The sequence below is a fragment of the Argopecten irradians genome, chromosome 14 (genome assembly GCF_041381155.1).
Source record: "Argopecten irradians isolate NY chromosome 14, Ai_NY, whole genome shotgun sequence".
NCBI classification, from domain to species: Eukaryota; Metazoa; Mollusca; class Bivalvia; order Pectinida; family Pectinidae; genus Argopecten; species Argopecten irradians.
This window is the reverse complement of record NC_091147.1, coordinates 8,361,862-8,486,794: the sequence shown is the minus strand read 5'-3', so window position 1 is coordinate 8,486,794 and position 124,933 is coordinate 8,361,862. Positions and strand designations below refer to the sequence as shown.

Genomic DNA, 124,933 nt, shown 5'->3' with positions numbered 1-124,933 from the left:
CTTCCCTATCCTACCTCCCACTCTGTTTTCCTTCCCCCTCCTACCTCCCATCTGTCCTTCCCTCTCCTACCTCCCATCTGTCCTTCCCCCTCCTACCTTCTATCTGTTTTCTTTCCCTTTCCTACCTCTCATCTGTTTTCCTTCCCCCTCTTACCCCCTATCTGATTTCCTTCTCCCTCCTACCTCTCATCTGATTTCCTTCCCCATCCTACCTCCTATCTGTTTTCCTTCCCCCTCCTACCTCCCATCTGTTTTCTTTCCCTATCCTACCTCCTATCTGTTTTTCTTCCCCCTCCTACCTCCTATCTGTTTTCTTTCCCTCTCCTACCTCCTATTTGATTTCCTTCCCTATCCTACCTCCCATCTGTTTTCCTTCCCTATTCTACCTCCTATCTGTTTTCCTTCCCCCTCCCACCCCCTATCTGATTTCCTTCCCCTCCTACCTCCCATCTGATTTTCTTCCCCCTCCTACCTCCCATCTGTTTTCCTTCCCCCTCCTACCTCCCATCTGTTTTCCTTCCCCCTCCTACCTCCCATCTGATTTCCTTCCCCCTCCTACCTCCCATCTGTTTTCCTTCCCCCTCCTACCTCCCATCTGTTTTCCTTCCCCCTCCTACCTCCTATCTGTACAACACTGTAGTCTCCGACGAAGTGATGTTCAGAACAGATTGGTAATTCTGTCTTTGTTTACGAAAAAATCATCAAACTTTTATTCATTCAAAGTATTGGACACAAATTTTTGGACAATTGAAAATGTAAAAAAGTGTTTGTACCGGTATGTTGTTGGAACTTTACCTCTTGGATATTCTGTTATTATATATTGATCAATATGTATTTCTCGCAGGTGGTGTGATATATATTTAACAATGAAAATGTGAAAATTAAGGTGTATATTGATATTTTTTTTCCACATTTACATAATTTCTTCATTTTGAGTATTTGTAGATGTGAGACAGTGCTGTATAGACAATGGTTTTTATATGTAATTATTGTCATTCTTTGTCAGGAATTTGTTTTACTGACAGCAAGTCTCGGCGATAAATGATGATACAATGTAAAAAACTGTAAAGCCATATTTAGAATAAGGTTAACGTTTCTCTTATTCTACATTTGTATTTTAAGGTCACCCGAGCGATAAGGTCACCTGAGACGAAGTCACAAGTGACCTATTCTAATCGCCTGGCGGACCTCTAAAATCTTCTGAATTCACAGATTTGATGGAACCAAATACTCTTCATAGATTAAAAAGTCAAAATTATAAAATCACTGGCTAACTTCAAGGGCCTGATGAGCCAATGTATAGTGTTTATATGTCTTTGTTTCATTCTATATCCAAACTCGAGTGACCATTAAGGCCCTTGTTTCACCGAAAGTTCAAAGATAACATTTAGTACAACCCATAATATAAAAATATCTCAATAACAGCGAGAATTGAAGTTATTCCCTTTCAGGAAAATGTTTCTCTTTCAGTCATATCTCTTTGAAAGAAATATAATATAAAAAGATTATGTTGTAACGATCAGATAAGAGGATTTTGTTTTTTAATGTATGAAGGTAATAGGATAGGATCAGCCACATTGCATCAGCAATACCTTACATTAGTCACATCATAGGTCACAAAACATACAGACTTCAGTTGTGATTCTAGTCCACTAATAGTTAGCTCCCCTTAGATAGATTATCTCCCTTTGAAGTACAATTTATCCCTATTTAGTTATCGTCATAAGTGTGCAATTAAAATACCCCAAGTCGTACCTGGAACGACGAAATGTTCTGTCAAACAGGTATGTCAAACCCTTAGAATTAAATACCCACCCAACCCTACCCCATATTGTATTGGCTATCCCTGTATAGTATAAATTAGCCCTGTAGTACTACGCTCTCAATCTTTATACACTTTCTTTGATAACGATGTTATTGATGTTAGATATAGGGCAGGTCTGTTTAATGTTATAAATGATAATAGCTTTATTTTCTATCGTGAAAGCTTTGATATGTCATTATTATCTGTAATATATGAAAATTTGTTTATGAGTCTTTCCAAGTCATTGATTTAATTAATGTTATATTTGTAAATAGAAGTTCTTTGACTATGATCATTTTTCATGCTACAGAATCATATTGATGCTAATGTTACAAACTTAGTTCTATTTTTGGTACTTTGTTCTCATGTTTCTCAACTACTGCATGTTATTGTAATATTCATAGATATTGTGTAAGCAGTACACTGTACTGTATATAACTAGTACTAATTTATAATTACCGGGGTATTATTTTTAATGATTAAGACAATCTTATCTTCCTTTTCTTGAAAGTGATATTCATATGTTTATGATTATCTGAGCAAATTGATAAACGTGTTTGAAGATATAGACAATCTTACCTTAAACCTCTTGTTCCTAAAGACTTTCAGACAGGCTGTCATTCAACATTTAATTTCTAATCTTGGTAGTTGATACAAATCAACAAAAAATTTAAAAGGTCCTTGAATTGAACGATTAAGTAGAGCTATAAAATTGTAAAAAAAATTACAACTAATGATCAAACATTGAACTGGTTTATGTAGTGTTGGGAGTAAGATTTATCCGATATGAGGTGATTCGTTATTTAACTATTATGTACAGAACATGTCATACATTACTATGGTCCGAAATTTGTCTGTTTTGTACATAATTAGAACCTATTTGTTTTGTACTGTTGTTCATTACTCCACTCATTACTGACAATAGCATTTCTCGCTACACCTGAACAGGTATTCTTCATGTGGTTTATTGGAGTTATTTCCCTTGGTTAAACCCTCTCGTAATGTAAAATATGAAACCGATTTGATTTATTATTTTATCGGAATATATATACTAGATCTGGGGGTCAGTCAATGAATCACTGATGTTAATCGATTTGGCAAATCTTCATTCATGGTTCACACTGAAGTTTAAATGTCATCAGTATAAACTTTTGTGTTGAAATGATGGTTATCAAACAGATTTAGCTGAATACCTCAGTAGCAATCATGAATATGTAAGTTTTTATACCAGGCACTTTTCTAGCTGCATTATACATCTCCACTAGAGAATACATCACCTCTAGAGATATCTTTTCTTTATATCAATCTGTTATCTGAATCAGAAGTCCTGGATTTGAACCCCTAGCAGTGGTGGTGATTAAATCATTGAATTATGTCAATATTAAACTTGGAACTGTTATTAATTAATTCTTGTAGATGAAGAAATGATGATTCAGAACTGTTATTAATTAATTCTTGTAGACGAAGTGATGATTCAGGTTGTAAAAACCAAATTTTTTTAAAAGATTTATCCAAAGGAATTTTTATCTTTTCATTATGGTCATTGCAGATTCAATGTTCATGTTAAATTTTAAAGCAAGAGATATTTGTTCTTGAAAAAAAAATATTGTCTTAAAGGAATACTTTGTCAGTTATAAGGGGATTTCAATGATTTGGGTGTAACCTCGTAAGCAATTTTTGTGATGTGATTTATCTCTGTGTCCTTTCATGAGATGTGCTACTTGTGTAATCAATAAGCTATGTGATTCTTATAGTTTTACCAAAGTAATTTGTTTGATCATGTTTTCTCTTTTTGTCAAAATTTCAGTTACGGTGTGTAATTATCTAAAAAGAAACCAATTTTTTTTTTTGGTGCCAAAACTTCTGTTATCACCTTAAATGAAGCCAGAGATGTCAAGTCCTGTGAATGTTGAAAACAAATACAGTACTATACTACATAAGATAAATTGCCAAAGTAAACAAAGTAAAATGATAACCAAAGGTTTTTAATAGACAGTGTTTGATCTTTTCAATTTTTTTTAGAAAACTTATGTTATTTACCTGGTAATTGTTTGTTTGAGTATACACTATTATGTTATTTACCTGGTAATTGTTTGTTTGAGTATACACTATTATGTTATTTACCTGGTAATTGTTTGATTGAGTATACACTAGGCCTAAGAATCTAGCTTACTATAGATATCAAAACCTAAACTTGGCATGTAATACCACAGTAACAAGAATCCTTGATATTCCAGGGGTTACTATCACTGTCATCATATCCACTCTTGGACTGGTATAGCAATTATGTAGGCCCAGTATGTAATAAGTTGATAACAGATGGGACGAGTAGTGTTAGGTGCAAGTTGGGCATCTCTCTGTAAACCTTCAAAGAAAGTCTCTGTAGGCCGGTGATTGGTCAGGGTTTTATTTTCTCCATACATACATGCCTTCAGATTTGCTACAACATTAGTCCTGGGATGGTTATAACGTCGGTGATAGTAATCCCTGGAGTATCAGGAATGCTTAACAACCAAAGATCCTTTATTAGCCATTACCAATTGAAACAAAGGAAAAGTAAATTACAGTGATGTATATTTTCAGGTCATGATAATGCTAGGAAATGTCCATTGTTATGCATTCTTAAGAGCTGAGTAAATTTATTTTGTTCATCTATGAAGGGAGATAACTCCTGAATTTTTTTTCTATATAAGTTAGATAGAATTTTGTGCGATGTATGATGTAGTTGAGCCATTCTTGCTATATATATGTTTGTGAGCCTCTCTACAGACCATTCCTGTATTGTAATTTAACCCAGGCCTCTTTCATTATTAAAACTTGTGTCAATATTTATTGAGATATTTTCATGAGCCCATCGATTTATTATTATTACATTTTATTATTGAAGATGTTTCTATTTATTTACTCGCTAATCTGATTATGAATTGTGAAGTTCATATTGTGACATTTTGATATGTTGTGACAAATAAATTGAAAGCTAACTTAATTTCCTTTGTTTTATAATACACAGGGACCTAGCACCAAATTTTTTAACTAGCAGTATATATATGTTACAGTACAGCCTGTGTCACTCAGCTGACGGAGCATGCTTCTTTGGCTCAGTCGGTAGAGCCGTAGATTTCCACGCTGGAGACCCGGGTTCGATTCCTGGTCGGGGCACTCGACAGGAATATGTATTTTCCCTGTTCTTCTACATTGGCGCCCAACCAATGGCAGGTGGTTATAGAGTCTTGGGTTGAGATTTAAGAAATCTCAAGAAAAACAGGGGGAGTAGTGTAAAATAGCGTTAAATACGGTCTCTGTCACTCAGCTGACGGAGCATGCTTCTTTGGCTCAGTCGGTAGAGCCGTATATATCCATGCCAGAGACCCGGGTTGGATTCCTGGTTGGGGCACTCAACAGGAATGAGTATTTTCCCTGTTTTACATATATATATATGTATAGTGCTGGTTGAAAAATTTTGTGCCATGTCCCTGTGTGAGAGGAGGGCATAACATCTGGTCACCAACACATTGAGGTTAAGATGACTATGACAACACCTAATAAGTAGATCTGCTTTAATCGAGTTGTTGCTGGTTTGGATTTCCCACAAGATAAAGCTTTTGATTTATTTTTTTCTGGAATGAACTACACATAACTTGTCAAAATCTGTCCTTGTCTAATCGGGATCTCTATGTACTCCAGCTTAATCATATGACACTTCTTTATTAATTGATACTAATTAAAACCTGTATACATGTAAACCAAAAACCTGGCTATACCGACCAAATATGCTGGTCCATGTAACATCCAATTTAGACAAGTTCCACTGTCGATCTTTATGATGCTCCACCGCCGACAGAGCATAAATAGTACCTATCATTTGAACAATAATTGTGTTTAATTGTGGATATATATATGTCTAATTTACTCAAAAAATAATATATAATAATTGATTTTGCTTTCGGTGCATGCACAATCAGAACTGCTTTCCATATAGGACATAGTGCCACAGAATTTTTTCGGGATGCAATTAATTATTCTTAATATTTTTTATCTTTAAGTAAAAAAAGAAGCTCAGACTTTTCAGTGGAGGTAATGGTGTAAAGTAAGTAACTTTTGTAACTGAATAAAAAAAATTAATTGTCTGGTCTTGTTTTAGATAGAGAAAAATTATCATTTGTCAGCGGTGGAGCATCTTTAATATGACTAAATAGGTAAAACGTGGTAGACTATTATCATTCCAAGGGATTTGTTAAATTGTAAACAGCACTAACCAGTCTTACTGATGGTTATCGTCTCCTGTTCCAGCTGTCAGTGATAATTTAAGTCTTGATGTAATATATACACCTAGATATTGGTTCCCTAGAGGTATAGGTGAGGCCAAACCTGGCCTTGGGTTACCTGTCTATATCGCATGTCAAAGGATTGTAAACTAGCCCAGGGCCTATACTACACCAAAATGACAAGGCTGCGACCACTCGTGAATGGAAATAGGGTTTGCCTTAGGATGTCACGACCCTTAACCTGACCACACGACACATATGTGATTAATTAATTGAAAAAAAGCAATGTTACCCAATATTATACTAATCCTACATACAGAAGGATATAATGGGTACAGACTTTTCATCCTGTTTGACACCAAACTCTGTGGACTCTTAAGGTGCCATTAAAATAGCAATATTTCCCAAAACATAGGGATGATTTTCGAAATCAAGGGGTCAATGGCCAAAGGGACCTCTCAAAAATGATCCATTTCAGTGCTGTATATATAAACTTTTATTGTCCCTATAGTTTATTTGTATGTTCTATATGTTTTCATTGTTTATGTTTTTGAGAACATCTGTGACTGTCCTTACATGTAATATGTAATTGTATTTGTTCTTGTGTTTTGACAAGTGGGCAGATCGCCTCGAAAATTTGACTATCTTTTGTCCAAATTGTTAGAATTTGCCCTTTCTAAACTGGAAATGTTCTCCAGCTATTAGACACAAAACTTTGTATTATACAAAGCAGCCTCACACTATAATTAAATTCAATTGTCCAACAAAATTTATTTTGTTGTTTTAGCAGGAACTGGGTATCCGTGTCTGTGATTAAGATTGCTTTTGTATCCTTTATTACTGTACGACAGCAAGGCAAGAGTTGGCTATAAACAGTCATGTAGCTATAGGCAGTTAACCATCCTCGATATTCCAGGGGTTCCGATCACTTACGATCTCTACACCCCTGGACTATCTCATAGTAAAACTGGAGGCAACAGAATAGAACAGGCAATTTAGTCATTTGATGTACATCAAAAGAGCCATATAACGGTACACTGTGGTTGACTGTGGGCTTTGATGTTAGGCGTCGCTCTCTTTGTAGTCTTCAAAGGAAATCTCTGCTAGCCTGTGATTGGTCAAATGTTTTCCGCTGAGCTGCCTTCAATTTCACTATGAGATAGTCCAGGGGTGTAGAGATCGTAAGTTATCGGAACCCCTGGAGTATCGAGGATGGGGGTGTAGAGATCGTAAGTTATCGGAACCCCAGGAGTATCGAGGATGGGGGTGTAGAGATCGTAAGTTATCGGAACCCCTGGAGTATCGAGGATGGGGGTGTAGAGATCGTAAGTTATCGGAACCCCAGGAGTATCGATGATGGGGGTGTAGAGATTGTAAGTTATCGGAACCCCTGGAGTATCGAGGATGAGGGTGTAGAGATCGTAAGTTATCGGAACCCCTGGAGTATCGAGGATGGGGGTGTAGAGATCGTAAGTTATCGGAACCCCTAGAGTATCGAGGATGGCAGTAAACAAGTAAATTAATTATTAAGATGTCAAGAAACCATCTGATCTGTACTGAATGTAAATTCATTGAACTTTAGTCTCCATGCAGTCATTGTCATAGCAAAGATGGCAAACTCAGGTCAAAGACAAGACACTGCTCTTAACCTGGACAGGGCCTAGTTTCAACAACATTCCTCCACTTTACATATTTCCTTCAACTTAAAAATCTCCATTGGAAAGCATTTTAAAAGAATTTAGAAAAAAAATCTTACGGGGGCCTACCTTAAGATTCTCTAATGCTTTCCTATGGAGTTCAGCAATGTTTAAAATATTACAATTTTCATGTATGAAGAATTGATTTTCAATTACTGTATGTTAATGCTTTTTGTTTCAAAATAGCAGGATATCATATATAATGTAAAATAAACGTTGAGGTATGAGAGAAAAATAGTCTTTTATAGAATGATATTTCTACCCTGGGGATCTTAAGGAGTTTTACATTTTGCGACCTGTGGGTAGGATATTATCTCTGATGTCCTTCACATCCACATATGAAAGAGTAATCTTACACAGAACAAAACAGCCTGTTCACACAGAAATGTGATGACTCACAATAATACCACAACATCATGACGACAATAGCAACGACAACCTGCATTTATTATATGTATCAGGGGTACCTATGGTAATTGTTCTGACTGAATGGAATCATCCTCGATACTCCAGGGGTTCCAATCACTTACGATCTCTACACCCGTCGACTATCTCATAGTAAATTTGGAGGCAGCTCAGTGGAAAATATCTGAACCAATCACAGGCCTGCAAAGATTTCCTTTGAAGACTACAGAGAGAGTGATGCCCAACTTCAAAGCCACACAGCCAACCACAATGTACCGCTATACAGTTCTTTTGCTGTACATCAAATGACTAAATTAATACCTGTGCTGTTCTGTTGCCTTCAATTTTACTATGAGAGTCCAGGGGTGTAGAGATCATAAGTGATCGGAACCCCTGGAGTATCGAGGATGGAATGGTATAGAATTGTGTGGTGCAAAAAAGACAAGTCTGAAGAATGAAATGTAGTTTGTACAACAATTTTTAATACATCTATGACTTGAATCTTTTTCACATGTCACATAACTTACGGGTTGGCAGGTGTTGTAAGCCCAGAACACAGTTCTTTTCCAGCTTGGGTTTGACCAGCACATGTCGTGTTACTTACTAGCACGCGGTACAAAGTTCTTGTTGGTAAAAATTAGGAAAAAGATTCAAAACAGATTGATCAGTATTTCACAGTATGCAGTTATAGCACAAAAAAGCATGAATTGGATGTGTTAGCAGAGTCGGAAATTGTTTTCTGATGTTGTGCTGCAGCCCGGTGCCAACAAGTTCACTGTTGAGAGAGTATAAATAGAACACTGAACAGTCGTTGACTACTTGACTACACCCACTATTTGCACCTGTCAAGTTTCAATAAATTTACACAAGTTATCACGGAAACAAAACGTGAATATATATAATAAAAAAAAACTTTCTGTCCAGGCACCAACCAGTCCTAGCACTGATAAAATAATTTAATAATGTCCCATGAAATAACACTACGGATAGTGTTAAATGCCTATAAAAATGTGTACTCCCGTGGTAATATTATTCAATAACCACAAATGGTTGCTATCAGTCCACAGTGAATCTGATACCAGATATCTCTGATAAAAGGTTCGCACTAGTTATATTTAATATACAATGACAGATTTCCTCAAGGAACACCCAAAATCTTCATATTCCGGGCACAAAAATATTTGCAGTATATAGTGTCCAATTGACAATGATAATAATCCACTTTGTGTGCACGCCTCAAAAGCGATAACACTTTGATAAGATGCTTCAATCGACCTCAATATCTAGATCAAATCTGCTACATTCATTGGCATTTCCTCAATTTCTGTATTGTAAAATTGTTCAATGTCCTTCATTGGACGTTTATCCTCAGTTGTGATGAAGTTGATAGCTACACCTTTACGTCCGAACCGTCCTCCACGACCAATTCTGAAATCACAAAATTGGGAATGTGAACAACAAACGAAATTGAAAAAGAGGCCAATTGTTTTTAGTTCTGACTACTTATAATTGACCTTTTGAATATCAAAAAGATAATGAAGCTTTTCACTCGTTACAATTCACTTGCATTTTGCAGTGTACAAGTTGATAATGGACTACCGCTTTTTTATTACTTTTCAAAATGATAAATCTTTTTTTTTAATCATAACAATGACTTACTATCATTTCTGACACAAAACAAATACCTATGGCTCCATAGTCCATATACACAACACAAACCAGAGTTTTTCATGTGTATAGAAACTTTGATGGGATTTTCAATCTTTAGATGGTGTTGATTTACCTGTGGATGTAGTTTTCCCTGTTAGCGGGGAGATCATAGTTGATGACGAGAGACACCTGCTGAACGTCAATACCTCGAGCCAACAGATCTGTAGTGATGAGAACTCGGCTAGAACCAGTACGGAATTCCCTCATAATAACGTCACGCTCCTTTTGATCCATCTCTCCGTGCTGAAATCAAACAATTCAGAATGTTAAAAATGTTTCTACCTATCCTGGTTTGCCAGAGCATTGCTTTAATCTTGGTATTAAACATTTCTTAAACTCAACTAATGAACCACCACATTTACTTTGTAAAGTAAACCAAATATTACTATCTTTATCATCAGAATGACAATTAGTCTTCAAACATTATTACAGAACTTATATACAAGAACAATGGTAAAATATATGAACAGTTTGATTCAGTAATTTTTCACGATGGAAAAGTACGCAAGACTATTTGAATGACTAGGAAATACTAGCTATTTTCTAATTTATGTAAGAGAATCAAATCTCTATTCTTAGATATCCAAAACAGTTATTTGAATGTCTAATACATACTTATTATTTTTGATTTCTGTTTCATGCCCCTTTAATTGTAAGATGTAGGAGACAATCAAATGTCTATTCCTAGATTTCCTAAACAGTTATTTGAATGTCTAATACATACTTATTATTTTTGATTTCTGTTTCATGCCCCTTTAATTGTAAGATGTAGGAGACAATCAAATGTCTATTCCTAGATTTCCTAAACAGTTATTTGAATGTCTAATACATACTTATTATTTCTTATTTCTGTTTGATGCCCCTTTAATTGTAAGATGTAAGAGAGATTCCTAGATATCCTGACACCAGTACATACCATAGAGGAGACGGTGAAGTCCCTTCCCAACATTTTCTCGGTGAGCCAGTCCACCTTCCTCCTGGTATTACAGAAGATGACAGCTTGTGTGATTGTCAATGTCTCGTATAAGTCACAGAGGGTGTCCAGCTTCCACTCCTGTCATTGTTAAAATCAAATTGTTTAAAGCAAAGGTAAAATCCTTCATACTTTGTGTGTAAAGGGATCCAATTTTGATGTATAAGCAGGGGTTTTATTATCAGGTGGTACCCGGTACTTTTTGCCGGTTGAACCAGGCTGTGGTACCACCTGATTTGGGCTAAACTACATTAGATAGCATACAGATAGTATAGAAAAGTATCCCCTGAAATTGCAATTGTACCGCCTGTTCTGAAAGATAATGAAACCCCTGTGATATGTATAGACAGACTTTAGCAGACTGTTATCTCATGTTCTGTGCCAATTCAATAACTAGTGACTAGTCTAAATGCCAACAAGTCTTGCCATATAGCACACATTAATTTCCTTCCACTGGAAGACCAGATACTGACATATATAACAGCCTGGTGCGCCTATTGGAAGTTTAGGCAAACATTTAAATGATTGAATTTGGGTAAAACTTTAAATTTAACACCTAAAATGACCAAGAATTTATACAGCAAATAAAATGAATATTATATAGTAATCACAGCCCTTCAGGACCTTAAATCGTGATGAAAGTTACTTTTTATTTGGAATCATGGTTTCTGACCACTGTTCAGGTCAAACGGAAAAGGCGTTAGCCAAGAACAAAAGACATCCCTCCCAAATAATTCCTTTAATGGATACTTTTGAAATCTGTAAATCTGTAGATCTATAGCCTCGATTACTTTTTTTTGGGATAAAATGTTTGATAGTTGCAAAGCTCCGAAAACTCAAAATTAAGATTTTCAATATACCTTCACACATTAAATGAAACAAATCATTTTTTCATGTAAAAAGAAAGTCTTGTTATATTTGTTTTGTACCAATTTGAGATTTGCGACACTCGATGCCAACACGCCTCACCCAAATAGTACAAAGTTTAGTCTCCTTCCGCTTGACGGCCAGATCCCACACACAACATTAAGGTCTGGTGCTTTTGGGAAGGTATATCATTTAATTACAGCAAGCGTAACACTAATTTAGATGAACAATGTGAACTTTTCTCAAGCTTACCTCTTTTTCCACATTGACATAAAACTGTTTGATACCCTCAAGGGTCAGTTCATCTTTCTTGACCAAGATGCGAACGGGATCTCGCATGAACTTGGTGGTAACTTCCAAAACCTCAAGGGGCATGGTAGCAGACAACAGGATAACCTGAAAGATAAGATCGGATAAATGATTGATTAACTAGAGGGATGATCACTTTCAGATTCTATTTCAAAGCAATAGTATTCAATATTGCATAATATTAATAAACAATTCAGAAGTTGGTTAAGATACTATATTGGACAATTTGGCATATGAAAAGTTGTCCTGAATTGGCTAAATAAATAAAATATTATCAAAACTAGTGGTAATGAATCTTTCCCAATTTAACAAATTTCTGTTTTCCCAAAAATTATGTCAGAAATATTTCAAAAATATATGGTCATATTGCAGTTATTTATTGCACAAGTTTGAAAAGGTCATCAAAAAAATATTTAGATGAAGCCTTGACAGAAGATGTTGAAACAAGTCTTAATCATCTTGTTTTGACTGACAATCTTAGATGTGATCTTCTTTACTGTAATTCACAATACTAAAGTCTGATATATCAACTTTTAGGAATTTGTGCTCGTACAGAAACCACAACTGTATGAATTATATTTACTATTTTTATTAAAGCTATATCAACAATATTGTCAGGCACCATTTTGAGAATTGTGACACTCGATGTCAACACGCCTCACCCAATTGGCACAAATTTTAATCTCCTTCCACTTGACGGCCAGATCCCACACACAATATTAAGGTCTGGTGCTTTTGGGAAGGTAAGTCAAGTAAAATGTATCATTTTTTTTAAATCCTTACTTGATTACCTGTATAGATTCAACATAATTACCTGTATAGATTCTTTCAAGTATCTGAAAATGTCGTAGATTTGATCCTTGAAACCTCTGGACAACATTTCGTCAGCTTCGTCCAGGATAAAAAGGTCAATGGTAGAAGGATCTGTAATGAATTTCAGAAGGAACTGAATCATATATTCAGCAGTCTGTGACGTTAATTTTATTCGCTGCTAGTCATTTGGACTAGTAAACCCAAATATTTTACTAGTCCGACTACTTAATCACTAGTCCAAATTGAATATACCGCCATTTTGCTTCATCACTTCCGTTATGATCAATTTATGATTTTTGACCCAAATTAATGTCTGGATGTGTTCGTAAATGACCTTAGTTGTTGATGGGCCGGACTCAAAAAGGTCTTGAAAAATGCAATTGACCACTGCTCTTGTATGGTATTCACCAATTATAATCAGGTGAGGAGCGAATAGTCCAATTGGACTAGTTCATTACAATTGGCATAAGTCCGGTTGTAAAATTACTAGTCATGGGCATTGGACTAGTGCTTAAAGTCGCAGACTGTATTCAATGTCCAAAAATTTGTATTTTGTCAGTCAAATAATAGCATCAATACATATGATTTCCACATGAAGTAACTAAATGTAACAAAGATGCAATCATGTAGGATAACAACTTTATCTTTCTGTATTTCCAATTGTCTACATGAATTTTTCACTGAATTTGGTTAAGAATTTTTTCTAATTCTGTTGATTGAAACTAGGGCTGGGTATTGGAAGGTCTAAAACGATATGTATTGACAATACACTGAAACAATACACGATACATATTGACGATACAGTGGACCTCTTTTTCAAATTCAGCTGACCATTGTTCTGAATATTATGACAATAACAGACAATTTTGATAAAACATTCCATAACTTCTAAAATCTACCCAATATTTTATTCGAGTTATTATCTGTGTTACTTAGTAATTAATTTCTGGCCATTCGTATTCTTAGTTATGAAAAGACATTTCTAATCCATCTTGGTGACATGAATGCTTTTAACACTTCCTTTCGATTGAAATGATCTTACTTGAATGTTTTAGAATAAATTTTGTTTGGAATTTCCTATTTCTATAACAGAAACAGTAGGTTGAGTTGTTAAAACGATACAGCGATATACAGCATGTTTGCTTATAAATAAACGATAAGCTGCTGAAAACCGATACATATCAGTATATCGATATATTGTTCCAGCCCTAATCGAAACATTGCTATTCATAACCCCACCCACTTCCAGTCCAAAAACAAAGTCCCTTATAAACTATACTAGAACTAATATGACTAATAAATACTATATGGTATTGAGCTGATCACTGGCTTGCCTTACCTAGTGCCTTACGCTGGATCATGTCGTAGACACGACCTGGTGTACCTACAATCACTTGTACACCAGCCTTCAGTTTGGCTACATCAGCCTGTACATTGGTTCCACCGATACAGGCATGACACTGGGCACTCATGTAGTCACCAAGGGCAACAACCACCTTCTGGATCTAAACACACAAATATTAAATATAGAGAATCAACAATTTGGACACATTTGTTGAAAGCTATTGCATGGTTTTAAGTTGCTTGCTAGAATTATAGATTTTACTTCCTTTTCAACACAAATTAGAATCAATTCAATTCTTACATATTTTTTTAAAGGATAGAACTTTTTTACTTCCAATTTACATCAGAAATGCAAATAAATTTCAAGCTAGAAGATTAATAACATCTTGTCCATTATGGCAAATTATTTTGGTAAAAGTTCCCTGCTTTATAAGGCAACAATTGCAAGACAAAACACACAAATCAGCAGCTTTTTAATTTTTAAAACAAGCCTTAAAACTGTACTTTTTTAAATTGTCTAGTTGATAAAACTGTTCAAATGGAAATTGCTTATATGTAATTAAGACTGTTTTAATGAAATATTTTGAGAGGAAGATTTGACAGAGTAACATTTTCTTGAAGTCTATTGTCCTAAAGCAAAATGCTCCAAGTTTTAATTGGCTGTACCTGCTGTGCCAACTCTCTGGTTGGAGCCAGGACAAGAGCCTGGCAGTTTTTGTTGTTTACATCGAGTTTCTGAAGGATTGCTACAGAAAATGTAGCAGTTTTTCCTGTACCAGACTGAGCCTGGGCAATCACATCAACTCCTGAAAAATAAAACATAAGTCTAACTTCAGATTAATGTTCTTTTGGACTAACTGGAAGAGATGTGAGTAACAACATGCCTGGAATATTGGATTTCAAAGCACAATATATTATTGGGTTTTTCTTTTCTAGGTGTACCAGTGTTCTGATTTTTAATTTTTTTTTACAGGTCTATTCATCTTCCATAATTTGTGAGAGTTTCAGAGTGAAAGATACAATGTATAGCGGAGTATGCAAAGCTGCTACTTCTAGTTTCACTACGGAAAAGACTTCTATGTATGTTTAATCCATTTATTCCAAATTTTTACCTTGAAGACACACAAGTTTTTGCAGGAGAGGAGAAAATGTATTAACCAGTCTGGTCCGAACCTGAGGCACTCACCAAACGTTTAACAGATTACTTGGGTCAATGATGATCAACCCAGTCCAACCCCACTACAGTATATTTGTAAATAATCTAACAATATTTCCCATAGATTAAAAGTCTAGATACCCAAACTAACACATTTCATCATTTTTTCCATATTGTATAAAACTTACCATCAATACAGGGTTTGATGGCTCTCTGCTGAATAGCGGAAGGCTTTTCAAAACCATAGGCGTAAATTCCTCTGAGCAAGGGTTCATTTAAGTTCATATCATCAAACGTTTCGATAACATCCACCACATAGTTTGTGTTCTCTGATTGCTGAAACACCAAGTCAGAAATCATGAAACAACTATAGACATATGAAAAATATTTTTCAATACCATCAATGTCTGACCAAAGAGGATTATCAAAACATATTTTCTTAAAAATAAGCCAATTAGTTTACTCATTTGTGATTGATCAATTTCAAATACAGTGTAATTAATGTGTATAAACCAGATGTCACTGGTACCACTATTTTTGGCCAGTATAATCAGGCTTCAGGATTATACAGATAGAGTACATAGGAATCTGAATTACACAAGAGCCGATTTATACTGTAATATTGAAATATGCTGCTTTTACAAGGAAAATATATATATTCATGTCAAATGCCCTTAATCAATTTTACTTTTGACACCAATAAAATACTGAAAATATTTTGTAGTTTACCTGGACGATAGGCTGTTGTCCATCATCCTGATAACGTTCTTCAGTCTCTTTTTGAGACCTAATTTGAAAAGAAACGAAAATTAAATAGTTTTTAATGACCATGTAAATCATTCAACTAGATTTATCTAGTTCAATTAGAATTCAGGCAACGAAGAGGTAACAGCAATGTAAAAACAGTCTCAACAACCAGATGTTTCATAGTTTATTAGATTACACACCATCTTGAAAGCTGTGGAACCATTTTCTTTTTGCAAATTACAACTTCCATTAGAGCAATCAACCCCCCTCCCCCCCTTTTCCGTTGGAAGTAAAAACATTTTTTTTTAAATTGGTCAATGATGGTTCTCCCCGATCAATTCTCAGATTATTAACCTTAAACTAAAGAGTGTTATAGCTAATTTTGTTATTCTACAAAAAAGACCACAAACGTTTTGAAGTTTAAACAAAATCTAAAATGAAGCTCATTTAAAATGGCGATCTTTCATTCTTCCGCCACGTGAGTTGTATATTCTGTGGTATGGTAAAATTTAACGGTAGATAAAATCGAGGAATTTGCATTATGTGGATGATGATTAATGGCAATAGACATACAAAGAAATTACATTCGTAATAGCATAATACTCCATTGACGACAGCAAGGAATCTGGCATACCAAGAAATGTCAAAAACTACATTGCGAAATTTAGTGATCGCGAACATGGCAGCAAAATATCTGAAGAAATAAACAACATTTCAAGGAAATATACACTTGGTACTCATGAATTACATAGATATCACTATGATAACACCGATCGGACACAATTTTTTCATTAGATCTAGCATATTTATGATATTTTGATCGTAACCATATGGGTCACACGTGCTGATCGGCGGCCATGACACCGGCTGATGAATCAACGTTGGAAAATACCAATTTTGAACTATTTCTATCGTATTTATCTTTACATTGTATACATATTTAAGAAATTATATAATTGATTTATCCATACAGTGAATGATATCGTATTTTTAACAAGAACTGGCGACAAATTCTCTCACCTATTACCATCCGCAGAGTTATATGACATGTTCTCGCTGAAGTACCGCGAAGAAAGGAAAGAACCGTCTACCTCACCGTGGGTTGGCGGAAGAACATCCAATTATTAATTTGGGGTAAAATATATGATTGAAACAGTCCAACCGGTAGATACGTTGTTTGCAATAACAATTAATAATAGATAATCGCGTCTGTTTAACGATTATGCCGTTTTAAAACCGATTTTTAGTGCACTATATCATTTCTCCTCGGCGCATGAATACATCACGGATATTAGGGTTGGCCATTTTCGTCTAACACGTGACGTCAGAAAAGTGGGCGGGGATATTTATGAAGTATTGGATATTTTGCGTATTACGTTCAATATATTGAATATTAAATTTGTATTGAAATTAGATTGGTTCCTAATTTGATCATTTCATCTTAATTACAATATATATTTCAAATAGTATCTAAAATTATAATGTTTTGTACATTTAATTGTATGAAAAAATAACTTTTATAGGCTTAACACAGTTGTGTACAGTAAGGTTAATTAATAATCTATAAATATAATTGATTAACTCACATTTCCTTTTTATTAAGGACGTTTGGGTGTTCGTCTGCCCAACACGACCCTTCAGAGGTAGAAAAGACCTCCGATTGAGAGCCACGAGACTGCCCATTGCTGTCTCCCCGGTTTCTATCATCCCGGAATTCAGGAGAAGGGTTCCGAAACTTTTTGTTTCGTCGTATTCCAGATGGCGGGCTACGCTGCCCCTCCCCACGAAATCCGTAACCTTTCCCCTGGTCCCGAAGAGATTGGGAGGCTTCTTTTCTCACTTCAACTTTTGAAAGGCTCATTAGACTTTCAGTAAACTGCTAAAATTATGTGTTTTTGTAGGTTTGTTCGTTTAGAATGAGGGTTGCGTGCTTTTCCAAAGCTTATATACCGGGTTGCGGGTTCAACTCGAGATATTTCGAAATACCTGATTTAGCCTTGGGACTTTCATCGGTTTAATGCAGATTTCCATATACCTGATAAATTATAAAGGTATGTATAAAATACTGTAGTAAGTATCTCTGGCCAAGTTATTTCGAAATACTGATATCTATTACGTATAGGATATAAATAAAACTTAGTAAGTATTTTAACATATCATTCAAGTTTGACATGGAAGTCCTTGGACTACATTTCTAAAAATATCATAAAAAGTATGTACTGTAGCCATAGTCCACTCAAACTGTTAAGATAAAATATTAGACCCTTTTTTATAGTTTAACGGATTAATATCTATTACAACATCCGGGATGTAAAACATCAAAAAAGTGAAAATTGGATTGTCATAATTTTATTGTCTGATCTGATTAATACTAATTCAACATGTACTCGATTCGTAATATATGGATAGAATTCGGTTTTCAGTCGTTCAAAAAGCAGCAAAGGTACACTTAACACAAATAAAGGATTTTAAATGAGGTTTTAATTGCGTAGGCCCTATACAAATACACATGAAGACTAATAAGTGATGCGTGTTTCACACAGAAAGAATTAGCAAAACTATTGAAAAATCTGAATTGTACATTATCTAAAGGCACATCATTAATTCTTCTAATTGATATGCCACTCGTTTATGTGTCTAGTAAAGTATTATAACTTTGATTTTGGTTTTAATACGTGGTTTTGTTTACTATTCGCTATCACATGTAAAATATCTTCAGACTTGGCCCTATATGTTAATGTTTTCTCCGTATAAACCATGTATTAATTATATATAACCACATCAACATGCACTTTAGCTGTTTGATATTGGCTATACCACGATTTCCCCTTATTATACTCCGTGGTAAATAACGAAAGTTACCTCGTGGAGGTTAATATTCCTCAAACTTGATATTACAACTGGATGTACATAGCTGCATTTCTCATGGTTATGTGCAGGGTCATCGATCTTGTATTTTTATATCAAATTTTGTTGTTGATAATTATACAACCCATATCCGACAAAAAACATTCAGGACAATTGATCAGTCAGTTGACATGGTCAGGTGATTTAATATATATATATATATCTTACAGGTACGTGGTACATACCGATCAGGAAGAACAAAAATATTGACATCGAGCAACACTCTGTTATTATCTAATTCTACGAGGTCGGTATAACATCCTATTAACCTCACAAATCTTTAAACTTTTAATTAATTTTAGAGATTAATTATAGCGATATCACCCACTACCGCATTTGCAGACTAAAAAAAAACAACAATCTGACAGCGTCTGAGAATCTGACAAAAACATTAATGGCTGAGGGCATGTGGTTACATGTAGAGACATTTGAACCACTCGACCATCGCGCCATTGATGCTGATGATAAAATCATGAAACATCATAATATTATTCTAGAAGATACGTATGTCGAACAGTACACTACCCTGACTAAGCGTTCCAATAGCTTTCTAGGTCGAGTGAGTGTTGTAACGTGATAATTTAGTTTTTCGCTTAGCTTGGGAAATTGAAGTTTCTTTATTGAAGTTGCACAGACATTGCCACGTCACTCACATCCAGTGTGCACTTTCTCGATAACGTGTCTAATAGACTCGCGGAGGATTAAGTACAAAGCAAGTAAGAAAGTATAAATAACAACATTATTATTTAATGATAGACATGTATGTGCATCGCTTCATTTTATCTCCATGATCATTGCAATCAAAACACTAACTAGTCATAAAGTTCTCAATGGATTTCAGTCAAATTTGGTCAGAAACATCCTTGGAGAAGGAGGGCAGATTTTTATGAATGACGACGACCATACCTTTCCTATGGGGACGGAGGGCGGTGGTCTACCAATCAATCATGAGTGGAAATAAAGAAATTAGGAATACTTAGCTATAAGTCGATCATAAAGTGATCAATGGATCTTACCCAGATTTAGTCTAAAACATCCTTGGGGAAGAAGTACATTTTTTGTAATTAGTGAATCAAATGCTCACAAACTAAATATATAACCAAATTATCGATTTCGGGATACTTCCTCCTCCTTCTCTTCCGGTACTCTTTCAGCATATCCCTCCAGATATTCTTTAAACATACCCCTACGTTCCCTTTGAGGCTTTGAGCCCATCAAACCAGATACCCTTGGACCATATACCCTCCCCGGTACCTTTTGAACATATCCCCCCCCCCTGCACGCTTTGAGCATACCAAAATACACTTGGACCATATCCCCTTCCCTGGTACCTTTTGTACATATCCCCTATTCCGGCACGCTTTGAGCATACCAGAATACTATTGGAGCACATATCCCCTCCTCCGGCACGCTTCGAGCATACCAAAATACCCTTGGACCATATCGGGGTCTCCCTCTTTCTGATGAACCGTAAAGTTAAAGGAAATAAAAGAATTGAATTGAAGATGGAAACATACCTACATACTTAACAAGTAAAATGTGAAATCATATTGTAGACCCCGGTACCTTTTTAAGTTTTGAACGTATCCCCTCCTCCGGTGCGTTTTGAGCATACCAAAATACCCTTGGACCATATCCCCTCCCCCGGTATCTTTTGAACATATCCCCTCCCTCTGTACCTTTTGAGCATAGTCCCTCCTCCGGCACGTTTTGAGCATACCCCTCTCGGTTCGCTTTTTGTGTTTTAGTGTCAGCAAACAAACAAATGAGAATTGATTAATTAGCCTCGATGATATATCAATCTAATTAAAATGAGACAGGGGCGTAGGAAGCGGGGGGCAGGGGGGAAACTTTATTGAAATATGAAAAAAGTATATAAAGTATATATGGTTGTGTGTTGAATTAATCTCCTCCTGTAGGTGCGGCGGGGGGGGGGGGGGGGGGGGGGGGGTTTTACAAAATATTGAGGACCTTTGCCCCCCCCCATTACGTTTCATCTTCCTACGCCACTGTGAGATCTTCTTAGACTGCCCGCTCGTAGACATATATACCGACTATCAGGGATCTGTTGGCACATTTAAACTAGTCTGCTAAACCTGCCTATATTATTTGGCTTTTTCTTATTTTGAAAAAAAAAAAAACAATTTTAATCGGGAACGATCGAACCATTATTCATTGAGTGAGACGGGGCGATTTCGCAATAACTAGAATAGAATATAACTGGGAAAATTCTATAAATAGGCCTTACTTTTTTATTTCAAAATGGCGAGCACATATATATCATTGCTACCAAAATTGTGAACGTCCGTACTCACTTAGAAAGGGACAAAATATATTATAAGAGAGACTTATGGAAAGGAAAGGTAGTCAGCTAAACCTGCCACCTGCCTATGTGATTTCTCTTTTATATATATTAGACAAAAACGATAATAAAATAGGCAAGTTTAACGGACTAAAGAAAAGGATGAAAATCGTTATATACAATAAAAAATGGGGGAGAAGATATGATAACAAATTTTCAAACCTGAACATCCTCCCTCTAATGGGATATTGGGTAAATTGATTTTAATGAGAAGATTCATGCCATTTCTTCTTGGACGAAAATTCACAAGCGGTTATTTTCGTCTTTTCGCAACGAAACTTTCGTGTTTTAGAGGGAAAAGACGAAAATTTTAGATTTGTTAACTTTCGTGTTTTCGGGGCGAAAATACGAATATTAAGGTTTGTTTATTTTCGTCTTTTGGGGCGAAAATACGAAAGGACGAAAAGACGAAATGGCACAAATCAAGCCACCGTAGTTTTATCCCCTCAGAGTATCAATAGAAATGAATTCATGGTATCCTAACTTTGACTTGGGGTTTACGATAATCTGAATAAAGTAAGGTAAATGTCAACGTTATTCTAGCAAATCATACGTTTTATCTAAAAATAGTCACCCATGTTGTAGGATAATATTTTATTATCTACACTTACCAAACTGGCACACACAATAGCAAGGTGCCAAATCGGGCAGCTACGTATACATGTTGGTTAGAAAAATGCTGTTTAGATCCGAAGAATTAGGAATGAAAAGATTGAAACATGTCCGCATTCTGGTCTTCTATTTCTCTGATCTATAATGGTGATAACAAATGTCTCGCAAGCCAAAGTTAGAAATAATCTATTGTCTGTTGGCCATTAAAATTTAGCTTAGTTCTTAGTTTTAAAGTGAACAGTCGGGCAAGGATGGCTAAAGTCGGTAAAAACGGTGTGAATGTATCCAGTATAATTTCTTATGAAATGGAAAAATAAAATCTCTCGTCAAAATCTGTCTGCGTACGAAGAAATTAATTTAAAGTATGGGAATTCTAAAACGTCCTCCCGGCTCACTATATGTCCGTGGTTACATTTCAACACAGCCTCGCTTTCAATGCTTTCAAATTTTCTTTACTTTAATGGTTAGAACTGGGAAACTAAGCAGAACTTGACCGTCGTATTAATATGTGAGAACTTTTGGACGGCCAATGAACGTATTTAGACTGGTTTTCTTTGCCCGACTATTCACTTTAAAGTCAAAGCTTCTATGAAGTCTTGGATCTGATGTCTTTACTTATAAACTTGTAAACTATAACTACACACGATAAAAAAGAATGTATTTTTTTTTAATTTGAAGAAACATAAATATGTATATATATCTTTAGCAAAATGGGTACTCAGTAAAATTCACGCACGTATTCAACGTGGGTATTATATATTCGCTAGGTTACATTGGCAACACGAAAAACAGATCAATTACACTCCTTAGTCACTATGTCGGTATCGCTTAAAGGCCCACTACGTTTCCGGAGCAAAATTTAAAGGTTTCTGAAAATCATAGATAACATAAGAAAATATATATCGATGGCCTAAGAGGAGGTTAGAACATGAAGCTTATGCAAGATATCCTGCGTAATATATGATAACAGTTGGGTTTCACTTCACTGTTTTGCCTTCTGGGGCAGTGATAATCAACTATCGCGCGGCATTTAGGACGACGGCGGGAAACATAAGACGACCCGCGTTATGAAAATTAACATTTAATTTATTTTAATAGAATTGTTCAGAAGGTTATGATAAGTGTAGCATTACCGGTAAGTTGATAACTTTTGCGACGCTACAAAATTATCGATCTCGTTTTACATTTCCATTTTAAAAATTAAAAGCCGTTTCGGAAAGGTAGTGGGCCTTTAAAGGACCGTTTTCTTGTAGCTGCTGTAGCATTGCATGGATTATCTCCCTTTGAGTAAACAGAGGGAAAATTACAACGGTTATCTCCCTTCCATCGTTGTGTAAGGGACAGTTGGATTAAAAAAGATAATGTCTATAAACTACGGTGGCTGATTTATGCCATTTCGTCTTTTCGTCTTTTCGCCCCGAAAAGACGAAAATTAGATATCTTAACTCTCGTCTTTTCGGGACATTCTCGTCTTTTCGGGACGAAAAGACGACATTAACAAATTTAAATTTCGTCATTTAGCGGCGAAAAGACGAAAAGTCAAACACGAAAAGACGAAAGTGAAGCACGCTAATTAGCGCCTTTAATTTTCGTCTTTTCGCCTTCTAAAATCTCGTCTTTTCGTCTTTTCGCCACGAAAAGACGAAAATTAACAAACCTTAACTTTCGTCTTTTCGCCCCGAAAGCACGAAAATTAACAAACCTTAATTTTCGTATTTTCGTCTTTTCGCCCCGAAAAGACGAAAATTAACAAACCTTAATTTTCGTCTTTTCGTCTTTTCGCCTTTTCGCTCCGAAAAATTACAAATTACAGATATACTTTGTCATCTTTCATATACGACGGAGATTATAATGTAATTTCTAATGTACAATTATGATGAAGACCATGTCATGTATGTAGTCAAAATGTCTTTTCAAATAATATACAGTACATTATACCTACTGATTGACTGTTATAATTAACTGTATTTGAGCAATTTCTTGGTTCAAGTCCTTCCTTTAAACTCAAAGTCTTCACGAGTTGTCTTTCATAAAAATATTTTGTTAACAAGTTGATCCGTGGTTCAAACGCTTTCAAATATTACCCGCCGACAACTTTTTTTTCAAGTTGTGTAGGGGAGGCAACTCCTGTAAGTACTATGTTTAGCATCTTAAGTTCATTATGTCCTAACATATACACGGCAATGTTTTGATAAGCGTAATTGCTAAATAGGGCGATTAGAACACAAAAATAAGATATTAATGAATTTTAGAAAATGTATCAATCACGCTAAAAGATTTGCGGAATGATGAATCTGTTAGTGGCGCGTGGGCATATGCCACGTGTGAGAAATCTACGTAACTGCTGTAAACATACATGTTGACTTATGTTTTAAAACTTCTAATCTTAGTTATTGATGAAGATACTTGTAATACTATCAATTTAATAAATCGATTGTTATCATAAACTACTTTGATGCTTCCATATTGAACAATTAAGTCAATATTAAGATAAAAAGATTTCAAAATGACTTCCACACGACGACCGGACCGGAAGACGAAAAGACGAAAATTAAGGTTTGTTAATTTTCGTCTTTTCGGGGCGTAAAGACGAAAAGACGAAATTTAAGGTTTGTTAATTTTCGTCTTTTCGGGGCGAAAAGACGAGAATTTTGAAGACGAAAAGACGAGAATTAAAGTCGCTAATTAGCGTGTATCACTTTCGTCTTTTCGTGTTTGAGTTTTCGTCTTTTTGCCACGAAAAGATGAAATTTAAATTTGTTAAATTTCGTCTTTTCGGGGCGAAAAGATGAAAAGACGAAATTGTAAGTTTTTTAATTCTCGTCTTTTCAGGGCGAAAAGACGAAATGGCACGAATCAGCCACGTAATAAACATTTGTAGATCCAGTTAAAAAGTATATGCATTGAAGACTTTTGGTTTGTTGTAGCGTATTTATTATCCCAATCCAGAACTCATTGAACTCTGTACAATGTTTCTTAGTTTTTGTTTAGTCTTTCGGTCCCTTTTATTTTCGTTAATAACCGGAATTGATTAATTAATGTGTGGTCAGTTTAACAAATCACAAACAGTCACCGATTCTCAACACGAGATCCGAGAAAAGCGCCCACCAAAAATGACCTATGTCTGACAATGGAAAGATGGATCCAAACTTCTACTAACAAAATCCAAGATGTCTGCCTATCGGCCATCTTGTTGACCAATTGGTCCAAAAAATTGCACGAGTAGGGCCCTAGGGCAATCTACATATATGAAACTTCAGACAGATCCCTTCAGTAATTTCTTAAATATAGTGGTAACAAGAATGTTAATTGACAATGGACGAAAGGCGATCAGTAATAAATATTTACATTTTCACTGCAGTCCCACTATGTAACCTTACCAAACGCAGTTGGCAGTCATATAGACATAAACTTCCAGCGCTAATTATGACGTCATTATCATTGTGATGTCACAGTTGTCGTGCCAGCGATCACGGAAGGCGGCTGTTCTAATGGTTATTCCATCCATGACGATAACGAATGATTATTTAACAATTAAAGGATTGTTAGATTGCATTTATTGGAGATATAAATGCAATCTGGGTGGCAGATAAATAGAATAGTGCCCGTTAGGGACAATTCCTTGGGATTTCATCATAAAATTGTAACCAAATGTAAATGTAAGCATTGAACGTCTTTCAGTTGGCATTCATAGCGTGCTTCATGGAATTTGCCTCTGTTCAGTTTGCATTCATATTGGCTATGAACTGAAAGACTTTCAATGCTTAAATGTACTACGTGGAGAGACTTCTGATGGGCAACGTAGCAAGAGGTTTAATACAGTTGTGATTAACATCTTTGATTGTTGGGTATGATATCCTCAGCATCAAGTGCTCTATTTCAGTCATGCATCACTGATTCAAGCTACCTCAGTTTTCAGGGTCAAGATATATAATAAAGCAAATAAACTTTCATGTACCAAATTTTATTTCTATGAACTTCTTCAGTGCTACATCTTGAATAAAAGTAGAAATGCCAGCCATTCAACAGGGTTGAAAACTGGAGTGTGATTAGGGAAACAATACTACAAGTTCTATTATAAAAGGTTTTCACCATTGTGCTTTTTTCATAACATCCAGTTTCCAATAGCTGTTTCAGAATCCTTTTTTAATTTCATTAATAATACTGAATATTGATATTAGAAAGGTTATTTTTCTGTTAATTTATTAATTACAATATTGACTTTTTCCACAACCATCTTAAATATCTACCAGAACTTGAGATTTTCAGAGTATTCGTTTATATAACAAATTTAGTGATGTAATAATGATAAATGATATGTATAAACAATGGAAATATGGTTTGGTGTAAGAGACGGCAGTCAAAAATGTTTCCACTGGCGGTTCACTTCTACCTAAATCTGGAGGTTCCCATCGATCTACAACTTGTAACGACCCAAACAGTGAGAAACATTTTTATCAACTGGAAGCAATACAGAACAGATTCACCATCACATCAGGCCGCCAGAGGTAAATTGTTAAATTTACATTCAAACACAGAGTTCAACATCATCATCCATGAAAGAACTAGCATTCAACACAATAGGAGGTGACAAAAGTTGGTGTTTTGGTTCCAGTTTTACCCGCTTACATCCGTGCAGTATTGCTATTATGTATCATAATAATTATGCTGAATTTACAATAAAGCATTTGGTACAAGTAGAACAGTAAAGATAAGTTCTGTGAGTAACCTAAGTTCTAATATTAATGCATTCACATACGTCATGCATTCACATATTTACAAAAAAATGTCACCTTTGAATTATTATGTTTAAAAACATCTGATTTCCACCACTCATCATGATAACTTGTCTGCATCACAATCATGCTTGTATCACTATATATACGCGAAGCTGCACAGATATCTACAGGCCTACAAGATTTTCGTTATTTTCGTAGGTATTACAAATAGAATGGTCATTTTAAGATGGCACTTATCTCTCAAGAAATGACAAATGAACATCACATATCGAGTTAAAAAAAACCTTCAAGTAAGTTTCAAAATAAAAACTTGCGTCTATTTGGTTCCAAAGCAAACAAAGGTGGCCTTTGAAACTCAACAACTTCGGAACAGGGTAATAGCTTTAATGTGTTTAGGTAAAAACATCTTGTTAATAAAATTTCATGTACACTACACACAAAGCAACAATACATTTTTGTCTATAACAACAATATTTTAAGATTTAAAAACGTCTTTTCATCCTATACAAAAACATCTGGACACTTCATTTTCACAAATGGCAACATCAACATGACTACACTAGTTTTGTACAATAATCTGGATAGATATAATTGTTTAAAAAAAATCATTGTTTTAAAAGGAATGTACAAAACAAAACACAGTGACTTCCCACTTGAAATTGCATAAGTGATTTTTGTAACAAAACAGTGTCTTTGAACGAAAAATCTGCTTAAACGGAGGAGTCAATTTTGAGCTTTAATTTGTGATAGATCTTGTATATATGACAATGAATTCCCCCCTATTTAACATTTAAGCATTATGTAATAACACATATTGCACCATTCATTCCATCCCGATGAAATGACAATCTTCCGAAGTCACCCCTGAGTATTACTCAATGACTGGACAAATGGTTGTTTTTTTTGTATATTTTTTCCTTGTTGTTAGCTTGAACATCAGTCACGAATAAATCAACGCTCTTCTTTTCTTATTCTTTAAAAAAAAATACTGCTAAAAACAACTACATATGAAATGCTTGACACAAAAAATGAGGAAAAGTATGGTTAACTAATAGAAAATCTTTGGAAAGCTTAGAAATGAATGAACATATGCTTTACAAACAAAAAAGTGAGAGAAAAAAAATAAATCAAATGCATCTTCAAACCATTCCACTCAAATTTGCAAGAAAAGGCTAACCAAACTTCAGATCTCACTTCTACAGACTGCTATAAAATATCAGGCACCTGATTACTTGGACTTCAAATGCCTTTGTAGAGAAAAAACTATTGGAATTCACAAATTCCTTGGGCAAGAGTAGACCCAAATTACACAAATATTATCTAGTACGAGTTCAATTCTATTTTGTGGATATCATCCATTACTTTTATGGATTTTTGATGAAATTTCTTCCAAAGTATATTTGATTTAAGTAAGACAATGCAGATTTGCTGTCAAAAATTTATCCCTAATTTTTTTTGTCTACCTCATGCCCCCCCAACAAACAAAAAATTTCATAAAGGAACTAAATATAAATGCAAGGTTAATCAACTAGCAGCTCAAAATGGACACTGCCGGCGTGTTCTAGGCGGTCATACTGTATGTTGGCAGCATACGCTCTGCATTCGACCATGATGAGAACTCCAGGTGTTGGTCTCTCGAACCTGACGAAGACGAGAGGGGACCTGTATCCCTGCTGGTTACGGAATGGGAAGTACTTGTAGTGGAATCCACCTGATGGGTAATAGGTGATGGGGCCAATATTGTCCTGGTCAGACGGGTTCTGCACACACAAAGTAAATACATTATTACAAATTAATTAAAAAAAAAAATACATTAGATTATTATACATATTCTATGGTATCTTATTATCATCAATGATATTGTATTACCATCAAAACATATTTATGGAACAGAAAGATCAAAATCTCATTTAATGTTTAAGTTAATGATTTTACATCAATATTGTGTGGCAATTTTTTTTCATAACCTTATGCATAGTACTCACTAAGGCCAAACAAAATTAATTCTTAGTTTCTCAGGCCCCACCGCATCGACATTTACCCCCCGCACCAACGGTTTTTATGCGCCATAACTTAAAAATTAAAATTGAGACCGCCGCATCGAACGCACCCCAAATTTCCATTCGAACTCGCCCGAAATTTCCACCTCCCCGAAATTTCCATTCGAACTCGCCCGAAATTTCCATTCGAAACGCACCCGGAAATTGGCTCCAATTTTAGTATGCACCTTTCATTTCCGGTAAAAAATGGCTGCCGATGTCAGCTCAGCATTTGCCAAAACGGAATGTTTCCTCCCAGGATTATGTATTTTCAACTGGTTTTCTTTGGATATAGTGACGATTGAGATATTTACAAGCTGTTCTTCAGAAAAAATAAAATGTTATCTGCCGCATTTGTTTTCAGAGAAATAGAAAATAAAAAATATTCCCTCCTAATCCTGAATTCCTTTTATGATACATTAATACTGTATTTTAACCAGGGTCGCTTGATCGAACCAAATTTGGACTAGGTTTTCTTAAAATTAAACAATTGCACTAAGGGCTGTTCCAGCAAAACATATATGGCACCCAGGGAAGGCACTTTAAAAAATAGTATGTGCCATGGTGGGTTCAAAATAAAATCCCTTCTGTGCCAGGGTGGCATTCCAATAAAATTACTTCTGAGGGTGGGTCTATCTGAAGCACTTTTTGAAATAAAATGCAAAAATTGTGTTTTATAATGTTGCTCTCAGTCATTCTGACTACAAAAATAACTGTTGAGAAAAATGTTTATTTCTGACAATATTTAATGTGTTGTTCATCTTCAATAAAAAACAATTATTTTATTTTCTAAGTGTTTTGATACAATAATGACAGAATATTTATCTAAAACATATTGTATTCATGCAAACTTGACAATGATACAGAGAAACAATGGATTATTTTTGGCAAAATAACAGATCTTTATTTAAATTCACTGGTATTAAGTTGAGGAAAAAGTGACAGTTCACAAGCTGAAGTGTGAATGTCCAGATGACTATTCTAGCAGTGCGTTTGAGAAATACTTTGGTATCTTTAGTAACTAGATTTTCCACTGGTTCTACGAGGAGTATACCTTATACAAATTTAGTAATAGATGCAGCACATCCAACAATTGCACAATATACAGTGCCATTTTGACTTTAGTGATACTAGAAATCAAAGTACGTAAATCCAAAAAGATGTCGGAGCAAAATAAAAAATTAAATGGCTTCTATGCCATGGTCTTGTTAACAAAAAAATAGATATGTGGGGGGTCAACAAAATTGAAAATCACTTCTATCGGTGGGTCTCCCAATTTCAAAGTGCCTTCCCCCCCTACCATATATGTTTTGCTGGAACAGCCCCAAGTAAAACCCTGAATCAATTGTTGCTCTGTATTTAATTCGAGTAAGAGAAATTTAGGCCTCAAAAAATGGGGAGGGGTGCTTATAGGGATGAAAGCTAATATTGGGTTAAATATGATATATTCTAAATGTTGTTGTATACTTAAATAATATGCTTGGATGAAGGATGAAATTTTAATTCTGAACTTTTAAGACAGATTATGGACACAGGACTACTATTATAAACTTCAAAATTTTTTTTTTTGCAGGTAACTTACCTCTCCTGTGCACTTGACAGTGACATAGTAGTTCTGGTACATGTCATTGATCTCAGCTGGGACACTAGTATTAGTATACATCTGGGGCATCCAATCAAAGATCTGAAAGAGGTGTCAGCTAATAAGCACCAGTCTAATCAACATTATTTAATCAAGACTGCAAAAGTGGCATATAACATATCAAAAACTTTCAAATGTCTTGAAAACTTGTTCTCTATTTAGATATTTGTCATTATACAGCTCTTACATGCAATGTAACAATTGTCAGTTGTGAGTTGTCACATCATATCTGTCAGAGTGTGCAATGTTAATTAAATTCATAACAATTCATACTACCCCAACAAGCAGATATCTTTCTATATATGCAATGTAAAAATCATCAAACTTTCCTCAATTAAATAAGTTCATAAAAAAGAAGTGTTTATTTTAAAAGTATGAGAATACACTGTATTCTTAGAATTGGGACTTGTTGAAACCCAATAGATACATCGATCCTATATGGAATCCAAATGTAATTGTTCCACAACAGTATCCATCAGTTATTGACTGAGAACTTAATGAACAAGAGCTGTTGGAGAACAGCAAAGCTCGCCTATTCAGAAGAAGTTGATGTTCAAGTATTTACTATTTAAAAATATCAAGCAGTGCCCTCAGCCAAAAAACCCCTAAAGGGCCCCAAATTGGTTGTATTATCACGTTCAGCATCCATACACATTAGGAAAATAAAATCATAAACATTTATGATGACTTAAGCTTAAAAAATTGACGAAACAGAAACTTGCTCAAAAACTTTAACGTGAAATGGGACACCAACGCCGACGCGGACGCCGGGGTGACAACATTAGCTCCCCCTATTCTTCGAATAGGCGAGCTAAAAAGATGTTTCATGGGGTAGATACTTATAAGAACACATTGTTACTATTCAATGTTATATTGACACCTACCCTGTTCAGTTTAACAAGAATGCACGGAAGACCATCATCAAAGCCGAAGGCCTGCTGTTTTACACAGTCAGCTCCAAGGTTCTGGGTGAGATCAAATCGGCAAGCTTTATCCCATTCTGACTCAGGACGACGACCATTGATGGCATCGCAATCCACAATGACTCCTGTATCGGTCACCTGGTTCTCGTTTTCATAATCTGAAAGGACGGACAAATTTTTGTCTATATATGTGTTACATTCCATTGCATTGCGCTTATTTATATTTTTACACAAAGAAATCATAAATTAGAGTTTTCAATATCTGAACTAAATTTTGAGTGCTAAAATAAGTATGTTTATAATAACTCCGTCAGATGAGCAGGAGCATTCCTCATTTTTTTAAAGACACTAATAGTGATATAAAAGACCATGACATATATTTTAATTGTTTACCAGCACTACATCTGGAAGTGTTAGTCTTTTTTCCAGTTTAGTCAGTACTTACAAGAAAGGTAGGCTTCCATGTGGTCAGTGTATGGACTGTAAGAGGTGGGGTCTCCCTTCACAAATCGCACAAGTGTCGTCTGTACATCGGGGATTGGACGGAATCCCATACCTGGAATATATAGACAAAATTGATAGGTGGGAATTTTTATGATTTCATACATAGAATCCAGGTTTATAAGTTGTCTACTTCACTTTAAGGCGTATTGATTTTGCTAGATCGGGATTTCTATTTATCAATGATCAATCGATGGAATGATCATAAAATGCTAAATTATACTTGATTCAATGACTACAAGTGTATAGGTTTACCTGGATTCTGTCTCAGCAAGCTATCAGGACCAGCGAGTTTGGGGAAGTTCCAGTCCAGGGTCTGATAGAACACAGCAATCAAGGCAGCGAAGAATCCGGACAGACATGCATAGTAGATGACGTAGAAAATGAAAATGTGGGCTGTAAATAAAGAAAGAGGATTGGTCAGAGAAACATCTTCATTTTATATAAACAACAAAAATACTTTATTTTCCCTATTATTTCCTATATTTGAGATCAGTTTCAGATGGGTTTTTTTTTTCTGAAACAGACTATAGTCATCTTGCTTTTAGTTTCATACTTTTCTGAATTTTACTAAAACCAACTTATAGTTTTGAAGTCAAGTAAGTATTGAAATTACATAATTATGAAGAAATGTATGCACCAGAAGTATTTAACATTATTTAAATGTGTCTGTTTCACAGAATTTTGGAAATTCATGCTAGTCTGTTTGTTTACCATGCGTACACAAAATGGTGGACAGTGCTTTTGATATCTTCCTTTGTTTTGTGGTATATCGGGAAAAAAAACGACAATAGCAGTGATAAATCTATGTGCGCATCCCGAGTCCTGCACTCACAGAATTTTAAAAGGACCCATGAAATTTCTGGGAATGGGTATCTATAACACTTCGGGACCCATTGTTTTCACAAAAAACATTGAAAAGGACCCACGAAAAATAATCGTAGATTGAACACTGCAATAGTACACAATGAAATGCTTAGTAATGATATTGATAACATTCTTGTCATAGATATACAGTAAGTATTCATAAAACCTGTATAGACATCGCCAGTTAGTCTTTATCCACACATGTATGTGGGACATTCAAGTGACAAATGTGTACAGTTGTTTTGAACATGGCTGTAAACACTTGGCACAGTTGTCCTGAGTTCATTTCTCAGTGAGTTGTCCTGAGTTGTCCAATGCAAACAAATTTAGGGCTTATACAAGATGATCAGATATCTGTTGAGCATCTGACTAATATGAAACAATTTTCTCAGTATTTTATTAACATCTGCAGACTTATCGTCACAAACTGGCCCAAAAATTGTATGAAATTAGTAGATTTTTTCCCCAGCAAAAAACGTAGGGGCACCCTTATTACAGGAGTCGCTCTAAGTAGGGAAAGTACGGTAATTGATATATTGCATGACTGCAAATATCAGTAATATTACAAATTTTGTTTTCATTAGAAATGTAAAAAAAAAAAACTGACAGCGTGATGAAAATAAAATATTTCATTTTCATTATATATATATATATTATTGTCTATTTCTATAAGAGGATTCTTGTTAGAAATCAATATCCATTTTGGCAGTCAACAATCTTGAACTGAAAGTTACAAATTAAACAATGCTAGCATCAGCTGACAATTTTCGAACTTGTATGTTATTAAATTTCATAACCGAGACATTGGAATTATTTTCTACTGTATAACATATCTAACACTAAACATACAATTTTGTGACTTTTTGTCCAATTTCAATTTATAAATTGGCATGAACTATATAACAAAAAAACAAAACTATTTATTAGTTCCAACAGTGGTATGGTAAAGCAGAACACAGAAAGAATAGGGATATTAGGGCTCATGAAGTATTGTTGGGAAAATGTCCCCTTTACACCCAACCCATTATGTATAGTGAGTTGTAAATAAGAACTAAGGACAACAATGAATAATGTATGTATAACAGTTATACAGCAGTCACTGTTTACAGTGCAGGTCTGACTTAGCTGACAGACAACAATGGTCACACAGCCCCAGGGGATGTAGAGTAACAATACTGACAACACAGACGATTACACAACCTTACAAAATCATCCAAATCTCCACAAAAGGGACTAGGACTTGGCTGACATTTATCACAGTAATTGCCAGGCTTTAGCACTGCTTGAGGTTTCCAGTGGCCTCATTGACTTGTCATAATTCAATTCATCATGTTAAGTGACCAATTTTGTGGTGCATGCAAATACACATACAGGCAATTACTAAATGATAAATTATCATGATACTAATATAATATTATTGGATATATATTTATGTTTTAATCTTTTTATTAATCGTCAATTAATTTGGTTTTAAGATCAATTATAACTTTTAACAAATTACTTTGATGTACTTTTTTTGTAAAAAAAAACAAAAACAAAAAAACGTAAAACAATTTATCTCATAGCCTTATTTCGCAATAACATTTGAACATGTATATATCTTTAGAATGTTTAGTTCTCGATAAATCTGAAAGACTCATCTTAAATGTGCTTAAATTATCTGAAATGTGTTAAACATCAAAATACAAATTCAAAACCAATGTTTTATTTAAATGCCCTTCAACACACGTATAGATATTATTCTTAATTAACATCAGCCACACCACGTGTAGTGCATTATTAGCTTCATATAAAACAATGAGATCTTATCCTTTCAAGGTGACTCTTAGTCTATAAATATTCAAGTGTCAAGTGGACTGCCGCACAATCGCACTTGTGTACATCCATGACATTGTTATATGGCGGACAGGTAAGTTTGATATGTACCTTGCCGGAGGCCACAAGTCACCTAGCAAGTGCTTCCAATGACGCCATCAATGTAAGGTATAAAATAAATAAATTGTACAGAAATGATTCCAAAGTTAAATAAATAAAAAGAAAGACTGTAAAATGTCGCATAAAATGCTTCAGGTATATCGAAATAATTGATTTATTGTAGTATCTACATAAATACGTATCAAGTGACGCTAAGTTAAATTCACCCTTGGGAACCCCGCCCGGCGCATGGATAGGACGAACTTGCAGAGGTCATCCACTGACAAATCTAAAATGAACGCTTAATATTGGGAAAGAAACAATTTTCGACAGGCAAATTTTAATTTTAGTATCTTGTTCAACCATACATACATATGATATAATGATTTATAGAATAAATATATTAAAACACGAAAATAATTCTTCTATTGCAAAATCAACACATGCAAATCCGAAGCCATCAGTTTATAACGAAATGCATTGCCAATTTCCCTAGAACTTACCCCAACTTTTGCCTGTTCTTCCAAGAACTGTGCCTTCATCACTGTTGTACATAAACGTGCCAAAATCTCTAAATTTCTGTCCAACTGTATTGCTCTGGGGGCCGACAGAAGCCGCTGTTACACCTGTACTTGCTGAAGACGCCATCTTGGTCGGAGAGAAGCGATAAATTGCCCGGATGTCGTCATCACTCGACCTTTTTGATACTTGATCACGTGACAACCATGACGTAGTGCTACGCTTGAGTTATGTTTCGCAACTAAGGCAGTATCTCTCTGCGTACGTAATTGTACAGTGATTTTTACACACATGCTATTTCGAAATGTGAATTACACAATTTACGCAAAATTTTAATGATCATGTGTAACAGCAAGCGTAACAAAGCAGCGTTGCCCTAATAAACAATCACCAACATTGATCAGTCAATAGGCTAGCTAACGTTATATGCCTAGATATATCTGCTATCTAGCTGCAATATTGTAGCTAAAAAAAGACTTTTAGACGGATAATGGTGTCGTCTTTAGAGCTACAATTGATGCCTTTATTACTGCTAATGGAGCAAACCATTATTTTTGGTCTGTATGGATTTTATCTTACTTGTTTATACCACTTACCTACTAGGCAATAAAACTGAACCGTGTGAAATACCAAATTCACAGCAAGACATTTTTTTTTTTCACATATAAGTATGACGGTCTTTTCGAAGGAAAATTATACGGCAAGTCTACAAATTATGAATTCGGTGTCTTATCAGTGGTATAGTAGATATCAGAGATATAGATAATTAAAATCTCTGTAGATCGTTATGGTTCTTTTGGACAAAATAGTATATAAATGCATTTATACGCTTAAAATAATTGCACCACATGGAAACCTACAGCAAAGTATAGAAAATTGTGTCCGAGTGATTTTCTTAGGCAGTGCTCCACTACGACATATATAGGGAACATTTCGTACCCGCCCGAAAGGTATAGTAGGCCGGGTACGTATGTATTCGTTCGTTCTATCTGCTATCATATTAGATTTATAAGACTGTTTAAGACTGATAAAAGGAAAAATCCAATCATAGGGCCCACCAGTTCAACAACCACCTTTTTAAGCTCACTTTTGACAACTGAATTAATTTACACGTGAAACATTGAGAAAATAGATAGGCCTAGATATATACAAGGATTTATAAGTCATATACGTCCTTGATATATAGTACCAGTAGAGAGAAAAAACAGTAAAATTACCTGAGTCAACAAACGCTAATATATATATATATATAGCATACGAAAACATCATTTATCATAGTAGAATCTATGGGGTGTTTTTTTTCAGTTTGAAATTGAATTGATTTATTGATTAAAGCGTTAAATGTAATCACAGTTTTGAGAATATAGAAAGATGATCAAAATAGGGCCGGTCCACCATCTGTTAAGGCACAATATAATGTTTCAAGACAAAGCATGAACAAGAATTCAACCATCTCAAATTTGGGTTTAAACCAGTATTGTATTTCTTATGGTTCAAATTCCATAAGTTAAGGTAGTAACAAATACTTGCAATCAAAGTTATTATAGAAGCATGTATGAGGTTGGGAAAAAAACTAATGCGTGTCCAAGAACCTATTGTTAATTTCCTTTCGCTGTTTAAATGTCTGAGTAAACAAGAAATGCATAAGTCAGACTTATGCAGAGTTACTTCCCTTCGTTTCACTCCGTCAGTCCGTCACGAAACAAAGTTGATTAAAAAAAGGGGAAATTACTGTGATCGATCAGAATGCCAACGGTTATTTAACATCTCGAAATGAAATAGATTTTTAGTAGTATCTATTAAATGGCACATTATACTTAACCCTAAAACAAACCAATGATAAGTAGATTTTTTAAGAAGAGAGGGAAAAATTAAATATATATAATAAGTTTATGTTTCTGGATTATAATACAAGGACGCTTTCTTACTATATGATAATTATTTTATTCAATAAGAACACACTTTAACATGCATATACAGATTATTAATGCTATGATAAGATAATAATCCTGCAGCTCTAAGATAAGGTCCGACGTTTTTGCATGAAGCCTGCCGTACAAATCTAGTTTTTGGCCGTATAATATTCGGAAAACCAAAAAGAAACAAAGTCTAACATATAAGCAGAGTTCACGACAATGAAAAGACAAAATAATGAAACTTTTAATAAAGAAATAATTTCCGAGATAGGATATAAAACTGTCCCATGTTTTGTTTGGATTGATAGGTACTACCTGTGACGGCTGATTGCGGTCCTCTTGCGCTGACCCGCTGTCCGACAATGCGTATTTGATCATCCAATCAAGATCATTATTCAACTTATATCTTGCCTTTTTTGGATTATCTATAGATTAAGATGACGTCCAGAAACGTGTCATCTGCAAACAGATTAACGTTTGAATTAGCAAAACGGTATCATTAATATAAACCACGAAGAAAAAGTATAAGGCCGAATATTGACCCTTGTGGAACACATACATTGATATTTTTTTCAAGTTTGAAAGCAACTAGGCCTACTATAGTTTCATATGACTGAACATGAATTCAGAATGTGTCATATCATGAAAGCCGTTCGGCCCACTCATAAAACAATATGTTAACTTATCTCTATTACGCTACAGTGTCTCGTTTTGATTATCTGTTATCCTATGACAAATCTGTACTAAATGGATAAATAAAAATGCCATAATAGCATTTGATAATAGTGGCATCATAGACATGCAGTATATTAATGAAATATGTCAAGGAAACGAACTATTTTGAGACATACAATGCATATTTGGTTTCTAAATGCGTTCTCACGAATTAAACATAGAGCTCTAAAGATATGTATATATGTTTCTGACTTTGGCCTACATTGCATATATAAATTTAAAGGCCCGTTACCTTTCCGGAGCAAAATATAAAGGTTTCTTAAAAAAACATTAATAACATCAGAAAATGCATACCGATGACCTTAAATAAGGTTACGACACCAAACGTATGCAAGATTTCCTGCGTAAATGTATGAAAACAGTGGAGAGTCAATTCGCTGTTTTGCCGTCTGGCGCAGTGATAGTCAACTACCGCGCGGTATTTAGGACGAAGGCGGGAAACATAATACGACCCGCGTTATGAAAATAAACATTTTATTTATTTTAATCAAATCGTTCAGAAGGTGATGATGAATTTAGTATTAACGGTATTAACGGTAAGTTAATAATTCTTAAGACTCTACAAAATTATCGATCTTGTTTTACATTCCCATTTTAAAGGCCCACTACCTTTCCGAAACGGTTTTTGATTTTTAAAATGGGAATGTAAAACGAAATTAATAATTTTGTAGAGTTGCAAAAGTTATCAACTTAACGTTAATACTACACTTATTATCGCCTCCTAAACAATTTAATTAAAATAAATGAAATGTTAATTTTCATAACGCGGGTCGTATTATGTTTCCCCCGTCATCCTAAATACCGCGCGGTAGTTGACTATCACTGCGACAGACGGTAAAACAGCGAAATGACTCTCCATTGTTATCATATATTACGCAGGAAATCTTGCATATGTTTGGTGTTGTAACCTCATCTTAGGCCATCGGTATATATTTTCTGAGGTTATTAATGTTTTTAAGAAATCTATATATTTTGCTCCGGAAAGGTAGTGGGCCTTTAAAAATTAAAAGCCGTTTCGGAAAGGTAGTGGGCCTTTGATAATAATAATAATAAAACAAATAGATATAGCTAACCCTGCAAGGATTTATTATTTCCTGTATGGCAATCATGTTGATATGTAAAACATGTCAATGTGTTCACAAGTTCCATATTCATGCAAAAAAATTGAGATCTCTCTCTCTTCTCATTTTTTTTTAGACTTTTAAAGTAACGTTGAAGAAAATTATAGCTGCTAAGATCCCATGTACACGTATTATTTTCAGATAACACGTTCCCTATGATAGCTCCTAGCAATGACGTAGAAAAAATATATGACACCATGAAGTAAAGGATCTTTCTGCGTAACGTTTCACACTGCCGTTTTTTTTACTAGCGTGATACCTAGAACAGCGTTCGTCAACTTCCGTGTTTTCCCGGAAGAGGTCACATGAACAGACGCCATTTTCAGTCGGACTGATTGTCAAATGAGTCCATCCATTGCAATATTCTAGTGTATTTTTATATTACGACATCGATGTAGTAGTACGTGAAGGTATGTATTTTATCGGGATGATTTTCAGAGGAATTTAAATGTCACTGTCGACCATGTTCTGTCAGCCAAATCATTGAAAACAGAGCTGAACGAATGTTTTTGTTTCCGTCAAATCTGTTTGTTTACGTTTTATAGACAATCAAACTCCAGCGGGTTTCCACGCCTAGCTTGATCGCTAATGTTCACTTCTCATCTTACAAATACATTGTGTTCATATTATGTACGGGAGAGGCTGATTTGAACGCAATATGAAGTCAACAAATTTAATTATGAAATACAAAAAGGTCATGGGTCTTCATGATGATGTTTCACATGAAACTTTCAGGGCAGGATATAAATTATATAACAGCAAACCCGTGCTTCTTCATGGGTATCATATAACGAATTCGTTAAAAAGTTACAATTCAATAACATGTGCATCGGATAAGCCATAGAATCAATACCAACTATAAATCGGCATCACCCATTTGTGGTATGTTAATTTGTCATGAATTTGTATAATCTGAGTCTGGTGTAGAGGACTTACTTACACAAGTCCAGAAATGACCTTATCTTATTCTAAACTTAACAAATAGGAGAGCTTTTCTGCTGTAAATAATGTACTTGAGATTTAATCCATCCTCTAATTCCCACCACTGACTTTACTTTCACTGGGACAAACTATAGCTACAACATTATGAACATAGTACCATAAGAAAGGTTATGAGTGCTGAGTTGACTCTTATCTGAGTGCATCACAGTTTTTATATACTCTGGCACATGCTCACAACAACTTAAAACCCTTTGAGCAAATTACAGGTAATTTTAAAGATGAAAACTTTGTGTCGAATGCTGACTCAGACTGGGAGATGCAGGTTTATTTTGTAGTTAATCAACTGCATGATAAAGGTATTGCCAGTCTCACAGATGATGGTAGTCTGTTCCAGCAAGTATGTTGGTTCTTGGGGTAGGGTGTGATGGTGGTCGCTGGTATCTATCTAATCTCTATGTCCTTTGATTATGGAAGCATACCAGTGATGTCACTAGAGCTCAGTGAGATTATGTCTTATTCTGTAGAACATTGATGTAATGAAACCAGCATCAGTGTTCTACAGATCAGCAGTGCTGTGACAAAGGGTTTTACTTGATGACATGTTTTTTCAGAGATATTATTATGGTACCGATCTGATGGTTGATGTATTGTCTTGTCACAAATCTAACAGATCAGCATTATTGAACAGATCTAGATATTTTGTCTGCCTGATCAGCTGGTTCTGCTCTATAGCTACACAGTGAAACCTGCCTTAGCAAAAACCTCTGTATAAAGACCACCTCTATATAAAGACTACCTCTGTATAAAGACCACCTGTCTTAAAAGGCCACTTTTCTAGGGTCCCAAATGCATGACCAATTTCAACACAAATTGACCTGTGTGTAAAGATCACTTCTCTATATACTATATAGAGACCACTTTTTTGTCCCTTGACTGGTCTTTATAGACAGGTTTGACATAAAAATTATTGTGCTCGTATATTAAGTTGTGGAGGCATCATGGCCTATAGTCAGGTGTCAGAAATTTGACTGTAGATATACATCTATGTACATTCTTTTTAGCCCACCATTTGATGATGGTGAGTTATTCAAGTCACTCCGTTTGTTAACAAATCTTGTTAGGGCCATTTCTCAGAAAGTACTGAAGGGATCTGTCTCAAATTGCATGTGCAGGTTCCCAGAGGGTCCTAGTTGTACATGTTGCATTTTCGCACTGATCGATGAACAAGATGGCAGACAGGTAGCCATCTTGGATTTTGGTAATTGTTTGTTACTGCTATATATCTCAGAAAGTACTGAAAGGGTCTTCCTCAAATTTCATATGTAGTATGTAGTTATAGTTTGAAAAGCAGAGAAAATATCCCTATTTCCATAGTCAGACAAAGGTCATTCTTTGGTGCCCACCAAGATCCCTCTGGGATCTCTTGTTTACAAATCCCAAAGTTTTAATGGACTTTAAATTTCCTTTACGATGATAATGTGTTTGTTCTGCTTCAGTCTGTAATGTACATTTGTACCTTGGTACTTTGTACTTTCAGCCACTACTAATGTATGCCCGTATAGAGCTGGTACTACTGAATTTGTACAATCTGGTCGGTCATTGCATGATAAATGATTAGGTACAACCAATTACCTTGGACTAAAGACATGACATCAGCATTGGAAGTGGTACCACACTCAGATGTATTGTTTCCTCTTTGTTGCGAAATCCATGATCCAGCACCAAATATTACTCTCTCTGATTCTCTCTAATACAGCATGTCACTTCCTTGGTTTCTGAATTATCAAAAGCACTTTAAAGAGTAACCAATATCTAGTTCACATTTCAGTCGACACCTGATCATGCCGGTTGAAAATGATAAGTACCAGGATACATTTTGATTCGTTCAGTCCAGAATTACCATGGCAGTGCATGTCAAATTGGTATGACTGAGTGATTTTGTAAAAAATTGGTATGATTGACTGATTTTATAAAAAATTTCACACTTTAGCGGACATTCTTTACTTCTAAATCGATGTGATAAAATTACAATATGGTCTATTAATATGACAATGTTTAACAAGATTTTGATGTTTTGTTACAGGCATGTCTCCCTTGACTGAGATTCCCAGTCAGAAAAGGCCAAAATGGCTTCATATCTTCGCTGTGTTTAACCTTCTGTCTTTCAATGTGTTTTCTGTCAGTGGAAATGTTAAAGTGGTAAGTATATATATTATCTAGCCCGTTCAGCCATGTCATATGACCATGACACAAATATTGTAAGACGTGTGTAATAAAACTATTGTGATCATGATGTCACAGGTAAAATATAGTGATGTCAATTCAAAATATGACGTCGTGTGACATGATTGACACGGTAGACACTAATATCAAATCCTATTCCTAGTCTGATTTTGCCACTCTTCTATAGAAACGAAATTGAATTGAAAGTTTTGTCTACACTTTTATCAATAGCTTTATCATAAATATAATCTTGTAATGGTGATTACATTATACAAAATTTTTTAAACTTGTTCAATAATTTGATATGTCACTTGTCTGAAGGCTTTGTTGTGGCATAATAAATTATTGAACTTGTTCAATAAATTTCATATATAGCCACTTATGTAGGATCCTCTAGTGGTGGGAAATGGATAGAATTTCATTATCGATTAATCGGGATAATCGGATGGCCTCTTCCGATCGATCATCGATTATAATCGGATTTGTTTGATCTAATTATAAATGTACAACATATTAAAGTTTCTTAAAGCAATGAATCTTCAATTCCAAACACTAGTTTCAACGAAAACAAATTTCAACAACGTGTAACAGTAAGTCCTGACGCACGGACGATTTGACATCAACTTACCTTTATTCGCATATGATTTAAGACACACACGGCACACTGCTAATTTCATATCCAAATTCTCCTTATTTGGAGGGCCATCTTTCATTTTTTTAAACCCGAAATATCGCCACACTCGTGAGGAGCTGGCTCCTGGGTGATTATACAGTTCGTCGTCCATTTTGTGTACAGCATCTGGGTCACTTGTATGCTTTACAAGTATGCATGTAAGTTCAAGCGTTTACGCAGTTCTATTAACTAAAAACTAAAAACAATGTCCGGTGTTGATTCCGGAATACAGCGTAAATTTCACTAATCTATTTAGTTTTTTTGTAATCGATTGTCGCTTAAATTTGCTTCAATCGATCAATTATCGATTATAATCGATAATCGGCCCAACACTAAGATCCTCTCTATATAAGAACTATTGAAATTATTTATGTCAAGGTATAAAGCATGGAAATGTTTGTTGGAGATCTATACTGGTGAAGAAGCACTTCCCTGATGACATGTTTCATCTATACAGAAAATTTCAAATCTTGTTTTGGTGATAACAAGAATTAAAACGTGGCTGCCTAAACGGAGGCTTAATGCTTTTTCCGCGGGAGACAAGGGGCACTGGAATGTATTGAATAATTTCTTATATTAGAATTTGATATTACCAAAGAAGCCAACACCTTACCTGGTCACATTATATTGTCATAATAAACCAGTTGTTCCACTCTCATTAGACCTATATATTACCCTTTGATTTACAAAAAGTATGGGTTGTAGAGGCTGTGGTGGCTGAGTGGTTCAGATGTTCCAATATATTGCCACAAGCCCTCCACATGACCTCTGGGTTGTGAGTATGAATTCCATGTTGAGCAGTTGCCAGATAAGGAATACAGAATGAGATTGGTGGATTTTCTCAGGGTACTCCAGCTTTTCTCCACCACCTTTCATGTCCTTAAACAACCCTAAAAAGATTGATGTAGACACCAGACAACTATAACACAAAATTATACCACCTCAGACAACAAACAACATTCCAAAAAAAAACATTGACTGGGACTTTTTAAGGCTATAACAGTGAGGAGTGCTAAAGTCTATATAGGTATATGTAATCTTAAAGAAAACCTTTTCAAGGTAAACCTTCGTCATGGAGCAAAGAGATTTGCTTCCGGTAATAATAGTATATATGTAGTATACACATAATGTACATAATGTACCATAAGATGGTAGATGTATTAACATATTGTAATTGTCACAAAAGTTTATATTATGCATGCATGCTGATGATTATGTTAATGAGTGAAAGTGTGTGAGTTTACCTGTCACCTTGAAGGTGTAATACTTTGTACCAGATTCTTGTTATAAGATTTCTGTACTTGTCCTTCAGGTAGGATGTAATTAAGAACGCACCTGATATCATCATAGCACAATTTATTCAAATTTGTAATGATCTAAATACATCTTTATTTGGCATAGATTTGCAGAAAACTGTGAATTTCCTTCAAACTCTGTTTTTGTTGGAGTTTTAGCATTTATCAATGATTGCAAGGTACTAATACATATACAATTAAGCATGTTATCAATCGACTGACAGCTGGCAACATGTATGTAAAGGAGACATGGGTAGTTTGGTGGTCATCATCCCAACCTAAACTAGTGTGTGTGTTACAAAAATGTCTGATTTCTTCCTTCAGGAAAGTAATAGACTGATGTCACATGGGTTAAAGTCATCAGAACACAAGAGGTGGGGGCAGTAATACTGCTGTGATGGATCTCCAGGTCATATGAGTTCATTTTGATGTACACCCTATCACATGGAGTTAAATGTCTGTCATTTAGTCATAGCATTAGTTATACATATTGTATATTCTGATTTGATTAAACTCCAAGTATTAGTGTTATAGTCTATTGGGATGTTTCTAGATGTATGCAGCTATGAAATATTTTGCTCATATTGAAACATTAAAAGATCAGAAACAATGGGTTGGGATAAGAACAGTCAGTAAGATATTGAAAACTATACATTTGTATTGTCCCAAAAATAACTACAGTCAAACCTCGATGTATCGAAGTTCAAGGGACCGTCAGAAAAACTTCGAAACATCGAGACTTCGAATTATTCATGGTTGAAATTAGACCGATGGTTAATATTACGGAATGTGGTAGCCTAGTTGTGTACATGTTGTCTCCGTTTCGTAAACTTTAAAATCACTGTATTTACCACAAACAAAACAAAATAAAAACGAAGTATGCAATTTAATCACACGTATTGCTATCGTTAGCAATACAATTATAAACAAGACTTACGTGTACTAGGCCTAACCCATGTACATGTGCAGGTTTGTTGACTAGTTAAGCGATGGTTAATATTACGGAATGATTATAAAAACGAAAACACATTGTAAAAACAAAACTAAAAAGGGGGAACCGAAAGCACTACAACACCTACAAAATACTTTGATTTAGAATGATCGATTTGCTCCAGTATGTATGCCAAAGTTTTGCAATGTAAAAGTTTTGAGGATGAGTTACTAATAATGTGGCTCGCTATTTACCGTTCCGTAAATTCTACAAACCGCTACCAACAACGAACATAAAAAACATGACTAACTGTATCTTTGCCGTACTAATGATTTGATAATGCAGCTTGTAAAAACAAAGCACCAGTTATCGGCCTGATCAGTGATATTAATTATCTCGTTGTCACGAGACAGGTGTGACAGCATGCCGCGGGGTATCGGCGAACACCTGACCTGTACAGGTAAACTTTTATTCGAATCATCGAGTGTCAGTTACCTATGATTCTATAGCAAATGGTCCATGAAAAAAGTTCGATACATCGAGAAGTTCGATTCACAAAACCTCGATTCATACATGGGTTAGTTAGTAATGTTATATAGTGAAGAAATTCGGGACAAGACAAAAAGTTGGATACAGCGAGAAATTTGATTCATTGAAGTTCGAATCATCGAGGTTTGACTGTATGTAACACAGTTATATATCTTGAAAACACATTTTGAACTTCTTCTCAAGTTCTACCAGTGCGATTTGTCTGAAACTTGCATGAAATGATCCTGACATGGTCCCTACACTTGCATGAAATGATCCTGACATGGTCCCGACAAAGTGTACTTATTTTTCGGGTCGATCCAAAATCCAAGATGGCCGCCACAGCCGCCATCTTGAAAACACATTTTGAACTTCTTCTCAAGTTGCACCGGTGCAATTTGGCTGAGACTTGCATGAAATGATCCTGACATGGTCCCAACAAAGTGTTGTTATTTTTCAGGTCGATCTGAAATCCAAGATGGCCGCCACAGCCGCCATCTTGAAAACACATTTTGAACTTCTTCTCAAGTTCTACCAGTGCAATTTGGCTAAAACTTGCATGAAATGATCCTGACATGGTCCCGACAAAGTGTTGTTATTTTTCTAGTCGATCCGAAATCCAAGACGGCTGCCACAGCCACCATCTTGAAAACACATTTTGAACTTCTTCTCAAGTTCTACCAGTGCGATTTGGCTGAAACTTGCATGAAATAATCCAGACATGGTCCCGACAAAGTGTTCTTATTTTTCGGGTCGATCCGATATCCAAGATGGCCGCCACCGCTGCCATCTTGAAAACACATTTTGAACTTCTTCTCAAGTTCTACCTGTGCGATTTGGCTGAAACTTGCATGAAAGGAGCCTGACATGGGCCCAACGAAGTGTTGTTACATCTCTGGTTGATCCCCAATCGAAGATGGCAACCATGACACTATATCTAAATAATTTCCTATATGATTATTGCCAAGGGCCTCATGATGACCGTTAAGGCCCATGGGCCTCTTGTTTTTGAACTTGTTAAATTCCATCAAAATATACCAGGTAAGCATTAATTGTGTTAAAAAATAAATAAATACCAATATGGTCTGAAGAATTGTAATTGTCTATTCCAATATTGTCATTTAAGCCTTAACATAATATATAATCTCAGCAGTACTAGTGATGATACAGTTCTTAGAACGGGATGTAAACTTTAAAAAAAAGTAATGATGCATGCAATAATAAGACAATCTCAGTAGGAGGGGTAAGGTGTCAATAAACACAATATGTTCTGGGGAGACTGAGATTCATGTACTATCTGTTGATATCAATCAATCTAATCAAGGTTTCTTTTGGTGATTTTTTTCTCAGAATCAAGGAAATGAGACTATCTTATTTTACCTGGATAGAATGGCGACCTTTGGTCCGGAGCTGACAGAAACAGGCCTCACGGTAAGTCTATAATCAACTATTTCACAGTAACCTAGATTCTGATAATTATATGCGCTGGACATGTTGGTTAGCATGTTATAAAAGTGCACTAGGAACAATAGACTGCTTTTGTAGTCGTGAATTATATCTCTTTGTCATGTACATGAATCATTATTGAAAAGCAAATGATCGAATGCAAATTTTCAGAAGTGAAAAAGCAAAGATTTTATAATGATAATGAAGCCCATTTATTATTTATTTCCATTAACCTTCAGAGAAAACCGTGTTATACCTATGTTTTATTGATGTCAGTGTGAGCTACAGAACAAATCTAATTTTGTATTTGACAAGTTTATATAAACAGTGATACATGTTTATAACAAATATTTAACTATTTATGAAGGACTCTGATCGTTTCCAGCATTGAAATATGCCAGGTATATGTACATTGAATGTAGTAAATACATTCATTGATGTGGGAGTTTTGTAACTGCTCCAAGAATGATATCTCTTAATGTGGTTGTTCTAAACAGAAATTGAATTTTTATGCATACCGGTACATGTATATATAAACGTGGTTTGTAAGGCATGAATAATTAGATGTAATATATTAACTATTCATTCAATTTTATTTTGTATAAATTATCCTTGATGTATAATTTATCAAATGACTGTACCACTGTTATATAGAAGTTTTACTCGGAACTTTTGTATATAAATTGTCTTTCACTGATAGTTCTTTATAATAGGGGGGGGGGGGGGGGAGGGGGGGAGGGGGGGCCCAATAGGGGAAATAGAGGTAAATCCTATAAATCGCTACTTATCCTTGTGTTCTGCATTGATTGAAACCAAATTTGGCCAAAAACATCATTGGGGGAGGGAAACAGAGTTTGTATAAAGTTTGGTTCTGTTCCCCTGGGGGCAAGAGGCCTAGGGGTGGGGCCCGATAGGGGAAATAGCTTTAATTTATTTAAATCGCTTCTAGTTATAGAGTTCTGCATGGAATGTAACTAAATCCTTTGGCCGGAAACATCCTTGGGAGAAGGGGAACAGAATTTGTATAAATTTTGGCTTTTACCCCCTGGGGCAGAAAGAGTTGGGCCTATTAGGGGATTTAGAGGTAAAATTCAAATTCCTGCAGAAAAGAAACAATGAACCTGTATTCAGAACATTACTTGTCATTACAAACCAGATGAGTGATACAGGTCCTCTGGGCCTCTTGTTAATGCAATATACTGAAGTTGTAATGACATAGCATTAAGTCTTATATAAACCTTGTTTTAATTCAGCATATTTCAAATTTATGATTTATATTTGAAAAGGTACCAGAAAAAGAAATAACTCCCTTTTGAATTTATGCTTAAGTTAAATCTAGAAATCTATACAATCAACTGTGTTTTAGTTTGTTAAGCATGCATTTGCAGCATGTGGTACTCGTGTATACATATACATTTCAGCATCCTAATAAATAACTTATCAAATTCCATCTTTATGTATTTTGAACCGGCCCAGTCGAATTTAGCAGACTGCAGTGTGATATAAAGAGTAGTGTTGAACTTTAGTGACCTCCAACAATGCACTGCATAAATTAAATGAATGTCAACAAAATGGTGGGTTAAAAACGTGGGTGAAGTGAACACAAACTAATTTCGATAGAAAACAGATTATGTCAAGAGTCAGTAACGTGCGCGATTGGAAAAGTAGGTAAATATAAATGGATGGCTGCAATGCAAGAGACGGAAGCAACTTCCCACTTTATACTTGCGTGATGTACATATGTGCAATTAAGTCAAGAACCTCCCCTTCAAATGAAAACTTATCATTCAAGTACGCTAAATACAAATTGTTTTATTAGGAATACTAACAACTATGGCTTCTACTTCATATATCAACAATCCTAAATTAGAAAATCATCTTAAAAATGTGAAAAACTAATATTCCTTGTCGTGTCAGCAAGTTTGTTGTTCATTATAACCTTGCTTTGACCAGCTTTCGTTTTGTGTTCCAAAAATAGAATATGACGATCTATTTTTATCATTTTTAGGGTAGGTTTCCCCACATTTTCCTGTCGTTTTAGATAACCTATCATTGTAATAAAATATTCAATAAACATCTGAAAACCATATCTAAGCATACAGAACAACTTATTTTAGGTTCATGTCCCTTTAAACAAATCAAGCCACTGGGTCAGGGGTGTGTCATATCATTAAAAAGTAATTACATTGGCCATGGTTAGTAATTTGTTCTTTTGTTGAGATCTTTGTGAAATCTTCAGGTATTTGAAAACGTTTTAAAGTCTGTACTTTTGTGAAAATATGATTTGAAATTGAAATTAAAAACACAAATGAAGTACAGAACGATGAAGGTCTAAATAAATCAGAGCTTGAACTTCTTATTTTGTTACTAGTTATTTTGTGGGTAAGGATATGGCAGATGAAGAAATGGCTATTTTAGGGGATAGAACAGTTATATAGGAAGGGACAGAAGTATTTATGTACATGTGACAGTGTAGGGCCTGAGGCTATGACATCACAACGTGTAACAGACTCCAATAGACACCAGGTTATCCTGTTCATCAACAGACCTGCAGTATTCTGGTGCATTTTACACCTATAATGTTGTGCACAGACCCTGATACCAGTGCATGTGTATCAGACCCTCCATACACTCTACAATTGGATGAGATAATTAATACCATTTGTGTCAGCTGTCAAAAATCTGACGTATATTTGCGGTTTGGAACATGTATATATTACGTTAGAACTGACTGAATGAGACATCCTAGCGAGCTTTTCTGTGAATGTCTAGAAGGATCTAAATCCATTAAAAAGATGAAATTAAGGTAGTTTAGCAGATATATGAATAGAATTTACACAGATGTTATGTTAAACTTTTCAATGCTTGTTTCTCACATACACAGAAAGACATTTCCAGATAGTGTATGACATTAGGCCTACTAGCTTCTCACATGCACAGAAAGACATTTTCTGTATAGCGTATGAAGGGCTTCTTGCTTCCATATAGTTAGTGAGTACCAGTAAGCTACATACTATTAGTGGGAACCTTTCTCTGTGTGATAGATACACATCGTAACTTTACTTACATTAGTGTTGCAAACTGTTTAGATTGTATATAATAGATGCTAATTGTATGATACACATTACCCTATAAATGTTCACAATATCCATTATTATACTTATGTAGTGGAACCCAGTTTAATTGAAGGCCTTTGGAAATATAAGGGAAATCTTAATTATATATCCCAATTCTAATGTTACAGAGAAAAAAGGCAATGATATGTGAATGAGGATTATGATTGATCTAATATTGAGCACTATTTCAATATATCGAATTTCTTACTAAGTGGATTTCAATATATATACAAATTGTATAATGATTGATGATATACCATAAGACTGCTGTGACCTTTTTGTGAAATTCAAGGGTGAGAGATTGGGGTAGAGGTGAAGGGGGTCTGAGAGGGAAGACATTTAGATCTTAGACATTTACAATATTAGAAAAATTTAATTATAACTTCATTTGTATTTTCTATTGGTCCATATATATAATGAATGGCTAGATTATATTAATGACTTTTTCATATGAAGAATACAGATGTTCCTCCAGAAGGGTCACTGAAATTAGGTAATTCCACAGGATTACATTCTGGTCTGGCATTGCCATGCAGTATCTAAATATTTACTTAGACTAATCTTCTGGGCTATATCACTGACATGTTATTGCATCTATCGTGGTTTCAAGAAAGCACTCGAGTCTCAAGAAAATAAAATTTGTTTTATCAAACTTTGACCTAACAATTTAAATTTTAGTACAAAAAGACTTACTATGATTATGTATCAACATGACATACAGTATAGCCCCTTAAACTTGCTTTTCTTGAATACCCCCCCCCCTCTCCTTCCCCCATATTTTAAAAAGATTACACATAGCCCCTACAACAGTTCCCCTATATGTTTCATGTAACAAACCCCTGGATAGCTTGAACCACTATTCGTTGGTTACCCGATTTTTCTCAAACAGAAATATATCCCATTTCTTCCAGGTGCAATTTTGAAGTTCAAATGTCATTGATATGCATGGTTTATAAAAATTTGATATTCTAGTTTTTCATTGGCTGACCAACCTCAGATGAATTGAATACACTGTAAATATCGAGGTTCCCCAACAAGTGACTGTTGTTTATCATGTATATCAAATTTGAGTTATTTAATTTTCAAATTTAGAAAAGATACAAGCTTTAGCGAGTGTCTTTTGAAAATTTGAAAATTAACTAACGAGAGTTTAGATGAACACGATAAACAACAGTCATGCGTTGGGGAACTAATTTATCTTTAACATTATATTTATACCATGATGACCATTATCCTCGTCTTCATTCTGGGAAACTTACCACCATACAATATGTAGTGATATCTTTCCGCCATAAAATATAGCGCCTTAACAGAGAGCCAATATTCTATTGTTCAATACTTTGAATAAGCAATTACCTTTCATACAGTAAAGACAATGTTATTTAAAAGAAAATGTGCTAAGTAGCCCGAAGTTGAGAGCCAATCGGAATAAACAGATCTTGGAATTGACCAATTAGAGGCACTGGAGTGTGTAAACATAATGTTATGGAATTTATCACATGGGTTTTCCATTGTGAAACATGCATAGTTATGGGGTAAGTATTTTTCCCATGGGAGTTATTTATGGGATAAGTATTTTTCCCATGGGAGCTTGAAACAAGCTTTAAGTAGCCCCAGATATTCAGTTATGTTAACAGACTATATATATATAATTATTTTTCAGGGGAACTTGATACGAGTAGCCCCGGACAATAAGTCCTCATGTACTGACTATAGACCCGGCATTCCGGATAATGACACCTCAAGAAACTGGATTGCTCTTATACTGAGGAATGGATGTAAATTTGATGATATGGTAGGTTCAACTTAAGATGAGCCCTGAGGTGAAAATGAGATCCTGGTTGATCTAATATAAACTTTATTTTTTTTTCATTCATTATAAGCCATACAATACAAAAACAATCAAATAGATATAACATGAAATGGATTCAGAAACAAGTGTTTTACACTTATATTAATCCGTCTCCATCATCCTTGTTGATCTGCTAATGGTCAGTAATCAAAATCTCCTCCCATGTTTCCCTTCATAAAAACCTTTTGGAGAATTTTCCTAGAATACTTGGATGTAAAAAAAATTATAAAGCCTTTAGGAAACTCAAAGAGATTACAGTGCTTAAAATGTTTTTGTCTTTTGACGTTTTTAATGGACCAGTTAATTTGTCAACCTTCGACAACTGCATAATAGTAACAAGGTATTGTAGAGCTGCCTCTCTTATACCAACTCTTGAATATTGATGTTTTGAGAACTGCTGGGAATTACTTGCAATTTGAAGTAACATGAACTTCTTTGTTTACACGGCTGAGTCATGAGAATACAAACCAATTTTAAAAAAATATTGAGATTTTATGTAACCACAGATGATGATTGCTGCTAAAATTAGGACATGTTTTAATGTTGATATTGACAGGTGCTAAATGAAATAGGGTTTGCTATGTCGATATCTGCTGGTGCAAAATGAATTAGTGGTTTGCTATTTTGATATTTACAGGTGCTAAATGCTCAGAATCTAGGTTACCAAGGAGTGATCATACAGAATCATTTCAAAGATGACAGTCTGGTGGCTATGGGAGGAGACTCACGTAAGTGAAATATTCAAGGTTTCCTCACTTTAAATTCTAGAGTAGCAGTATTGGACTGGGTGGATCATCAGTGACCAGGTATCTCAATCAGTAAAACATTTGATTGGAGTCTTGAGGTGTTCAGTCAGAGATCAATTCTCTGGCCACTACATTCTCTCATCTCCTATTATAATAAAGTGGAATTTGTCTGAACCGTATGTCATAGAAACCAACGTATTTGGCCGGAATAGAGAGGTGTTTGAGACAATTATTTATCTATTTTGGCCTGGTTAAGACGGCACTATTGCAAATAGTAGCCATGTGTGTAGCCAATCAGAATCCAGTATTCTGTCACATGATGTACTAATCTAGAATAGACTGGGATCCAAATTAGAATAGGACCAGTTTTGTCGAGTTATACTGTACTATACATTCATTTTGGAATTCCCACATTTAAATTTGCTCATTCCCCCCCCCCCCCCCCTTCCTCACTAATTGACTATAGATCCTATCAATTAATAAGTATTCCATTGTCTGTCCCTACCCATTTAACTTACAGAAAATTGACCTGATTTGTTTGCTGTTTGTTACAGATATGTCTGAGGTGAACATCCCCTCGGTGTTCGTAGGCTGGACCAGTGGCTTTGAGATTGGCCGTAAATACTGCTATGGGTGCTCATTTCTTAAGTAAGTCTTACTGCTTGGTTAAGTTTCAAGTGATCAGGTGGTGCAGGTTAAATGTTTTGAATTCTTATGAAAGCTCATTATGAAATCATATGAAGAATATCTGGCTAAATTTGAAATATATAAGAATATTATAAAGCTACTATTTTTTGTTTGTGATGAGATATTGTGAAATTTATTATTGCCAAATCATTCAAATGCAGGGAGAGTATAGGTAAATCATGATGTGAAATCACTGTGAAGAATTGGTTAAGTATAAAATGTGAAAGTAAATCGGCAGTAATATGTTTCTGATTTTCTGACCTTCGTTTGCAATGTTCCCATTCGTTCTTTAAAATTGAACAAATTAAACAGTTTCTTGGGTGTTGTTTATAAACCATTCATATTGTCATGATAATGGGTTTTTTTAAGCCAGATCTTTTTCTTACTGTTGTAAATATCTGTGGTAATGGTTTTGATTGCTTGAATTTGTCATTTCACTGACTTTTTTAAAACCAAGATAATTTTAAAATTTAATTCTGAAAGTTTTATCTGATTGTTTAACAGTTACACTATAACCATCAACAACAACACACCACAAGACTTCAAGTCCTACATCTTGTGGCCATTTGCTATCGTCGTGGGGACCTGCTTCATCCTCATGTTGTCATTCATGGTAAGTTGTTCTATCATACTTCACAGGGTTATCCTTCAGCTACTAGATAAGTCTTTCTCCCATACTCCACAGGGTTATCCTTCGGCTACTACAGTAAAGATAAGTCTTTCTCCCAAACTCCACAGGGATATCCCGTGGTTGCTAAGGAAAAGATAACTATCTTACCAAGCGGGGTGTAAGACAGCTCACATGCGCTAGACAATAATGTGACGTCATTAATACATGTGGCGTAGATGTGGCGTAGCTGCGTCGTGCATTGTCGATGACGTCATCAATTTGGCGCGTACCGGCTTTCCTGTGATAATGGCATGATGAAAACTCTGGAAAGCAACGGAAATTTCAGATTTTCCCTATTAAGTGTGGGAGAAAAAGAATCAAACATGGATCTGTCAAGTGGACAGGGATATCTCAACCCTCATGATAGATTTTGACCGTCAACCCTCGACAAACACCAAGTTGACAGCCAAAATTTTCACTCGGGGTGAAATATCCTCGTCCACTTGACAGACCCATGTAAGATTCTATTATTCTTTTACAGCGGTAGGGAAAAGACAGCTCACATACATTAGACAATGAGATGACATCTTTAATACATCTGACAACTATTTTTGATGACAACATTGATTTGAATGCATTGTTATGTCCATGTGATGGTGGTGTATGGAAATGTTTCTAACAATAGAGTGTTCAATTATTGTTCAAACATTGGCCTGCCAGGTGGACATGGATACCTCAATTGTTGTGATTTTTGGCTGTCACCACTGGACAAGCGTCATGATGACTAGTAGCTGAAATCTTACACTGGGGGTGCAATGAGATATCCCTGTTCACTTGACAGACCCATGGTAGATTCTATTAATAGCATACTACATCCATAACATTCCTTGTTTAGCTTTAAACAATTGAATTGGAAATGATATTGGTTGATATTTGTGTCTTTTGTAACCATTCAAATTCAAAGACAAGTTTATTCTTGGAGGGATAGATTTTAATTCATGCAACCATGGTAACTACTAGCCTTACAATACACCTATCAGCTAGAGAGATCTATGGATCAAACATGGGTTCACACATATTGCATGGAAATTTTGTGAAGACATGATGGTTTTTATGTAAAAACATTATTGTTTAATAAGTTTTGTGATTTAACTTCTGAAAACAACAATGATTAGACTAGGTATCAACGTTGACAAGGTTATCGGGTTACATGTACATTTTGTACTCAAATAACCATGGCTGCTTTAAAGAGCTACTTTACTACCTACAGGAAATATGTCACTGTATACTGACAGGAGATTTCTTTATTTTCAGATATTTAAATGGTGTAGAGACATCAGCAAAAGGAAGAAGTCCAGGCTTTCAACAAAGGTGCTGAAGAAAATACCAACTAAGAAGTTCAAGAAGGGTATGATTCTTTGTTTGTGATATTCTGTAGGGACATTGACATATCATGTATAATGGATTTCATATAACTGGTTTACATCTGTTTCTGCTGTCATAAATGTCATAAGACATTTGTAATAATAACATTTAGTCACAGCAAAGTTATGTGGTCAACATGTATATAAATCTTACTCCCTTCGCTTTGATAAGAAATATATTGAACCTTTAAAAGGTCATTCAATTTGTGTGATAAAATCAGTGAATACATCACTACTGGTGTAAGATATAAAGATGTTTTACAGGGGATGACTATGATGTTTGTGCCATTTGTCTGGATGACTATGAGGAGGGCGACAAACTTAGGATACTGCCCTGTTCACATGGTGAGTTATAAAATATTTTAAAGTTAAATCTTCTTCATTTTGTAATTAACCAGTACACGTTTTTGGGCTTTCAAATCGTCCTTTGTTCATGTTCTATCTGTCCTTCCATCATTAAACAATACTTGTTACCATTATTTCTAAAAAAAAGTACAAAAGGGATCTTCTCAAATTTCATTTGTAGGTTCCTCTAGGACCCTAGTTGTGCATATTGCATTTTGGGACTTATCAGTCAACAAGATGGCCATTAGGCAGCCATATTGGATTTTGTTAGTTGAAGTTTGTTACCGCAATTTTTCGAAAAGTACTGAGGCATTCTGTCTTAAATTTTATAGGTAGGTTTCCCTTGCATCATAGTTGTGCATATATCATTTTGAGATCAGTCTGATAACAACATGGCCAACGGGCAGCCATCTTGGATTCTGATATTTAAAGTTTGTTACCACAATTTCTCAGAAAGTACAGAAGGGATCTGTCTCAAATTTTAGATGTTGGTTTCCCTTAGTTTCAAGGGGTGCAAAATGGAACTTTGGAACACTCAAAATGATGACTGACAGATTTAAGAATCTTGGATTTTGCTATTTCCCAGAAAGGGATCTCTGAAATTTCAAATAGATGTAGGTTCTTCTTTATCACTATAGATTGTCAATTACATTTTGTAAATGAGAAGGAAACAACTCACAACATGACTGATCAGCAGCCATCTTCGCTTTGGTTCTAATGATCAGCAGCCATCTTTGCTTTGGTTCTAATGATCAGCAGCCATCTTCCCTTTGGTTCTAAATTTCTACATACCGTTATCCATTATGGAACAAATGCAAAGCAAACATGGCAGACAGTTGCCATATTAATTTTGACAATTGAACAGTGTTTCTGTGAAAAAAAACGTAATGTTAGGTTTCACTGGTGCAAAATGTTTCGAAGGAGGACAGAAAAGTAGAGAAAAGGTTCTATTTTCCATTGTCTCACATAGATAATTCTGTGATACAGATCTTGACGATCCCTCTGGGATCCCTTTGTTTGCGATTGATGATATATGTGGCTCCATTCCAGCTTACCATTGTGTCTGCATTGATCCATGGCTGACAAAGAACAAGAAGACGTGTCCAGTGTGTAAGAGGAAGGTCATCCCTGGCAGCAACCCGGACTCCGACTCCGACTCGGACGAGGATAACGGGAACCAGGCCACATCGGAGAGAGCACCACTCCTCGGAAACAACAATAACACCAGACCAGCTAGACGGTCTACATTTGATAATTCTGGTAAGCTTTTTATGGTCAGCTAGACAGTTTACATTTGATAATTCTGGTAAGCTTTTTATGGTCAGCTAGACAGTTTACATTTGATAATTCTGGTAAGCTTTCTTAATGCTACACATGACAAGCTAGACAGTCTACATTTGATAATTCTGGTAAGCTTTCTTAATGCTACACATGACAAGCTAGACAGTCTACATTTGATAATTCTGCTAGACAGTCTACATTTGATAATTCTGGTAAACTTTTTATGGTCAGCTAGACAGTTTACATTTGATAATTCTGGTAAGCTTTTTATGGTCAGCTAGACAGTTTACATTTGATAATTCTGGTAAGCTTTTTATGGTCAGCTAGACAGTTTACATTTGATAATTCTGGTAAGCTTTTTATGGTCAGCTAGACAGTTTACATTTGATAATTCTGGTAAGCTTTTTATGGTCAGCTAGACAGTTTACATTTGATAATTCTGGTAAGCTTTCTTAATGCTACACATGACTAGCTAGACAGCCTACATTTGATAATTCTGGTAAGCTTTTTATGGTCAGCTAGACAGTTTACATTTGATAATTCTGGTAAGCTTTTTATGGTCAGCTAGACAGTTTACATTTGATAATTCTGGTAAGCTTTTTATGGTCAGCTAGACAGTTTACATTTGATAATTCTGGTAAGCTTTTTATGGTCAGCTAGACAGCCTACATTTGATAATTCTGGTAAGCTTTTTATGGTCAGCTAGACAGTTTACATTTGATAATTCTGGTAAGCTTTTTATGGTCAGCTAGACAGTTTACATTTGATAATTCTGGTAAGCTTTTTATGGTCAGCTAGACAGCCTACATTTGATAATTCTGGTAAGCTTTTTATGGTCAGCTAGACAGTTTACATTTGATAATTCTGGTAAGCTTTTTATGGTCAGCTAGACAGTTTACATTTGATAATTCTGGTAAGCTTTTTATGGTCAGCTAGATGGTTTACATTTGATAATTCTGGTAAGCTTTTTATGGTCAGCTAGACAGTTTACATTTGATAATTCTGGTAAGCTTTTTATGGTCAGCTAGACAGTTTACATTTGATAATTCTGGTAAGCTTTTTATGGTCAGCTAGACAGTTTACATTTGATAATTCTGGTAAGCTTTCCGAACGTTACACTTGACTAGTTAAAATTAGACAGTTTACATTTGATAATTCTGGTAAGCTTTTTATGGTCAGCTAGATGGTTTACATTTGATAATTCTGGTAAGCTTTTATGGTCAGCTAGATGGTTTACATTTGATAATTCTGGTTAACTTTTTATGGTCAGGTAGACAGTTTACATTTGATAATTCTGGTAAACTTTTTATGGTCAGCTAGACAGTTTACATTTGATAATTCTGGTTAACTTTTTATGGTCAGCTAGACAGTTTACATTTGATAATTCTGGTTAACTTTTTATGGTCAGCTAGACAGTTTACATTTGATAATTCTGGTAAGCTTTTTATGGTCAGCTAGACAGTTTACATTTGATAATTCTGGTAAGCTTTTTATGGTCAGCTAGACAGTTTACATTTGATAATTCTGGTAAGCTTTTTATGGTCAGCTAGACAGTTTACATTTGATAATTCTGGTAAGCGGTTTATGGTCAGCTAGACAGTTCACATTTGATAATTCTGGTAAGCTTTTTATGGTCAGCTAGACAGTTTACATTTGATAATTCTGGTAAGCGGTTTATGGTAATGTTGATTCTGGTACACACAAGATTACCTACTATGTAAAACAGTAGCCAATAACTTTAAAATCATTAAAAGACTCCATTCAGAACTACAATATGTTTTCATTATATATGTTTCCTTGGTGAAGATTTTTGACTGAAGTTTTGTGGTATTGACAGGATTACCAGAGACGATGCGGCCGCTGGCGAGGAACGTGAATGAAATAAATCCTGAATCTAGTGATACTGATTCCGACTCAGACGATGACGATATTCCTCGACCCATCGTTCACTCACAGGAAAATGTTGTCAACAGAGCTGTGGTAAATCGTGGCTACTTCAAGTCAAGTGATGAGGAAGAGGAGGACAGTGACGATGATACTCAGGGACAAAATGGAGAGACAGATGAAAATAGACAAGAAGTGATAGCTAATGTGTCAATAGTAAATGTAGACCAAACGTCAGAACCAAGGACTGTAAATCATGTGGTGTGAATGTCTTTCTTTGTGATTCAGGTTGTTTCTGGATTTAGTTATTCTGAGGACAAATGTATTTGCTATCCTCAAGACTATATGGCTGTGAATAGAACTCTAGAGTCGTAACATTCGTTTCATTGTCGTGATTCTGTGTTTGCATATTACAGATTTATCTGCCCTTTTGGATAGATATTGATTGTGATATCATGTGTTTGCAAGCGTAACATCTTAGTTTTCAGAGAAAACAACGTGAATTATGCTCACAAAATAATGACATCACAATACCTACCCACAAGGGAGCTAGCTATGTAATATGCAAAGATTGAATAACTACTTCTTATAACTGATTCTTGTCACAATGAAATTTAGGACCACAATAAAAGCAAAGCAATATAGAGGCTATTCAGGAATGGAACATAAGCCTGATCATCACCGGGGGAGGGGGTGTAAAGGGAGATAACCTTAGACATTAACAGTTTATAAGTGACTCCAATGTATTAATTGTATGGCTCCAATTTCATGTGATGTATTTCGAAGTGTAAATAGTCATCAGACCCTCTGGATTTGCAAAAAATTTTTGATGGATATACAAGATACTCATATTCATGATAACTTGTTTAAAATGTAAGAGTGTGAGGGGAACGTTTTGTATCTTGGCAAGAAATTCCAGGATCAGATCATTGGTAAAGTCAAAACTGAAGGTCAAGGTCGTTTGAGGAAAAAGATAGAAAAAATACGCATTTCATTAATACAGATTTGCAAATATTTCATTGTACATGACATTTCCATTGTCATATCTTCAAGGTCCCACAATTTTATAGTGCTTAGGAGAGTTAATTGTACACTGTATAATTACATTTATTTTATCAAAAAATGCATCATGAGTTATCATGCACAGTTTTCAAAAAGGCACTGGTTATATATGGAGACTTTTTATTGTGTTTTGTTCAATGCTGTGTATTGTGAGACAACAGCTAAATCATGCAGATGTTAATTTCCTTCCAAGCCATAAAGATCATCATTTGTTTGTAAAAATATTTTACCTGGTATGTAATTTCATTGTCTTTCTAGAGAGAAAGAGGAGAATTTCTAGTCTAAAATATGGAGATGATGTTTGATATTTTACATGTGGTTTTGATTTTGAAATATAAATAAAACAGGGGGAAAAAATAGTTGATTGAGTGTATATAAATTGATCTGAGACTATACTTTTATCATCCAGTTAAAATTGTTGTGTGATGGGATATTTCAGATTAATATTGAATGGGATATTTCAGATTAATATTGAATGGGATATTTCAAGTTAATATTGAATGGGATATTTCAAGTTAATATTGAATGGGATACATGTATTTCAGATTAATATTGAATGGGATATTTCAGATTAATATTGAATGGGATATTTCAAGTTAATATTGAATGGGATACATGTATTTCAGATTAATATTGAATGGGATATTTCAGATTAATATTGAATGGGATATTGCAGGTTAATATTGAATGGGATATTTCAGGTTAATATTGAATGATATATTTCAGATTAATATTGAATGGGATATTTCAGGTTAATATTGAATGATATATTTCAGATTAATATTGAATGGGATATTGCAGGTTTATATTGCATGGAATATTTCAGGTTAATATTGAATTGAATGGGATATTTCATATTAATATTGAATGAGATATTTCAGGTTAATATTGAATGGAATATTTCAGGTAAATATTGAATGAGATATTTCAGGTTAATATTGAATGGGATATTTCAGATTAATATTGAATGGATATATCAGATTAATATTGAATGAAATATTTTCGATATTTTTTTCCCTTCCACGGTCCTAATCTAGATTAGTGGAAATCCTATTTAAGTTGGATGACAGATAGAAATTCCTGGTGATTGACTCTATGTACATACCATATACGCGCGAGATACATGTGTATTATATATATATATAATGTAATGTTAATTTAAACATGACATATAGTGCTTTATTTAATTGGTTCCATTTTACATCACAATTACAATGTATATGGATTTATGGATGAATTTCCCCCATTGTTTTTTTTCCTATTGAATGTGTATTTCTTGGGTTTTTTCCCACTGTTGTCAAGCATTTAATAAGGAAGACGGACCATCCGATAAAAGTTATTTCAAAATACCTACTGTGTCAAATATAGATAAGTCAGGCCAAATGTACTTTTTGTTAGCTAGTAACTCTTTTCCTCAGTTTTAGAGCACGTAGATATTGCCTGGTGAATTTGTTGATATTTTTGTTCCACTTTCAGTGATTGAATGGAAGCCAAGTTCCTATTACACTTTCCTTGTAGGTTAAAAGAATTATTGAATGGCATTTACGAGAAAATAAATGCATTGTTTATCTAGAGATAATTAATGTATTGTTTTAGAGGATTTGTTACAGACTGGGATATTTATATCAAGTATTAACTGATTTAGGATTAGGATAGTAAATGTTGTGGATATTATGTGCAATGATTGTCAGAGTTCCTTTCAAGACTTATTTTTGTGAAAATGAACAAAGAAAAAAAAACCAGTAGTTGAAATATTGATTAAGTAACCCGTTAATTTAAAGATGCTCCACCCCCGACAGAGCATAAACGATACTCACCAATTTAATAATAATTGGTGTTTCATCTTGTGCATATACATTGACACAAAAAACAATATGTATAAGATAATTTATTTTGCTTTTGATGCAAGTGCAATCAGTACTTCATTCCACATAGGACATGGTGCAACTGAATTTTTTCGGGATGCAATGAATTATTTTCAATATGTTTATATTGAAGTAAAATGAGAAGCTCAAACTTTGTGGTAATGGTGTAAAGTAAGTAAATTTTGTAACTGAAGAAAAATACTAATTCGTCTGCTCCTATTTTTGATAGAGAAAGTTATCATTCGTCAGGGGTGGAGTATATTTAACTTTACAGTTTCTATTGTAATATTTAGATGTATTACGTATACACAAAGAATGATTTACCATCAAACTGTAATTCATGTTATTTTCATGTCAATTCGTCATTAGAGTGGATCACAGATTTCAATACCTCAAATATTCATTCCAACATCTATCTTCAAATTGAAATGATCACAATCAATAGAAAGACGATTTTGGGATTAAGTGATTTGATGATTGTGACATAATGTTGTCCATTGTTTTTATTCTACTTAGCATATGTTACAAGCTGAGATATTTTACACATTTTTTCATCTAAATTTGAAACAAATAAATTTTATATACTCATGTTTGCCTTTGTTTCATTTTTAGCCCACCATCAACAGATGGTAGGTTATTCAAATTGCCTTTCGTCCATGGTCAGTCCATCCTTCCGTCTGTTACAATCCTAGATCTTTCATTTCTCACGAACTACTCAAGGGATTTTTCTCAAATTTCATATGTAGGTTCCTCTAGGGAACTTTTGGGAACGATCGATCAACAAGATGGCCGACTTCTGTTGTCAGACATAAATCATTCTTGGTGGGCGCCAAGATCCCTCTGGTGTCTGATGACGAGGATTACCACTAGGTATCGTACTATGGCTTTATTGGCTACACTAGGTCTCCTCAGTTATAATTATTTATTAATGCTTAATAAATGACTTAATTTGGTCTCCCTAATATTCTCAACATTTTACGAGCACATGACGCTTATTGGGTTGAATATGGTGTGAATATTAAGGATCTTTGTAATGTTGATACCCCAACAATCGGAGCCCTCTTGTTCAAGTTGATACTGTAGTTTACTTTATAACTCCAGTAAGTAAATGTCTGGGGAGTCCTGCTTGACAACCACGGAGGTCCACATTTTGGATTGTTAATTTACAATACATGTACAACTAATGACAGTTTACTTCAGTAGTACTAATCGATACAATATAAAATGATAAAAGACAAAAGACATTTGTATAAAGTATATTTGTATTTGACAGACATATTAATAACATCCTAAGATCGACGGATCAGTTCAGGTTTCCAGTTAACCCATGTATCACGATAAAAATGTTGAGGAACCTGTTGACCAAATATAATGAATTCTCCATAACACAACATAGTACATACATGCACTTCTTCTCCACTATAACAACATGAGTGTGGTAATGAGAGCTTGTTAAAACCATGTATGTCAACAATGACCATCAATTACAGACGATCAGAATGCCATCAACATGATGGAGTGTTATCTATTCTAGGATGTCCAGGATGTGTGACTAAGTGCTACTGTGAATCTTATACACGGTGTGTTATGGTCTTTTATTAATGCTGTAGCTGCCTTATGTATCTACGTTTTGTAACTAATGTTTATTTTTTTTCATTCACTCTCTCTTGCCCTTTGACCTTACTCATCACTTCACATTCATGTAACATGATTCACACTCGTACAAGGGTTCTCTGCATCAAGTTCCACTGCCTGTTTACATATCTTAACTTGTGATTTGTGAATGGTGTCTAATTGTAGAAAAAAAACTGTTTGGAACTTTTCTATTTGGACATTTACAAGTAGTACTTGGTATTTTTACATGTAAATCAAATCTACATTAATTTAAAGTTATGCAAGTCTGCCACCAAAAAATCGTTTTAAGTATACCCTAGCGATGTCCGGCTAGAGAACCCAGTCATATATTCTTCCACATGTCATGGCTCTGATAAATACACATCTTTCATTCTCAATAGTGATTGACCTGGGCAACACATTCAAAAGTACATTGTTACAAAATCTAATCATATAGTGTATTTCCAACAAACTGCTGAAACACTAATTAACAAAAATTATATTTGTTTCATAATGACAATTTATAACTTCAAACATAAAAGAAAAAAAGTTTTTCAGTTTTAAGCATTGCTGCAATATAAATAATTCAGAAAGTTGTAAGTAACACCAATTTCAAGCAAATATACACACGATTAAAAAGCATTTTGGAAATATAATTTTGTTGTTTCTCCTAATTTTCCCTATTTTCTGGTTTCACATAATTTGAATAATCTGTGCCATGTTCATTTTAGAGGCAACACTACATATACTAACTAATTCTTATTGACCAATTTTACTAGTCAATTTTACATAAAAACACTCACAAAATCAACAAAAACAAAATAAGAGAAAACCCAACAAAATAGAAAGTTGTAATCTAGTTAAATACAGCACTTTTCGTTTGAAAAATATATGATCTTCATGTACAGTTTTCTAGTTCGTATATCACTATGACATCTTTTGTAGATCTTGCTGACCAGAAGTCTGGTCTCTTGGTATTTTAGTTGGTTCAGCAAATAAGTTCTTATTAAATGCTTTCGAGTATACATATTGACACCTCATACAATTTCTGCTTTTGTCATTAGCAAAATGTTATAACAATGATATTGATGCTAAATTTGACTTGAAGACTGGTCTACATGACTAAACTGTGATATTCACATGCCCATTGTGCAGGAAGGCTGTGTTATACCAGTCAGAGAGGGCCTTTAGCTGCAGTATATACAGTATACTGGCTCTTTCAAGACCTTTTCAAAATTATTACCATTATATTCAGTGTCCCTGAAAACCTCCGCATACCAATTTTTACTGAGATCAAGATATCAATGTTTTTTTAATTTTTTTTTTATTTTGAGGTCACTGCAGCCATCCTACTGCCTCTTCAAATCTATAACCATGATATTTGGTGTCCCAGAAAATCCCTGTATACAAATTTTGAAATAGGACCAATTTTAAAATATTTACCCGCTACTCCTTTAATGACCAAGGAGGGCCATTGGCTTTTGAGGAAACTTGCAGAAACCAATTTTGGACAGACAGACAGGCACAGAGATTACCAAAGAGCCCTAATAACAATGTTCTTCAAAACTATAATCAGTTGGGTTTTACGTGTACTTTCTATCAATGTTAAATGTTTTACTTATTTCAAGTGTATATAAATGTGTTCGTTGTTAAAGAAGCTTTACTGTCCCTGATTAAATTTAACTTCAAATCAAATCAATCAAAAGCTGAAAACATTTTCTTTTGATTCCAATCCTACCTTAAGTGCTATTACCAAAACTTCTAGACTTTATTGTCAATTCTATTCAGTTACATTACTTATCTATAGTCAGACAACAAAGACTTCAAATAGACATATTAAATTAGCTAGAGTTTTTGAGGAAATCAAACCAAGATAATACTAAAAACAAAAACAAAAATCAAAGACAATAATACTTCACAGCTTTCATTTTGTCAGAGATAAAATTTTGAACTTTTGAATTAATATCCAAACTTTGAGGATGTATAAAAATACTCTTATTAAATAATCGCAACAAAAAATGGCTGGAGCTACCAATTGATCTTACTGTAAAAAGAAAAGAAATAGAACTTTATATCAGACTTTCATAAAAAGAATTTTCATGGTATTCCTTTGAGTCAAAACAGGAGCTGTTTAGCCTAATACAGCTGTTCACTAATAAAACAATTGTAGTTAATTGATAATAGAATGTATTCTATTCAGATCAGTCACATAAAAGTGTTTTTGGAGAAAGGGACTAAACCTTTTTCTTTTTAAAAATGATTTTTCACAATGACCAAAAAGACAATTCACATATAAAGAATAGTAGAACAATATTCTTCAATAAGGAAAATACACTCTCAACGAGAAATGAATTAGTTGAAAGAGACAAGGAAATGTAGGGAGAAGTATCTTTGGACAGTGTTAAAGATTGACGAAATCAACAAGATGTCAGCATCAATGCTGTCAAAAGTTACATCAACCAAGTTTAGATTCTACACGATGATAAAATAGCCAATCATTCCAGAGCGTATTCCACTGTACAATAGTGTCCTCTTTGGTATCAAGGAATACACCTTAGCTCCTTCTCTCTTGACCTGCACATCAAGGCCTTTACTTGACAAGTAAAATATTTCCTGTTCAAGATCATTCTTGATGGCACATGATTCACCAATCCTTTCTCTCAATCCAATTAACCACTATATAACCCAATCAGATGTCCGTGTTGACTGATCAACGCTAGACAGACTGCGTATGGGCTTGCAGTCTCCATCTGCCTGGACAGGCAACTTCCATTCCATTTACTGCCGTTCACTCCTGGGACTGGTCAGCACTACCTGGCCGGCGGGATGTGGCCACATTTTAAATAGTTGCCAACTACGGCCTTAACTGCGCCTCATGCCAATGAAGATCGTTTCAGATAGTTTTTCTGTATCCAGAGATCTACCAAGCTCTTTCTTGTTTCATTCCTTTGAGACTACGAGGTAGCAGCTAGCAATGTTCTCCTTTTTATAGTTATTTGTTTTCACTTCCGCAAATCCAAGACAAACACCTACAAAACAGACAATTACATACTTAATGTAATTTTCTATTACATCAAAATTTCTGTTAACAATGTTGGTGTGAATTATCTTACCCTTAAAATCATTTAAATCCTGAGAACTTTAATCAGGATCAAAATAAACTGATCAAATTTATTGTTGTGAATAAATAACAACAAAACCAAATGCTCTGTTTCTTAAACAGATTAGAGTTAAAACGAATTTAGAATGAAATACCATTGTAATGGTAGGAATTCCCATAATATTTTCACCCCTAATCTTGTTATTGTTACAGACTACATATGTTCAGACTAAAACCATACTACAGACTGAGGTTTGTTATTGTTACAGACTACATATGTTCAGACTAAAACCATACTACAGACTGAGGTTTGTTATTGTTACAGACTACATATGTTCAGACTAAAACCATACTACAGACTGAGGTTTGTTATTGTTACATACTACAGACTGAGGTTTATCATAAACATACTACAGACTGAGGTTTTATCATACTTACATACTACAGACTGAGGGTTTATCATACTTACATACTACAGACTGAGGTTTATCATACTTACATACTACAGACTGAGGTTTATCATACTTACATACTACAGACTGAGGTTTATCATACTTACATACTACAGACTGAGGTTTATCATACTTACATACTACAGACTGAGGTTTATCATACTTACATACTACAGACTGAGGTTTATCATACTTACATACTACAGACTGAGGTTTATCATACTTACATACTACAGACTGAGGTTTATCATACTTACATACTACAGACTGAGGTTTATCATACTTACATACTACAGACTGAGGTTTATCATACTTACATACTACAGACTGAGGTTTATCATACTTACATACTACAGACTGAGGTTTATCATACTTACATACTACAGACTGAGGTTTATCATACTTACATACTACAGACTGAGGTTTATCATACTTACATACTACAGACTGAGGTTTATCATACTTACATACTACAGACTGGAGGTTTATCATACTTACATACTACAGACTGAGGTTTATCATACTTACATACTACAGACTGAGGTTTATCATACTTACATACTACAGACTGAGGTTTATCATACTTACATACTACAGACTGAGGTTTATCATACTTACATACTACAGACTGAGGTTTATCATACTTACATACTACAGACTGAGGTTTATCATACTTACATACTACAGACTGAGGTTTATCATACTTACATACATACAGACTGAGGTTTATCATACATATACAGACTGAGGTTTATCATACTTACACTACAGACTGAGGTTTATCATACTTACATACTACAGACTGAGGTTTATCATACTTACAGACTGAGGTTTATCATACTTACATACTACAGACTGAGGTTTATCATACTTACATACTACAGACTGAGGTTTATCATACTTACATACTACAGACTGAGGTTTATCATACTTACATACTACAGACTGAGGTTTATCATACTTACATACTACAGACTGAGGTTTATCATACTTACATACTACAGACTGAGGTTTATCATACTTACATACTACAGACTGAGGTTTATCATACTTACATACTACAGACTGAGGTTTATCATACTTACATACTACAGACTGAGGTTTATCATACTTACATACTACAGACTGAGGTTTATCATACTTACATACTACAGACTGAGGTTTATCATACTTACATACTACAGACTGAGGTTTATCATACTACAGACTGAGGTTTATCATACTTACATACTACAGACTGAGGTTTATCATACTTACATACTACAGACTGAGGTTTATCATACTTACATACTACAGACTGAGGTTTATCATACTTACATACTACAGACTGAGGTTTATCATACTTACATACTACAGACTGAGGTTTATCATACTTACATACTACAGACTGAGGTTTATCATACTTACATACTACAGACTGAGGTTTATCATACTTACATACTACAGACTGAGGTTTATCATACTTACATACTACAGACTGAGGTTTATCATACTTACATACTACAGACTGAGGTTTATCATACTTACATACTACAGACTGAGGTTTATCATACTTACATACTACAGACTGAGGTTTATCATACTTACATACTACAGACTGAGGTTTATCATACTACAGACTGAGGTTTATCATACTACAGACTGAGGTTTATCATACTTACATACTACAGACTGAGGTTTATCATACTACAGACTGAGGTTTATCATACTTACATACTACAGACTGAGGTTTATCATACTTACATACTACAGACTGAGGTTTATCATACTTACATACTACAGACTGAGGTTTATCATACTTACATACTACAGACTGAGGTTTATCATACTTACATACTACAGACTGAGGTTTATCATACTACAGACTGAGGTTTATCATACTTACATACTACAGACTGAGGTTTATCATACTTACATACTACAGACTGAGGTTTATCATACTTACATACTACAGACTGAGGTTTATCATACTTACATACTACAGACTGAGGTTTATCATACTTACATACTACAGACTGAGGTTTATCATACTTACAACTACAGATAGTACTTACATACTACAGACTGAGGTTTATCTACTACTTACATACTACAGACTGAGGTTTATCATACTTACATACTACAGACTGAGGTTTATCATACTTACATACTACAGACTGAGGTTTATCATACTTACATACTACAGACTGAGGTTTATCATACTTACATACTACAGACTGAGGTTTATCATACTTACACTACTACAGACTGAGGTTTATCATACTTACAACTACAGACTGAGGTTTATCATACTTACATACTACAGACTGAGGTTTATCATACTTACATACTACAGACTGAGGTTTATCATACTTACATACTACAGACTGAGGTTTATCATACTTACATACTACAGACTGAGGTTTATCATACTTACATACTACAGACTGAGGTTTATCATACTTACATACTACAGACTGAGGTTTATCATACATGAGGTTACATACTACAGACTGAGGTTTATCATACTTACATACTACAGACTGAGGTTTATCATACTTACATACTACAGACTGAGGTTTATCATACTTACATACTACAGACTGAGGTTTATCATACTTACATACTACAGACTGAGGTTTATCATACTTACATACTACAGACTGAGGTTTTATCATACTTACATACTACAGACTGAGGTTTATCATACTTACATACTACAGACTGAGGTTTATCATACTTACATACTACAGACTGAGGTTTATCATACTTACATACTACAGACTGAGGTTTATCATACTTACATACTACAGACTGAGGTTTATCATACTTACATACTACAGACTGAGGTTTATCATACTTACATACTACAGACTGAGGTTTATCATACTTACATACTACAGACTGAGGTTTATCATACTTACATACTACAGACTGAGGTTTATCATACTTACATACTACAGACTGAGGTTTATCATACTTACAGACTGAGGTTTATCATACAGACTGAGGTTTATCATACTTACATACTACAGACTGAGGTTTATCATACTTACATACTACAGACTGAGGTTTATCATACTTACATACTACAGACTGAGGTTTATCATACTTACATACTACAGACTGAGGTTTATCATACTTACATACTACAGACTGAGGTTTATCATACTTACATACTACAGACTGAGGTTTATCATACTTACATACTACAGACTGAGGTTTATCATACTTACATACTACAGACTGAGGTTTATCATACTTACATACTACAGACTGAGGTTTATCATACTTACATACTACAGACTGAGGTTTATCATACTTACATACTACAGACTGAGGTTTATCATACTTACATACTACAGACTGAGGTTTATCATACTTACATACTACAGACTGAGGTTTATCATACTTACACACTACAGACTGAGGTTTATCATACTTACATACTACAGACTGAGGTTTATCATACTTACATACTACAGACTGAGGTTTATCATACTTACATACTACAGACTGAGGTTTATCATACTTACATACTACAGACTGAGGTTTATCATACTTACATACTACAGACTGTGGTTTATCATACTTACATACTACAGACTGAGGTTTATCATACTTACATACTACAGACTGAGGTTTATCATACTTACATACTACAGACTGAGGTTTATCATACTTACATACTACAGACTGAGGTTTATCATACTTACATACTACAGACTGAGGTTTATCATACTTACATACTACAGACTGAGGTTTATCATACTTACATACTACAGACTGAGGTTTATCATACTTACATACTACAGACTGAGGTTTATCATACTTACATACTACAGACTGAGGTTTATCATACTTACATACTACAGACTGAGGTTTATCATACTTACATACTACAGACTGAGGTTTATCATAACTTACATACTACAGACTGAGGTTTATCATACTTACATACTAACAGACTGAGGTTTATCATACTTACATACTACAGACTGAGGTTTATCATACTTACATACTACAGACTGAGGTTTATCATACTTACATAACTACAGACTGAGGTTTATCATACTTACATACTACAGACTGAGGTTTATCATACTTACATACTACAGACTGAGGTTTATCATACTTACAGACTACAGACTGAGGTTTATCATACTTACATACTACAGACTGAGGTTTATCATACTTACATACTACAGACTGAGGTTTATCATACTACATACTACAGACTGAGGTTTATCATACTTACATACTACAGACTGAGGTTTATCATACTTACATACTACAGACTGAGGTTTATCATCACTACTACAATGAGTTACACTTACATACTACAGACTGAGGTTTATCTGACTTACACATACTACAGAGTGTTTATCATACTACATACTACAGACTGAGGTTTATCATCATACAGACTACATACTACAGACTGAGGTTTTATCATACTTACATACTACAGACTGAGGTTTATCATACTTACATACTACAGACTGAGGTTTATCATACTTACATACTACAGACATACTTACACATACTACAGACTGGTTTATCATACTTACATACTACAGACTGAGGTTTATCATACTTACATACTACAGACTGAGGTTTATCATACTTACATACTACAGACTGAGGTTTATCCATACTTACATACTACAGACTGAGGTTTATACATCATACTTACATACTACAGACTGAGGTTTATCATACTTACATACTACAGACTGAGGGTTTATCATACTTACATACTACCAGGCACTGAGGTTTCTATCATACTTACAGTAATACAGACTGAGGATTATCAATACTTCCATACTACACAGACTGAGGTTTAGCATCATACTTACAAATACAGACTGAGGTTTACACCTACTACACGAGACCTGGCGTTTATCAAGCATAACATACAAGGCGACATACTATCTAGAGAACGAGGATTTATCATACTGTACATACTCAACAACAGAACTGAGGTTTATATCATACTTACACTACTACAGACTGACTACTTACATAACTCACTGACTTGAGGTTTATCATACATACATACTACCAGACTGAGGTTTATCATACTTAACATACTACAGACTGAGGTTTATCATACGTACATACTACAGACTTGAGGTTTTATCATACTTACGAGACACCACAGACTGAGGTTTATCATATCTTTCTACAACACTAACAGACTGACGGTTTATCATACTTACATACACAGACTGCGTGGTTTATCATACTACATACTAACAGACTGTGGTTTATCATACTTTTACATACTACAGACTGCCGGTTTATCATACTCTACATACTACAGACTGATAAGGTGTTATCATTACTTACATACTACAGACTGACGGATTATCAACTACTTACATGCTACAGACTGAAGGTTTACACCGAGTCTCTTACACACACTCATAGCAGACAGAAGTATTGATCCATACTAACTATACTACAGACTGGAGGTTTAAGCCATACACTTTCCAAACTACAGACTGAGGTTTATCATAACTTACAGACTACAGTCCTGATGGTTTATCATACTTACATACTTACAGACCCGAGATTTTAATCATACATACATGCTACATACTGAGGTTTATTAATACTTACAACACTACGAGACTTGAGGTTTATCCATACTACAGACTGAGGTTTATCATACTACATACTACAGACTGAGGTTTAATCATACTTCACATACTACTACAGACTGAGCGAGGTTTATCCATTTCTCTTACATACAAACACGACACTGCAGGGCTTATCATACCTTACAATACTACCAGACTGAGGGTTTATCATACTTAACATACTACATACTAAGGTTTATCCATACTGACATCAACTCAGAACTGAGTCTTTTTATCATACTATCTACATACTACAGACCTGCAGGTTTATCATTACTTACATACTACAGACTGAGGCGTTTACACATCATACTTACAATACTAACAGACTGAGGGGATTATATCATACTTACATAACAACAGACTGAGGTTTATTCATACGTACATAACTGCAGACTGAGGTATTATCATAACTTACCATACTACAGAGCGAGGTGCGAGGTTATACTCCGACTACGGTTTATCATACTGCAGACTGAGGTTTAACTCATTACTAACATACTACACATGACACGAGGTTTTATCTACATACTTACCAACAACAGACATGATGGTTTACTAATACTTACATACTACAGACTAGAGGTTTATCATACTTACATACTACAGACACGACTTCAGAGGTTTATCATACTTATATACTACAGACTGAGGGTTATCATACTTACATACTACCGGATTGAGATGTTTATCATACTTACAATACTACAGAACTGAGGGATACTCATACTTACCCAAACTTCAGACTGAGGTTTTATCATACTTTACATACATACAGGGACTGTGGGTTTATCATATTTCTAAATACAACTACAGACAGAGGTTTTTTCATACTTATATCACTACACGACTGATGGTTTTATCATACTTACATACTACAGTCCTGACGGTTTATTACATTACAGACATGACTACATATACTGCCGAAGGTCTTATCATACTTACATACAACAGACTTAGTTATCATACTTAGGACTGAGGTTTATCATACTTACATACAACAGATGTAGGTTTTATCATCACTTACATACTACAGATGAGGTTTATCAAACATGCATTACTACAGCTGAGTTTTAATCATACTTACATACTACAGACTGAGGTTTATCATACTTACATACTACAGACTGACATTTTATCATACTTAACATACTACAGACTGAGGTTATCATACTTACAATTACTACAGACTGAGGTTTAATCATACTTACATACTGAGGTTTATCATACTTACACTAACTGAGGTTTGACATACAACAGACTGGTTTATCATACTTACATACTACAGACTGAGGTTTTATCATACTTACATACTACAACTGAGGTTTATCAATACTTACATACTACAGACTGAGGTTTTCATATGTTTATCACATACAGTTTTATCATACTTACATACTACAGACTGAGGTTTATCATACTTACATACTACAGACTGAGGTTTATACATACTTACATACTATTACAGACAAACTTCCATGATATTTATCATTTTAACAAACAGACTGAGGTTTATACATACTTACATTACTACAGACTGAGCTTATCTTACACTTACATATTAGACTGAGGTTATATCATACTTTACCATACAGAAGCACAACTGAGGTTTTTCAACTTTCAACACGGCAGCCAGACTCGGTGGGGGGTTCCAACATGTGGTTTAAATATTGGCATCGGGCACACGATAGTATTTTAAGAAATAAAGACTAATTTTAACTTCTAACCAGATCCCAAATCACTGCACTCTGACCCTAGCAAACTTACTTTCAACTTTATCATAATACATTGACTGAGGTTTATCATATTCAGTTATTTGAGGTTTTTTGATCACTCACATAATGGTTTGCTTTCCTTTTACTTTTGATAAAAGTTTAAATTTCTTTCATGAGTGATATTTTCATGATATTTTTGTTCATAATTTAGAGAATATTCGCAAATGTAATTGTATTTTTTAATACTACCTCAGTTTTTAGTCATAAACAATTTTAAATTGATATTGACAGACTGTACTGGTTTTATCAATACGAAACTCGAGGTCAAAAAACGATCTACAGCGAGGTTTAATACATACGACCATAATTTTAAATGAGAAATTAATTTTAGAAGTCACTGCTACAGAGCTGGGTTATTTATATACTTTTTTACATTACTACCAAGAAACACCGTATACATATACATATTTTGAGTAAAAGGTCGAGAATATAAGCGGGTCACAACGGGCGATAATTTAACTGAATCTATCGTAAAAAAAACATAAATTTATCATGGCCTACATAAATAATACCTTAGTGGCTGAAACAGGCCATTTTTAGCGAAACACATGCTAAATATCGCGACATATTTGAATAACGGATTACATTAAATAACGATACAGCCTTTTTTTTACCGTACATACGAGTTGTGGCTTCAAAATCACAGTGTGTTTACGAGACTTCACACTTTTGAAGCACATGGCGTTCGTTAGCCATAATCATAATTATCAGACACTGATCAGACATAAAAGTGGTGTAAAACTTCCTCTCTGAAATCACTAACCCACCTATCATATGTGACCTCAGTCTGTTATTTATACTACGCTAGGTTATAAACCAACAGTCTGGTTGATTAGGCCATACAATTCATAGCTATCATCTTAAGTCGGCTTCAGTTTATCATTAATAATGGCCGACTTGCTTACTAAGGTTGAGTTAACCGGAAGTAGGCTTTCAATAAAAATAACTACAGCTACTACACAAACACAAGGACTTTTACACAATTTAAGGATTTACTCACGTTTCAGTGGCTTAATTCGGACTACTACTGACTGAAGGGCTAACTATCATAAAGTTTATCGTAATGGCCGCCATATTGGACATTGGTCGTAATATGCAGACGGATGTGTTATTATAAAAAAAAAACATTAAAACATTACGGGGATATATAACTGATACAATCACAATATCATCGTTATATACAGGCGGTTTATAGAGCAGGTTGAAGTTTTTGACTGTACTTACATACTACAGACTGAGGTTTTTTCATACTTACAGACTTAATCAGAAAATAGTATAACTTGTTTGACCTTTTATCCCCTCGGTGGTTCCAACAACTACAACTTATTTACAATTTTGAACCATGTTCCCAGAATAATTTAAATAACTCTGAACCAATGCACCACTTTACAAAAATATATAAAGTTATGTATCAATACTATGATCACAGTGAGGTAAATGGTTTTATTTGGACTAATTTATCTTTTGGCTATTGTAAGTACCTTTTTTTTCATCATGGGTGATTTATTTTCATAAATTTTTGTGATCAAGGTATATTCGTTATTGATGTTCACTGAGTTTCAATCAAATCTACCTCATCAGTATGCTCACTTTTTTTTAGTCTTGAATTAACTGTAAAGCCTTGAAAGTTAATATCCATGTACCATAATTTTAAATAGAAATCTTTACACCTTGTATATAAAAAGAGACTGGTTTGGTTTTCTTTCCAAAAATGCAAGACTATTCGCCATGACAAACATTTGAAAATATCAGTATGAGAAGTATTGAAAAGAATCGTTTCGAGAGAAATCTATCATGATATTATTGGTGAATCTTGTATCATTGTAAATTTAATGAAGGTGGTGAATACAAATAAAATGAAATTTAACCTGAATACAAGATGGCTATAATCAAACTGATCAGTTATGTAAGTTTCTATTGGGTTGATTTGGTTAGGACCAAAAAAACAGTTCCAGTTAACCCTTTTCAATATTTCAAGAGCCTTTAACCCCTTCAACAAGGTTCAATTATATTATGTATGGTTGAGATTTGGACGATGTCCATGCAGCGTCTCATCTTATTGTGATAGTACGTTACATTTTCAGACATCAATAACCATTTTTTCTGATCATTTTTCAATTCTTTTATACCTATGTTGTTTTTTTTTTTACAATCATACCGCAATTGTTTGTGAAACCTTTTATACAAAAGTAGTCATTTACCTGCACATTCCATATATATGAACACACTTGTCGAAAGAGCCGCTGGAGGAACTCTGCATAAATTAACGAGAAAAACACATGTGCTCTGAATGCCACACTGTAAACAGGACGCCATGTGTTTGGTCAGTGTGTGGATACATGTGCCCTGTTGTACATCCCAAAGACGAATGTCAGTGGAATCAAATGATGCACTGAAAATGGAAATCACATGACATACTTACTGGATAAAAGGATATATTTACATTTAAAATTGAATCAATCACAATTTCCAGATAATCTGACAATACATGTAACATATTGAATCAATCACAATATCGCCATTACCATAAACTCCCTATACATGGTTACATATTGAATCAACACAATTTACACTCAGATAAATGTTGATAATTTGTTGAATGAATCAAACAATTTACCAGATAAACTTCCCTATACATGTTACAATATTGATTTAATAAAAATAAAAAAAAAGTATGATAACCTATAAATAATAATTTTAAAAACGCCAACAAAAATCTAGATTTTACGATTTCAAACTTACTGTGGTGAATGAGTTTTCATCACAATAAGTACCACTGTTACAAACAACATAGGTTTACGTACTACAAACCATTGGAATATAAACTAAAACTGTTGCATGACACAAAGCAGAAATAACACTGTTTTTCAACTCAAAATATAATTAAAGGACTGAAGTTTCCCCCCCAATTTTCCCTTTAAGTATAGATTTCTTTACCTTGATAGAATCAGTGGTACATTTGGATTTTTTTTCCCGGCCCAGTGGGACTCCATTTGATTGTGTAGATTTATGTTTGACTTGTAAATCAAATGCACATTTCAATATATATTAGTTTGATTTACATATGAAAATACAATATTTGTCTATCATCAATTTTTCAAAGCATTTCGGTAAAATTCGGCATTAAATTTTGAGTATTTTCCGACAGAGAAAATCAACATTTTAGCTGACCTGTAAATGTTTAGGTAATAATTGTTGAAGTCATTTAAAAAAAAATAATTGCAATTCAATTTGTTTTCTAAGAAAAAAATTTGATATTACGCTCACAAATCCATTAATGACACAACTTTATTACCAAAACAAACTAATAAAAATAACAGTCCATGCAGCAAATACAGAAAAGCTCTCATCTTTATATAATATATTAGTGATAGTACGTTTATATTTTAACAGACATCAAAGGTCAAGTAACCACATTTTTTTCTGATCATTTTGCAGCGTCATTTTTTATATATGTGAAGTACCAGACATTGTGATGCGTTTATTTTTTACAAATCAATTCATAACGCAATTGTTTTGTGAAACTTTTATACCTAAAGCAGTTATTTACCTGCACATTCCATTATATGAACACACTTGTCTACAAAGAGCCGCTGGCCAGGAACTTTACCAGATAAACTCCCTATACATGTACATATTGAATCAATCACAATTTACCAGATAAACTCCCTATACATGTTACATATTGAATCAATTTACCAGAAAATAAAAAAAAAAAAAAAAAAAAAAAGTATGATAACCTATAAATAATTTTAAAAACGCCAACAAATCTAGATGAAATTACGATTTCAAACTTACTGTGGTGAATGAATTTCATCATCTATAGTACCACTGTTTACTACGTACAAACCATTGGATATAAACTAAACTGCTAACACTACAAACATATAATTAAAGGACTGAAGTTTCCCCCACAATTTTCCCTTTAAGTATAGATTTCTAACCCACCTTGATAGAATCAGTGGTACGTTTGGATTGTTGGTTCCCGGCCCAGTGGGACTCCATTTGATTGTGTAGATTTCTTTGTTGTGAGCTTGTAAATCATGCACACAATTGTTATGCTGCATATCCCATATCTGTGAAAATACAATAATATGTATATCATGTTATCGTACACAGAGTAACATTTCAGTAAGAAAACTATTCCGTCTTTGCATATTACAGAGTTAGCTCCCTTGTGGATAGGTATCGATTGTTACGTCATTATTTTTTTAATTGCAATTCAAGTTGTTTTCTCCGAAAAATCTGATATTACGCTCACAAATCCATGACATCACAATCAATACCTACCCAGGGTAGATAACTCTGTAATATGCAAATACAGAAAAGCTGCATCAATCCTCTTATGAAAGCAGTATTCAAAGGAAATGCTTATAATGTAATTACTTAGCTTATGTAATCTTTATTTTATAGACTATGAACTATATTGTTAACTGAATTAGACATCAAAACAGAAAGCTGTGCACAGTGCACACCCACTAAAACAATTTTAGCTGAAAACAAAATAAGACTCAAGGAAATTGACGGAACTTTATATGTAAATATTCAAAGAAATCATCTACTGCCATGCGTGTTCTTTTTAAAATTTTCAAGTCCAACAAATAGGTGGGTGCAATCAGGAACAAATTATTTCCTTTGCAGATTTCAAGATTAAATATTTAATTAAGCTTAATTTAATGGCATTTGAAAAACTCCATTTACATACCTTAATTTAGGGATATTGTTTTATCTAAATGCTTCATGCTGATCTATTGATATTGATGTTTCAGCTTCCTTCCTGATATAAATGTTCACATTTTAACCTTGTTTTATGTTTCTACAAACCTTTAACGTCATATCGTCTGAACACGACGCTAGAAGCTGGCCCTGTGGATCCCACTTTATGGCATTGACTTCATTCTGTAATATCAATATCGCACCAACTTCAGTATAAGGCTGCTAGGCATATTAACCCGAACATCTTGAATTGTCTACCGCATTTCAAATCGTCGGTTTACAGACAGGAAAAGAGAATAAATGTTTCTTCAAATTGTAATTTGTGTTTTGTAGATAGTCAAACCTCTGCCACTGAACCATTCTTGGAGAATATGTTTTGAGTGAAGATTTAACAAAAATGGATATTGGATGGCCTTAGAATGTTAAAAGGCATTTCAATCCCTAACAGTTAAGTTATATAAACCCCTAATTGACATATGCTCTTACCGTATGGCCTTGGAATGTTTTGATGGGGCGGTCGACCCCTAATCGACAAACATGTATACATTGATCTGTAGAACAGGATGCAAAAGTCGCATTTGTCTGCCAATCTACGTCCAGCGCAGGAGCTGAAATTGACCAATCAGCAATGATTATCATGACTTGAACATATGTAACATCAGAATTTGACAGGAAGTTACTGGGTCGTAATGACGGATAAGTCAGTGTACAACTAACAAGAATATTCAGAGATTCAGATTTCATTCAGGAATACGCAAATAAAGTGTCCTATGAGTGACTTCCAATCATTTAATATTTATCTCCAGTTGATGATGTAATTAGTGTATGAGAGATTCACAGACACCTAGTTATGAGCTGTGGGACAGGTCCAAACTGATCATGATGGGAGGGGAAGGATACATTCTACAAATGTCTGTCAATACTAGACCTACTTACCCTATCACAAAGATAATTTAGGAACAGCTCTACAATCTCACAGAACATTATTATACAGTCTTATTAAAATGAAGATCCTTATTTTCACTGTTTCATAAAGGAAACGACAACATTTCATTAGAGGTCACTTAAGCATTGAACGCCAAAATGAATGCCAACTGGACAGAGGCAAATTCCGTGAAGCGCATTAGCGCTTCATGTTGGATTTGCCTCTGTCCAGTTGGCATTCATACTGGCTATGAATGCCAAATGAAAGACGTTCAATGCTTTTATTTACATTTGGTAACAATTTTATGTTGAAATACCAAGGTTTTTTGCATCTATAATGAATAAATCATTCATTATCATCATGGATGGAACGGCTATTTGAACAGCTGATTCCATTATCTCTGGTACGACAATTGTGACGTCACAATGATAATGACGTCATGATGAGCCATTGAAGTTCATAGTCTATATGACTGCCAACTGTGCTTGGTAAGGTTACATAGTGGGACTGCATTGAAAATGTAAATATATTCTGGTGACCTTTCAATTTGACCAATCAAATAGCTACCTCACCATTTCACAAATAGTTTGCAGACTCCTTTTCTTGTATGTTTTCATTTCGCTCATAGAGCACAATATAACAACATGATGAATTGTCCATTTCAGAGCGTGTCCCCTAATGGGATGTTGTCAGATCTGCTATGGAATGGAGTGAGAATAAGGATTTGCATTTTAATTAGATTGCACAAAATTGATTTTTGACAGTAAAATTGCACTACTGGAATAAGATGCCACTTTTTTTCTAGTGATGACACTTGATTTCTTACCATTCTACTACATTTAGTCTACATTCATTTTGTTATACATGTACAGAAATACTAACCAGAATGAAATGAAAACTGTTGTGTACAATTCCCTGAACTTGCGTCCCAGATAATAGTTGTCTGAAAATACAAAACAATCCTTATTTTTAAATTTCAAAACAAAACAATCGCGTTGACATTTTTTTTTCTTTTTAAAAAGTTATTAAGAACCAACATTTTCTCTATAGCATAATTTTATTCATCAAAAATCTTTGAAAAAAAATCAGCAATAGAAATGTTTTTGTTGATTTTAAGTCTAGCATTATCACAATGATTTACTTACAGTCACATCATTGAGTCAATTATAACACTGTGTCAAGGAAGATCAAAGTTCAAAGGTCATATTAGGGCCTGACTTGGTTACCATGACAAGAGAGGCCACAGTTCATAGGTCACAGTAAAAGGTGTATATATTGCTTACCTTATCAACACCAGCACTAAGAATGTAGTTCCCTCTTTTATTCCATTTTAAAGCAAATATTGGACCTTTATGTTGGCCTAGTGTGTTCACCAACCGACCTGAAACATAATACATTAACCTTGTTAAGATTGTAAAATAAAAAATTTGTTTTTCCCTTCATCAATTAAGGTCAATTTACATGACCACTGTTGATGGATGATAATGCTTTCAATTGACAGGAGGTTATCATTAGGTAAGTAGAATCTATTTGATCTCTGTATTACCAAACCAGCAGTTATCTCCCTTCTCCTGTGCATAGTCTATGTGTCCTACTGTGTAAGCAAAGTCTATGTGTCAGATTTCTATCATTTATCAGAAAAAAAATTTAATTGTCCAAGTATATAATTTTCATCTGGTTTAATTGTTTATCTTCTCAGAATAAATTGTTTTATGTTGGCAATTTCTTGTATTTATTTTCTAAATATTGATTATTGGGCAGATTAAGAAATCAATACCATCTGTACTCCAAATCCTAGCATAACCATCATAGGATCCTGTCGCCAGCAATGTGCCCTCACACTGTAACGCAAAAAAAAATATATAAAATAAAATAAAATTATAAGTCACACTGATACAACCTCAAATATATCCTTCCCTTGTTCGTTAGGCCACACCAAATTAATTTGTAGTTCGTCGGGAGCAGCGCACGTAATTTTTCGGGTTCGAGAAAAAAATATTAAAAAAATGCAACCGCACGTCAAAAAATATCCGGCTTTAGTTTTCCGTCAGTCGACATATTTAGGGCTGTACCGGCGCTTGTAGACGTTTGAATTACATGGCGGAAAGGGAGACAGTAAAGGTTTTGTCTGACATAGATGAATTAACTGCTAAAAACGGCGGGTAAGGAGCAAAAACTGAGGGAACAAACATATTTACCAACATGTTTTTGAACTTTTAACGTTTAATTTTTGGACGATGACTGATGAACGTCCGTAGTGACCCAGCATACTTGATGCTATTTGATCGTGATCGCGGCCGAAAATGAAACGTTTGTGGATCTTTTCGTGTTGTTGATATTCATCTGGTCACTCTCGTAATCTTCACTCTCAGCACTTTGTTTTCGATTATGAGTGTCTTGATTGTTACCGTTCGGCGAGGCCCAACAAGTTTAATGTCAAACACAGCTATCGACGCCGAAAACGGTGAAACTTTTGTTGATCTTTTTAGTCGCCTTGTTGACATTAATTTGAGTAAAATCACTAATGCTGCATCGGAATCAAGATATCTACAAACCAGTCAAGACAGGACTCAATTGAAATTTCACAAAATAGAAACAACACAGATGTTCATTATTTAAACTGTCGGTGATGACATTGGGACTGTTTTGTTAGAAATTTACATGTAGCGGTTGCTTCTAAATGTACATACTAGTCTGCATAAAGATTTTTTTTATCACTTAAGATTGTGCCAATCATTTCTTTTGAACATTGTTTTTAATACAGAATCATGAATCGGCAAACATTTTTCGTTGCATCTATACCATTTGTTTAAAGCAAGTCGATAGTGAAGCTATAGTAAAAACCTGACAACTGAATTTATCACAATCAGTCAATCCTTTATCACAATCAGTCAATCCTTTATCTCAATCAGTCAATCCTTCTATCATTTGATTCTCATAAAACATAAGTTGTATGTGTTGCGCAAAAAGTAAATGATTTTCCTGGTAAATTGCATCAATTAGATTTTCAATTGAAAGTTTGTGTTCATTCTGATATTTTTGACAATAACACATACATTCAACTTATGTCTTTGATATTCATGGATGAGTGCATGCATCAAATTACTGGATAGTTTGGAAAATCATAGGTATCTTTGTACTTGATGATGTAGAAAAAGCCTTTATATAGTTATATTGTACTTTAAAAAATGGTGGTAAGTGATGTTACATGTATCTTGTGATGGAAAAGAAGTTTTTAAATCTTGTAAACTTTGGTGTACCTTTAATGTACATGAGTGATTGTTCTAAATGATATTTTTAACAAAATATGTTTTTTTGTTTTTACTGGTCAGATAGATCATTGTGTTTTTTTATTAAAATTTAGATGTTTATCAGTGTTTTCTTTATTAATATTTACTTCCATGGTTTGAAAAAAATATCGCTCGCTCGCTCGACTTTGAAACCCTTCGCTCCTAAAAATCCTTGATTCCAAATTTTTTTAAAAACAAAAAAATTTCGCTCGCTCGCTCCATTTTTTTTTTCAATTTTCCCGAAGAACTACAAATTAATTTGGTGTGGCCTTAGTTTAGTTTAACCTTATTTCATTGCCATAAGTTGCAAATGGGTTTGTCACTTGTGGAAATGAATCACTATGTGAATGTAAAGGGGAGATACTCTTTGGCCACTCAGCAGTTACAAGTCTATATTTCAAAGTTCTGTCATTAATATCAGTGATATAAGAAAGAGTCATTTACTACCATAATTCAGTCCAGGGCCGGACCAATAGGAAACACATTAAGGATGATTTCATTGAATTAAAGAAGGTGACAAACTGGTTATCATATGATTTTATTTAAGTAAAGTTTGTCTCATTTTTTTAGTTTGCTTTACTGTTCATTAAAGATCAGAAGCTCCCCTAAGACTTACATTCCAGTCTAAAGAAGTGACGTCTTTGTTGCTGGGGACCTCCGTTCCTCCCTTCTGGATACAGTGACGAAGCACCAGCTGATTAGCACTATTACTGTTGTCGTTCATGTTCCAGATCCGCGCCGTAGAATCCCCAGACCTGGAGAATACCAAAGTCAGTTATTTAAGTTTGTAGCCTCTTCACCTACGTATGCTACTGTTATAGTATATCTGGTGGGCCTTATAGTAAAGTCATTCATTCAACAACATTTGTAGCCCTTCACCTATGTATCCAAATGTTAGTATATATAAACATTTTATAAGTCAGTCAATTAAACAAAGTTGGTAATCCTTCAGCTAACAGTCTAGTACTTATATTGTACATTATGAGCCTAGACAATTGATCATTTTAGTTTTTTATGCATTGACCACTTGTGAACATGAAAGTCCTTTGCACTAAACTAAGTAGTCCTTATTCTGAACCCAGTCAATTTGAACTTGTATAGTTATGGACATATGTGGCACCTAATTCAAATAGGAAATGACAATACATAACTGTATGTGATCTGCCTCAATTTGAAAATTAATGATTTTAATTACTTGATATATAAAACAGCCTTTGGTAATCCTAACACTTGTGTTCCTTGCCTAATCTGTCTGGATTGTGAATTTTCTGGACAGTAAAATTCCATTTATTTAGTTAGTGATCAAATCTGTTCCCTGATATTCCTGTGGGATTTGGAGTGTCTGGATTATCACAACTCTGCTTTATACATTTTTAATTTGGCGCTTGGTAATAAGTCATTACTATTATATTATTTTAAAACTGTATAAAACAGTAATAACCGCTAGCTTTTTATGTTTATTTGGTGCAAGAAGTCTTTCACCAGTGAAGTAAAAAGGACCTTCTTATATACAATTCCTGATATCAAAGCTTGAATCAGTCCAATGATGACCATTAAACAGATTCATAGGGTACAATCAGATTTAGGAGAAGGATATGGTAACCAATAGGAACTCGGAATATACTTGAAATAGTACACTTTACAACAAAACCTTTTGTTCTCAAATATCCTAAATAAAGTATAGTCTAAACACAAAATTACAGCTGAACCATTTTACTGTTAAGGCACAGAACCACCTGCAGCTTTGCTCGAGCTCACGGCATTTACAGCTGTGAAAAACACCTACCCAGATGCCAATAAGTCGTTAGCTGGATTCCAAGCACAGATGAATACCTCCGACTCATGGCCGCGTAGCACTGTAGATTTGCTGCTTGGAATTTCCAAACTACCATCAACTTCCATTGACTCTGTATGATTTGCTGCAAAATATGGAAGGTGAAAATGAACAATACATGTACCATTGTGATATTTCTGAAAACATAGAGTAGATATATAAGAAAGGAAAAATTAACAATTTCTCTATAGGATGTAATGAGGTTGGTTTTTTTCTCTCATTACTTTGAGAATGGGACCTGTGGCTTTTAATTTGGGAAAATATGCACTAAAATCAAGATTCAGAAAAGAAGATAAAATGGAAATGAAACCACAATGAATAGTATTTGTTTCAAGAGTAGCTTATTACCTTTCTGGAAAAAAAATCATGAAAACTTTAAGCCTTATCTCACCTAGTTCATCCATTTTTTTAAATGAATTTTGGGACGGAATAATTAAGGCCCCAAATCTTGTAGAGAAGAATGCCCTGGGTCCTGTTACCATGGTTTTCAAAATGAATCAGAGCAGACAACAGAGTTACAACACATAATTATATAGTCACTTTTTTTCAAATTGAGACAAATATAATATCACATCAAAATTAACCAAATACTATAAAATATTAGGCTTCTTATAAAACTTGCAGCATATTTTGAAAACATGGCATTTAACTAAAATATCCATGTATAATTTCCCTTCTTCTCCAAAGAGCCTTTTGATCTAGTGATCTCTGCTTTAAAGTCAAATATAAAAAATCAAATAAAACACAATTTAGGTTAAATATTCCAAAAGGATGTTATTCAAATAGAAGCTTTGCCTAAGTCAATCCTTTCCAGTGTGAGTCATACTTTTTCTTCTATCTCTCTGGAAAAAAAAAACCCTTTAAAACCGAGATAAAAGACGCCATAGAGCAATGCGGCTATCTGTAGAAAATTGAAACAGGCTATAGCCGCAATGGAAAATTCCATTCTGTCTAAACATTACTGAAATAGACTATAATTTCCATTAGGCAAGGGTACTTTACTGAAACAGACTATAACCTGGAAAAAAGTTATTGCCACACATGAAAGCTGTGTAGGTGTCAGCTCCAGTTCACCAGCCTGCCAACCCTTTAGTCAGACAGTGAATTGACTGTTCCAGCTAATCAGAGCTATGCCTCCTGTGTAATTACAGAAATAGACTAGCCTATACCTGTATGCTTGATCTATATTCTTTCCATGTTGATGTACAGCACAGGTCATGTTACTGGGTGTGATGGCAAGTTGCCAGCCCACAGGCAGTTTACAGGGTTAGAGTGCTACAGTACTCCCTTCTGTTTACAGGGCTAGTCTGCAGCCTGTAATTAGGCGCCCCCAATCAAGGAGCAGTATATTTCAGTTTATATGTGTGTTCATATATATACCTATAAACTAAATTAAAATACCTGGTGTTATTCAATGACTGGGCATTCAATGTAACTTTGAAGCGTGTTTTTTTATTAATTAAATTTTATATTTAATTAATAACTTCCTGGTGATAAAGTTCTAAATTTTTTTTTGTCTAGACAGTAAATGATCTATCCGTAAAACAAATATACATCTGTGTCACATTCTTTGTTATATTTATTTATTTTTCTTGCTTAACTTCCACTGGCAAGTGACCTCATTTCAGTTTCACTTGTTCCAGTCATGTGTTGTCAAGGAAATGAATATTCTGTGTCATGCAGTCACACCCCAAAGCTAAGAATGAGGACACATATACATAAGAATCGGCTCGATCTTGTTACTAGTTGACATTTGACAATGGTGGATTTTCTGGCACAAGCTTGCCAGCTTTCTGAAGAATATTGGGAAAATCAATAAATCAGGCGAGCGGACACACACTGATGTTTATGACTTTGCTACAGTGCTTCTATTAAATTATGGCAAAAAAGGATGGGCTTGTTATCCCAGAATAAATGCCATCTTAAAACTGCCATAATTATACGGATCCTGTCAAATTGATCTAAAATTCCATTGGGGCTATTTTTGATATCATGGTAGATGTTTGATGGCCAAAAGAAATTGCAATACTATAATCTTTAAATATAACCCCTCATTCCCTTGAAAGATGAATCAAAAGAAGGTGTTGATATTTTTGTTTGTTTGTTTCATTTCCATTGCATCTTCATGAGTCAGTTTTCACATTTAATAATGATGTACAAACTTTATTTTGAAAGCCTATTTTAAGATCCAAGTAACGTTGGACTAAAGATTCAAACCAGATTCAAGGAGGGGGAGATTTGGGGATCACACACACACATATATATAAAGGAATACCATAGATTTCAGGTTCTGACCCACTTCCTGATGCTGGGCTAAATATGTTTTCACAACTTTTCATCTCCTTGTGGTTGACGGTTTTTACAGAGTGTATTTTTATATCAGGTATGAGTAAACAGATCCAGCTGTTCTTACAGTGTTTGAAGTACCCAAAACTTGGGAGTCTACCTGTAGTTTATATATAAGTGTGAGCCTTGAAGTCTGGGATTCCCAGCCATTAAGTTATACCACTTAGTCAGACCTGCTGTATTACATTTCCCTATTGCCCTACACCTGTGGAGCAGCATCCAATGGAAACACATTGTTACATAAAAAGCCAAAAGAAAGGTCATGCACCAAAAAAACCTGCATATAAGCTGTTAAGTCACAGGCAAAATGGTTCACGGTTTGGAATCGAGCCATCATTCAAGAACTTTGAACTCTGTGACCTTGAGTAAAGATAAGCTCCATCAATCTCCAAGTCTTCCTCACCAGTAATCAGTTCTGGCTTTTAACCTCAAAGAAGTGTCATATACAATTTTAATGTATTACCTTCTTTTCACACAAACACATGTGGCATTTGTAGTAATTTGTACACTGATAATCAAATTCATTGTTTGGAAATGTTCTGGTTCAAACTTGATGGTTCAATAACATATTTATGATTGATATTATCAAGTGAAAGTGGAAGGTAACAACATTCCCCTTGAATGTCTGTATTGCTATGGGAGGCTGCAGCATGCATATTTGTGCTATGTATGGACAGCCTCCTAAGTATGCAAGTAAAGTAAATGGTGTTTTGGGAGACTGCAGTAGGTTTGTGTTGTCTTCTTGTGATAAGAGATTATATTACTCTTTCATATGTACATATGTAGGATAGAACTATTCCACCCGAGGGTACAGAATTTTGGGTCAGAACCGAGGCTTGCCGAGGTTTCTGACCCAAAATTCTGTACCCGAGGGTGGAATAGTTCTATCCTACATAATTTACATATAAAAGAGTTATTTTCTCACATTGCTTGTCGAGTTACTTGCACGAAAGGTGAGGCAGCCATTTTGTGACAAAATCTTAACTTCTTAAATAATTGATCGATTTTGAAAATAAGAACGCCATTCGAAAGAGGTCATCAAAGTTTGGTTTATATTAATAAATATAAACAAGAAATCTTAGGTAAAACGGTTTGAAATGCAAATTAAACAAATGAAATGGTAAATAAATCCGGCAAATCAATCGAAATAGAAGAAAAAATGACGTCAACTTTGGCTGATATAACATCATCTGATTGTTTGGCAATTGTGACGTCACAGCTATGTAAGATAGATTTATCTTACATAGCTGTCTTTCATGGGACAACTCTATCTTACATGGCTAGCTATGTGAGAAAAACTCTTTCCCTTTATAGTGCTGTATCACTGAAGCATGTCACCAAGACACCGAACAGCACACCCAACCCAGTCATATTATACTCATGACAATGGGCAAACCAGTCACCCCTAATTCTTTCAAGTAGCAAAGTAGGAGCAGAAACTATAACTTTCATAGGCTATGGTGTGTCTTGGCCAGGAGACAGAAACAGGAGCGTTCGATCCTCACAGAGGCATACACTCAACTTAAGGAAAAAAGTATGGCAATCTCAACAGAAATGTTAGCAAGAAGAAAGTTATTTACGAAGAGGAGAAAAGAGAAGATCCTAAATTTTGTTACCTTTTATTATCATGCAATGGGAGCAACAGGCACAATTTTATCTCCCTACCTGCACTACATGAATTACATGATGATAATAGCCTGGTAGATAAGCACTTGGATTACTGCAGCTAAAGCGTGCCACATTAAGTTTAAACCAAGTGCAAACTGTTCAATTATTACTAACTTTGTATAAGGAAATCACAACTCTATTTAAATAAGCGTTCTAGCATCACAGGCCTAAATCTGTCTAAAGAATTAGGTTGGTGTCAACAAGTAAAATTTATGAGGGTCTTTAAAACATTAAAATCAGCTGTAATGGATGAGGTATTAGATAACACTAAAAAGAAAGGAAACATCAACAACCTTTAAGAGCAGGAAACTTGATGCTCCAAAGATGGAACTGCTATTGCGGTGTTATTGTTCTGCCCCAATTCTCGACAGAGCATTAGAAAATTGTGGCCGTAAATCAACATAATTGATGGCGAGGCTGTTACGACACAGAAGTGCCCCCATTAACATTCCTTTCTTGTGCAATTAAAATTTTACTGCCTTATTCGTTAGTAGATTGTCCTCGCTCCAAATTACTGTAGAAACCATATTGAAATCTACTGGGTGTCCTTGACAACCAAATATGGTAGAAACAAGTCGATATGGAAACCTTCACAGTGTCCTTGACAGGCAATACTGTATTACTAGGCAGATCTCTGAATGCTACTTTGTAACACTGGTGGAAACCTAAGAAGTTTTAACCAGATCTGATAGCAACAGGAAGTTACACTAAACACCTCAGCACTGAAACAGTATCGCCAAATCTGGGGACTGAATTGATGAATAATGATTATTTAACATCACAGTGAGAATAAAAGACATTACACAATGCCACACAAACATGTTCCAGATTTGCGGATCAAGATATTTAGAGCATCATTTTCTTACCAAAATGGCAAAATGTATAACCTTCCTCAAAATGATTGTAAAAGAGCCTTTTTGGCAATAAACACTTTCCACTGATGTTGAATTCCTCTATGTATTTTATTTTCAGCAGCTCTCCCAATAACTTTATAATCCTGGTCATTTTTAAATGATAATCTAAATCTTAGTTTTTCTGATAACACAATGTGAACTTTATACCAGATCCAAAAATAATGACTGATTCAGCAAATTGGCAAAAACTTGGCAGAGAAATATTTTTATTTCCCAATCTCTCCCTCATTAGTCAAGCATGGTAACAATCTAAATCCCACTACTTGTGGCTCCTGTGATTATTTAGACATCGCTACAGAGTTTGGTACCTCATTCCAAATTCTGATCGTCTCGCAATAATATTGACTTAATTGCTTTCATTGGATTCAAAGGCAGTTTAGGATTTGTATAGATTTATCACAACAAATTGATTCAATCCATGCAAGCCATCTTTGGTTGCAATTAAAAATGAAGATATGATTCTGATGAATAATGCATTAACAATCAAAAACCTAGAAATCCTTCTTTAACATTTTAAACCTGCAGATCTGATCATTAGGCCTCCCTTTGGAATGTTTGAAAGTGATCAAATAAGGAAGTTTGGTTGGTCATTAAAAATATTGATGTAGGTATTAATACCTCACAAATGGGACAGTGAAGTTGTCTATCAAAACATTTAATACTCATTAAACGTGGAATGTTTTATACCCACCAAACATGGAATTACCAGTTAACCTACTAAAAAGGAGCTTGGGTCTACCATTTAGATACACATTCATCTTGAACCAAACAATTTCCTACTTTCATTATTTTATTCCTTCAGCTAGGCGAAAGTCTAAGAGATGACCCTGGTGGTTTATTAATAAGAAATACAGTTTTGAAATATACATTAAGCAGACTTTATTAACATTCTGAAGATTTCTTCACAATCATCTATCACCTTCTAGGTCATATCTTCTATTAAGTAGATTACTTATTCACCCCTGAAAATTCAAAATGAACTATTCCATCGTTTGAATTGGAAGAGTTGAAATGTATCTTCAGGGTTGAATGAGTTCCTGATGATTAATTCACTGATGTATAAATAATGACTAGACATAACCTTGACTATATAACCAAGTCTGTACCTATTAGTCACACACAACAGATTTTATTTGGCATACCATATTCAACCTTATAAGCACCCTCCCTGATTTTCATTTTACTCTAATTAAATGCACATTAAAGATATGAAAATCGTAAACTAAACTATATTTTCTTGAGTATAAGTCACCCCAGTGTATAAGCTGCATGCCCAATTTCCAGTAAAAAAGTTACAGCTTTAATTATTCACAAATTTCTTCAATCAATTTACTTTTTAATTGATTATGGCTTTCTTTTATAAAAACATCGGTCCAAAGTTGATCCTATCGAGCGCTTCCTCATTTTTTTAAATTTTGTTAGTACCCTGGGTCCTTATTGGGTTGGATATGGTTGGATTATAAATATTTGCTCAATTAGCTACAAGTCTTTTCTGACTTTTTATGGGAAGATAACGGCTACGCTGATCTGGACTTCTTATGAATATGAAACAGAAACCTTAGGTCAAAGTTCTAACAAAGGACACATATAATGACCTTTATATTTGCTAAACACAAGATCATGAAAAACTTTAAGCAAATAGATGCATATGTTCAGGAGAAATGGGTCACACATTCAGGTCAAACAGAGGTCAACTGTAGGCTGCTGATCCTGATGAGTCAGACAAAGGCAGAAAAAAGAACAAGAGTAATTTGAGCTGTTCCCTCGAATTACAGACAGATCAATCAAGTTTGTGTATATCCTCACATCCTCCTTGTGTAAAATCAATAGCCATTTGGCCAGTGACCTATCACCACCACCACCCCAGGGATAACTCAGTTATGTAACCATAGAGTCAGTCAAGTGAGCTTGGCACAAACTTTTATTGTTACCTATACCTTTGAATTTTTCTACCAGTTTGAAGAAGAAATATACCGTATTCAGACTAATAAGGGCTTAGGGCAGTTGAAAAATTGAAAACAATGAAAAGGTGCTAATGAGACAAAATTATTGCAAACCTATACAGTTTTGGTCTTGAAATTGAGGCCTCAAAAGGGGGAGGGGCCCCTATAGGGATATATATGGGCGCTTATATTTATTGGGTCAAAAACGGTAAGCAAACTTTAGTCTATGAAATAAGCCGCCATTTTTTTTTTAATCTTACGGAAATTCACTCAAAATTTCCACCCCATAAGTTAACTAGCCAAGCGTATCCTGGTACATTTAATCTGGTTTATTTTTGCTTTATGGGGGACTTACAGCAAAGGTCGTGTAAGGACATGCATGACCGATGTAAGGTAAAACCACCAACCAACGATCAGTAGTGGCACCTGTCCATGTTCATGTCATTCATGGAACCCAGAGAAAGATCAGCACAATCCTTCTTTTTCTTCTTGTAGAAAATCAAAGGGAATATGTAAAACATTTTTGTGTATAAGACACACAATTATAGTGTTCCAACCAGATAGGTTAATCACAGGAAATAAGTTCATATTACACGATGTTTAATCTGCTGTTCTAATTACCAGACAGATAGAGGGGCTACCACTTGTTAAATACGGTAATAATCCTTATGGTTTGTTAATCATCAATTGATAGATGAGATTTATAATTCAAAGATCAGTTCACCCAGTTCAGTCCCTTCAGAATCAATTTCAAAATATTGGAGTTGAAGAGGTTAAGGTGTACCACCTTGACTCTATCTACAGAATATTTTTATCTACAACGCTGAATGATCTACTGAAGGCACACAGATAATGACTACCTAGGCTGTGAGAAGGCGGAGCGTCAAAAAATCGACCTACACAGATTTCGCACAAAGAAAACCGATGTACACAATTCACACTGAGACCTTGTCAACCCTTAAGCCCCATAAATCATCTAGCGTGATGTAATTCAAGTGCACTTAGGTGTGCAGAATATACATAAGATTTCACGGAATATAGTATGGTATCGGAAATACCTAAATTTTGATCCTACCGACGATTTCCTTTCTGTCCATTACAGAAATCTTATACTTGCAGATAGATCTATTTTATATTTTAACTTGAATTTAGGTGGTTTTTTTTGGTTTTGGTGAACACAACATAAATTATCAACATGAATACTTGAAAAGGTCTACCATTTAAATTATCTATATAAGGGTCTTACATTTTACATGTGCATCAGCAAGGCTGTTTGACCTGAACTTTTTTTGATAAAAAATTCTCAATAAGGTTAATCAATAGGACACCTATTATCTACTTGATGATTTCCCCTTATTATGTAACTTAGTTGCTGAAGTCTTCCACAGGGACCTACACAAGTCACTTTGACCTTTTCACATGATGACTTTTGACAACCTTCACATTTCTATGTGTACACTGTATGTGTATTGCCTGCTGGTTATGGTTGATGGGGGCATAAATACACCAGCATTAAACATGCATGTCCTGACAGGAGTTTGTCTGGTCTACAAATAACACTGCATTATATATAGGCATATATATACATTGACCTGATTTCAGGTCTAAATGGGGCCAGGGGCACCAAAGGGATAGGAAGTGTTCAAATAAATCAAAACTTGTGTATTCTCAGATCACGTTAATCTTATGAATATTTTTATTTGGAAATGAATTTCTCATGTATGTTTCCATGATTATTATACTTCACAGTTTTTAGTAAAGAATGAATCTTTCCAGTGAAAAGAAAGTAAAACCTTTACAGTATCAATATTAATAAAATAGTTCGCTAATGACAACGTCATATGTTACTGGTGGATAGCCAAGTTGTACAGCTTATTGGAGGTGGGACCAATTATAACCCAAGTTTCTATCTATAATGAGCAGAGAATCAACAGATTAGCTACACAGGAATTGATGGAGTGGTAGGCTGGCCACTCTGTTGTTTGTCTGGGAATCCTCAACATTAACCCAGACCATTACAGCTGGTCATTGGAGAGTCATTGATCTTCAGCCAAATTATCTAGATCTAGAGATCAGGTGTGGCTATATGAAATATCACAGCATAAAAGTTAAAACTTGAAGAATTGATCAGCGAGTCTAAAGAGGCTGACCTAATAGCAAGTATGACATTTATTTCAATTAATAACAAACGAGAAACAAAATACACCTTTCATGATAATAACATTATTTTAAAAACAAATGTGAAACAGTCTGTCTGATGAGGTATAAACCAGGAGTCAATATGCAACTCTCAGATAAACTAGAAACCATTCATCCCTTAGGAACACATTAGAACCCTCCAGATTTGAAGACTGGAACAGTTCATTATGAATTTTCAGGGGTAAACAAGTTGACTACACTAAATTTAGAATTTTATCTTAAATAACAGTTGACATGTAGCCATACTATGCAAAGATGATTTAATAGTGGAGATTAGGCATGAACAATACTCAGCGAAGCTCAAAGTCCAGTGAATCCTGTGTGAGGCTCTCTGTGTACCTGAGACCCAGGTATATTGTACCTTTACTTGACCCAGATAACCACCGATAAGCTAAATAGAACAGGATCTTATTATTTTTACCCAGTCATGATTTTCTGGTGATCCCAGTCATACTAATTAAAGCATACACAGGAGGTACAGAGTTTCCAGGGGACAAGTCCAAAGGGAGCGTTAGTGGACTATTTTTTCTTAATGTGATCATGAATCAGCAGAACATTTGAAAATTAAACAAATAGTGACCAAATTTCCATAATTTCCTCGTAAAAAACTGTCATTTTACTAAAAAAACACATTTAAAGATTTATATTTAATCTAAATTTTACATTGGTTATTTAGAGAAATTTATATGTTGTAGTATACATTTTATCAATAATTTCCAAAAGGAAAGTAAAGTGAAGCTTATTTCTCGAATTTCACCACATGTATTTTATAATTATAAAAAAGATCCAGAATTATCTGAAAACATCAACAATATATTCCTGATGGCATGGTGAAATTAGCTACAATTGTCATTGTATGAACAGAAGCACTAGATACAAAATATCAAGTAAGAATCTCAACAGGTCCAGGTCACTTGTAATTGTGGAAAGCAGCTATTTTCTTCAGCACGACAATGAACACTCCAACATGTATTATCATATCATGAGTTTAAAATTATAAAACACTTTCTGAAAATTCACTAAATTCACTGAAACACACATTGTCTGTGAGGGCTTTTCACCAAGGGCAGATAATTATTAGAAGAATTATAAACTTACTCAGTGTTTGTGAGGTAACCTCGCCAAGGGCAGATAACTATAAGTACAATTATAAACTTACTCGTGTCTATGAGAGCTTTTCACCAAGGGCAGATAACTATAAGTAGAATTATACACTTACTCGTGTCTGTGAGGTATTCTCGCCAAGGGCAGATAACTATAAGTAGAATTATACACTTACTCAGGGTCTGTGACGGCTCCTCCCCATTCGTGTTGGGCGTCTCGGCTGTTTTAATGTGAGCTTTGGCTGCTGCCTGTTTCCGAGACTCTACCACGTCCGGCATTACAGCATCAATTAGAGACAGTGATTCAATCACCTTTTCCGACCCATCCTACAAATCAAATACAAATTAGATTCTGTATTTAGAACTACAGCATCAATCATCAGTCCAATCAACAATTATAATAAAGATCTATCAGTTATCTTATGCTTTTGTGAGATTTTAGATTTAATAAAATGTATTTTAATCAAAAAGAACCTTAATCCAGTTTGAAAATATAAATGTGTGCAATGAAGTATAAATTAGTTAAATTGTTTCAAACTCCCACTTCTATTTTCTGATGATTACCTTCAGAGCCACTTACCTCCCCTATGCTGATTTCTGCCTCTGTGTATTGGAGGCCTTTTTGTATGATATTTAGGAGTGCCGCGGGAGGCACCAGAGCCCCATTTATATTAGACTGGCTGATATGGCTCTCTATACCAAACGTGTACGCAGAATGAACAAAACCTGAAACAGAACAAGTAGGGTTTAAAATCATGATATACTGTTCGTCCATGGCAAACATGACAGCATAGAGTGTACAAATACATGTATGTATAATTAAGTTTTAAATGCAATCTGACTAATCTAGTTCTTTGGAAGGACTCGCACTGATGACAAACCCAAATGACAATTTTTTTTCTCCCACCATTCATAGATTTGTCGGTTTAAGCTGCAAGAAATTTCTCTGTCAACCCCTATCTATATACAGGGTATGACAGATTGCAATTAATTACGTTACATGATGTCATGACTTCAAGCGGTGTGGCTGTGGTGTGCATTCAATGCATTGTCAATGACGTCATCAACATTGATGTGCAGTCGATGGAACCATGCTCATCATATCATGGTGAAAATGCTTCCTTTAAGGTTATAATCTATCTTTTTCATTTGTACATGGGAGAAAAAATAATCATTTCGTACCTAAAAGGGATGTAACAACGAAATTACAACCCCAGGGTGAAATCATCAATGTCCAACCATCGGCAAGCCTAGGGTTAGACGTTCATGAATTACCCCTTGGGTTGTGATTTTGATGCCACATCCTCTATTAAGGAAAGATTCTATTAATCTGCTGTTGGTGAATTAAACAACTGCAGTTGCCACAAAGAAACATGTGGATATGTAACTTAAACAACTGCTCTCAGAAAACCAGGATAAGATTGCAGCATTTGCTAATTTGGAATACCTGTCATGATATTCTGCTTACAATATCTGGGTTATTATAACATGGTAGTTTTCATTCCCTGTTAAGTTTCCTATAAGATGCATATGTTTGTTAGATACAATTGTTATACATGTACACATGTGCAAAACAAACTATGTTTTATAACGAAGTAATTTAGCTGGTCCCTAAAGGTTTGTTATAACTGTTACAATAACGACTGAAGACTGCTCCCTTGAATGGGGCGAAAGCACTCACTATTCAGTCTTTATTGTTATTTCTTATAGATTTCATCCCTAAGGATTTTTCTTCAAATTAATTATACATATATATATATATACTTTAGCAGGTTTTTTTCTTCGTTTCACACTGAAAAGCTGATGAACTACAAGACCTTCAACTGACATTTGACATTTAACCATAACAGAAGTCAGCCAACAATTATACATAAACTAGAAGGACAAACGTCAAACATACTATGTCTTCTAAAAACTTTAAATAAAATTAGAGCTGGTCTAGAGAAGCCTTTAAACATACTGGTGGGTCTACACTGCATGACCTGACAAGAAACCTAGCTTAACATTCCCAAGCTTGATATCCAGATCCAAGCATTGAAGTTTCTTGTATATTGTTTGGTACTACACAGTAGCCAAAATTTAGCCAAAATTTAAACAAGATATTTTATTTGAGAACTACTCGGTACTCAATTTCAAATACATGTATATCTCTTTTATTTTTAATCATTCATTTTCAATTTTCTAAGTTTTAGACTTAATTATCTTTCCAATATCTTTTTGATTGATGATAAGTGGATGTCTTTTCCTATTTAATCTTTAAAACATGTAAACTTTATAATAAAACTAAACTTACTGACAGCTGATCAAATAAATGTGCCTCTAATGACATCAATAAGTCTAGGAGACCCTAGACGACAGACAATAGATAAGATATATACAAAGTCCGTAATTCCAAAGACCTTTCTAACTAAGATTATACAACAGTTATGACTAATGATCAGCAATAATTCAATGCCATGGAACAGTTAGTACCCTTAAACTGAAAATTAAACATTACACCAATAAGGAAGAGAAACATGCAGGTAGTGTACATGAGAAATGAACATGAGAACACAGAAGAGCATGGAATTACCATATGGGTACCGAGCCTGCATCAATGTCTTCATGAACAAAGTCATCAAACTTTCACCTTCCCTAGAGGCTATTTAAAATAAAAGGCTAACTCAAACAACTGTTACATTCTACAAGGAAGTAGATAACACTCCAAGGGAGAGAGGATGATCATCAGTACACAGTTATTCCCTGTATCTCTCTATTTGTACCACTGGTGCTAATTGATTGTTGGTTAGATGATTGGTTAATTAGTCTCCACATGCTATTTACAGCTAGTTAAAGGTCATTTAATTAAGGACAGCCTCGAGCTCCCTTGTATGTAATATGTGCATGTGTTGTGTGTGAATGTTTGTATGTTTTAGGAGGCTGTAGTATTTTTGTGTTGTGTCTTCTTGTGATAGTGGAACTTTTGCCCTTTTTATTGAGTTGGCTTTATATTTATATCACTGAAGTGTTTATGCTGCAAAGACGCTGCACAAGTACACATCATCCGGTCATATTATACTGACAACTACCAGTCGTCCTTCTTGTTTTTGCTGAGCGCAAACTAAAGCAGGTATATAGAAAGGCTTATTTAAAACATGGTTTAACCTTTACATATGTTATTAACTGCATTTGGTATTTTATCACTTTTTTGCAACTTGATGGGTTTTTTTCTTTTCACAAAAGGCACAAAAAGGACTCCTTGAAAATATATATCATCTTTTATGTTTTCAGTGACATATTTACATCACATATTATTTTTTTACGTGCAATCAATTATTTACGCAAGTAAAAAAAAGATCAGCAGTTTATGTACCTTGTCTAGTAGCTGGACCGGGTACATGTATATAACTTTTCATTTATCGTGCATTTCTGATCAGCCATGGACAATGTATTATGAGAAATTCTATTTTTTAGAAAAGATTTCTATCTGTCGTGTCAGAGCCTTCATCATTTTTCATGAAACTCATTATTATTCAATAGGTAACATAATTTCTTTGTAACCATAAATCACTTGGTGTAGAACCATGCACTCCACCATAAAACCCTGTGTCCCTGAATGTGAGGTCATATATAACAGCGTATCACGAGAGCTATTTTCATCCTTCAAGGTCTATCCTACGAAACTTAACTCTATGTTAGAGATAGGGCACACAGCCAAACCATTTCAAATTCCAACATTTAAGAATTGTTCCAAAAGCTAAATATATTATAGAGCCAAAAATAATTGCTGGCTTTGCAGCACAGGTTTTATATTGAAAACCTCATTAAAAGTATACAATGCAACCAAAAGTGCCTTTCTAGAAATAACACAAAGTTTTGGAAAATATAATTACATCAGGTAACCTAAGGCTACTAACCATCATGGAATTGGCAGAGATTTAAAATACCCTGTGCACATATTGTTCACTTAAAACTTCTTCACAATATTGACTTGTGTGGTTATTGGTTTATTGTCCTATTAACAGACAGGTTATTTAAGGACAGTTTCCCATGAATGCAGCATGTCTGGGGTGCATGTGTGTTTTTGGAAGGCTGCAGTATTCATGTCTCTTTGTCAGATCAAAACTTTTCCCCCTTTTACAGTGCAATCTCACTGAAGCATATCATGCTGTCAAAGACAACGAACAAGCACACAGTACCCCACTCTGTCACAAACGGGCAAATTATGAAACCAGTGTAGTAGTTGTGACTTCTTTTTCATTCATCATGTTTTTCCTTAAGCAAATCTGACACAACCACGGAAGTTAAATCTACTTTGATTGAAATTTAGAGGATCCCGGATGTACTGAATGAAATGGACATCATCATCATTTACATTTATAATATCATACTTTACTTCAGTTGAGGTCGCAGTAGGTCTCCAATATCAATATAATTTTTTGAGAGTACATTTTTCCTTATAGACTATAATATTTGCTTTGTGTGATTGGCTTATCTAAGCTTGATAAAGATCTAAAATGCTGCACGACATGTATACGTGGTGGTGTGGACTTTTTCTGGGACAGTAAAGTAAACATTCTGTAGATGTCCTGACATGACATGTGCTATTTCTTGGACATTACACAACAGATATGGAATATTTCTCTCATGTATTGGTTAGCAAATGAGTCATAAGGTGCAACAGAACACGACCCCCCACAGTGAATTATATGATAATGACTAGTGCAGCTGTATACACTTTATGTATATGTAATTTACAAAATTTTGTATGTGTTTCCCTTTATACATATGTAGTTCATTTAATTCTAGTAAATTCATGTCCATTTATTACAACTGGTCCAAGTTATATTCAGTTTGATTTTGTTTCATTGTAATATATGTTCCTTTGTACTTTGTATAACCTATAGCCAGTAAAACATTCTCCATTTAGTTCCAATGTGAAATGTCCATTTGAATTTTGAAACATTCTCCATTTAATTTCATTGCGAGATATCCCTTTGAAACATTTTCCATTAAATATATTGTGAGATGTCCCTTTAAAACATTCTCTATTTCATTTCATTGTGAGATGACCCTTTGAAATATTCCCCATTTAATTTCATTGTGAGATGTCCCTTTGAAACATTCTCCATTTAATTTCATTGTGAGATGTCCCTTTGAAACATTCTCCATTTCATTTCATTGTGAGATGACCCTTTGAAATATTCCCTTTGTACATTGACATAATTATGTAACTTAAAGCCAGTGAAACATAAGTGACTGTATCATGTACATCAGCAGTCACTCCAGTCAGCATACATACACCCACCTTGTAAACATGTGTACGTGCAGTTCCCATGTATTTCCATCCTGTCTACAAGTATGACCTAAATCCATTAGGTGTATTATGTAAATGTACCTTGATACTTTATCTGTAGACCCCAGAGCTCGGTACACAAAGTGGCTGCCAAGTGCATGGTCACAGCTCGGTACACAAAGTGGCTGCCAAGTTCAAGGTCACAATGTGTTACTGTTATTGTTCTGATTATAGAGCAGGTGAGAAACACAGGTGAGATTTTCTGCTCGTTATCACTGCCCAAAATGACCATAATTATCAGGCTATTCTCAGGCGATATAGTAACCTCTTATCTGCTGAGGGTTATACTAAGGTTGCCTGATTATCTCTTTATAGTAAATTTAAAGATTGACAAAAATCACAATTCAAAGTAAGGTTCATTATTTAGAAATATCAATATATCATATCATGATACTCCTGCTCATGATCACGACCTTAAGTTGACCTTGAACATAATACTCAATATTGGTTTATTAAAGGCCCACTACCTTTCCGAAACGGTTTTTGATTTTCAAAATGGGAATGTAAAACGAGATTGATAATTTTGTAGAGTGGCAAAAGTTATTAACTTAACGTTAATACTACACTTATTATTACCTCCTAAACAATTTAATCAAAATAAATAAAATGTTAATTTTCATAACGCGGGTCGTCTTATGTTTTCTGCCGTCGTCCTAAATACCGCGCGGTAGTTGACCATCACTGCGGCAGACGGTAAAACAGCGAAATGACTCTCCACTGTTTTCAAATATTACGCAGGAAATCTTGTGTATGTTTGGTGTTGTAACCTCATCTTAGGCCATCGGTATATATTTTCTGAGGTAATTAATGTTTTTAAGAAATCTTTATATTTTGCTCCGGAAAGGAAGTGGGCCTTTAAGATCAACAAACTAAAATACCCATACCTTTTTGTACATCATTATCAGTCTTTCACCCAACCCTCCCACCCCTACGTATACCCTGGGCCTCTCAACCTCACTTATACTACTGAGTACTGGTATACTGCCTAAACTAAATCCACCATTGACCATCTAACTCCAATATATACCTGACCAAAGGTCTAATTTGAAAGGAGTGGGGGAAGTTGTCCACACAAAGAACATTGACCTGTTGAAGTCAATTCAAAAATACATAAATTTAAAACAACATTGACTTTTCATTATTCACCTAGCTCTTCTTACTTAAATATCAGACATAATTAGTTTATATATTGTCTTAAATATAAATTATACCATTTTGCTTAAACACCAAGTATATTTAGTTCATTTATTGTCTTATCTAAAATATATCATTTTGGTATAGATTTACTGTATCCCATAATTAATAATTTGATTTTATCACTGATGCAATTAATGAGACATGATTTTATATCTATATTAAGTCACTCAGGATGGCTAGATGGGACATTTTAAAATAAAATACTGATATGTAATTTTGTTTGTTTGAATAAAGAAATTAATGTCCTGTTATTTAGCAGCCAGGGTTATTTAAGGACAGCCTGCTATGCACGCCGCATGTTACTAAAATTTCATTGTTCTCACCATCGACATCAGTCACAGCAGACAGGGTGGTAATGTGACATTGAAAAATAACCCAAGTGCAATATTAATATCAACGTTTTATCGCCCGCCATCGGTAGTTATTTTTTTTTGTTATACCTACATGATAAAGCTCTAGATAAACACAAAATTACACAATAACAATACACACAATAAAATGCTGAACAGACAAATCGTGTACCGTTAATGGACACGTCATGTACCTCAACTAGAGCTTGTATATATTTTTTTAATATCACAATTTGATATACCTACACGATTGTGTTAATTAGTTTGAATGGTATGCCCTAAAAACTACAATTATTAAATTTAACAAGCAGGGTCATTAAAATGTGCTCATCCCTATAGTTCTGTATGGAATTCTCAGTATGCAGAATCAAAATTTTTTTTTGGATAAGGCCAAAAAAAAATTATATGCATGTTTCAGGTTACATGACTGAAAAAAATAGGGTAACGTATTCGACCCAATAAGCGCCCAGGGCGCTTAAAAAATTGATAAAAATGAAAAGGTGCTAATAAGTCAAAATTATTGCAAATTTATACCATTTTATGTAGTTTTGGTCCTTATTTATGTCTGAGCAATTGAAATTGAGTCCTCAAAAACGGAGAGGGGCACTTATAGGGACATGGGCGCTTATTGGGTCGAATACGGTAGGTCTGTCAGAAATTATTTTATTTAATTTTTTAATTTTATTTTTTAGGAGATGTGGGGGAGGGGTTGAGTTGTGTTATCACTACATTATGAAGTAATTAATTTGTCTTTCAGGCTTTAGGCTGACTAGAAGTATTTTATTTCTCATTACCATAATTGAACTTTATCTGGATAAACTTAAAGCAAGCATAACAATCTAAATTGAAAACTTCACACACTACATTTTTGTTTTGAAAAGTGTGATAAAATAGGTAAGGTCGCAGGTAAAAACTGAAGTAGGTAGCTATAGGGGTACCTGAAACATTTTTTTTTTGGCCTAATTATACCATAGGTCAGTTTATCAATCTAATGGCAGTCATTTCAGATTAGGTTAATAGCCCCTATAACCACTTAGCCACAATGTCCAATATACCTGGATAGTCTGGAAATTTTTTTAATAAAATTAGCAAATTGCTGCCTTTCAAGGAATTTCCATTATCAGTGAACACAAACCACCCACTCAGTCAAGATTTCACTCAAATAAAGACAGCCATGCACTTATCATTATTTTTTTGTAATCAATATGATAAGAGCTAGCTTTAGACTTGCTATTAGGAAATGTAATTGACTAATTGTATTGTTTATTTAATCTCGGCTAATATTACCTACTGTGCAGTATTACTGCTGCCACACAGTTTGAAGTCATTGACTTGACCCTGGGTATATACCATACACGTGGGTAATTAAATTTGTCTGCAATGTGCCACACCCGTATTCTACTGGGCAATATCATATACAGTAGTGCAGACGCAAGATTAAATCAACATGTGTTATTACTCAGACCATGTATGGTAGCTAGGCATTAACTTAATATTTAATGATATATATATACCATATTTTACCCAATAATTAAATACAAAGTTAAATTTGACTACTTCAGTGTATGTTAAGCCTTTCTTAACATTAGTTTACAGAAGTAAGCCATAAATCAATTTGAAAAAGAAATCAAATATTGTCTGCATTTAATTTGAGGTACATAAAATTTAGGCTTCAAAAATAAATAGGGAGAGGGGCCATGGTAATAGTAAGGGGGGTGCATATAGGGACGATTATACAGTACTACCAAGTTACTCGCGGACATAAAGTACACATTCTTCCTATGTCAAAATATATAGTTATCAATATAACAACTAGCATGATTTTTTTGACATTAAAATTTATCTTGAAAGTCATTCTGGCTTTTCAACAAATGACAATAACAAGTTTACCAACTCCACCACTAGATATGTACATTACAGGATATTTGTCATATTTAGTCAACACATCTACACTATATATATATATGTGCAGTACTTTACTACACGACTACATGTATGATATATGAATACTTTGATCTCATGGGAATCCAGTACATACATGTTGTGATTGATGAAGATAATTATTACAAACATTATATACTTTTTCATCTCAGATCACCCCCCCCCCCAATTAACATCTTCTATCTCCAGTGATTTCATCAAGTTCAACCTCCACACGGCTGAAACCACATTTGATGCATGGCTTACATGAACTAAGATCACTGTTCTGATATAGCTATTAAAAAGCCTATTTTTGTGGCCAGGATAATTCTAACCAATTATTAGAACATATATATCATAACAAACTTGATGGTTCTTTACAATTTTTGTTAAGAAAGACGACCATTCTCAAGCTTGGTAATATTAAGTTGTAATATTGTGTATTGCAGTCGACCCAATATGCATCCCTCCCTCTTTTTGAATCTTCAAGCTACTTAACCTTGAATTAAAATCTTATTTAATGCAGACCGAAAATTTGAATGTTTGTAAGCACCCAGGCCTTGGCGTTTCATGCAATACATCATACAAAAAAATTACATGTGTAAAAATATCACTTATTTTGTCTTGTCCCACATTAACTAGGTTGCAAATATTTTAAAATTGGAAACAAAAATTAATTCCGATATTAGCATGATTTCTAACTAGCCAAAATGACAATAGCAAGGCAAAGGATTAACAAATTACAGAGTGAGTCATGCCCAGCTCCAATAACTTTTAAATGTCTTCTAAGCTTTCGTTCATATGGCTATAAGATGATGCAATTACAAGATTTGTGTATAATAGATTAATACATCTACCAGTATAAAGTGTGGGATAAAATCAGGTACACATATACTGGAGAGTAAAATGCTTGTTAAGATGTTTCCATCCATTAATACACAAGAAAATACATCAAAATGTACCAATGTGCTGCTCACTACAGCAGGAAATGTAATTTGCAGTATCTCACGATCGTTATCAATATTGGAGGACTCAGGAGTTGCACTAATGAAATATTAAATAAATATACATAGCCAGGGAGGAGTGTTTTTGTATTTCCACTGCCTTGAGAATCCATTAACCGACTTGTACATGTATACTGATCACACTAGGACTGGGCCTATAATAAACTTTTGGACTTGATTTGATCAGTATTTATAAAGTTCTGGTTTATTGGTGGAGGAGAGCCTGAGTATATATGTAACCCATCCAGAGAAAAGATAAGTGGTCACAGTACCTGGTAACTACTCCACATGGGATTCAAACTCACAACCTAGAGGTAGAGGACTTAATAGTGGTGATATGGTCAGGACACCTTAACCATCGCAGCCAGTCCCTATATAATAAACTGCAGTGTTGCAGTTATTGTACTTTTTCCACTAAGAAATATTCTGACATCTCCCAATCTGCATTTAATTTGCATATTGTAAACTGCAGATCAAATTGTTTAGTCTTTGTATTTTTTTTCACCGTAAAATATCCTAATATTCCAAAACTGTTTCACAATATTGTTTTTCATTATTATTAACAAACCAGCTGTCTGTCAAAAATGTTTATGGAACAACAACAATGAACTGGTGTTTCAGCTAAGGGAAATTGAACCTTGAAAAAAATTGCAACTTTTCAAGATGGTATCTGCGTATTTGGAATAAATTAATCTATTTTTATCAGTACAACAAAGCCATCTCCTCTGGAACTGTGTCTGGCTGGTTGGAGCCATAGTAATAAACAGAATATTTAATGTTCAGACATGAAATGCTATAAAAAAACAAAAACACATCTCAGCAATGTCATTCACACAGTGGACAATAAATGCAGACAGCCTAGATGGAAACAGATACTGTGGATGATTAATAGTAGAGAAACTTCTCTGGTGTATGTATGTCTTGGTGTAATTACTTTTATCTGAAATGATGTAAGAGACTTGCCAAGCAACCTGATCTCAATGTGTTATAGTCTGTTTCAGAAAACTACACTGCCTGGTGTGGTGGGGCAACAAAAATTGATTTTTTTTTTTAAGTTTTGCATAGCAATATGAATAAGGATCGGTATATATATATGTGGCGTCAAGACTACAAAGTTTCAGTAGAAAATATAATTAATTGATACATAAATTATAATTACCAACTTAAATACAAAATGGTGTTTCATTTAACTATACAACATTATATTGGTAATCCTTATCAGATATCAATTGGGACTAAATGTCATATATATACACATGCATTCCTTTTCGAGCTAGCACATTGACCTGTTTATAAATAATCAATACACCTAATACGTTATTCAACTTTGATAATATTCAATTTAATATTTAGATTTAAGCAGTTATGTAACCATGCTGAATAAAGCCGATTTAAAAACTAATACATATATATATATTATACCTTTTCAATTTATAAACCGGATTGTCATGGACAGTCGGCAAGCAAATTAATGTGTATATATATATCTACCATTATATAAAAGTGTGTAAACATTAGAACCAGTTCAGGTTTGTCTAGATGGTGGGTGGGTACATGGATCCTGGTCTCACAAAGTACAGGTCTAGGTCAATGGCTATAGAAATAAATCAAGGTGTATTTATTTCAACTGAATTTCTAACAATGAATTCTATGTATTTCTTCAGGCTACAAATATTTAAGTTCCCTCACAAAATTAAGTTCTACATATTAAACTAGCTACACTTTATGATCATGGCCAGGATTTAAATGATACCTGATATCTGACACCGAGTCATAATTAATATGCATCTTTTTAATTAGTCTAAATAGCTACATGATGATTAGTTCTCACTCACAAATAATTCACACTCACAGGTAAACCCCCCCCCCAAACAGGCAGCACCCCCCCCCAGAACAGGCAGCACCCCCCCCCCAAATCTTATTTTAAAATGAGTGGAAATAACATGCATACATAAAGTCAAAATTAAAGACCGCCAAAGATACATGCAAGAAAAAGAAGGCTCCTTTTTATAACCATATGTTTCTGATTTCAGATTTATTTGACTTCTAAAACTGATAAAAGTCAAGGATCAAATGGATGCCCCGAATATCTATATAAAAAACATACTTGGGTACCAGCAGCAGGCAATATATTTATTGAAATAACTTGTGTGATCATACTATATACAATTCATTTTTGTGGATTTAAGTTGTATTGAATTATATGTGATATTTCAGGTAACATGAATATAACTGACAATTTACACAAAACAGCAGGAAATTCACTGTTTAATAATTATATAAGCTATTCTGCTGGGGGATGTTCTAAACAGATTATAATAAACAGAATATCTCTTCTGCTATAGAGGAATGTGTAACTAAGCATTAACTAAATAATTCAATAATCAGGTCGATGTGATAAAAACTGAACCTAAAAAAAATAATTTGAAAAGACAACAGAAAACTCACTATTCTAAAATAACTTTTCCCGTTTTCCATTACTAATCCAGACATTTAAAAGATATTTTTTATGATTTCAAAACTAAACTGGTTCATTTAACTACATTGTCAATTTTCCTGTGCGGACTAACTTAAGCTTGGTCTCAATAAACAGGACCCTATACTACACCAATACGGGGTATTGAGATCCCAAAACGACGTGAGTAAAGTAAATTTTACCGTCGATAAGTCCAACCATCCGGTGATTATGACATCATCATTTGAAGTGAGTTTCTTGACGTCATAATAACCGGAAGGTGGGACTATTCTACGGTAAATTGTACTTCACCCAAGTCGTTTTAGGATCTCGAAACTCCAGTATTCCAGGCTGCATTTATTGACTCATAAAACAGATCCTGATTAGCATAAGCGTCTCTGTTGCAAAATGTAAATATATTTATACATAACTGTAGTATTCTATAATATTGAAGCTATCACTTATAAATAAAACATGCACGGACACCTGTTGATGATCTAGGTTGATGGATTAAAGTTCACCACAGTCCTACAGCTGTTGAATTGTCTGTGCATACACCTGACCTTTGTGATATTTAACTAGATAACCTACAGCCTGAAGCAAATATTTGTGAATAGAAGAGAGTTTGGGTAGATATTGACTCCAGTAGATGAAAGTTTCATAAATTGTTATCTATAAGCTACTTACTACTAATGGACTAAAAGGGCCAGGGGTGTGTCTCTCGGTCTATATGAAAGCATGTGCGACTCATTAAAATTGCAGCAAGGCACCCAGTTGACCCTTTATTTTTACCAGTTTCAGAAGTCAAATAAAATAACTATTTCTCAGAAATATGAAGATTTAGAACATATGACAAATAACTTAAAATGTACATGTACTTAAAAACCCACGAGTAAAATTTGATTTTCGAGAGTTAAAACCATACTCTCTGGGGTCTATTGGATGCCCTGATGCAGAACCAACAAAGCTGGGATCATTCAATGCTGTAAAACCAATCAAGGCCAAATTTATTGTGTGTACCTGGGAACGAAATATCCCAGGTCCGATGGGTAGAGACCAGTAAAATATGCTCCCGGGCAAGTGAAAATTTGTGTAAACTTACCCGGTTTAATGTTAATTACCCTGTATTGGGTAAAATTAGAATGAAATCTTAAATTTGGGCAAGTGGTTTTCAAAATGAGTTTCTTGTCCTGTGTACCCATAGTTACATATTCTGATTAAGTAACTATAGTATAGTATATGTAGTTATTTCTGCAGATTAGGCTATACAAAAAGTATTTGTGTTTCTGATAACCCGACTGACCCTATAAAATCCATTCAAAAACTTTTTATCAGTTTTGTCCTCAAGTAAACAAATAACAACCTAAATTTTGTTTGGTTTTGAACAAAATCAGGAATTTTGGTACAAATTCTGTAAATTTAAGACACAATAATCCATGGTTTACATAAGGTTGAATAAAGTCTATTTCAGTTTTTCACTGCAAGAAACTGGGATTAAGAGGGGGGAAAAATATATAAAAAAAAATTCAAATTCCTTCCTTCCAACCCTTCATTTTTAAAGGGTGTTACCAGAAACAAGAATATTTTTCTATTTGGCCTTATCAATAATTAAAATTAAGCTTTAATCTGAACATGAAGATTCCTTGTAAAGAAATACAGAACTGAGTATGGAACAGGAACAAATGACTCTGCTGACTTCAGCAAACAGGCAAACTTCAATTCTGAAATTTCACTTCAGTTACAATAAAAACTTACTAGTAAATCGTATTCCCAAAGCTGACTTACCAGTAGTTACCGTAGTAACCAGTCTTAAGTTTCTTTTCTTAATGATTACAGACTGTTAATATAATTCAAAATTAATGTCAAACTTGTCTATGTATATATATCTATATCGACCGTCCAAGGGACCAAGAAAATACACTGCTAGGGAGAATGTGATGGTATTATTTAGCAGCCAGGTGGTCTTTATACAGTTTGCTAAGGCAGGTTTGACTGTACGTATATAATTTTAACACAAAGATACAGGACTGCAACAATCCAACATCATCTATAACTAAAACAGACAGGTGACACCAGTGATAATCCTTCCAATCTTAATCAGATTCTAGTTTCATCAACAGTCAAAATGAACACAAGGAATAAATCATGACATCAATAATATGCAAATTGCATTATGAAAATTTCCCTGGGGAATCGCTGTTATTTTACCTGGCTAAAGCCCATGTACAAATTGAAATTAAATTTGCTATATGTTTAGAATTCAAAGTTTGACTTTCCTTGTTCTATGTTTGAAATGCTTTAAAAACACTACGCAAGCAACATATTACAGGCCCACGAACTAGTTGCATTAATAATGTAAAAAAGGAGATAAAAGTGTCAAAGGATCAATGGTATGATCAAATATAGACCTGAAGAAGAGGATAAGTCACTCGCAGTTTTGGACGAATATGTCACCAGCGCTTTTGTGTAACTGGTGCAATGACGGTGACTGTATTTCCTTTGACATCCACCAGCGCAACCTTTGATATCGTTGCCAGTGTGAGGGTTACTGTCTTACTTTATAAAGTAGGCAGTCATTTCATTAAATTGAATTTTTTAATGAAAAATTATGACGTTTCTTTTAAATCTTCTGTCCCTAAAGCAAGTATTAGATGTTGTGAAATTTATCAAAATTTATACTGATGTTTCATTCATTTGACTGTAACTCGATAAGACAAGTATTTGTTGAGAAAAATGGTTTTTATTCCCGTTTCATAGGTGTCTCGCACAGTGATTAGTACTGTGACGAATCCTTATCACTTACAAATCCTTGGTATGGTGGATTATCATCCCATTAACAACTACCTGAAAAAAAACATCTTATGCATTGCCATATAAACTAAGTCCAGGATTTAAATTACCTGATTCCTGTAAATATCGATATACAAGAAAGTTAATTTCATCACTGCTGAAGCTCATGGCTATAGTAAACAGTGGCTCAGGTGAGGAAACATTCGTTTAGTGTCATCTGATCATCAATCACTGATCACCACATTCTCCTTGTGGATAAAGCACCACCTACAAAATAAAAATGTTTTTGTTAAGATTTTATTTTCAATGACAAATAAAAGAATTAGTATAATGTTTATTATATATATCATTTCATTTGAAGTGACCAAACAACTACTCATAAATGAAATCCTTAGCGATACATCAATGGTCAGTGATAAATGTGATTTATTTGAAACAGTCTATAGCCAGACCACAGCTACAAATATGAAATAATCTATACCTGTGATGAATGTTTTTTGAAACAACCTATAAAAAATCTTTCTATATATAAACCCTGTCAGCTTGTCAAAAGACACACATGTCTTGTACTTTTTAAGTAAATATGTTCGTTTTATATGCATATTTATGGCATTTCACATGATATAATATGATGTAAAACGATATGAAGCGTGAAAACGAAAGTACAATAGAGATCACTACGAAACAATACATATGGTGTTGTGTAACGCATACCTAGATATATGTAAATGCACACATCTGTATATTAATTAAGATAATAGAATTGCAATGTATACTTACTTTAAATACGCCGTGGATTATTTGTAGACCAATAAAATTATCTAGAAAATATTTAAAGAAACAGACTATAACTTCCAGGCCAACATTCGCCTATACACCTGAATTATAATCACGCGTACTCCGTTTGTGGTTTAAATTATCAGTGAAATGATTAATATATAGTCACTAAATAATCAAGTTATATGTTAGTGTAGCAAACCGCACAATAATTCCCAGATTAGCACGAGAAATATACATCTGTAATCCAACGAGTCGTCAGTCCATCAACTATGCCGACAATGGCGGAAGAAGTCTGTCGCACTATTTTCTCATCGGCGGAAGTTTAAAATTTTTATTCTGATGCATGATGCGAAAAGAAAATGTTCCATATTCGCTTTCATAAAAATAATTGATACGTAATTACTACCTGATAACTAATTTCCGAGAACTGACAAAATATGTAGATGCCAATTGTTAATCACTGCGGAGCGATATACGAAAAAAGTTCAGGTGCGTATTTACCGCTCACATGTCGTGACGTCAGCCGCTAAAAAACTGAAGATGAACTTGTCCATGATGCGAGGAGGCAGGGTGTGTCACAGATACATACATTAACAGCTAGATCTAATAATTCACATCAACATGAGTTGTTTGCCTAAATTTCGAGTGAAATTCAAGGTTTTAACATAATTGCTAACAAGAAATACCTAATTTTCCCTCTCTTCTCTCTTATACGAAATTTTAATAAAGGCGTATTATGAATATGCACACACCATGTTTACCTCGATGTTAGACTAGCCCAGATGTATACAAAAGCAAAGGTGAAGGTCGTATTCTGACACTATTAATATCTTTCTGTACCGTCCCAGATTTTTTTTCTATTTTGCAACCTAATGCGGTTACCGCCACGAGTAGTTGTGAATGGGGGACACAATACAATCACAAAGCAATCAACTTCGCGGTAATCACCATCAGATATATTTCCGCGCTATGTAAGCTTTATGAATTTCGACAGACAGTAAATTAAATATGTAATATCTTAATGATTTGTCAGCTTACTTTGCACGCATTAATATATAAGCTTAGACTTGCTCAAGTTTGAGATACAAAACATAAACAAAGAAGTATTATAATTTTCAGCTAACATGCATGGACCTTACGTCACTGGCTCATGAACGAACAACATGAATAAATATCTCTATTTTAATTGTATTTTATTGCATTAAAACAAAAGGAATAAAAGCAACAAAACCACGTAACCATTTCCTCTGTGCAATATAAAAATAATGTGATAAAAATCAAACATTAATTTTCAGATATCGAAGCGAATTTCACGAACATATTTTTTTTATTGATTTATATTAAAGATGCTCCACCGCCGACAGAGCTTAAATGATACTCATCATTTGAACAATAATTGGGGTTTAATCGTGTATATGTATGTCTAATTAACACAAAAAATAATATAAAATAATTTGTTTTGATTTTGGTGCATGCGCAATTAGTACTTCATTTCAATAAGTATGTAGTGTCAGGGAATTTTTTCGGGATACAATTAATTATGTTTTATATTTTAAACTTTAAGTAAAATTAGAAGCTCAAACTTTTCAATGGTGGAAATTGTGTAAAGTAAGTAACTTTTGTAACTGAAGAAAAATACCAAATTGTCTGCTTCTGTTTTCGATAGTGACAAAATACCATTTATCAGCGGTGGAGCTTCTTTAAGATGTCCCTGACGAATGTTTTTTTCTCTATGAAAAACAGGAGCAGTCGATTTAGTATTTTCTGCATGATCAGTTACAAAAGTTTCAGCTTCTTATTTTACTTCAAGATACGAATGTTAGAGCTAATTGCATCCCGAAAAAAATCCATGTCACTATGACCCATATGGAATGAAGAACTGATTGTGCATCTTTAAAAAACCAAACAATCTTTAAAATATGTGTTTATTAATTAGACCAAGATTTACACGAGTAAACAACAATTATTGTTCAAGTGACGAGTATCGTTTATACTTATTAATTATAACTTATCGACAATCTGTATGGAATGGAGCATCTCCCAAAAGCAACCAATTTTTGTATATCATATTATTTTTTTTCTTTACTTTATTTTTACTACATTCTATACATTTCCCACGGTAGGCCTAATTTGAAACAGTCTATAGCCAGGTTCTACGGTGGCTGATTTATGCCATTTCGTCTTTTCGTCTTTTCGCCCCGAAAAGACGAAAATTAAATATCTTAATTCTCGTCTTTTCGTCTTTTCGCCCCGAAAAGACGAAAATTAACAAATTTAAATTTCGTCTTTTCGCGGCGAAAAGACGAAAAGACGAAAAGTCAAACACGAAAAGACGAAAGTGAAGCACGCTAATTAGCGCCTTTAATTTTCGTCTTTTCGCCTTCAAAAATCTCGTCTTTTCGTCTTTTCGTCTTTTCGCCCCGAAAAGACGAAAATTACAAACCTTAAATTTCGTCTTTTCGTCTTTTCGCCCCGAAAAGACGAAAATTAACAAACCTTAATTTTCGTCTTTTCGTCTTTTCGCCCCGAAAAGACGAAAATTAACAAACCTTAAATTTCGTCTTTTCGTCTTTTCGCCCCGAAAAGACGAAAATTAACAAACCTAAAATTTCGTCTTTTCGGGGCGAAAAGACGAAAATTAACAAACCTTAATTTTCGTCTTTTCGTCTTTTCGTCTTTTCGCCTTTTCGCCCCGAAAAAATACAAATTACAGATATACTTTGTCATCTATCATATACGACGGAGATTATAATGTAATTTCTAATGTACAATTATGATGAAGACCATGTCATGTATGTAGTCAAAATGTCTTTTCAAATAATACACAGTACATTGTACCTACTGATTGACTGTTATAATTAACTGTATTTGAGCAATTTCTTGGTACAAGTCCTTCCTTTAAACTCAAAGTCTTCACGAGTTATCTTTCATAAATTATTTTGTTAACAAGTTTATCCGTGGTTCAAACGCTTTCAAATAATACCCGCCGACAACTTTTTTTTTTTTTTTTTTCCAAGTTGTGTAGGGGAGGCAACTCCTGTAAGTGCTATGTTTAGCATCTTAAGTTCATTATGGTCCTTACATATACACGGCAATGTTTTGATAAGCGTAATTGCTAAAGAGGGCGATTAGAACACAAAAAATAAGATATTAATGAATTTTAAAAAAATGTATCAATCACGCTAAAGGATTTGCGGAATGATGAATCTGTTAGTGGCACGTGGCATATGCCACGTGTGAGAAATCTACGTAACTGCTGTAAACAAACTTCTGTTTTAAAACTTCTAATCTTAGTTATTGATGAAGATACTTGTAATACTATCAATTTAATAAATCGATTGTTATCATAAACTACTTTGATGCTTCTATATTGAACAATTAAGTCAATATTAAGATAAAAAGATTTCAAAATGACTTCCACACCAGACCGGAAGGCGAAAAGACGAAAAGACGAAAATTAAGGTTTGTTAATTTTCGTCTTTTCGGGGCGAAAAGACGAAAAGAGACGAAATTTAAGGTTTGTTAAATTTCGTCTTTTCGGGGAAAGACGAAAAGACGAAAAAGACGAAAAATTAAGGTTTGTTAATTTCGTCTTTTCGGGCGAAAAGACGAAAAGACGAAAATTAAGGTTTGTTAATTTCGTCTTTTCGGGGAAAAGACGAAAAGACGAAAAGACGAAAATTAAGGTTTGTTAAATTTCGTCTTTTCGGGGCGAAAAGACGAAAAGACGAAAAGACGAAAATTAAGGTTTGTTAATTTTCGTCTTTTCGGGGCGAAAAGACGAAAAGACGAAATTTAAGGTTTGTTAAATTTCGTCTTTTCGGGGCGAAAAGACGAAAAGACGAAAAGACGAAAATTAAGGTTTGTTAATTTTCGTCTTTTCGGGGCGAAAAGACGAAAAGACGAAATTTAAGGTTTGTTAATTTTCGTCTTTTCGGGGCGAAAAGACGAAAAGACGAAAATTAAGGTTTGTTAATTTTCGTCTTTTCGGGGCGAAAAGACGAAAAGACGAAAATTAAGGTTTGTTAATTTTCGTCTTTTCGGGGCGAAAAGACGAAAAGACGAAAAGACGAGAATTTTGAAGGCGAAAAGACGAGAATCAAAGTCGCTAATTAGCGTATATCACTTTCGTCTTTTCGTGTTTGACTTTTCGTCTTTTCGTCTTTTCGCGGCGAAAAGACGAAATTTAAAGTTGTTAAATTTCGTCTTTTCGGGGCGAAAAGACGAAAAGACGAAAATTAAGGTTTCTGAATTCTCGTCTTTTCGAGGCGAAAAGACGAAAAGACGAAATGGCACAAATCAGCCACCGTAAGGTTCAGTGATTTAAGAACCCTTTTCTGTGCGACATGGTGGTATCGCGCTTCTAATGAAACCAAGAAAATAACCGCGGTAATTTATTTACTTTCGTTTTGGATGTAATGTAGAAGCAAATGGTTGCAGTATATATATAAACACAATATACGGTTTATTATTAGAATCTCATTATCAAAAGTAAGGTGTTTAAATCGAACTATCCGCGATGTGATCATTTCCGTTCTAAGTATGCTTTATGTAAAAAATCATAACTTAATTGTTGATACAATGGCATTTTCTCTCTTCGATGTATTCACGGAAGGGATTTAATGCAAGTAAAATAAGCGAAACTTTTTCACGCGACAAAACATTGTCACGTTTGTACATATATTAAAGGACTAGATATGGTAATGGCTCTTTTTTGCCCCTAAATCTACCAAATTTCAAATTAAGTATTTAGAAATTAAGTTGCTGCGTTTGAAATATTGAATACACCCCTGATAAAAACTTAATGATATTTTTGTTGACATAAAGTATGTTTTTGCTATATAACCATGGTAACTTTGCATAAATTATGCAAATGGAAATTTGGTCAATTTTGGCAATTTTTTTGATAGTTTTTCTTTTAATAGTAATAGAGCACAACCTAGAACAAACTTTGTATTTTAAGGGAATTAGCAAACACGAAGAATACATCATTTTGGGAAATAAATTTTGTTCTAGAATGCGATCTATGTTAACTAGATGAAAAACTGCATAAAAGGGCCAATTTTGATGAGATTTTCACATTTTGCATAATTTATGCATAATAAAATGGTTGCCATGGCAACTAGAACTGGCATATTACCTAATAGCACTATAAAATATGTCAGGTTTGTAGTTAATATTTGAAATGCAAGATTCACATCAATAACAAACTTTAAAAAATAGCGGATTTGGGGGCCACAAAAGACCCTTACCATACCTAGTCCTTTGTTTGTTTCTAACATAATGGAACACGTACAGTTCCAAGAAAAGGAGTCGCGCAGCAATGCTGAGCGGCTGTATTTTTTTAACAAGGAGTAAAAGAAAAATAACAAAATTACATCTGAAATTTCTTAAGTGCATTAAATTACTTGGAGCATGGAGACATCGAAGGAACAGTATAACTTTTTGTAGACATGGACTTAGGGGATGACAACAGGTGGTGAACACCAGTCCAGGAGGAGAAAAGACATCTTATTCAGAGTGTGAAATTCGTGCATTGGAGGGACATGCATGGATGGTTAGAGAAACAATGAAGATGGCTGGATTGAAAAGGCGTCCATCAAAATATATACAGATCAGCCACTATAAGAATGACATTTGGTGCATGGGGTGGCCAACTGAAGTCTGTCTACGAAGTATTGCCGACTCCACCTAATTTGGCAACTTTGGGAATGTCAGACGATCTAGCTTGAAAATTCTGGGCATACATGCCAGTTTGGACCAAAGAGGGACAAAGGCGGCTTGAAATTTCGACAAGGTTGAAGACTATACAGAGTTGGAAAGACAAATGTGGACGGAAATGAAGGTCTATGTACAGTAGGATATTGGTATTTGAGAGGAGCTGTAGAGAGGGCAAACACCAGTAACATCAGTTTTTTATGAACTTATACTAGCGGACAGCTTAGTCAGTCGGCGCACAGAGGGTGGGCAGAGCCGAAACAATCGAGGAAGGCAATCGCGACATCTCGGAGTAATTTCCGTCAATCTTCGGAAATGTGAAATATTTCCGAAGATTATCGGAAATTTCTCCGAGGGGATTCGATTGTCGAGGAAGGAGGATCCACCTGGACGGACCATGAGGTATCAGTACCATGTAGTCGGTAATGTATGGATACATTTTTAGATCCGTAATCTCACGTCGAAGAGGGTCTGACAACACCCCAGTAGCGGTCACGTTCCTTATGTTTTAATGTCGTAGAAGACACCATTGGAAAATCAGTAATTAAATCTATCATAGTCACTCACAATCTCTTTCTAAGACTAAATATAAACATGTTGTTTATTCAACTATTTTATCAAAATCGTATATTAAATTTTGTAGAGATAATAATTTATTTTTGTCAATTTATCTATCCCATGCTGAAAGACAAAAAAAAATATATATATATAAAAAAAATCGCATGACTAACTTTTTAAACAGAATTCTGGAAATGAAATAAAATCATGGTTGTGTGCTTGATTGTTTAAGTATTGTGGATCAAGGATAGCTATTTAGTGTGGTGTTATCGGAATTTCACTGTTTTTGACTATAAATACGACAAGGTAAAGCAATAGATTCCAAAGTGGTTATCTTCTTGACTTGTATAACTGAGTCAAATGACAAAAACATAAACGTAACCCACAGTCAACTCAATCTATGTAATTGCTAAAAATAGAAACATATGTTATCCATAGCCCTATAATGTCCGGTGTTCACAATTTTTGACAGTTTCAAAACTTCATGCACAAAGTTTTGATAACTGACTTTTCCTAATATCTTTCAGTTTAATAAAAAAGGTATTGTCGTGTCTAAAGCCGATATAAATCAGAGGTAATTCAGTGTTTGCCCAGGTGCAATATTTGTTATTTTTCAACTTTTCTTGAAAGAAATTCAAACTTCTCATATCTACCATAAAATGTGAAAATCAAAAAGCCAATACGTTATAGCTTCACTTTTAAGAATAGTTTCATCAAAATAAGTTTAAACTCAAACGGTTTATAGCATATATGAACTTAACAGAGCTAAACATGTCGTTGCAGTGGCGATTTGAGTGACGACAACAAATGCTTTTAAAAGTGAAATTTCGCCTTTCGATAAAGCGTAAGATGCACAAAATTGCTGCCTATTTAGTAATTTCCTAAAATTCATGAATGAAAATTCTACAAACGATAGTTCTTTACCGTTTTTTATGTGACCACTTGCTACAAATAAAGACAATTATGTTTTTTTGTAAAACAACTAGATTTCGATTTGACCTTAACCTTTTTTCTTATATATATTTTTATTCAATCATATGAAATATCACAACATGCGATATATTGATACATGTCCAAATCCAAAACAATTAGTACACAGCTTTGCATATATGATTACAACAGTACTGCTCTTATAGAACCGTGCAAGTATGTGGAAATCTTTAAGCAAACGAAACAAAAATTACGCTTAATTTCCTAACGAACTGCATCAATAATAGGTTAAATTTCTTTCTATTTTTCTCTCTACATAATGTCAGAGTAAAGCCTAGCTTCGTCTTTTTATTTTTGTTATAAGATTGTTACAGCTTACCCATAGCAAAAGATGGGATTACGTAACCAGGGAGGATCCTAATGAACAGGGGAAGTATATAAGGAAGAAATGTGGTACAAGAAAAAGAATCCTTTCCACTCTACGACACTTAACATAATAATCATAAAATCCCACCTAACTTCATTTTATACACATATAAGTTATAATGGTCGGTTTTTTGTTATATCGTTGACCTTCAAAAGCTGACACTGACTGGGGTAGGATTGCTTTGACGACATGACACAAAGGAAACAAAGAAACTGAGCAGACGAAAAACAAAGTTCATCTGAAATATACTTCCTTTGTTATGTTAACAAAACTATTTATGTTTGACAAAATTTTTGAGTTCATGGGTTCAAAGTATTATCGCTATACGGGATCCAATTTCAAGTGGAATTATGTGACAGAGACCTTATACCTTAGGTAACGACTATTTAGGCTTAAAATCCCAAAATAAGCTTCAAACGGACTTAGTTACATAAAAATACATACATATATCTATTGTTACACCATAAAAATTCAAGGTATTTATTTACACCATGACACAAATATTTTGACCTCTACATTTTCTTATTTAGGTAACACTACTACTTTTACAAAGTTACAAACATAATATACTTTTAACAAATTGTTTTATATGCAAAGTTATTTGAACCCCTCTACAACATAAATTACAGCCATTTATCAACAATAGGAAGATGGTAGACATAATATACAGTTGTGATAATAAGTATATTGTATATCAAAATTATAGTTCTGTACATAGTGTTTGTTTCTTTATTGTCGGCTATAGTGACATCCTCGACTTTCGGGGGTCTCTACCACTATCGTTATATACATACCTGAGTTATGAAATAGCGAAACTGAAGGTTCTATGTGCAACAATAGATGTATAGGAAGTTTGGTCCTTTGATTTGCACCAAAAGTATCCAATATAAGTGAAGTTTCACTATGTCATAGTCCAGGGGTGAATTTTACGACGATGATAGTAATCCCTGGAGTATTACATAGATTAAGAGAGAGAGAGAGAGAGAGAGAGAGAGAGAGAGAGAGAGAGAGAGAGAGAGAGAGAGAGAGAGAGAGAGAGAGAGAGAGAGAGAGACGGACAGAGACCAGAGACGGACAGAGACAGACATACAGACTTGGGCTTGAGTGGAGAGATTATAGTATACAATATCTTATAGATATAAATAGCAAAAACAATAAAATAACATTCGAGACCACAGTAACCAATTATAACATTAATCAATTTTAACTAGGTAAATCATGATTGTTGTTTTCTTTTTATTTTCATTTTTGTTACACTGGAACATTATAACTCAATGCAATTTCATTTCTCTCTAAACCAAACTATATATATTAATAAATCGATTTCCAAGCTCTACAAAAATATGTCTGTATCCTGGAGCGATAATAATTATCTTGGTAAAATAAAAATGCACTGATAAAGTACACGAATTTTCTTCCTTGTTTCCATAGGATGGTTGTCATGGATACAACATCAGTCTGGACGGATTTCCGAGACAACACCAGCCAGATAAGAGTCATACGAGGACAGGTATTTAGGGAGACAAACTATTGGTTGATGTGTGCTTATGACTATTAACAGCCAGGGTCATTTAAAGTCACGCCGAGTTTAAGCATTGACCCGTATTCAGGTGGCAATTATTGGAGGATGAATGTCAACTGGATGGACAACGGTAAATTTAATTTAGCGCGCTAACGCTTCGTGTTGAATTTAACGTTGTCCTGCAGTATACGATAATTTCCAATTAACTGAATGCAGTTCAATGCTGATATACTTACATTTTGACTTCAACACCACTATATACATGTATGTAACATACATTTTATAATATTATCTATAATAGATATTTTGCATCTGCAATGAATATCGAGAACCATTTTCCGTGATCTTTGGCAAAAGAATTGTAATTTCAACTTTAAATGTGTTCCATTTTGGGTATTTCCACGTCATTATTATGATGTAGAGTTTAAATGATCTAATTTGAAGCGTTGTCCCCAGAAACATACGGTTGTCTATGTACGTGATATTATTCGCGCTCGTAAAAACCCTTTTTATTCTATTGTTTGATCAGATTTGACTGAGAGTTATCCTTTGACACAGTCTGTTAATTGTTTTTTTTTTTTTTTTTTTGCTGTGCTGGAAATCATGTTGATTTATCTCTATACATCATATTACATGCCATTAAGTTCACTCGAATGACAAAATAGACGGAACGCAAAGATCAATATTCTGTCATGAAAGTGAATTATGTCACATAACAATCGAAACAATTTAATTCCGTCTAAAAGTCTATTGTCCTTCAATACTTTTTCTTTGTATATGTATAAACATAAATCATCTAGTTTGCTATTTAACCTAGATCTGCATGTGTTGAAGCTCACCCTAGTGAACACGCAGATCACTTTTGATACACACCCTAGTGAACACTCAGATCACTTTTGATACACACCCTAGTGAACACTCGGATCACTTTTGATACACATCCTAGTGAACACTCAGATCACTTTTGATACACATACTAGTGAACACTCAGATCACTTTTGATACACATACTAGTGAACACTCGGATCACTTTTGATACACACCCTAGTGAACACTCAGATCACTTTTGATACACACCCTAGTGAACACTCAGATCACTTTTGATACACACCCTAGTGAACACTCAGATCACTTTTGATACACACCCTAGTGAACACTCAGATCACTTTTGATACACACCCTAGTGAACACTCAGATCACTTTTGATACACACCCTAGTGAACACTCAGATCTCACTTTTGATACACACCCTAGTGAACACTCAGATCACTTTTGATACACACCCTAGTGAACACTCAGATCACTTTTGATACACACCCTAGTGAACACTCAGATCACTTTTGATACACACCCTAGTGAACACTCAGATCACTTTTGATACACACCCTAGTGCACACTCAGATCACTTTTGATACACACCCTAGTGAACACTCAGATCACTTTTGATACACACCCTAGTGAACACTCAGATCACTTTTGATACACACCCTAGTGAACACTCAGATCACTTTTGATACACACCCTAGTGAACACTCAGATCACTTTTGATACACACCCTAGTGAACACTCAGATCACTTTTGATACACACCCTAGTGAACACTCAGATCACTTTTGATACACACCCTAGTGAACACTCAGATCACTTTTGATACACACCCTAGTGAACACTCAGATCACTTTTGATACACACCCTAGTGAACACTCAGATCACTTTTGATACACACCCTAGTGAACACTCAGATCACTTTTGATACACACCCTAGTGAACACTCAGATCACTTTTGATACACACCCTAGTGAACACTCAGATCACTTTTGATACACACCCTAGTGAACACTCAGATCACTTTTGATACACACCCTAGTGAACACTCAGATCACTTTTGATACACACCCTAGTGAACACTCAGATCACTTTTGATACACACCCTAGTGAACACTCAGATCACTTTTGATACACACCCTAGTGAACACTCAGATCACTTTTGATACACACCTAGTGAACACTCAGATCACTTTTGATACACACCCTAGTGAACACTCAGATCACTTTTACAACACCCTAGTGAACACTCAGATCACTTTTATACACACCCTAGTGAACACTCAGATCACTTTTGATACACACCCTAGTGAACACTCAGATCACTTTTGATACACACCCTAGTGAACACTCAGATCACTTTTGATACACACCCTAGTGAACACTCAGATCACTTTTGATACACACCCTAGTGAACACTCAGATCACTTTTGATACACACCCTAGTGAACACTCAGATCACTTTTGATACACACCCTAGTGAACACTCAGATCACTTTTGATACACACCCTAGTGAACACTCAGATCACTTTTGATACACACCTAGTGAACACTCAGATCACTTTTGATACACACCCTAGTGAACACTCAGATTACTTTTGATACACACCCTAGTGAACACTCAGATCACTTTTGATACACACCCTAGTGAACACTCAGATCACTTTTGATACACACACCTAGTGAACACTCAGATCACTTTTGATACACACCCTAGTGAACACTCAGATCACTTTTGATAATACACCTAGTGAACACTCAGATCACTTTTGATACACCCTAGTGAACACTCAGATCACTTTTGATACACACCCTAGTGAACACTCAGATCACTTTTGATACACACCCTAGTGAACACTCAGATCACTTTTGATACACACCCTAGTGAACACTCAGATCACTTTTGATACACACCCTAGTGAACACTCAGATCACTTTTGATACACATCCTAGTGAACACTCAGATCACTTTTGATACACACCCTAGTGAACACTCAGATCACTTTTGATACACACCCTAGTGAACACTCAGATTACTTTTGATACACACCCTAGTGAACACTCAGATCACTTTTAATACACACCCTAGTGAACACTCAGATCACTTTTGATACACACCCTAGTGAACACTCAGATCACTTTTGATACACACCCTAGTGAACACTCAGATCACTTTTGATACACACCCTAGTGAACACTCAGATCACTTTTGATACACACCCTAGTGAACACTCAGATCACTTTTGATACACACCCTAGTGAACACTCAGATCACTTTTGATACACACCCTAGTGAACACTCAGATCACTTTTGATACACACCTAGTGAACACTCAGATCACTTTTAATACACACCCTAGTGAACACTCAGATCACTTTTGATACACACCTAGTGAACACTCAGATCACTTTTATACACACCCTAGTGAACACTCAGATCACTTTTGATACACACCCTAGTGAACACTCAGATCACTTTTGATACACACACACCCTAGTGAACACTCAGATCACTTTTGAACACACCTAGTGAACACTCAGATCACTTTTAAGTCACACCTAGTGAACACTCAGATCACTTTGTAGCACATCCTAGTGAACACTCAGATCACTTTGTACACACCCTAGTGAACACTCAGATCACTTTTGATACACACCCTAGTGAACACTCAGATCACTTTTGATAGCACACACTAGTGAACACTCAGATCACTTTTGATACACACCTAGTGAACACTCAGATCACTTTTTGATACACACCCTAGTGAACACTCAGATCACTTTTGTATACACACCTAGTGAACACTCAGATCACTTTGATACACACCCTAGTGAACACTCAGATCACTTTTGATACACACCCTAGTGAACACTCAGATCACTTTTGATACACACCTAGTGAACACTCAGATCACTTTTGTACACACCCTAGTGAACACTCAGATCACTTTTGATACACACACTAGTGAACACTCAGATCACTTTTGATACACACCCTAGTGAACACTCAGATCACTTTTGATACACACCTAGTGAACACTCAGATCACTTTTGATACACACCTAGTGAACACTCAGATCACTTTTGATACACACCCTAGTGAACACTCAGATCACTTTTGATACACACCTAGTGAACACTCAGATCACTTTTGATACACACCCTATGAACACTCAGATCACTTTGTACACACCCTAGTGAACACTCAGATCACTTTGTACACTGAACACACACTAGTGAAACACTCAGATCACTTTTGAAACTCATATACACACCTAGTGAACACTCAGATCACTTTTGTACACCCTAGTGAACACTCAGATCACTTTTGATACACACCTAGTGAACACTCAGATCACTTTTGATACACACCTAGTGAACACTCAGATCACTTTTGATACACACCTAGTGAACACTCAGATCACTTTTGACAACTAGTGAACACTCAGATCACTTTGACATCCTAGTGAACACTCAGATCACTTTTGTACACACCCTAGTGAACACTCAGATCACTTTTGATACCACACCTAGTGAACACTCAGATCACTTTTGATAGTGAACACTCAGATCCTTTGTACACACCTAGTGAACACTCAGATCACTTTTGATACACACCCTAGTGAACACTCAGATCACTTTTGATACACACCCTAGTGAACACTCAGATCACTTTTGATACACACCTAGTGAACACTCAGATCACTTTTGATACACACCCTAGTGAACACTCAGATCACTTTTGATACACATCCTAGTGAACACTCAGATCACTTTTGATACACACACCACCTAGTGAACACTCAGATCACTTTTGATACA

General features: G+C 34.6%; 4 protein-coding genes across 5 annotated transcripts; 1 reads left to right on the top strand and 3 right to left on the bottom strand.

The window, feature by feature from the left end:
- Nucleotides 1-8,631: 8,631 nt before the first annotated feature.
- On the bottom strand, nucleotides 8,632-17,233 carry LOC138308219 (uncharacterized). The gene is made up of 10 exons (XM_069249189.1): nucleotides 17,111-17,233; nucleotides 16,073-16,130; nucleotides 15,532-15,679; nucleotides 14,854-14,993; nucleotides 14,183-14,348; nucleotides 12,845-12,954; nucleotides 11,974-12,117; nucleotides 10,798-10,935; nucleotides 9,955-10,124; nucleotides 8,632-9,599 (listed from the first exon to the last, which is right to left on the bottom strand). The coding sequence occupies exons 1-10, from the start codon at nucleotides 17,137-17,139 to the stop codon at nucleotides 9,455-9,457; spliced, it is 1,248 nt and encodes a 415-aa protein (XP_069105290.1). The 5' UTR covers nucleotides 17,140-17,233; the 3' UTR covers nucleotides 8,632-9,454.
- Nucleotides 17,234-25,919: 8,686 nt separating this feature from the next.
- On the bottom strand, nucleotides 25,920-35,278 carry LOC138308220 (probable sodium/potassium-transporting ATPase subunit beta-3). The gene is made up of 6 exons (XM_069249190.1): nucleotides 35,100-35,278; nucleotides 32,071-32,211; nucleotides 31,760-31,870; nucleotides 31,276-31,472; nucleotides 30,332-30,433; nucleotides 25,920-28,470 (listed from the first exon to the last, which is right to left on the bottom strand). The coding sequence occupies exons 1-6, from the start codon at nucleotides 35,242-35,244 to the stop codon at nucleotides 28,231-28,233; spliced, it is 936 nt and encodes a 311-aa protein (XP_069105291.1). The 5' UTR covers nucleotides 35,245-35,278; the 3' UTR covers nucleotides 25,920-28,230.
- Nucleotides 35,279-39,163: 3,885 nt separating this feature from the next.
- LOC138307196 (E3 ubiquitin-protein ligase RNF13-like) lies at nucleotides 39,164-62,385 on the top strand. Of its 2 annotated transcripts, XR_011205944.1 has the most exons (12): nucleotides 39,164-39,297; nucleotides 41,913-42,028; nucleotides 46,830-46,910; nucleotides 51,705-51,836; nucleotides 52,531-52,621; nucleotides 53,194-53,287; nucleotides 53,831-53,939; nucleotides 55,251-55,344; nucleotides 55,625-55,705; nucleotides 56,756-56,965; nucleotides 58,824-60,813; nucleotides 60,889-62,385. XR_011205944.1 is itself a non-coding variant. In XM_069247829.1 (11 exons), the coding sequence occupies exons 2-11, from the start codon at nucleotides 41,915-41,917 to the stop codon at nucleotides 59,135-59,137; spliced, it is 1,320 nt and encodes a 439-aa protein (XP_069103930.1). In that variant the 5' UTR covers nucleotides 39,164-39,297; nucleotides 41,913-41,914; the 3' UTR covers nucleotides 59,138-62,385. The 2 variants fall into 2 exon arrangements, 1 of the variants encoding a protein (XP_069103930.1); XM_069247829.1 differs by having other exon boundaries at nucleotides 58,824-62,385.
- Nucleotides 62,386-66,351: 3,966 nt separating this feature from the next.
- On the bottom strand, nucleotides 66,352-111,510 carry LOC138307020 (F-box-like/WD repeat-containing protein TBL1XR1-A). The gene is made up of 14 exons (XM_069247646.1): nucleotides 111,132-111,510; nucleotides 110,462-110,618; nucleotides 95,881-96,026; nucleotides 95,477-95,627; nucleotides 85,080-85,212; nucleotides 83,910-84,048; nucleotides 81,781-81,844; nucleotides 81,287-81,384; nucleotides 80,886-80,946; nucleotides 79,565-79,686; nucleotides 79,187-79,261; nucleotides 78,311-78,438; nucleotides 76,564-76,754; nucleotides 66,352-66,440 (listed from the first exon to the last, which is right to left on the bottom strand). The coding sequence occupies exons 2-14, from the start codon at nucleotides 110,517-110,519 to the stop codon at nucleotides 66,352-66,354; spliced, it is 1,455 nt and encodes a 484-aa protein (XP_069103747.1). The 5' UTR covers nucleotides 110,520-110,618; nucleotides 111,132-111,510.
- Nucleotides 111,511-124,933: the final 13,423 nt, after the last annotated feature.

What these genes read in the sequence shown, in the direction of transcription:
- LOC138308219 (XM_069249189.1), bottom strand. Translation starts at nt 17,139, where the DNA reads ATGTCATATAACTCTGCGGATGGTAATAG. An exon ending in AACTCTGCGGATGGTAATAG is followed by an intron (nt 16,131 to 17,110) that starts GTGAGAGAATTT and finishes TTTTCAAATTAG; the next exon opens with GTCTCAAAAAGAGACTGAAG. An exon ending in GACAACAGCCTATCGTCCAG is followed by an intron (nt 15,680 to 16,072) that starts GTAAACTACAAA and finishes TTGGTGTTTCAG; the next exon opens with CAATCAGAGAACACAAACTA.
- LOC138307020 (XM_069247646.1), bottom strand. Translation starts at nt 110,519, where the DNA reads ATGAGCTTCAGCAGTGATGAAATTAACTTTCTTGTATATCGATATTTA. An exon ending in TCGATATTTACAGGAATCAG is followed by an intron (nt 96,027 to 110,461) that starts GTAATTTAAATC and finishes GTTCTGTTTCAG; the next exon opens with GTTTTGTTCATTCTGCGTAC. An exon ending in CATATATATGGAATGTGCAG is followed by an intron (nt 66,441 to 76,563) that starts GTAAATGACTAC and finishes TCTGTTTTGTAG; the next exon opens with GTGTTTGTCTTGGATTTGCG.
- LOC138307196 (XM_069247829.1), top strand. Translation starts at nt 41,915, where the DNA reads ATGTCTCCCTTGACTGAGATTCCCAGTCAGAAAAGGCCAAAATGGCTT. An exon ending in GATGTAAATTTGATGATATG is followed by an intron (nt 51,837 to 52,530) that starts GTAGGTTCAACT and finishes TGATATTTACAG; the next exon opens with GTGCTAAATGCTCAGAATCT. An exon ending in GATACTGCCCTGTTCACATG is followed by an intron (nt 55,706 to 56,755) that starts GTGAGTTATAAA and finishes GCTCCATTCCAG; the next exon opens with CTTACCATTGTGTCTGCATT.
- LOC138308220 (XM_069249190.1), bottom strand. Translation starts at nt 35,244, where the DNA reads ATGGCGTCTTCAGCAAGTACAGGTGTAACAGCGGCTTCTGTCGGCCCC. An exon ending in AAGAACAGGCAAAAGTTGGG is followed by an intron (nt 32,212 to 35,099) that starts GTAAGTTCTAGG and finishes CTTTATTTACAG; the next exon opens with CCCACATTTTCATTTTCTAC. An exon ending in TTCTTGTTAAACTGAACAGG is followed by an intron (nt 30,434 to 31,275) that starts GTAGGTGTCAAT and finishes CACCTCTTTCAG; the next exon opens with ATCTTTGATTGGATGCCCCA.